The sequence below is a fragment of the Microcebus murinus genome, chromosome 19 (assembly GCF_040939455.1).
Source record: "Microcebus murinus isolate Inina chromosome 19, M.murinus_Inina_mat1.0, whole genome shotgun sequence".
In the NCBI taxonomy this organism is placed as follows: Eukaryota; Metazoa; Chordata; class Mammalia; order Primates; family Cheirogaleidae; genus Microcebus; species Microcebus murinus.
In genome coordinates, this window is record NC_134122.1 from 44,927,259 (window position 1) to 45,071,437 (window position 144,179).

At 42.6% G+C, this 144,179-nt stretch overlaps 1 protein-coding gene and 1 pseudogene across 2 annotated transcripts; both read left to right on the top strand.

Annotated features, from left to right (window-relative positions):
- The first annotated feature begins 2,212 nt into the window (after nt 1-2,212).
- Nucleotides 2,213-102,974, top strand: MTR (5-methyltetrahydrofolate-homocysteine methyltransferase). 2 transcript variants are annotated; one of them, XM_075995500.1, is made up of 33 exons: nt 2,213-2,629; nt 11,564-11,775; nt 14,601-14,690; nt 17,561-17,630; nt 19,696-19,788; nt 21,456-21,562; nt 24,524-24,583; nt 25,341-25,435; nt 27,248-27,348; nt 28,614-28,675; nt 30,092-30,159; nt 32,286-32,365; nt 35,897-36,009; nt 39,886-40,026; nt 42,705-42,890; nt 50,291-50,470; nt 53,758-53,874; nt 54,170-54,310; nt 59,615-59,704; nt 61,244-61,396; nt 62,530-62,637; nt 63,817-63,917; nt 74,020-74,087; nt 75,466-75,586; nt 83,406-83,487; nt 87,889-87,987; nt 88,958-89,033; nt 91,670-91,825; nt 93,337-93,533; nt 96,377-96,577; nt 97,373-97,565; nt 99,696-99,808; nt 100,248-102,974. In XM_075995500.1, the coding sequence occupies exons 1-33, from the start codon at nt 2,596-2,598 to the stop codon at nt 100,332-100,334; spliced, it is 3,795 nt and encodes a 1,264-aa protein (XP_075851615.1). In that variant the 5' UTR covers nt 2,213-2,595; the 3' UTR covers nt 100,335-102,974. The 2 variants fall into 2 exon arrangements, with proteins under 2 accessions (XP_075851615.1, XP_075851614.1); XM_075995499.1 differs by having other exon boundaries at nt 2,315-2,629; nt 11,561-11,775.
- LOC142862478 (uncharacterized) lies at nt 9,839-9,939 on the top strand (annotated as a pseudogene).
- Nucleotides 102,975-144,179: the final 41,205 nt, after the last annotated feature.

Here is a 144,179-nt window from a genome sequence, read left to right on the forward strand (position 1 = left end):
TTTATTTTATTTTGTTATTTAATTTAATTTTTAAAAAATATAAAATAAAATATTTTATTAAATTTAAAATCAATTTTTTTTTCTTTTTCTTCTTTTTTTAATTTTCCCTTACCAACCCTGGTCTACAATTTTATTTTTTGTAGTGACAAGGTCTTGCTGTGTTGCTCAAGCTGATCTTAAATTCCTGGGCTCGAGCTATCATCCCGACTTGGCCTCCTAAAGTGCTAGGATTGCAGGACACCACACTGGGCCAGAAAGTATATATTGATGACTTGCTAAAAATAGAGAATGACAGATATATAATTCCTGGAATTACAGGTAGGAGAATGTGAGGAGGGGAACAGTAGATGACTACATGCCTGAAAAATCATTTTCTCAAGAAAGCATCAACATACTTTTGAGGGTATTGGGGCTCAGAAATCAATAGCCCAAAATGTGACATTTTGACTTGCTGTACTGACTGAAGAAGCCTCAAGGTCTCTCTGACCTCACCACCTCCCATCATTGGCTCTCCCAAAAAGTTGGTTTCTGTATCTGCCTAAGATTTAGATGTACCTAGGGGAACAGCTGTTCTTTTCTTCTCCTCTCTGTAAGACCAGGAATTAACCACACCTGAATAAATACCTTAAGAAGATAATGTCTCTCTGACTCATTCAAATTCCAAAGAGAACAATTTACCACTTAATTTTTGTTCCCCATCCATTCATCCTCCCTAGCAATCCTTTATTGCCCCTCAACAGAATTCCTCTTTCTCTCCCTCCCTTAACCCACTTTTTCAGAAAGGCACTTAACCCCACTGGGGAGATGAGTTTTCATTCTGAAGGCTCCTGTGTATACACGTAAAATAAATTTGTAACTTTTTCTCCAATTAATAAATCTGCCTCATGTCAGTGATTTTTCAGCAAACCTTATGTGGGTGGGGAGAGCTGTGCTCTTTACCAGGGATAGGTGATTATTTAAAAACTAGCTCTCACAATCTTAAAATCTTCATCTATTCAGGGCCATCTCATCCTTCTCTCCCTTCTTCGTTTCATTCTTCTCTCACCTGCTCCTGCCCTCAGCCCCCTTCCAAGTATGATCACCTTTGGTAAAGATGATATTTATATTATAATTTTTTAGATTTTAGAAATTGAGGTAACATTACATACAATAAACTGAGAATGGCATACAATTTTGTGCCTTTTAAAAATCTTAGTAAACTTTATAATTTGGTCTCAATTTTATTTTTCTAGATTTGTTTGCCTTTTTTTTCCCCATTTACCATGCTCAGCCTTACAGATCTGTCCTTCATTTTCAAATTCTCTAAAGTGCTGTGCCATACCCAAGTTTCTCCTAACTGGAATGGCCTTATCTAGCACACACTCTACTTTCAAGACCCAGCTCCTTTTTTTTTTAGAAGGAGTCTTGCTCTGTTGCCCAGACAAGAGTGTCGTGGCGTCCTCCTAGCTCACGGTAACCTCAAACTCCTGGGCTCAAGTGATCCTCCTGCCTCAGCCTCCCGAGTAGCTGGGGCTACAGGCGCAGGCCATCACACCCAGCAGCTACTTTTTTCTATTTTTAGTAGAGACAGAGTTTTGCTCTTGCTCCGGCTGGTCTAGAACTGACCTCAATCTATCCTCCCCGCCTCGGACTCCCAGAGTGCTGGGATCACAGGCGGGAGCCACTGTGCACACGGTAGCTGCTCAATATGTTTACTGTCAATAAGTGACAGTTAACACATATATACGTATTTCAGAGTTTTCATAAAGTTCACGCGATCTCACTTAATCCCTACTACAACCCTATAAAATAGTTAATTACTACCACCCTATCATTTCTTGTTTACAGCATGTGGAGACTTAGCGGTTAAGTATCTGGCCCAGTGCCAGTCGATAGCAAAACGGAAGTAGGGTTGGTCTTCTGACTCCAAGTTTGGGGCACCCGACACTGTGCAGCTGGTTGACACCAGCTCTAACGCGGCGCCTCGGCTGTACCTCGTAGGTGTCCCTGGGGACGCAGTCCCGGATCCTGGGCGCGGAGATGAGCAAAACCTCCGCGAGCACCGGGGAACCTGGACTACGTCTCCCAGAGAGCCGCGGGGCGAGACCTGAGGTGATTGGTTGAGATCAACAGCCAATACAGCTGCGAGGAGCTCTTGCCGACCAATCAGAGGCTGGAAGAGGCGGGACTCCCTCGCCCGGGCCAGACTGGGCGCTGAAGTAAGAGCGTTCTGAGCAGCCCCGGACCTCTACGGGGCTGGGAGGCGGATGCCGCGTTGTCCTCCTCTCCGGGTCTTACCTCGAGTCCTCTCCCGCGCACTCCCGCGACTCCGCCTCTGGTGGCGCGTGTCTGGCCGCTAGGCAGGCGCCGAGGACTGGCCGGGAGAAAGCACGTGCTCGAGCAGTTGTCGCGCCAAGCGTCTGTCATCTCCGCGCCCACTCCCTGGGCGTCGCAGGCCCTGTGTGCCCCCGCGACCCGGGCCTCCGGGAGGAGTCAGAAGGCCGCCCGGCCTTCTTTGGCAGAACTGCTGGGGTGCTGGCTGCCGCTCTTGGCCGTCACCTGCGGCGAGCGCGTGTTCCCCGCCGCGCGCCCCTCGCGAGGAGGAGACTCTGCAACATGTCACCCGCGCTCAAAGAGCTGTCGCAACCCGGTAACGCTGCGGCCCGGTCTGCGTAGTTCGGTCGCTTGATTACTGACTCGTGCTGAGGCTTCCTAACCCCCTGGGCGATTCTCCCCAGCTGCGGGAGGCTCCCGGCGGGGTTTCCCCCGTGAGCGGGCGGCGCCGTTTGAACTTAACCCCGGAGCCCTGGGGCCATGTTTTCTTCCGTTCTGCCTCTTCCTCTACCTACCCCCCCAGACAAACCAGCAAAAACCCGCTAAGCGCGCCCCTCCAGGTGCGCCCGAAACGCTCCTAACGTCGAAGTAACTAAATTTTGCAGTTGGACGCAGCCTGTGCCAGCAGGGGCATGTAGAAGTTTTGCATGGTGTGAGGTGACGTTCTTATTTAGTAAATATTTGGTGAGCACCTACTGCCAAAGAAAGTTCAAGCGCTGAGAAACAGATAAGGAAACCCAGATAACTATTTTAAACTACCACATTGAGCTTTTCTGCTTCTGTGCACGCTTCTGCAAGCTCCGGTATGCACAGAGTAACTGTTACAATAGATCAAGCAGGCCCCATCTCCAGATACTCAGTAAATTGAGATGGGGAGTAGTAATCTCAAGTGATTCTGATATCGGTAGTCCTGGGATCAACAATGAGAAAAATCTAGTTTAGCCATTCAGAAGAGCTGAATATAATTTCAGCTTTGTAATGAGCTCTGGGTCTCTAAGGTCATCCCCGATTATAATCTGTGGACAAATACACACATAAAAATGTGTGAGGTAGGAGATGTGGAAACAGAATTAGTAATAAGAACAGAACAGTAACTGTCGCATCACAGAATGAGGATGTTCAGTTCCAGGTGGAAGGGGAATACTAAATCCATAATTCAGAAAGAAATTTACCAGAGATTAACTGGTGCCCCTAGGGTACTGATGAACAGGACTGGTCAAATTGTTCTTGAAACTAGTGGGACTAGCTGAGAAACATATCACTCCCTATAAAGTAAGAACTTTTACTCTTGTAGGAATATCATAGTTATTTGGATTTTTTACTCAAGATCTCTGGCCTTCCCTTTCTTGTTTAATTTACAAAAGGAAATGTGATTTTCCCCTTCATCTGAATTGCAGCAAAGTGCCTCTGAAGATTTAGAATATTTTGAATAGTGAGTGATCTTTTTGCAGAAAATGGAAGGAAAATTGGTGAATGTTTGGATCTACCCCAGTCTCCTCACTCCAAGCCTATCTTCTCTAGTTGAGCACCAAGTCAAGTTTAACCAAGAGTAAGGCCCCTTAAGGAATTCTGAACCAGGTCCTTGGGCCTAGAAAAGACCTCAGATGTATTCCTGTTTCTCTCGATGAGAGCAACCCCTGTGTTAGGATTAGGGTCAGGTTTTTAAAAATTTAGGCACTTACTGGTATTCAGTCCTTTTTTTTTTTTTTTTTTTAAATTTTGATACAGTCTCACTCTGTCACCCTGGGTAGAGTGCAGTCATTAGCTATCATCATAGCTCACTGCAATATCAAACTCCTAGGCTCAAGCCATTCTCCTGCCTCAGCATCCCAAGTAGCTGGGACTACAGACATGTGCCACCATGCCCCACCATGGTTAATTTTTCTGATTTTTAGTGGAAATGGGGTCTCGCTCTTGTTCAGGCTAGTCTCGAACTCCTGAACTCAAGCAGTCCTGTCTTGGTCTCCCAGAGCGTTAGGATTACAGGCGTGAGCCACCACGCCCAGCCTGGTGTCCAGTGTTAATGAAGCTTTTTAATGGAGAACTCAGAATTCCAAAATCTCAAGGCTGGGCCTTAAGGTTAAATGCCCATGACCTCAGACCATGGTGTGCACCCTGGGGAAGGAGGCTAGTGAGCTGGCAAATACCTCTTGTGAGAAAATTTTAACTATAGCTTCTAAAGGTTTCTTGGTTTCATCCTTGTTTGGCACTATGCATGTTATCTGGAACTCAATTGGTGAGTGATTAATGAAAATGAATAAATGACACAGTGGATTACATCAGCCTAATTCTTCTCAGGCTTACTAAAATCAAAGGGAGAAATAATATATTTTAAAAATGGAATAATGCACGAGCAAAGATATTCCTACAAAGTGTAGCAAGTTGGTACAGATTAGAATTTAGAGATCCAAAAATGAAAGTGAGAAATATCTTGCAAGAGACTTGTAGAGCAGTAGTAAGATCATCTTTTTATTTTTTTAATTTTTTCTAGGAGCTGGTTGTTTGAGTAAGATCATCTTTAATAAAGAAAGGAAACTGCTGAGAAAGCATTGAGATCATTTGATTATAATATAGAAAATAAAAATGTGTTTTCCTTGCTGTATGTGTAACGATTTAGCACTGTGGAAAAGGGGGTCCTAAGTAAATCAGGCCTATGGGGGGGATCATTTTATCTTCAGAGGAGATGTGTTCTTGACACTGCAATTTATTACTTATATCTTTATTGGCTTTTGCCTTCATCTTGTCATTCTTTTAGGCTTGTTCCATTTTTGTTTGTTTTTTAAGAGAAGGGGTGATGGGGTCTTGCTATGTTGTCCAGGCTGGCCATGAACTCCTGGCCTCAAGCTATCCTCCAGCCTCAGTCTCCCAGGTATCTGGGACTGCAGGTGTGCCCTACAGTGCCCAGCCTAGGCTAGTTCTTAAAGGTGCTACTTGACTTACCCACCTCGCATCTGACTGATGCTTTAATCAGTTAATCCCATGTATGTTTATTCTTTAGAATACTTGCTGTGAATCAAAATATTGTTAGCTAGAAAATAAAATGTTAAAGGCAATAAAAACCAAAATACATTGGCTGGGACCACTCAAACTGGGGCAAATACTGTGTGATCTCTTAGGCTCATGAGTGAAGAACATTCCTTGAGATCCTTTCCTCTGCACTCCAGTTATATGTTAAAATATTTCTGAGACTGTTATTACTAGTCAGTTAGATAGGGGAACTGCAAAACAATATATTCCTATATTTACTATGAAAGATGTTAGAATCTGCTCTATTTAGAACCTGACTATTCAGTCATAAAGTGTACAGAATGTTCTAGACCTAATGAACTAAGTACAGATAATACAGCACTTTTTGTTGTTCTTCATGGAAGAGCAAAATTTTAGTAGATGCCCACTTAGCCAAGAGAAAGGAGAATTGTTAAGGCGACTTATTCTTTTCAGAAAGTTCTGATGGTAATTAGAAGCCAGGGAAAGGTAACCTCCTCCTGGAAAAGCTGGGGAATACAGAAGGATAAGAACAGTGAACACTTACACCAGCAAATCTTAGTTTCTCTAAATGAGAAATCTTACATTATCCCCTTTAAAAATAAGCGTGTGGGTAATGTGGAAGCAGTGGATTTTTAAGGCCCTCTGTTGCAGAGGTGTTTTGTTTTCAGTCCATACAATCCCTGCTTGTATATGTTTTGTGATGTATTCCCTTTTGTCTGTATTTTTCATTCACAATTCTCTTGTTTCCATAGACAGCCTATTTCATGTATATCCATATATTTGTACATTTCATTGTATAGTCTGTGTACATATTTTTAATTTATTTAATTTATTAATTTATTAATTTAATTTATTAAATCATCAATTTAATAATATATTATACAGTATAAATATAAATAGTAATATAAATTATTTAAATGGTATCTTGGTAGTTAACCATTTCTAACTTTTTCACTTAATATTCTGTCCTTAAGAGCCAGCTATGTCACTGTGGTGTATCTGGTTATCAGTGTGTAGTCCACAGTGAGCATCAGCCACATTTTACTAAGCCATTTCCCAAGGTGGCCTCCAACCTGCCCACTCTTGTGAACATCCTCTTATGTGTTCTTGGTGGACCTATGTGAGACTTCCTTTGGAAATATACCCTGAAGTTTTTGCTGGGTTTTCTGCATACTTAATTTTACTAAGGCTGGTGCAGTCTCACACCTGTAATCCTAGCACTCCAGGCCAAGGCGGGAGGATCGCTTGAGCTAAGGAGTTCAAGACCAGACTAAACAAGAGTAAGAAATCTTGTCTCTTAAAGAATTTTTTTCTTTTTTTTTTACTAAGTCTGTCTAGGCTGCTCTCCGGAATGGCTGTTTCTGTCTGTATTCCAGCAAGCGTACTTGAGGGTTCAGACTTTCTTTGGTATTATTCAATATCGTAATTATTGCCCATCTATTGAGTGTAAATTGATACATTTCATTTTAATTCACATTTCTCTGATAGCTAATGAGTTTGAGCATCTCTTCATGTACTTGCTGGTTGTTCAGTTTCCTATGCCTTGATTATTTATATCTTTTGCTCATTTTTCTATTTGGTTTCTTAATTGTTTTGTGGGAGTCCCTTGTACATTCTAGGGGTTAGTCCCTTTTGGACACTGAAAACTCTTTCCCCAATACATCGTCTATTATTTTTGCCTATAGCGATCTTAATTTAACAGAAATCCTTAGTTTTTATGTAATCAAATTCATCTTTTTTTTAAAAAAATTAGAATCTTTTTTTTTTTTTTTTTTTTTTTTTTTCTATATATATTAGTTGGCCAATTAATTTCTTTCTATTTATAGTAGAGACGGGATCTTGCTCTTGCTCAGGCTGGTTTCGAACTCCTGACCTCGAGCAATCCTCCCACCTCAGCCTCCCAAGTGCTAGGATTACAGGCGTGAGCCACCACGCCCGGCCTAGAATCTTTTTGAGTCTTAAGATGCTCCTCCCCAGTTGAAGTCATATAGGCTTTTAGAGCTTGAATCCACTCCCCTAGCTCTAAAAAAAAAAAAAAAAGAAATATTTAATAAAAAATAAATAAATAAGATGCTCTTTCCCTGTTGAAGTCATATAAGCCTTTCACAAATTGTAGGATAAGTTTGTCAAGTTTCTAAAAAAAAAAAAACGTTTAGTGTCTTAAAAAAACTTTGATTTGTTGCTTATGTGGTGACTCAACAAACAAGAGCTCAGAATTTTCGTGTGTCGGGGCTGGATTGTTTTATGGTAAATAGTGAACTATCTGAAAGACTGGAAACAAAAATTTGTATTTCTGGCCTGAAAAGTAGGGGCCCCATGGAAAGTACAAAGACTTTTTATGCAAATGGGAGGAGGAGTGCAGGTGCTGTCGGTAGTCAAATTTGCTAAACCTGTGTGCAGTTGCTCAGTGGAGGAGACAGAAGGAGAAAGACATGAAAATAATTTGATATTGATTGACCATTTTGCTGACGCAAAGGACATATTTCATTGTGGAAAAGATTGCATTTTTTCCCCTAGAAAGTTTGAATACCTTTTGAACATGAAATTTTACACGTTATACCCCACCCCACCCACCCCGCAAGGCTCCCATTAGTCTTAGGATTCAGTCACCCACTTAAGCTCATACGGTCTCATTTCAGGTTGGACTTTTAAGAAAGGAATTCTATTGGGCATATAGGTTGAAGTTTTGAGTCCTCTCCTCATTCCTCTTTTAAATTACCTCCATTTAATTGTTTTCTCTAAGTATTGTCTTGTTTCTGCCAGATCGATGTTCATTTCCAAACCTGCAAATATGCCATTATTGCCCCAATATGAACAACCGAGAGTTTTAGGCTTTCCGTGATATTTTTTCACAGCTCACTGGACTTTGTAGTATATAGAGCACAATCTTTAGAGTTTTAGTCCTAGCTATGTGATAATAATGACATAATAGGAGGGGCTAACATTTATCAGATGTTTACTGTATATCGAGTATGTACGTCTCATTTTGTGATTGTGTGACTTGAAAGGCCCAGCTTTTAAACACATGATTTTATTGTCACAGTTCTGATGATGAAGGCAGGGTGATGTTTCCCCATTTTGTTGAAACAGGGAGTCTTGTCTAAAATCCCATAGCTACTTAGGGGAGCTGGACCTAAAGCCCAGATTTCTTGGCTTTTCTTACCCTACCATCATTAGCTTAATCATATCAAACTCTGAATGCTTGTAGCTGATAGGACAGTCATATCAGGGTGGGGGCAGTCCAAATTAATACCACATCTGAATTTGCTTTGTCAACTATAGCTTGAAATGACTGGCCCCCTGCCTGATGACTTCTGTCTTTCTATTATACATGCCTCATCAAGCCCTACCCCTTTTCTGTATTTCCTTTGGTACTTGAAGTGCTACTGATTGGATCATTGGATCTCAACTTTGTTCCTTTATCAGAAAGGGTTTTCTCTCACCTGCAAATTCAATAAACATGGTTAGCCAGTGAGCTAGCTTTGGGAAGGAGAAACATACTGCCCTTTGGGAAAGAAACCAGAGACTTCTTGTTGAAATTTTCTCTTGCAGGTTACTAAACTAGCCTTCCTGAAGGCTAATAGCTCTTTGGCCATCATCTCGCCCCTGTTCTCATCTTGTGTACCTGAGACTCTGGACAGTAAGACAAGGCAGGGTTGTTAGTGTGCACCCAATGCCAGCATACAAATATTCTTACGTTACTGGTTTGGGTTTTAAATGACCTTTGCCTCTTCCTCCTCGTTTTCCCTCAATTTTTTGTCATCTTAATTAAGGAAATATTTATTAAACATTTAGGTGCCAGGTACTGTTCTCAGTGTTGCTAGGCATGAAGATGAGTTGGTCTAAAGACAGTCTTTTCCTCCAAGGAGCTCAAATAACTTAGAACCAGCCCTATTTCACTTGAACTTTGCTCCACTCTCATTGAGTACGGAGGAATGTTGACAAGATGGATTGATGACATTGTTGGTTTGTTTGGAGTAATTTGTGTTCATTCTGATAGGCCATAAGGAACTGCTGAAGGTGTTTGAACAGGGGAAGCAAGTGGTTTAAAATTGTTCTATAATAGGAAGATTAATCTGATAGTGGTGCATAGGATTGGTTGGGACCCAGGTGACCAGGTATAGTGGTGATTTCTTACCTTTGTGGGACACTTGATAGTTTACAAGGCAACTCCATTTCTGTGATCTCATTTCCATAGGTGCAAACTGAAGCTCAAAGATTTGTGATGGCTAGCGAGTGTAGAGAGGGCTTGAAGAAAGGGGTTGGCTCTAGGGGTAGAAGGTCGGATCCGTGTGAGTGGCATTTTGGAGGCCAAATCTGTAAAATTTAGGATCTGAGTAGTTGCTGGTTAACAAGAAGAATAAGGAGTCAGATAATACTGAGATTTTAAGGTTAGGCTTTTGGGAAGGGTGTTGCCATTCACGGAAATAGGGACATGAGACAGAATGTAGCAAGTTTGGTTTTGAACATTAGATTAAGAGACAGATGTGTATTCCAGATGGCGACACCAGGTGCACAGTTTGAAATCTGGGTCTATGTGCTTGCTTCAGCAGCACATATACCAAAATTGGAACAGAAGATTAGCATGGATCCTGCCAAATGGATGACACGCAAATTCGTGAAGCGTTCCATATTAAAATATTTTTATAAAAAAATTAAAAAAAATCAGTCTAAGATTGGGGCCAGGTGTTTTTTGATAATTAGAAGGTCTTGGGTGACTTTAGAAAGCAATTTGAGGACAGCGGTGGAGGAGGAAGCTAGATCAGGAAGATGAGGAATCGGTGGGTATTCCACACCTGGGAATAAAACACACACACACACACACACACACACACACACACACACACAATTCCCCAAACAAACAAGGAAAAGGAGTTGTTGTGTGGGGCGGTGTAACCGCTGGAGATAGGAAGGGGCAGAGGGAGGCGTTGTGGCTGTGGTGATCACATGTTCTTCCTTAGGTGCAGAGAGAGGGGAGATAGAGTGAGCTAAGTTGCAGGAGGCTTTGGAGGTGGCGAGGGTGTGAATTTGAGGAGCTTCCAGCAGAAGACTTCTTTGTACAGGACTGGGTGAAATCACTTTTAGAGTGAGAAGGATGGAAGGGATTTGGTGCTAAAAGAAAGCAGAGATTGGGACAGCAGATATCCAAAGTATTGTGGGAAGTCAAGAAAAGGTGAACCAAAGAGGAGACTCAACATTATGAATTTTTAGTGACTCCAATCAGCACAGTTTTGCGGCTTTCCAGTAGTTCTTAGAAGCCAGAAAGTAGCATTGGAAGGAGTAAGCATTGGGTCCTTTTTAGGGCCAGGAATTAGAAGTGCAGCAGCATGGGGTGAGTTGAGAAGTTTGAGGGTGTTGGCCAGTTATTATCTAATACATGGAGCAGAGGTGAGTAAAACACTGTCTGCAGGCTATTATTAGCGCTGGCAATAGGTGGGAGGAAGGATCCAAACTAACATTTTAAAGGGCAGTTTGGTATTACTGATGGTTTTCAATTATCCCTGCTAAATCTCCCTATTAAGGGAGCATCTGCCCAGAACTAACAAAGGAAAGAGAGCTCTGAGGACTCTCTTTATTTTTATTTATTTATTTATTGAGACAGAGTCTTGCTTTGTTGCCCAAGCTAGAGTGAGTGCCATGGCGTCAGCCTAGCTCACAGCAACCTCAAACTCCTGGGCTCAAGCAATCCTTCTGCCTCAGCCTCCCGAGTAGCTGGGACTACAGGCATGCGCCACCATGCCCGGCTAATTTTTTCTATATATATTAGTTGGCCAATTAATTTCTTTCTATTTATAGTAAAGACGGGGTCTCGTTCTTGCTCAGGCTGGTTTCGAACTCTTGACCTCGAGCAATCCACCTGTCTCGGCCTCCCAGAATGCTAGGATTACAGGCGTGAGCCACTGCGCCCCGCCTGAGGACTCTCTTTAGCAGCTTGGCCTCACCTTGGGTCACCAGCTCATTGCTGCCTGTCTTCCTTATCTCTGAGAAAGGAATAGCTACTGCCTACTTTGACTTTGGCTTGGTGCTTCACCAATAATTCCGTGCCGTGTATAATCCTTTATTGTATTAAACATTGTTATGATTTAATGAGAACATTTTTGGACCACATTTTTCTAATGCTGTAGAGTTTTGAGTGTGTCTTTTATGAACTCCATTTACTCCCTATTGTGGTTTATTATAAATTATTCTGAAGTCCCCACCGACCCATCTTTCTTTACCTTTCGTTCTTTAAAGTCAAACTTTCACTTTTTCTTTGAAGCAGGTCTGAAGAAAACCCTGCGGGATGACATTGAAGCCATTCTGCGGAAGAGGATTATGGTGCTAGATGGAGGGATGGGGACCATGATCCAGCGTCACAAGCTAAGTGAAGAACACTTCCAAGGTCAAGAATTTAAAGATCATGCCAGGCCACTGAAAGGCAACAATGACATTTTAAGTATAACTCAGCCCGATATCATTTACCAAATCCATAAGGTAAAGTATTCCCAGGTTCCTCTCTCTCTCTCTCTCTCTCTCTCTCTCTCTCTCTCTCTCTCTCTCTCTCTCTCTCTCTCTCTCTCTCTCTATCTCTCTCTCTCTCTCTATATATATATATATATGCATTCTGTTATTCTGCAAGCTGTTTCATATGCCGAGGGAAGACTACTATGCCAAGTGCTCTGGAGAATACAGAAGAAAGAGGCGGGTATTCAGAAAGCAGGTATTGGACACCAAATAGAAGTCATGCACTGTGTTGAGCACTCAGGATAAGGAGATGAGGAAGGTAGGTTTTTTTGCCCTTGAGGCATTTAAACTCCAGTGAAAACAACCTTAAAATCCTGGACAAATCAGGGTTTTCACATTCACTATCTTATTTATGTCACTACATTAGCCGTGATGGAGAAATAGTGAAAGGTGGTATCTTAGCTCAGGCTGCTATAATAAATTACCATAGACTGAGTGGCTTAAACAAGTGCGCATTTATTTCTCACAGTTCTAGAATCTGGAAGTCCATGACCAAGGTGCCAGCAATACCTGTTTCTGGTGAGGGCCCACTTCCTGGTTCACAGACAGCTGTCTTCTCGTTGTATCCTCACATGGTGGAGTGCAGAGAGAGAAAGCAAGCTCTCATGTCCCTTCCTAGACGGGCACTGTTGTGGTCTAAATGTTTGTGTCCACCCCAAGATTCATATGTTAAATCCTAATGTCCAGTGTGATGGTATTGGGTGCCCTTGTAAAAGAGGCTCAAGGAAGCCTATTCACCACCTCTGCCATGTGAGGACAAGGTGAGAAGATGCTGTCTTTGAACCAGGAAGTGGGCTCTCACCCAGTATAAAGTTCCAAGACATAACTACCATTTATGTGTTTTACTTTATATTTTAGTCTAATTTTATATACTTAGATTTTCCAGAATTTTTTTTTTTTTTTTTTTTAATGAGACAGAGTCTCACTCTGTTTCCTGGGGTAGAGTGCCATGCCATTAGCCTAGCTCACAGCAACCTCAAACTCTTGGGCTCAAGCAATCCTCCTGCGTCAGCCTCTGGGGTAGCTGGGACTATAGGCACACACCACCATGCCTGGCTAGTTTTTTTCTGTTTTTAGTTGTTTGGCTAATTTCTTTCTATTTATAGTAGAGACGGGGTCTTGCTCTTGCTCAGGCTGGTCTCGAACTCCTGACCTTGAGCAATCTGCCTGTCTCGGCCTCCCATAGTGCTAAGATTACAGGCGTGAGCCACTGTGACTGGCCCTTTTTTCCCCAGAATATTACAGGAGTACAAACATTTTGGTTACATAGATTGCTTTTATATAGTTTGAGTCAAAGTTATAAGTGTGCCCATCCCCCAAATAATGTGCATTGTATCTGTTAGTTGTGAATTTACCCATCCCCTTTCACCCCTCCCATGTGCTTGATTTCTATTGAGTTTTACTTCCATATTATACTTAGATTTTTAAACATTTAATTGGTATTATATTGCTTGTTACTGTCTTATAATTTGCATTTTTACTTATATACCATGAGCATTAAATATTCTGAAACATTGTTTTAATAACTTCCTAATCTATTCTATGTATATATCATCATTTACTTAACTAATCCCCTTATTCTTAGGCATTAAGGTTGTTTTCAGTTTTTCTTGCTATTAATATTTTTTAAAAACTTAAACTAGTTCTCATAAAACAAACCTCATAGATAAGAGTAAATTCCCATTTGACCATATTCCAGATTGTAATTTTTTCCCTAGAGATAACCACCGATGTTAGTTGGTATGTATCTTTCCAGATCATTTTGTTATGCATTTATATATAAGTATATGTGTATATGTGGGTGAGTATATATATGTGGAAAACGCACAGTACTGTTTGTGTTTTAAATTTAATGGTGTCATGCTTTACATATCATTCTATTTTACTTTTCTGCTTAACCGTACTTGTAAGATCTTTCCATGTCAGTATATGCAGATGTACAGAATGTTTTTTTAGCTGTCACATAGCATGTAATAAAGTGAATATATTATAGTTATTTAGCTATTTCCCTATTGATGGATATTTAGGATGTTTGTGACTTATTGTTATTATAAATATGTATATCTTGGTTTTATTTCCCAGTTCTTCTGCAAACATTGTCCATCATGTTAGGAGGGATTGGGTTTACTCACTATTGGAAAATCAAGGTGGTCAGGAGATTCCAGGGTGTTAGTCAAATTGAGGTTGAGATAGCGTCTAAAGAGTGAAGCCAGGAGGATGGGTTTCAAACGGGGAGAACAGTGGGGAATCTAAGTGCTTGAGGTTCCAGTAAGGGTGCAGATCTGGTTCAGAGGGACTGGCAGATGTGAACTGAAAAAAATTGTGGTCAGAATTTGAGATGTCAGAGACAGTGCAATTCTCAGTGGGGATCAGGTTGTGCTAAAGCAGGGAGAAGGTAAAGGAAGGTAATTAGTTATTTAACTAATGTTTGTTAGTACCCATGATGTGCCAGACATTTGATATGCTTCTTGTATTAGCATATCGCCACCCTGTCAAGTAGGGCTATAATATTTTCAAATGAGGAGACTGAGACTCAAGAGAGTTTAAGGAACTTGATCAAGTTCATAGAACTTCAGCATGTTAATTAGTCTGAATTCAACTTCTGTGGTTATTTATTTATATATACCACGTGACTTTTCTGTGAAATCCTTACACCTTTCTGCATCTCTGGACTCTAGTGCCTTGTCTTATTAAGTGATCAAAAGATGTGTGGTGGTGGTGAAGGGACATGCTTATTGTTGGGGGACAGGGACTTTAAAACTCATAAGAATTGACGGTATTATCTTTTGTTGCAGGAATACTTGCTGGCGGGGGCAGATATCATTGAGACAAATACTTTTAGCAGCACCAGTATTGCCCAAGCTGATTATGGCCTTGAACACTTGGTAAGAATTCCATTTTTCCATGAGCATTTGCTGCATTGGTAGTTGCCAGTGAGAAAGCCCTGAGAACCTGCAAAGTCAAGCTGGTGACTAGTTTTCTGCTGTGGTGAGACAGGAAAATGGCTTGAATCTCCTCTGCTTATGAACACAGCAGCCTGTTCATTTTCCAACTGGCTTGTTTTATGGGCAAGTAGTAATCAAATGAAATGATACTTATTATGCAGTGGCTGTTGATAAAGGCACAATCATTGGCTGTATGCTCACAGTATTGTGAGGCCTTTTTAAGTATCAGGTGGCAGATTTGCTTTCTTTCCTTTTTAGATTGTAGTAAAATACATATAACATGAAATTTACTATCTTACCTATTTTTAAGTGTACAGGTTAGTGGCATTAAGTACTTTCACAGTATTATGCTACCATCATTAGTATTCATCTCTAGACCTTCTTTATCTTCCCAAACTGAAACTGTGTATCCATTAGAAAATAACTCCCCATTCCTCCCCACCCCACAGCCCATGGCATACTCTATTCTACCCTTTTATTGTTTTTTCAGACAGAGTCTTGTTTTGTTGCTCTTGGTAGAGTGCAGTGGCATCATCATAGCTCGCTGCAACCTCAAACTCCTGGGCTCATGCGATCTTCTTTCCTCACCCTCCTGTGTAGCTGGGACTATAGGTGCATGTCACGATGCCCGGCGAATTTTTCTATTTTTAGTAGAGATGGGGTCTCGCTCTTGCTCAGGCTGGTCTTGAACTTTTGAGCTCAAGCAATCCTTCCACCTTGGCCTCCCAGAGTGCTAAGATTACAGGCGTGAGCCACTGTGCCAGCCTATCCTACTTTCTATCTCTATGAATTTGACTATTCTAGGTACTGCATGTAAGTTGAATCATATGGTATTTGGCTTTTTGTGATTAGCTTATTTCACTTAGCTTAATACCCTCAAGATTAATCCATGCTGTATGTGTCAGAATTTCCTTCCCTTTAAGGTTGAATAATATTCCGTTGTATGTATATACCACGTTGTGCTTATTGTTTATCTGTTGATAAACATTTGGATTGCTTCTTCTTTTTTGCTGCTGTGAATATACAGTATTGCTACTATGAACATGTATGTGAAATATGTGTTTTGAGTCCCTGCATTCAATTTTTTGTATATATAGGCAGAAGTAGAATTGCTGGCTCGTCCGGTAATTCTGTGTTTTAATTTTTTGAGGAACTGCCATATTGTTCTTCACAGTGGCTGTGCCATTTTACATTCCCACCAGTGGTGAACAAGGGTTTCAGTATTTTCACATCCTTGCCAACAATTTTTGTTTTCTATTTTTTGATGGTAGCCATCCTAATAGGTGTTGGTGGCTGATTTGGTTTCCTTTTAATCAACATGATACTTCCACATTTACATTTTGTAAAATGTTAATGATGGAAATACGTGGTAGATGCTGATGTCTCCATTTCTGTGTGGGATATTTCCAGACACATGCTTCTGTTTTCACGTAAGTAGCCCCAAGTGCTCCAACATGGATTTTTCCCATGGTACTGGGGCATTGTGAGATTTAGTGCCATTTGGGTTATCAAGGGAAAATGAAATAGTGTTCCAGTTACTTTTGTATTATTTTAGAGCAGGAGTTGGCAAACATTTTTTCTAAAGGGCCAGATAGTAAATATTTTAGGCTTTGTTGGCCACATACATTCTCTTGGAACTACTCAGTTCTGTCATTGTACTGCAAAACCAGTCACAGACAATATGTAAATAAATGGGCTTCCTATATTCCAATAAAACTTTATTTACAAAAACAAGCGGTGGACTAGATTCACCCTATAAGCCATGGTTTGCCAACCCCTATCTCTAGGATATTCTGGTTTTTTAATTGCTGGACGTAAGGATCCAAGACACATGGGATCTCAGAATTGGGATGGATCTTGACAATCTCAAGTCTGAGACCTCCAGATCTGGCCATGAACCTCCTTATACCATAGGTAACACTGTGCATGTATATTCTTTTTTGTTTTTTTGTGAGAGAGTTCATTGTACTTTATCAAATTCTCAAGAGGTTAATAATCTACAAAAAATTTGGAACTACTGATTCCAATGATTGTACAGGGAGGGAAGTCAAGGCCTAGGAAAGTTGCTATGGGATTTCCCGGTCAGGCAGTGACAGAGCTTATCCTTGAATCCAAGTCTCCTGCCTCTGAAGCCTTTGCTTTTCTCTTTTTTTGAGACAGAGTCTCACTCTGTTGCCTGGGCTACAGTGCCGTGGCATCAGCCTAGCTCACAGCAACCTTAGACTCTTGGGCTCAAGGGATCCTTCTGCCTCAGCCTCCCGAGTAGCTGGGACTACAGGCACGCGCTATCATGCCTGGCCAATTTTTTATATTTTTAGTTGTTTGGCTAATTTCTTTCTATTTATAGTAGAGATGGGGGTCTCGCTCTTGCTCAGGCTGGTCTCGAACTCCTGTGCTCAAGCAATCCTCCTGCCTCGGCCTCCCAGAGTGCTAGGATTACAGGGGTGAGCCACCGCGACCAGCCCCTTTGCTTTTTCTATTACTATTTTTTTTAAATTAATTCTCAGAATATTTAACTACATCAGCTTATTCTCTGACATATCAAATGTCTAGAGATTGATTGCTCTTTTTACCAGTCAGCTCATGATTTGAGAGACCCTAACAGCAGTTCCCAAGGATTCATGCCTTTCTCTATTCCCTTTCAAGGCTGGAGCAAATATGCCTTCTTGGCTAGGATTTAACTCAGACTTCAGATTAATTCTTTCTGTAATTCCTTACTGAATAAAACTGGGTATTGCACGATTATGAATTCATTACTTACTGTATGAAGGAACCGAAGGACAAGCTAACATTTGTGGTTGATGTATTAGGCCTACCGGATGAACAAGTGCTCTGCAGGGGTGGCCAGAAAAGCTGCCGAGGAGATAACTCTCCAGACAGGTAAGGACATTCTTCCTTTTTTGTGCACATGATTCCTTGGATGTTCTCAGCTATACTGTGCTGTCCTCATTGCAGTTTTTCTTTGCGTGACTTTTGGTTTACGAGCAACACTGCAGACACTGTGTTTGACATGTTTGTAGGTTACTTTTCTGCAGTTTCATAATCGAGCATTCAATCTCTCTGAATCTATGCGATCGCTGTGGGCCTTGGGCTCAGGGTTTACTGTTTTACCCTGCTGGTGGTTACAGCCTGACTTTGTAGCTAGGCCCATGACTTCCTTGGGTATTGAGAGCTAAAATGATTTTTCTCCTTTTTGAAGTACGTCATCAAGTTATTAAGTAACAGCTATCTGTTTTGATTATTTTGACTATCATTAGGATATTTCATGTCATCCTCTTAAAGCCCACCCCGATTGGCTTCTCTAGGTAGAAAGACTATCTTTTGAACATTTTCCCCTTTATACTACTGATGTCCTTGAAGGCTCTGAGTAGCTCACAGAAGAGTGTGGCATTAGATTTAGTCTTGCTGGAACTTGAAAAGTGACTCCTGAAATAACTAGCCTCCTGGCTGGCTGCCATCAGAACACTTGGGCACCAGCTGGTGGGAGGGAAAGGAATAGAAGAAATACATGGAGCCCCTGAAGATTTGGAAATGTGAAGTTATTGCCAAGAGTAAAACAAAATTGTTATGGAGTTACACACAGCATACTAATGAAGACCAGAGCAATTTACAGGAACTCTGTTTCTCAGGATAATGTGTAAATCCATGGAAATGCATAGACTGTTTCCCCACCAGAGTCATAGGTCAGAGGCTATTGAACCAGCTAAAGCAAGGAGAGATAAGGACATTTTTCTTATACTCACATTACTGCTCAGCTTTGGGGAAGATAAAGAATATTTGGGCCTGTAAACCTGTTCAAACTGGATTATCAACTAGTTGTTAGTCTTCAGTTAAATTATAAAGCATAGCCCAGATTAGTGAGTAGCTAAAATCGCCCCAGGTAATGAGCTGTATGCCCATGGCTTCTGTTGTTATATGTAAATGAACAAAACTTCCCAGGCCATTTTAGAAACACCTAGACTCCAGCCTAAAAGAAAGGTTATTAAAGAGTTATTCAAGTAAGATTTAATGTGCTTCATACTTCAACTTCAGACTTTATAATTGTTGATCCTGATTTGATATTTCCCCCAGTGAAGGGCTTGCAATGTGGTGCTAGAGAGGATTTCAAGTTGAATGCTACCGTGAGGCAAGTTTGCAGAACCTGTGATAAGTTTAGGACCTTTGAGGTTTCTTAAGAAAAGGAGAGGCAGGGCGTGGTGGCTCATGCCTGTAATCCTAGCACTCTGGGAGGCTGAGGCAGGCGCATTATTTGAATTTAGGAGTTTGAGACCAGCCTGAGCAAGAGCAGGACCCTGTCTCTACTGAAAATAGAAAGAAATTAGCTGAACAACTAAAAATAGAAAGGAAAAAAAATATTATCCAGACATGGTGGCACATGTTTGTAGTCCCAGCTACCCAGGAGGCTGAGGCAGGAGGATCGCTTGAGCCCAGGAGTTTGAGGTTGCTGTGAGGTAGGCTGATACCACGGCACTCTATCCGGGGCAACAAGTGAGACTCTGTTTCAAAAAAAAAAAAAAAGGAGGGCAGATAATTTGTCCAAACATAGTTATGATGTTAGAAAAGGATTGCTTTCTGAAATGCTTTGAGGTCAGATGTGTGAGAATTCAGAGTTTTTTGAATTGGCTTAGCGATAATTTGTGTATATCTTCCATATGACATAATTTCCTCAATGAGATCTGGGGCAACCCCAATGATCAAATATATATTAGCAAAGTCTTAATCATCTTACTAAAATGGGATAAAGATTATAAATGGCCTCTTGTTTAATAGAGGTCAGTTTTGTGGTAAATTAAGAAAAAAAAATGGGCTTTTAGAACTTTTTGGATTTTAGAGTTGTGGACAAAGGATTGTAGACCTGTGTTCTAGGAAAAACCTTACAGCCTGTTGATTCACAACAAAAAGATTGAGTCATTTAAATTTTACACTTGTTTTTCTTTTCCCAAAGGAATTAAGAGGTTTGTGGCAGGAGCTCTGGGCCCAACTAATAAGACACTCTCTGTGTCCCCATCTGTGGAAAGACCAGATTACAGGAACATCAGTGAGTATTTATCATACATGATCATTGTTCTTGGGCAAGTACATCTGTGCTTCAGGAATCTGTAAATCTGTAAAATGGGCTCAATGACATGGTCTACCTCAGAGTTATTGTGACTTAATCCACTTAAAGGGCTTACAACAGTGCTTGGAGTATAGTAGACATCTAAATAAAAAGTGAGATGCTATTATTATTATTTGAACTTGCTTTCAGATGTATATGATGTTGTGTTAGTGCTTATGTGTCAACTGTGGAAATAAAATAATAGAAATAAAGCTTTAAACTGAGAAGCTGAGCAAATTTGGATACTAGGCCTTAGTCTATTATAAAATAACCCACTATATCCCCATTTAATTTATTGCTAAGCATCCAAACTATCTAAACATACTAGCATTATGAACAAGTGTGTATAGACAGGCTTGTATGAAGAGTTGACCAAAAAAAAGTCCAGGAATCAAGGTCAGTTTGTATGCATTAAGACTATAACAAAAACAAAAAGAATTAAGATGTCACAGCTGAATAGTAATGATACCATGTCTGGTAATGGATTTTGTGTGACAAGATCAGGCCAGTACAGTTTGTAGGTCTTGGTTATAGCACTTTGCATGTCACCAGCAGTTGCTCATACCAGACTTATGTGTGGCCGACGCTCTCTCTGGTCTGGACATGGCGGTGGGGAGCCAACCTCTCCGTGCTCTTGTGCTGGCCGCATAAGGTGAAGCACAGCAAATCCTTGTTTAACATCCTCAGCAGGTTCTTGGAAACTGCAACTTTAAGCAAAATCTCATCCAGCAACCTTGTATAACATGGTTTTCTTCACTGCTGTTTCATTATGACAATGAGGAAAAATACTGGTTTTGTTATACGTTACCTCCTTGAAGTCACAGCTTCTGAGAACCTGTTGATGATGTTAAGTGAGGACTTACTGTATATTTATACAGCAAGTATAAATTTAATGTCTAGGCATTAAATCTAATGTTTAGGCATGTTAGGCATCTCTACTGAATAGCTGAGCATTTTTTCTTTTATGGTTGGGAGATAAAATAGGAGGAGGGATGACCTCTCAGGTGGAAATAAAGAACTCAAGACATTTCTAACAAAAATTTTACCTTGGAGTGATTGAACACATTTGTTTGAGACTGAAATTGCCCAGCATATGGGTTTTCTTTCTGAAAGAATTGGTGTAAGAGCAGGAACAAAATCCATGGACCTGTATAGCCTTTTAGCAGAAAGAGAGTGAGATTTCAACTCAACCTGTGATACGTCCAAATCTGTGTGACATGTTTCTCACACTCATCTCTTATTTGGTTGATTAAAGTGATCTATGGAATGAATTTTAAAGTAAAGTAAAAAAAAGTAAATTAAAAAAAAATTTTAATGTTGAAGTAAGGCACATGGCTCAAGAAATTCATGCACCTGCCCACCCACTTTCAGCTCATACATGGGAAGTTGGGGAGGTTAAATGCCAAGTGTTTAGGAACAACCGTGTGCAGTTTACTTGTCTACCTTCTGTTGCTGCCAACTGTTTCTTACAAAAGGGCAGTGTTTTCTTTAAACTGTGCGTTGTAAACCCCCACTAGTTCGCAGGTTCAAGACCTGCACTCAGCATACCCTGGGGCCATTCTATAAAATTGATAACTGATGTGCTGGGTGTGATTTATCTTTTGCAGCGTTTGATGAACTTGTTGAAGCATATGAAGAGCAAGCCAAAGGACTTCTGGACGGTGGGGTTGATATCTTACTGATTGAAACGATTTTTGATACTGCCAATGCCAAGGTGAGTTAAGGGAGAAAAAAGGACAGCACTGGGGTGAGGGCTGTGATGAATCCTCTCATGTATTAATAGTAAGACAATACTAGTAACCATTATCAAAGTTAAATAAATTTCCTGTATTTGCTCTATTTTGTTTAGAATATTATCAGGCCAGTACAGTAAGAAAAACTTCAAAACACTATCCTTTTAGCTTTTAAAAACCAATTTTTCTAATTACAAAAATAAATATTTTCATATATAGCTACCATAAGTGCATTTATGTGTAGGTAATAAATACATGCTCTTGGTTCTAAATTCAAAAGATACTTTGGCTGGGTGCTATGGCTCATGCTTATATTCCTAGCACTTTGGAAGGTCAAGGCAGGAGGATTACTTGAGGTCAAGAGTTCGAGACCAACCTGAACAAGAGCAAGACCCTGTCTCTACAAAAAATAGAAAAATTATCTGGACATGGTGGCACTCACCTGTAGTCTCAGCTTACTCAGGAGGCTGAGGCAGAAGGATTGCTTGAGCCCAGGTTTGAAGTTACAGTGAGCTATGATGACTGCAAGCTACCCCAGGGAATAGAATGAGACGCTGTCTCAAAAACAAACAAAATATATGGAATGAAAAGTAAATATTTTTCCGTCTCCTAGTTCCTTGGTATGTCTAGCTCCTTTCCCACAGACAACTACTACTGTGAGTTTGGGAGTCCTGACAGATTGTAAACAGATATGAGCATATATGTTTGTGTGTGTTTGTGTTCCTTGCATATATACAAAGGTAGATAAGTATATGGGTGAAAGCAAATATCTTTAAACATGTGACTTTGCACAGTGTACGTGTAGGATGCGTTTCTACAAGTGAAATTGCAGAGTCAAAGGGTATGTGATTTGTTAATTTTTATCTTTAGTACCCTTCTTTGAGATTGTTCTCATTTATACACCCCTCAGCAAGCAGTGTACAGTAGTGCTGATTTTATTACACTCTGTGCCCTTGATTTTTGGTCTTTTTTATTGAGTCTTTTACTAAGGAAATCATGCCCTTGTCAGTAATGAGCAGCAAATACTGCCTTCCAGTTTGTTGTTTGACTTTTGACTATATTTATGGGAGAATTTTAATTTTGCATGGTTGAATTTATAGATTCTGTTTTACTAGGGGTGAGGGGGTACTTACAGGGGTACTCCTCAGTGCAAGATAAGGAGGAAAAAAAGGTCCTTCTCCCACTAGTACTTTACAGTTTTATCAAATCTTTAGTTATTCAATTGTTGTGAATATAAGGCTACACATTCCAAATTTTGAACCTTTTTTATCATTTGCTAAAATACTCGCATACAGGGAGCCACTATCAGCCCAAAGCTAGATGACTACCCTACTTCATACTTAGTACATCACTTTTATTGGGTTCTCTTTTATACATCTCTTTAGAAATTGTTTTGTGAATCTCTGGTAAATAAATTGTATTTTTTTTTTTTTTTTTTTTTTTGAGACAGACTCTCTCACTCTGTTGCCCAGGTTAGAATAGTGCAGTGCTGTCATCACAGCTCACTGCAACCTCAAGCTCCTGGGCTCAAGCGATCCTCCTGCCTCAGCCTTCTGAGTAGCTGGGACTACAGGCACGTGCCATGATGCCCGGCTTATTTATCTATTTTTAGTAGAGATGGAGTCTCACTATTGCTCAGGCTGGTCTCTAACTCCTGAACTCATGTGATCCTCCTGTCTCAGCCTCCCTGAGTGCTAGAATTACAGGCATGAGCCACCACGCCCAGCCAATAAATTATAATTTAAAAGCAATACAGGTATACATTTTGACAATAAGAACAGTAACAAACAAGATAAAGAATATATCTGAAATGAGATTCATACATACATTTGAAAAGAGTCATAGTATTGTTTAGATTAGCAATGGGGAGGGTCTAACAATAGGATAAACCATTAAGGATATATTTAGAGTTTTTAAGTTTTAGAATGTGAAGCATACATTCTTCTGAATACATACAGGAACTGCTTTCCCTCATGATGCATCTGGAATTTTTTTAGAGTGAGAAATAGAATAAAGATCTAACTTTTTTCCTCTAAGGTTATTTGGTTTTTCTAACACCATCTATTAAACATCCTATTATTTCCCAGTGACAGGGATGATGTGGAATGTCACCCTTACCATCCTAAATTCCAGAGTGCATTTGGGTCTATTCTCTTCTAGTAATCTATCTGCTGATGTGATACTGACTATTTACTATAACATTAGAATATGTCTCAGTAACCAGTAGGCCTAGTTGTTTTTCAATACGCCCTCCCCTTTTTCCAGAACTTTCCTGGCTATTCTTAGATGTTTGTTTTCCATAGGATTTTTAGGATGAATGTGTCTAGTTCTAGAAAGGAAATTCTGATATTTTTGACTTAATAACTTTCCATTAAAAAAACCCTACCATCATAGAGAAGGTACACAGTAATTACAGGTTGCATTCTGATTTCAAAAAATTGTGAAAACATTCACATCTTAGAATCAAAAAACATAATGATAAAAAGAGAGATCTGGTCCTTAGAACTTAAAACGTGGATTGAGCAGCACAGAGTAACATGGGATTTGTACTTTTACAATCTTCCCTAAACTCACTGTTGGTTCATTTACCTGCCGTGTATATGAAAAGATGTGGAAGGCGGGAGCTTTCTAATATAATGTACTTATTTGTTGATTTTTATTGAGAGAGGGAAGGAAGAAAGAAGAGCTCCTCCACAGAGGAAATATTTGTTTATAAGTGAACTTTGTCAGAGTTTGTTTCATTTTAATATGTATAGTATCATACTTGAGAAAGAGCTTCTGGGGCCGTGCATTATAGGGAAGACAGTTTTCTTCTCCCCAGAGAGCTCTATGTATATCTTATCTGAAGAGGTCTTGAATAAGGGAGCATTCTGATCGGGCAGTTAGACTGACCGTAGACACAGTCTTTTGGAAATAAAGATCTTCCTGTTTTCCCCTGACAGGCAGCCGTGTTTGCACTCCAGAAACTTTTTGAAGAAAAGTACGCTCCCCGGCCTGTATTTGTAAGTTCTGAAATGTTTGCATGATAAATTCTTTTATTATGTTTTTTTTCTTTCCTTGTAGAGTAGATCTACTGATGGTATCTTTTAGAAACCACCTACTTAAACTTCTTCTGTTCACCTCCCTGCCACCACTTCTAGATCAGTAACTGTCCTATCTCAGGAGAGGCCAGGAACATGAATCGAGAAGTGGCTGGTAGAAGGCAGGCTGTTCAAAAGAAGCCCAGCTGTATTGGTCCTCTGAAGCCAAAGGTTTAAAGACCATCAGTCTTATTAGGGCCCAGGAAGGGATGCCCTTGCCTGCTGGCTGCCATGTAGCTGTCGCTGAAGACACCAGGCTGCCAATTTATTGACCCAACAGGCAGACCTATGTGAGAGTCCTGAAGATTGCCTGGTGAGAGTAGAGTAGAATCCAAACCAGGGTGTTAGCTAAGTCAGATGTTTACCAGCAGGTAGTCAGGATAACCTGAGGTAACTCTGGGAAAGCCGCCCCTAATGGATCTTGACCTGTGAGCTCTAAAGCTGTTTTGGTCACTGCTTTTGCCTCTGTGACTTCCCCTTCCTGTTTCTTATCACCTCCTCTGCCAGTCGCTTGGCACGTGTCTGTTCCAACCGTCACCAAGGTGCTGCCTTGGAGTTTGAGCTCCACCCTTGTCTTCCCCGTGAAAGAACAAAGAAAGTTGGCTGGTTTGTTTTATTTTGTTTTTGTGGTTATATTCTTAAGTCTGTGTTGTTGACTTCATTTGCTTTATTAATTCAGATTTCAGGAACAATTGTTGATAAAAGTGGGCGGACTCTCTCGGGACAGATAGGAGAGGCATTTGTCGTCAGCGTGTCCCATGCAGACCCTCTCTGGTGAGTGACCTGTCTTTCCTTGACTCCCTTCCTTTGTGGGGATCTTGTCTGATAGCCACGGATTGTGACCTGGGAGGGGACTGCTTCCACATATTGCCACTGTACCACTTCCTTTAAGTACTTTCAGACCTTTCCCTAAGGGATTCGGAAGACCACTGCCTAAAAGGGTCAGTTGAGGGACGGGAAGAGTTCTCACACCTCCTGGGGCAGCTCTCACACCTCCTGGGTCAGCCAGATGGCTGCCTATTTGTCTGTGGGTATCCTTCTTGTAGTTAAGACTATGCTTGGCTGGGTAACGCTTGAAAGCTATTATCAGCCGCTTACATTTTTAGGGCAATTACCTTCCCTGTTTATGGGGCACCCAGAAACACACTAGCTTGGAATAATGTGGGAATTCTAAAGCTTATATTTTTATCTTTACAATTATCATGGCATCCAGGCACAGTTGGTGCACACCTGTAGTCCAGCTGCTTAAGAGGCTGAGGTGGGAGTGTGACAGAGTAGTCACCCCCTCCCCCCATAGATAGGGAAGGGAAATATTGAGAGTGAGGAACATGTAACAAGAGGGAATGGCCTGAAAAAAACAGCAAATATATTTTCCATCTCTTTAAAACATCCTCCACTCCTTTTTGAGAACTAAAACCTCCATCCCTGCCTCTAACCAGTGGTTGGGAGGGGCAGGATCAGTCTTTTGTTATTTGTGCTAAAGGAGATGGCCCAGCCCAGACCTGGTAAAGGGAGGTCCTAGGTGGAAGTCACACGATTGTCTTCAGCAGAGATGGGACGATCAGAATCATCAACTGTAGTTGAACAGTAATTGCCTGAAGCTGAGAGCCCATTCTTTAAAGGCTCTGTGTTTCTGCTTATTAGGACGATGACATTTCAAACATGAGTCTTTATGCTTCTCCTTTGCTGGCAAAATAATAAAATGTCTCTTTCCTCTTCCCCCAACCACATGTCCTTGTTCTTCTGATTTGGCCTCATGGACAAGTGGCTGAGCTTTCAGTAACATATAGTTTATAAAACATTTTCATATACCATATTTAGGTTGAACTTTACCATAACCCTGAGAACTGATTGGGTATTATTATCCTCATTCAACAGATGAGGAGAACTCAACAGATGAGTTTTCAGATTAGGAACACTCAACCTGTGTTAACTAAACTCCAGACTTTATTCAGATTTCAACAGTTTTCCATTAATGTCCTTTTTCTATTCCAGGATCCAATCTAGGATACTAGATTGCATTTAGGAATCATAGTAAAAGAAAAAAAAGTAAAATAAGCGATTATACAGTCCAATAGTTTCATAGTTGTTTCCTAAATTCTGGAAGACCTTAGGGGCCCTATCTTATAGCAGGGATTCTACTTACGGAGTAGGAACCAAGTCCTGGTCTTCTGGACTTCCAGGGTGGCTTCTTTCTGCCATTTCATGTTCCTTCTACTTCTAAGATTTTCCTTTTCCTGTTCCTTAAGTATTGCTCTCAGATCAGATCTTTTTTTGCAGTGCTAGTTTTCTGGCATTTCTATCCTACAATAAACCACTAGCCAATCTGTGAACTTATTTAAGGAGTGACATCCATAGACAGGGTTCTTAAGCTAAGATTATATGAAGTTGGAAATGGGCAAAAATAATACTCAGTGCTACAGGAGACCTCTGTGAGATGGCTTTGACTATAGTTGAAGAAAGATGCTTTGAATTAGGAAATGTCCACTTGGCTTTAGATATTTTCTTCTCTTTATCATAACTTTATATGCATAGATATTTTGAATGAGAGATGATACTTCTAATATCTTCTCTGTGTTTTTCCAGCATTGGATTAAATTGTGCTCTGGGTGCAGCTGAAATGAGACCCTTTATTGAAACCATTGGAAAATGTACAACAGCCTATGTCCTCTGCTATCCCAATGCAGGTGTGTGTTTCAGGGGCATCACACATGGGGAGATACAAATACACAAGATATGGGTAGATGGGATAACAGATCTTCATTAAAAGAATTTGTTTTGCAGATATTGGTATATAGTTGGCACTCAAAAGGAATTTTCCAAATGAGAAGTATTTGAGTTTAGACCAGTGTTTCTTTTTAGAGCTGAAAGAATAGTTTGGTTTAGCATAAAGCCTTTGAATAGGACATAACTTGCAGGAATGAGCCTAGTCATATAAGGACTAGAGCCTTGCTTTTGGTGACAGTCCTGCCGAATGGATGTGGCCAGAGAGATGAGTGCGAGGGAGAGGGGAGGGGGTCCTTTTCTGGTTCCACTCTGGTAGCAGAAGAGTGAAAGAAGAATCTTATATATTGTTACCGTTTTCCTTTTCTAAAAGCTAGGACTTGTAGTTTACGGTATGTAAATGTTCTGAAGATATTTGTGGACAATTCTCAAACCATCCAATTAAATATTGGTAATTTGTTTTGGGTTAACCAGATTTCCCTGTGAATGTTTTTGAGCACTGCTTAGCTACTTAGCTAAAATCATTTTCCAGCCTGCTTTCTCCAAATATATACATTTTAATGCACAATAAATTTTTATTTCCCACCAGGAATAAGTAACTAGAAGGGGATAATAAATAAAACAGGGAACTGGATAGAGTCTAAAGTCTTCTTTTTTTTTTTTTTTATTGTTTTTAAAAATCATGGCTTGTTGAATTCTTTGTTTTTTTTGTTTTTTTTGTTTTTTTTTTAAAGCCAGTCAAATTTAGCAGTGGGGGATTGAATACCAACTTTAGTGACCCTAATGTTAGTAAGTTCTGATAACCCACTACCATCGGCCCAGCCAGGCTAAAGTCTTACTTGGGAAAATGTATTTGAAAGAAGACTGGTTGATTTTTGTTTGTTTTTGACTGCATGTTAATTGCTTAGTTCAAAGGTAGTATTTCTTACACCCCCCATCCCCAAGCAGCTAGGTACTAAGAATTTCCATTTGGTAAGGACATAGCAGTGCATCTTTTCCTTCAAATGGGAAAAAAAATTAAGTTTATTTCCTCTGTGATTCTTTTTTAAGTGTGGTATTTCTGTGCTTACTATGTTAATATTATGTATTGTTATTTATGTTTGCAGGTAATCACCATTTAATGTAAATATAAAATTTTATAACTGTTAATATTAACCTAAAGCCTTCAAAAATATGATGTATATTTGTTAAGGTACTTTCCAATAATGGCTGAAATATCCTTTCTCAGGTCTTCCTAACACCTTTGGTGACTATGATGAAACGCCTTCTATGATGGCCAAACACCTGAAGGTCAGGGATCCTCTTTCACTTGGGTTTTTACGAGATAGATAGAAATTTAGATTTAAAATATTTAGAAACAGAATTTTTCTCCAAAGAAATCCCATTGTCTGTGTAACAAAGAAAAGATTAGTTGTTCTGAATTAAGGTGGTAGAGACCTGGGAAGGGCCAGCTCTGATCCTTATCCTCAGCCGGCACTGGTGGCTACTGGAAAATTCCCATCGAGTCTACCTCAAACTAATGGAGACTTGGCTCACCTCTGAGACTTCCTCTGCACCCCTCCCAAGTGGTGGCTTCTTCCCCATATATTCCTCAAACTGCTGGGTGGAGAGTGTCTGTCTGGCCCACCATTGTCATTTCCGTCACTCTCCCGCTTTCCCGTGTACCTGACATCTTTTCATCCTAGGTCATGAGACCATACTAGCCACCACTGCTCCTTATTGCACTCAATTGCTGGCACCTGGGTCTCCTTCCTCCCCCCCCCCCCCCCATTCCTTAAATTGTTAGCTCCTGTCTCACAGATAGTCTCTTTTCAACTGTTTTTGACTTCTTATGATTTCAATATCTTATGTAGAGGATCTTTCCAATATTCTGACTTCTTAGATACTTGACTTTGTCTCTCAGTTACCGTGTCCTTCCCTTACTAGCCTATGGTTAAACTCCTATATGTAGCCACTGCCACATGTTGTAACTGGAGTACTTGAAACATGACCATTGTGACAGAGGAGCTTAATTTTTGTTTAGAAAATTTTAAATTAATTTAAATGTAAAAGCTGATACTCACTTTTTTTTTTTTTTTTTTTTTTTTTTTGAGGCAGAGTCTCACTCTGTTGCCTGGGCTACAGTGCCGTGGCATCAGCCTAGCTCACAGCAACCTCAGAGTCCTGGGCTTAAACAAGCCTTCTGCCTCAGCCTCCCGAGTAGCTGGGACTACAGGCATGCATGCCACCACGCCTGGCTAATTTTTTCTCTATATATATTTTTTAGTTGTCTAGCTAATTTCTTTCTATTTTTACTTAGAGATGGGGTTTCACTCTTGCTCAGGCTGATCTCGAACTCCTGACCTCGAGCAATCCTCCTGCCTTGGCCTCCCAGTCATTTTAAATGTTATTTGAAAATGTATTATCCATCTCACATTTATTCAGCTCAGCATAATGGATAAAAATTGTTTAATATTAGATAGGCAAATAAATTTCCTATTGCATTTTAAATGTATAGAGGAATTCATAGTATCTGAACTGTTCTCTGTGTTTGTTCTTATATCTAGGGCATGTGACATCTTTATATCCGGAGTTAAGTTTGTTTAGCTCTCTTTTTAGTGTAGTCTTAGATATTCAGGAAATGTAAATGGCTTTTATGCTTAATTGATGGTGTTGAATTTAGAATTCAGATGAACTCATGGAAACTTTGGCCTTTCCTAAATGCAGAACTTTGCTATGGATGGCTTGGTCAATATAGTTGGTGGATGCTGTGGTTCGACACCAGATCATATCAGGTAATAGTCACCTCTTAATATTTTACCTTTTGTTATGGGCTGAATTGTGTCCTCCCCAAATTTCTGTGTTGAAGTCTTAACTCCTAGTATCTCAGAATGTGACTGTATTTAGAGATAGCACCTTTAAAGAGATAATTAAACTAAAATGAGGTTATACGGTGGACCCTATTCCAATATGACTGGTGTCCTTGTAAGAAGAGGACACAGATGCACACAGAGAGGGAAGACCATGTAGAGACAGGGAGAAGACAGCCACCTACGACCCATGAAAGAGGCCTCAGAAGAAACCAGCCCTGCTGACTCCTGGACCTCAGATGTCTGGCCTCCAAATTATAGGAAAATAAATTTCTGTTTTTTAGCCATCCAGTCCGTGGTACTTTGTTATGGCAGCCCTAGAAAGCTTAAATGCCTTATATTATGAAAAATTCCAAAAGTAAAGGTAGAGAAATAATAAAATGAATCTCTATATGCGTTACACATAGTTGCCATAATTTTCAGTGTTTTGCAGTTCTTATTTTATCTATCCTAACTCCCCCCCCCCAATATGGTAAAAGCAAATCCCAGATATCCTGATATTCTGTTCTTAAATATCTGAATAATATTTGCATGCTCAAAGAGGGGCAACTTGTATTTCTCGTGGGGAAATACATTCTTCCATTCAGTTTTCTGGTGGAAGGGGAACACAGCAAGACGACAGGCATCTGGAGATCAAGGAAAGTGTCTTCACCTTGCCTGGCACACAGTTGTTGCTTAATTCATGTTTTCAAGTGAGCGTATGAAGGAAGGGAGTGAAACAAGAGCATGGCCATGTATGCTTAATTCCTGACAGTTTCGTGGCTTACAGGAAGACTGGAATTCAGTGAAACAGAATATAGTTAGGATGGTTGTATTTGTTTTTTCCCTAGAGTGACTGATGAGTGTATTTTGAGCCAGTCATCTCACTGTTCCACATCTGCTTTCATGCGTATAATATGTTCACTCTGCGGAATGACCTAATAGCTCACTGCTTTTGGTGACTTCTGTGATAGGCTTTTTTTTTTTTTTTTTAATTTTTTTTTTTTTTTTGAAACAATCTCACTTTGTTGCCCAGGCTGGAGTGAGTGCCATGGCATCAGCCTAGCTCACAGCAACCTCAAACTCCTGGGCTCAAGCAGTCCTACTGCCTCAGCCTCCCGAGTAGCTGGGACTACAGGCATGCGCCACCATGCCCGGCTATAGACTCTTAATAAACATAATTTTTTAAAACATCTTTTAAATAATATCTGAAAGCTATCAGTAGTTGAATATAGCTTATCTTTGGATCACAGACTACCTCTTTTGGTTGTTAAGGTCATTTCCTCTTTAAAAAAAGAGGAGTTGTCTTAAATTTCTCTGTGTGTTTATGTGTATCTATGTTTATATCTATCTGTATATAAATTTGCTGCTTTGCCTTGGACATCCACATTACTGATTTGGAAGCAGTAGAGTGAGCAGTTCTTCCTGGTGCTGATAAATTTAGTGGAGTACCCAGATTTTCCTGATTGATCAAAGACATGATTCATTAAAGCTGATAAAGTTGAGGAGAGTGTGAATGACGAAAATAAATGTCTGGGAGCAATCATGTTGCTTTACTGCTCTGCACCCTCCTTACTCCATGCATGTGTGTGCTGCAGTAAAAACAGATCTGCACGGCCTGATTCCCTCTGCCCCTAGCTCCTCTACTCCTGTCTGCCCCTCCTCCTCAAAGCTGAAGCTTTTTTTCTGTTAAACTATTAAGAAGCAAGGACATGTTCTGTGTGTGGCTTTGATAGAGTAAAGGACATCTGTGGATTCGGAGAAGGGGAGGAGGTTTGCTGTCTGCATTTGTGCAAACAATCAGGTAGCTCCAGGTTCATGCCCCTGAAAGCAGAAATGACATAGCCAATGCACAGCCGACTGGGCAGGCACATAAAAATTAAAGTTTATAGATTAATTTTCTACATTACTGAGAAAACTAAAAGGCATAACTCTTGCTGCACATTTGGAAGCAGGTTTATAATTATATGCATAGTTACATTAAAGAGACTTAATTTCATTGCTTCAAATTAGTTTCATTAAATTTATTTTATTCTGAATTAATGAATCTAGTGCTTTCTCTTTCAACTCAGGGAAATTGCCAAAGCTGTGAAAGATTGTAAGCCTAGAATTCCACCTGCCACTGTTTTTGAAGGACATATGTTACTATCTGGTAAGTCGGGAAGATGTGGTGTTTGTGATTTCAGAAGCCATTTGTAGAATGTATTTAATATGTTTATTCTAAGTGGTAGTGATGTTTGTGCCAAAGAACTTGTTTATTAGGTCAAAGAAGAATACATATTTTTCTTGGCACTTAAGTGAATTATAGTGAAGAACTCTTTTTCTGCCAGGCAGGGTGGGAATGAGAACACATCAACTTCAGGGTAAAAGTGAATGAAAGTGCAGGTGATTTGCCCAGTTAGCACCCCTGGTTAGAATGAGAGCCCTGTAGTTCTGTCTCTGTCGTGCACTGTTTTGAAAACATACTCTTGGACACAACCTAACAATTTTAATTGTCAGGTTGATACTAGTTATTGAAAATTCCAAACTGCCAAGGCCCAGTGTTTGGTAATGGCAGCAACACCTTGCTAGAAAATTTTGTTTGCTTCCAAAATATTATTGTTGTAATCTTACATTTGCCATGTGTCAACTCTTTAGAAAATGTTGCAATATTTATTTTATGTTAGTTCTCAGCAGAATCCTGTAAGCATGAGTTTTGGCATTCAAAGAAAGAACATTAGTAAAATAGTCATTATGCCAACTGTTAGAAAAATAACTAAATTTTATATATTTGTTTCAATACTTTCATAAAATTTTAGATGGTAACTTTAAGCAAAAAAAAAAGTATGATTTTTAGAGAACTTGCAGATAACACGTGGAGAATTACATTCTCTAATAGCTTTGAATTTAAGACCTTTCTAAATTGAAATATCATCTCTTATGTTATTCTATGGAAAGAAATAAAATACAAGTGACAGCAAAAGCAGTGTAACTTTTCTCAGTCAGAACATATTGCACAGAATAATCCCAATGAGTGAGTGTGAAGTTGGGTTAATAAACATACTGACTATGTTCAGGTTAGCCCTTTTTTTTCTTTTTATATTCCAGAAGGCAGAGGATGAGATTAGAGGTGGGATTTATGATTTATGTTACTCTCCCTCCCCCCAAAAAGTGGCTTTTGTCAGATGTAGCAAGAAGCTTTATTTATTTCATTCTTAGAATTTAAAGCTATGCATTACTTCAAGCAAGCACTAACAATAAAAATATTTAACCTTTGCCAAAACTGAAACAAGAGAGGCATTTACATATGACTTCCTTTAGAATTTATATGTAAAAGAATTCTTCTTCAACTTGAATTTCCTGCACTATCTCTAAATTGCTTTAACAGTCACCTTCAATCAGATTTTAAAAGAATGACACTAAACACACTTTTGAAAATTGTTCTTTTATAAATTGCAGACTGGAGAGAAGTGCGGCTTTCCTATCAGATGCTTCACATTCATAATAGATCAGAAGTGCTTTGTGTGGGATGCTTTTAGGGAGGTCATAGGAGAACTCTTCAGCATTTAAATGTTGGCATCCCTGCTTGCCTGTCCTGCGAGGATCATGGATGCCATGGAAGGCCAAGCCTGGAGGATCATTCCAGTGGGAAGGGAATTCATAGCCGAAACTGGGACGTGATGGTCTCAGTGAACAAACAGCCTAGAATAGTTTTATAATGATCCAGCTTACATTCATTATTTTCCTCTCTCTCCTATCTGTTTTTTCCTTATCCAGTGCCTTGGCAAAGGACTTATAAGCCATTTTCTTTTATTAACCACAACAGCTATGATTGCAGATGCTAATTTTGTGCTTATTAACATTATCCAGTATTATTTTCACAATAACATTGTAAAGCAGATACTTTGCTATTCCTACTTTATAAGCTCAGAGACTGTGTGGGAAGTTGCCCTGGGTTTTTCAGTCAGGTAAGTGATTTGAACCCAAGGCTTTCTGTCCCTAGAACCTGCCTATAACCACCCAGTGAGACTGCCTCTCCTAATACCGTGTTTCCCGGAAAATAAGAACAGGGTCTTATATTTATTTTTCCTCAAGAAGACACCCTAGGGCTTATTTTCAGGGATGTGTTATTCTTTCTGGGCTTAGTAGGAGACTGGTTGCTGAAGCTTTTCCCCTATCCCCTGGTGTTTGTGGGGGGTGAGAGAGGCCCACAGTGCTGAGTAAAATGACAGCCACAGCGTTCCTTCTTCCCCCTGGAGACACACAATACCTAACGCGGAGCGTCCCGCTTGCTTTTCAGTTCACTGAGGAGTCTTTCCCCTCAAAGCCTCAGCTTGCAGCATGCACAGATGCTTCACATTCATAATAGATCAGAAGTGCTTTGTGTGGGATGCTTTTAGGGAGGTCATAGGAGAACTCTTCAGCATTTAAATGTTGGCATCCCTGCTTGCCTGTCCTGCGAGGATCATGGATGCCATGGAAGGCCAAGCCTGGAGGATCATTCCAGTGGGAAGGGAATTCATAGCCGAAACTGGGACGTGATGGTCTCAGTGAACAAACAGCCTAGAATAGTTTTATAATGATCCAGCTTTGGATCATTATGGATCCAAATTTGGATCCAAATTTGGATCAGGATGGCCGGGGCCTGACAGGGGGAGCCGACCTTGTTGGTGGGGCTGCTCCCACCTTTCTGGTCACCTCTGGGATAGTAGCTGTCACGATGGGGCAGATGAGAAGGGCTGCTCATCTTCTTTACCGCTCAGAGACTAAATGCATGGGTTGTGCAGATAGCTGTGTAGCCACGCCCATCACTAGGGCTTATTTTCGGGATAGGGCTTATATTGCGCAAATGCTTAGAAATCCTGCTAGGGTTTATTTTATGGGTAAGTCTTATTTTCAGGGAAACACGGTATTTAAATATAGAACAAAAACAGTTCAGAAGGCCAGGTGTGGTGGCTCACACCTGTAGTCCCAGCACTTCAGTGTAATATATCCACAGGTATTATCTGATATTTGCCCCTAAATTGGCCTGCGACACAGAATATATTATTACCCATTGGCAGATAAGGACACAGGCACCAAAAGTCCAGCTGGCTTACCCAGCGCCAGCTCATTAGTGGTGGACCTGCCATAGTGACTCCTGCCTCCCGGGTGTCAAACTGGGTCCTTCTTCATGACCCAGTGCAGCCTCGGTAGTTACGGATTCCAGTCCTCTGGATCAAAGAGATACTTGATCTTTACTTAAAGCTCTGAAGGCGTTGTTGGTGGGAGTAGGAAAGTGTACCCCCACCCCCAGCTTCAAGCTGCTATCTGAGTGGATGCTGGTGGAACTACCTTTTTTGATTCTAACTTCCTCCATGGCTTTGGCCCCAGATTCTTGGTTAAATAGGGATATGATGATAATTTTTCCTTCTTTCTCAGAGATAGTATTTTTTTTAGTCTTTTAGGAATATTTGCAACATAAAACACCGAAATATTTCTTTTGAGAGTTCAGCTTGTAAGCATAGCTGTAATAAATAGCGTTTGTTGTGTCTGAATCCCCCTAGAGGGGAAGGCTGTGGTCCTGTTTCCATGTTGGATTTCCTGTCCGCTCAGATGCGCTAAGATATAGTAACTTCTTTCTTATTGAATATATTTGTGTCTGTCTGTCTCATGTCATCCATATGCATTGTCAGAAATTTTTCAAAATGCTTCTCCTTTTAAGGTCTAGAGTCCTTCAAGATTGGACCGTACACCAACTTTGTTAACATTGGAGAGCGCTGTAACGTTGCAGGATCAAGGAAGTTTGCTAAACTCATCATGGCAGGAAACTATGAAGTGAGCATCTTGATAAGACCCCCGAGGCATCTGCCATGTCTCTGGCTAGACAGCATGTAAATGAAACAGCTCTCTGCCTTTGATAGAGTTATTAGCAGAGCTGCTAGGAAGTGTGAGAAGACGGGGATGTGTGTTTGCAGCAGGCTGGCTGGTGGGAGGATGAAGCTTTGAAAAATCAAAGCTGCTATTGTCAATATTTGTCAAAAAGTACTGCGTTTGAGGCATGAAGTGGAATGAGATGGGTTCCAGGTTCTAGCTATTTCTATTAATCATGAGATAAGTTACAAAAATTTGAGAGCGCACTTCATTTTGGCATCTCACAGATCCTTGTAGGGAAAGCCAAGAAAATTTCAATGACCTCATGAGCACATCAAATGCTGACTGATGAGGGTGTTATTGATCCTGTTAGCTATAGATGAAAATAAACAAACGAAAGAAATAGGCCCTTGCCTTGGAAAATTATGTGAACTTTATAGCCATGGTGTTTTTAAGCTCACTCTGTGGATGAGCAAAATTTAATCCACACAGAGCCCACCCGAGAAATCTGGATTTCTGTTTCTTATGCAAATATGCAGTTAAAAGTGGAGGAATTTGGTCTCGGCTTTAATGATAATTAATTTTGTCCTTCAACTTTTTTCACTTTAAGGTTTTACAAGCCTTAGGAAATAGATCTTCCAGAAAGCAGCATCAGAGCTGGTATAGTTTTCATCACAAGGAAGGGATCCATTAATCACCCTCTGTGTACCTTGGGCCTCCTGGGCAGTGGGTCTTCCTTCTTGGTGCCTCAGCCCCGGCACGTTGTCAGGGCCTGGTCAGCTGGTCACTTGGTGCCTGACCAGTTAGTTCCCTATCAGTCCTCTTCCTTTCATTCTTGCTCCTGTCCACTGCCACTGTCTGCTTCTGTCTCACAGTGCTCTGTAGTTTAGAAGTTCTGCAAGGTGACTTTTTTCCCCCCTGCATATAGGATAAAATTCAAACTCTTTAGGCCATCTTTCCATCCTCTCCACTGGGGCATCAAACTGTACCCCTCCATCCTCATCTGTCATCTCAACCTTCTGGGAGTCTTGCTTCTGCCTCTGCTCATGTTTGTCCCTTCTGAACAAGTGCCCAGTGATCTTCATAGTCATACAGTGTGTTCCTTAATTGGCCATGTTTCTCTTGGTGTTTCTATTCTTTTTTTTAACTTATTTTTGTTCTCCTCTTTTTTTTTTTTTGCTTTTTTTTTGAGACAGAGTCTTAGTCTTGTTGCCCCGGCTAGAGTGCCATGGCGTCAGCCTAGCTCACAGCAACCTCAAACTCCTGGGCTCAAGCGATCCTACTGCCTCAGCCTCCCGAGTAGCTGAGACTACAGGCATGCACCACCATGCCCAGCTAATTTTTTCTATATATTTTTAGTTGGCCAATTAATTTCTTTCTATCTATTTTTTTTAGTAGAGACAGGGTCTCACTCTTGCTCAGGCTGGTTTCCAACTCCTAACATTGAGGAATCCTTCCGTCTTGGCCTCCTAGAGTGCTAGGATTACAGGCATGAGCCACCGCACCCGACCTTTTCTTGTTTTACACATATATATATTTTTATAGTTATTACCCTCCAAGATATCCATGTCCTATTGATGTTTTGATTCTTATGCTCATTCTATGGTGTCCCTTTCAGCTCTCAGATTTGATAGATTTGAGACGGAGAGTGGAAAGCATTTTAAGAAGATGCAAACGAGTGGAATTAATAACTGTCATTTAGTAAGGTATTTCTACCAGGGGTCCTCAAACTTTTTAAACGGGGACAGCCAGTTCACTGTCCCTCAGACCATTGGAGGGCCAGACTGCACATATCTTATTTTGAAGTAAAAAAACAGACGGGCAAAAACACCCGCATGTGGCCCACGGGCCGTAGTTTGAGGATGCCTGTTCTATACGCTAGTTTCTGTGCTAAGCACTTTCTGTCATTACTCATTTAATCTTAACAGCTCCATGAGATCGATACAGTTGCTATCCCATTTTGCAGATGCAGAGATGAAGGCTTGGGAGGTTAAATCTACCTGTGTGTTGTTTCACAGCAAGTAAATGATAAAACCCAAGTCTATCAAGTGCATGCCCTTACCCACCTTGCCGTCTCTGCATGGAAACAGTGGGAGAGGCAGTGGAAGCAGGGTGGGGTAGGTGGGAGTGGCTCCTATGAGAGTCTGGCTTTCCATGAGTTAGTGATCCCTCATGGCTCTGTGGTTTAATGGACAGGGCACAGACCTGAAAGAAGTTTCAATCCTGTCTTCTTGCTCAACTGTGCGTCTTTAAACAAACTACTTACCTCTCTGAGCTTCTCTCTTTTTAAGCTGTTATTCTGTGACTCTTCTGAAATATACAGGTCAGATATTGATATTTCTGTTTTCCAGGTTTTTTGACCCTTGTTGCTTACTATCTATCTCCTCTCCGTTTCTTCCAATTCATCTCCCATTGGCCAGCTGAAGATTCCTCTTAGCTTTCTCCATTTCAGTCCAGAGAGACCCTTCCCTTTCCCGGATGTTTAGATAATCTTAGCATTTGGCCCACATATTTTATGGTAGTGCCTAGTAGTTTTTTATCACTATGTCACATGCCCCCAATTAGATGTAAACCCTTCAATTACAGGGATTGTGATTTATACTTCCTTTCATTCTTTATACTATTCAAATCATTACTGATAGTGAAAAACATCTTTTGATTTGCTAAATTTAATCACAGTCCCTTTTCTCTGTGCAGCCTTGGCTCACTGCAATTGATGTTTCCTTGTGGCGTATGCCATTAGAGTTTCGTGCTTTTTCTATTAATGTCACGATGTTGCTAAAAATTTGATTTTCTTGGGCTAAGAAAAAATCAGGACATCAGCATCTACTATTGATTTTATCTTTGTTGTTTTATTACACTGTGAAGTGTACAGTGAAGACTTAGACAAACAAAAAGTCCCTGCCCTATCAATTAGTTAGAAAGTATTATTGAATGTGTATATTTTGCCTGGCGTTGTTCAGAGTAGGAGGCACGCAAGACCTTTCTTGATTTCCAAACACTTCGAATCTATTTGAAGGAATGAATTAGTACTCATGAAGTCACAAGGAAATGATAAGGTAATAAACTATGTGACGGTGGTTTTGAGAGGCTACAGAGCGTTGTGGAATAAGCAGTTTCCTAAAGTGTGGTCTTTGGAACATTGATCCTACAAGATATTCCTTAAATGGTCATGAGTGGGAGATGCTGCATATTGTGTTCTGTTTTGGGAGGTCTACCGTGTATAAGACCATATTAAAAGATTTAAAAGCCTTCCAGTATAAAAACCTGCTGAGATTTATTTAACTCACGTTTCTTTTCATGCAACTCCTATTCACAGCGTGCAATGAACACTCTGCCTATTTTTGGCAAATACTGAAGAGTTAAATAGTCTGGGGTGGTTTCTCTAAGGACTTTCCTTGGAGGAGATGCGACTTGGGTCGTAAACAATGTGGAAGGGAAGGGGATTGCATTCCAACAGTGGGGACAAGGTGATCTGTAGCACAGAGATGAAACCGACCTGGCTGGGTCAAGGGTCCCGTGGGGGTGGAGTGGGAATTTCATTTGGGTAAGAAGGTGGGGCCAGCTCGGCCTTGACGGCCAGGCTGAGGAATTTAGAGTCTTTGTGGTGGGAGAACAGCCTTGGGATTCCAAGCAACAAAATGATGTGATGGAAGAGACATGTCAGAAAGGTTGTTCTGTGATGAGTGGTGGGTGGACAGTGGGCGCAGGGGCAGGGAGCCTGGCTGGTTAGTCTGTAATCTGGAAGGACAACTGGGGAGGGCAAGGGATTCCTTTTGTTAGCCTGCCCTCAGGTCTCACCGACTCCTAATGCTGCTTCCCCTCACATTCCTCCCTCAGGAAGCCCTGGGTATTGCCAAGGCGCAGGTGGAAATGGGAGCCCAGGTGCTGGATGTCAACATGGATGATGGCATGTTAGATGGTCCCAGTGCAATGACCAGATTTTGCAACTTAATTGCCTCCGAGCCTGACATTGCCAAGGTTATACAAAGTTTATATATTTATCAAGGGAATCTACTTGTCTCACTCTGTCACTCGTTTAACTTTGTCCGTTGTCCCGTTGATCTGTCAACTCAAGAACTGGTTTTCTGTTTTCCTACGTTGAAAGCGCAGTGGTTTCTGATTGTTGGCTTTCTCTCAATTAACGGTAACCTTTTGGTGTAAAGCAGATTTGAGAGAAAGGTCACTTCAGTTTGGCTGTGTCCAAGGCCTTTGGGTTGGCCTGTGAAAACTGACTGATTCTCCTCGGAGAGAACTCGCTCTTCACATCTCTGGAGGATATACCTACCTGTTCCTACCAAATCATTGGTTCTGTTTCTACAATAGAAGAGAGAATTCAGTTAATTCTTCTTTATTGCCAGAAGAAGGACCTTTTTGGCTAGATTAAGACAAAAGCTTAAACAAGATTAAATCAAGATATCATGCCACTTTGACATTTGTTCTTTAAAACGTGAAAGTTAATTTTTGTGTCTGTACATTTTTAGGTGGGTTTTAAAACTTTTTAGATGGGTTTTAAAAACTTTAAATTTTTAGATGGATTTTAAAAACTTTAAAAATCTTACCTCATTTCTCTTTCATTACATTGTGATAAGGAATGATTTTTTTTTAAGTTCTTTTTTAAACACATTTCCTTGTGCTTTAAGAGTTGCAGTTTTCAGTTTGGGCTGTTGGTTTTTCATTAGGTTTCAGCAAATGCTTACGTTAGAAGTCTTGTGGTAAGCACTGAATTACATTCTCCCATCTTTCATTTGTATCTTAAACTCTTTACCAAAAAGCCTCTTCACTCCTCTGGCAGTAAATATTTTGAGAATTTAAGGTGCACAGAAACTAAACGACTTGTTCAAAGTCAGTCAGAATCAAGTGGAGCCAGTTGTTCACCAACTTAGTAGTGGGTAGAGGGCTGGACTGACTCACTGTGTCCATGAACTTGGCCCTCGTGCCCTCCTCATCTCTAACATGGGAGAGGCATACCTGCTTTGCCTGATTGGGGAATTGTAAAGATGAAAGTGCCTTGTCAACTGGGAAGAACCCCATGTAACCAAAGAGTTTGTTAGCATTCTAATTGCCACAATAATTTCCTTTCTTATCTTTTTTTTTTCTGAGACAGAGTCTCACTCTGTTGCCTAGGCTAGAATGCCATGGCGTTAGCCTAGCTCATATAGCAACCTCAGACTCCTCGGCTCAAGTGATCCTCCTGCCTCAGTCTCCCAAGTAGCTGAGGCTACAGGCATGTGCCACCACACTCAGTTATTTTTCTTTTTTTTCTGTTTTTAGTTGTCCAGCTAATTTTCTTCTATTTTTAGTAGAGATGGGGTCTTGGTCTTGCTGAGGCTGGCCTCGAACTCCTGACCTCAAGCTATCCTACCGCCTCGACCTCCCAGAGTGCTAGGATTACAGGCATGAGCCACCATGCCTGGCCCTTATCTTTCTTGATTTTTGACCTACTACCAAAATTTATTGGAAGCCAAGTTTGGACCAGTTGCGGTAGAGCATAAAAACATGTTACCAGCACGTTTTCACCAGTAGGGTAGGAACACCAAACAATCAGCAAGTTCTTTAAAACATTGGCCTGATATTGTCATTGCATTTGACCCTTTTCCTAGCAAACCTTTGATTACTAGCATGCTAAGAAAAAGCAAAACCAGTAGCATTCTTGTTCTTTTTTGCTCTCTTTTGAGGGTGTGGCCTACAAATTTTTGTCTACTCACTCTTCAGTCCTCAGTTGAAATGTCTCCTGCCATGGGCAGCTTTCCTTAAATTCTCCTTCCCTTCTCTCCCTGCTTCGTACACTGGATTTGGTGCCCCTGAAATGTGCTTTCATGGCAGCCTGAGTTGCTTTTGTGCTCTAATGTTTACTGCACTTTGTACCATTGCTTGCTTAATTATTTATCTTTGTAAGCTTTATGAAGCCAGGGACCTGTCTACCTTACTATTGTCCCTAAATGGGACCTAGCATAGCAGTCACTCCATTATTTATTACGTGGCTTAATTAAATAATGTGGCCTAGAACAGCTGCCCCATTTCATTTCTTTATACCAACCTCATCCTTCCTTTGAGCCCTTCCTATCACCTTTCCTGGAAGAGAGGTATGAATTTTAAAAAAATCTATTTTCATCTGTGCATTTTAATTTTGTTCTTTAGTTTTATGTATGTTTGTTGAGTATTAGATCTACTTTTCCTTTCTAGCATTGAAACTCTTTTTGTTTTTTCAGGGAGGCACTTGATTTGATTTTCTAAAGGGAAGATAGAATTTGAGTAACTTGGTTAGAGGGCTGTTTCCAAAGAGTTGAGCATTAACCCCTGAGTTAGATCAGGGATGTCTGAGTCCTATTCAAGGTGTTTGCCGTAGGGTTTAGACACTTGGACAAGTAAACTAGTACTGAAGCCAGTGAACTGATCTTACTAATTCCATTCTTATGTATAGCTATGATCTTTGAGTTATAAATTCCTGGTCCACCCATAGATTCTCTTGTAAGACTGAAATTATTCCAAGTATTTTAGGCTTTTAGGACAAGTGCATTAGAATTTTATCTCTGACACACGACTATTATTTGTTTATTGTTTCCCTAAAGAAGAAATAGGAATATTTGGGTGCTCCTGGAAGGAAGTATATTGTGACTTGTGGCCTCTCTGTGATTTTCTTGCCCTTCTGATCTCAGGTGCCCTTGTGCATCGACTCTTCCAATTTTGCTGTGATTGAAGCTGGGTTAAAGTGTTGCCAAGGGAAGTGCATTGTCAATAGCATCAGTCTGAAGGAGGGCGAGGAGGACTTCTTGGAGAAGGCCAGGAAGATTAAGAAGTTTGGAGCTGCTGTGGTGGTCATGGCTTTTGATGAAGAAGGGCAGGTGAGTGACTTCTTTTGGCCTAGCTGCATTGTGTTACCCAGGTTAGATAGCAGTTGGAGCAAAGGAAGTCTGAAACAGCTGTGTTCATATATATACACATGCATAATATCTGCATGCAGTCATGCCTCACTTAATGATGAGGATATGTTCTGAGAAATACATCATTGGGAGATTTCATCATTGCATGAACATCATAGAGTGTACTTACACAAACCTCGATGGTAGAGCCTGGTACACACCTAGGTTAGGTGGTATAGACTCCTAGGCTACAAACCTGTACAGCATATTACTCTAGTGAATACTATAGGCGGTGGTAATACAATGCTTAGTATTTGTGTATCTAAACATAGAAAATGTATAATAAAAATACTTTTTTATAATCTTTTGGGACCACTGTCCTATATATAATCCTCCATTGACTAAATGTCATTATATAGCATGACTCTGTATGAAAATTTAATATATAATAAAGTCTTTATGTCAATGGAGAAAGGTCGAATTAGTCAATAAATGCTATTGGGATAACTGGTTTATGCATTTGAAATAAAATATAGTTAGAGCCCCATTTCTCACCATACACTAAAATAAAGTCTACATTGATTAAAGATCTAAATGTAAAGAACCAAAATTCTAAAGAATATGTAGGAAAATGTTAATCTAAACTTGGGATGTGAAAGAGATAATTCAAGAGGCCAGAAAGAAAACTGATAGGGCTGTCCACATGAAAATTTAAAACTTTATGGATTTTAAAGTCAGCTGATTTAAAAAAACTTTTTTTTAAATGTAAAACTTTGTGTAGCAAAAGACATGGTACTATTTGCAACATAGCAGTGGGTCAATATCCCTAATATGCAAAGAGTTTCTATAAATCAGAAAGCAAAACATCCAAATTAACCCAATAGAAAAATGGACAAAGAAAATGAGTAAGTAACTTATAGAAAAAGAAATATTAATAACAAATAGCCAATAAGCCTATGAGAATATACTAAGTGTTGTGAGGATTAACGAAATAAAAAAAGTAAAGCAATAATGCGATTAGTTCCTTTATCAAATAGAAAAAAACTAAATATTGATAAACAGCAACTCTCATACTATCTCTGTCATGGAATCAGGATAGGGCACGTGGGAAGCTTGAAGTATAATGGTAGTTCAACTGGGTGATATACTGATTATTGTTATATTTTATACTTCATATAACTTTTTTTTTTTTTTTGAGACAGAGTCTCGCTTTGTTGCCCAGGCTAGAGTGAGTGGCATCAGCCTAGCTCACAGCAATCTCAAGCAATCCTGCTGCCTCAGCCTCCCAAGTAGCTGGGACTACAGGCATGAGCCACCATGCCCAGCTAATTTTTTCTATATATGTTAGTTGGCCAATTAATTTCATTCTATTTATAGTAGAGACGGGATCTCACTCTTGCTCAGGTTGTTTTCAAACTCCTGACCTTGAGAGATCTGCCCGCCTCGGCCTCCCAGAGTGCTGGGATTACACCGTGAGCCACCATGCTGTGCCACTGCTAGAGGTCTTAAAAAAAAAACACACCCTTGGACTCTAGCCCTTGAGTTTCTGACTCATTTGGTCTGGCATGAGGCTGGCTTCAGTAATTTTAAAGTCTTAGAGGTGATTGTCCTGTGTATTCCGGTTGAAAACCACTAGCAGAGTTTATCTCATTTAGTCCTCAGAGCAACTGCCGGGGGTGGTTGTCATTCCATTGTACAGTGAGACAGTGTCCTATGTCTAGGACATGGTGGAACCAGGTTTTCACCCTTGGCCTGCCTGGTTTGAAGACTGGTGCAGTGTTCACCTCATGCTTTGTTTATTGGCATTGCTAAAGGGCTTGTTTTTGTTTAAGAACAAGTGTTCCTAAATTAGATCTGAATGTGACCATAAATAAAAAGTAAAGGCAGGAAAAAAATTCTTTAATTTGCTAGTTATAAAAGAAATACAAAGTAGAGTAATATTTAGGTAATATTTTATTGTTATACTAAATTAGTAAAAGTAAACTTAAAGATGATCAAACTCTGTGCAGGTACAGCAGGGATAAAACAGAAACCTCATTTGTTTCAGAGTGTGGTGTAAACTGGTACAGTCCTTAGAAAGATAATACCTATCATAATTGAAATCCTTTTTTTGTTTGATAATTTTTGATGTGAGTTTTCTTAGAAATATAATTATCACGTAATAGAATAGAGTATACTAGTTTTTGTTTGCATGTGTGTAGACTATTTAAAAGAATAATCAACATCATACTATAAATGCATCCATAATATACAGCACATTTTCCTGTGTTAAAATGATTTGAAAATAAATTTTCAATTTATGGAGAAAATTAATCCCCATTGGGATATTGATTAGAATTAATCCTAATCTAGAAAATAATGAAGAATTAGTATCTTGCCAATATTCAAATTTGTCATTGAGGGACATGGAATATCTTTCTAAGTACTCATTCAATGGAGTTTTATAGTTTTCCTTAAATTGGAAATATAAGATCATTCCTAGGTATTTTGTGTTGTTGCTTTGTTTTTTTTGTTGTGATTGGCTTATTTTTCCATTGGTAAATATTTTTTCTTTGGTAGCAGTTAGTGAATCTTAGATTTTTATTTCATAACCAGCCTCTTAATTGAACTTAGAGAAACTGACAATGTTTTTCAGTTGAGTATCTTGGATTTTTAAGTAGGATGTAGACTGTAGTAATATTAATGGTTCTAGGAGACTAAAGTTGATACTTTTTAGTTTTCCCTTGATTTTTACCTTGCAGAAGGTAATTGACCCAGGCCTAGGAGTAGATTCTCAAATTTTCTCCTCTGACTTTCTCTGAACTTTGTGGAAATCTGACATTTATTTCTGCATTTTAAGGGCCTCCCTTTTAGTGGCTGCAGGTAGGTCACCACTCCTGCGTAAGAGTACATGATTGAATATTTCTATTTCTGGGCCTTTCCCTATAAGATGGATTATATTTTAAATTCTTTGCTTATTAGAAAGAGACATACCTAGATCACCTTCAGAGATGGAGTTTTATGGCAGGGATATGAGCAATATAAGGCCTCCAAGCCACTGTTGTCCCTCAGACCTCCGGAGCCTGGGATGTCCAGTTGTCCCCCAGGAATAAGAGTACAGCATGTAGTAGGCCTGCGTCCCAAGCTTGGTGTCCCAGCTCCCCAGCATGCTCCTGGCGTCCCTTTGTCTAAAAGAGAATTGAGTAGGTTCAGTTTGCCCCTGTTAGGATATGGTATAACTTCATTCAGGCCTTCATATTTGACATTAAGTAGCATCTTTCTGCAAACAGCATCTATCTGTAGAGTCTAGAGAAAGCTACCATGGAGCCCTGCGTCATCATGGTGATTATGCAGATGAGTCTGGATTGTGACTTCCTTATCAGTTGTGTCACCATGATCACTCTAAACCAGTGGCTCTCTGCTGGACTGATTTTGCCACTACAGGAAACATTTGGCAAAGTCTAGGGAGATGTTTTTATTGTCACGCCGGTGGTGGGGTGAAGAGTGCTGCTTACATCTGGTAGGTAGAGGACAGGAATGCTGCTAAAAATCCCCGGCAAAGACTTACTGGGCTGGGTAACCCTGTTTTTAAGCCAGAGCAGCTTTATCTGCCCCTCCTTCTTTCTGCCGTGGCAGCCCGTGGAGAAAGGGCAAGCGTTTTTTGCCCAGGGCAGTTGGATTCCTGGAAGGTGGGAAAAGCAGGGGATAGAATTCAGATTTAGGGCCACGTTATTAAAAGGAAGGCAAAGCTAGAGCATAGTTTATAGGTCTTATCAATATATTTTTGGGTGTTGGTTTAAAATATGTCTCTATAAGTAATCAGTCTTTCTGCTGTTCCTGTGAGTCGTCCGTTCCTGCTGCGTCCCCGCTGCGTCCCCCTGTGTCCTCCGTGCTTGGAGGCACCAAAGCCCATCCGTCCTCTGTTCTATCCGGGGATTGATACATGGGTTAAGACTTTCTCTGTCTTTCTTCCATCTCACTCCCCACGGAACTTGGATCTCCTCATAGAGGGTGACATTTAAAACAACCTTGTCTTTAAATGTCCAGAAGTTTTCACTGTGTAGCTTCTCTGTTGCTTAAGAGTAGACCTGGTTGATAAAGTCATAAAAGACATTGATTCCTTTCTTCTTGCCCCTTAGATTGTCACTGACTTTCCCTCTACCCCAACCTAAGAAAGTGCCACATTTCACCTATCAGTGGTTCTCATCTTGGCTATGCATTAGCAACCTAAATGGCTTCTAAAATATACTGTTGCCTAGGCCTCATCTCAAGATTATGATTTAACTGGTCTAGGCTAAGGTATTAGTATTAAAAAGCAAGCAAACAAAAATCCCTCCGGTTTATCATAATACGCAGCTAGGGTTGAGAGCCCTTCTTGATGTAGGAGAACCTACCATTCTGTTGTTTTGCTGAACTTCTACTGTGGATCTGTGAAATGCATGGGCATGATCGAGGCTTTATTAGTATGTCTGTCTCACAGCCCTGGCTGAGGAGTGAGACAGGGAACCTTGGAGAAGCTGACATGCTATGACCTGCTTCTGGCAAAGGCCTGTACACTAACGTTCTGTTCATTCTGAGATTCATTTGTTCATTCAACAGACAGAGGTTGAGTGTTAATGGGGTAGATACTAACTATGCCAGGTGCAGCGTGAGCAATTTGACAAGGGCTCTGTCCTTTCAGGGGTTGTTGCTAGTGACTCTATTCTGGCCCTAGAAATGAATTCCTGTCCTGTGAGGATGTCACTGTTTGCCCCACATGCAGTGCTGTCTTTGGTACATAGCTGAACCCCACACCCTACTCCCCTGGAGGTGACATACTGCTCACCTCAACCTGCCCAACTTGGCCAGATATTGTTTGTAACTCAGAGAGAGAAATGACTAGGACCTTGACTTCATTTACCAACCAGACTAGGTTACTAAGAAATACTAGTAGCACTGGTCACTCCTGTGCCTTTTCTCTTAGTGAGCTTAGCTGGGCCATGAACCTAGAGCCTAGAACTCTTACTTGGCTCTCTGGTGAAGGGTAAACTTTTAAAGTCCAAGACCAAAGACACCTGTGGATAACCTACTCTTGAATGCTTTTTTTCTGGGCACACATCTCAGTCTCAACCTTAACCTTATCACTCTAACTGAAGGCAGCAGAAGTAAGTTGTTGAAGAAATCCCATTACGGAAGATAAGAGCTTGCCACCTCCCTTAAAGTCTGGTACGGTGGGGCTGCAAAGCCCACTCCCCATCTCCTTTTCTCCGGGCCCCTTGGTCTGCAAAGTCATGGGAACACTTCCCAAGTAGGAGGTGAAATTCTGACCCACCAGCTGCAGGGAGCAGTTAGAGACCAAAGAGAACAGTTGAGAAAGAATACCAAAGTAGGTGAGTGATCAAAAGGCTAGGTGTACCAGTGAGTTCTTTGTGTAATTCTCCCACTATTTTCTGGAGTGTGGGGCCTTACTAGATGTTCTTGAGCTATGTCAGCATCCTCAACTGCTCCTCTCTGTGGAAGACTGCAGCACGTATTTCAGTGGGGTCAGCCGTTTTTCAAGTGCATTTTTCACATTCATAATTAACCTTCAGAATTGTATATGACTTTTTTTTTTTTTTGGAATCACCATAATGAGAGCAAGCAATCTTTTTTTTTTTAAGTAGATTTGATTTTTCATACAACCAAACTCATTCAGAATAACCTGTATGTTGAAGTTGTAAATTTGATCTGAAGACAGTTCGTGTCCATGACAAAGTTCAGAAATGCTTTGAGTAGCAGTATGCACGCGTCCAACAACAGTATCGAACACACATAGTCTGACAGGCCCTGCCCTGGGCACTGAGGATACAGCAGGACTGCCATTCTAGGTGGGGGAGATGAGTGACAAATAAGTAATAATAAGGTAGTGTAGGAGGTGGACTGTGGCCTCCTGCCTGAGCCTTGAGCCAAAGCTTAAGTTTGCTTACAATACTGAACAAAAGCTTTGAAAATGATTAACAACCAGCTTCAAGAGAAAGTGGTCCCGCTCTCTTTAATAGGACGTGGCACCCTTTGGTGCAGGGGTCCACTGGCCCCAGTCAAAGCCAGCACAATCCGGTTACTATCAAGATGAAGCCCAAAGTTGACCACTTGTAGACCTTTTGCTTCATTTTAATGCTAAAAATTATGCCCAAGTGTAGAGAGTTAACATGCTGATGAGACATACAATATGTGGAGAATGGTCAGCTGCCAACAAAACTCCCTCTACGTGCTATGATTTCAATGCTAGTGTCAAACTTTCTCTCCTCTTTAAAAGTTCCCCAGCCCTTTGTTCAGAGAGCCAGTCCTGTTATTCCTTAACTAGCACTGTCTCTCTTTTGTTTGAGCAAAACTTCCCTGCAAAAAGAAAGCCTTGCCTGTATAAATTCCTTTTTTGGTCTTGTGCCAGTTTCTATTGACTCAGGACCAAGAACTGTGAGGTCGGTAACAATAAAACAAATAAATGTAATAAACACGCTGCCCACTTAATACAATTTCTAGAAAGAGATGCTCTGAAGAACGGGAGAGACCGGAAAGGTAGAGGTAAGGCTGGCTGAGAGAGGGTGATTTAAGGCAGGCTCCGAGAAGGGGACGTTCGGGCAGAGACCTGAGTGGTGTGGAGCACAAAGCCATGTCACAGTATGTTCTGGGCAGTGGCAGCGATAAATGAAAGGCTCTGAGGTCGGAACAAGCTGGCCAGGTTTCAGGAACACCAAAGGAGTGGGGGCCGAGGGTGTGGAGGAGGGGACAAATAATGACAGGAAATGAACCTGGAGATGCAGACCGAGATTCTGAGGATGATGGGAAGCAGCCAGGGCTACGAGCCTTGCTGGAGTCAGTGTTCTGCCTTCTTAGGGACATTATCTTGAAGGGTAATACCAATTTGTACTTATGACTTAAGGCACATGGTAACAAGCCGAGTTATGATGGATGGGGGTGAGGAATAAACACATAGCCTTGAGTCTACTTAGACTGCTATTGTGGGAAGATCCAAGAAAGCGATGGCAGTGTCACCTGGATGGAGGGTTAAGACACTGCAGGCAGGTCAAGAGAGGGAGGGACACTTATTTTTTAATCTCTTCTTTAGCAGTGTTTGAATTTTTATCATATGCATGTATTTTTTAGAAGCCTATTTTCTCATTTACCCTATATGTTTGTGTGTAAGATTTGATTTTTTACATAAACACTATAGCTGTCTTGTTTGTAAAAACAGAAAGGGATCTTTAAACCAATTTCTCCAATGAGACAATTTGATAAATGATTAGAGGCTGCTTGGCCTTTGGGTTTCTGTGAAATCCCAAGCATTGACACTTGAGTACTTTCAGCAAGTGATAGGTGCTGTTTCCTTCCAAAGATAGCACTTATTTTTTTCTTTTTCAAATTACATCTTTTGTTCCTTTCCCCAGGCAACAGAAACAGACACCAAAATCAGCATCTGCACTCGGGCCTACCATCTACTTGTGAAAAAACTGGGCTTTAATCCAAATGATATCATCTTTGACCCTAATATCCTAACCATTGGTACTGGGATGGAGGAACACAACTTGTATGCTATTAATTATATCCATGCAACAAAAGTCATTAAAGTAAGTGTGAGTATTTTTTCTGCCCAAGACATGGCTCAAATGTATCACCTGGGTCCAGTGAATGTTTAGAGCTAACATATATTTATTGACTGAATGACTTTGAACAACAATTAACATTCTTTGTTTTTTTGGTGGTGGTGGAGAGTTATAACTCCAAAATGCATTTAATGATTTTTTTTACATTCTTTAAAATTTTTTTGATTTGAGTGTATTAATTAAGGGGGGTATAAGTGCTTTTGTTAGTTACATGGATATCTTGTAATTATTAATGCTTAAGTCAGGGATTTTCGTGTACCCATCATCAGAATAGTGTTCGCTGTACTCAACAGGTAAGTTTTTATCCCATGCCCACCCTCCTGCCCTCCCCTCTTCTTGGTTTCTCATGTCCTTTATACCGCTTTGTTCCTGTGTGTGCCCGTCTGTTGGCTCCCACTTATTAGTGAGGACATATGGTGTTTGGTTTTCCATTCCTGAGATACATCACTTAGGATATTGGTCTCCAGTTCCATCCATGTTGCTGCAATTGACATTTCATTCCCTTTTATGGCTGAGTGGTACTCTATGATATATATAAACCACATTTTCTTTATCCACTCATAAATTGAAGGGCATTTAGGATGATTCCACATCTTTGCAATTGTGAATTGTGCTGTGATAAACATTCAACATTCTTGTTCTTAGTATTTTTTTTTTTTTTTTTTTTTTTTTGAGACAGGGTCTCACTTTGTTGCCCAGGCTAGAGTGAGTGCCGTGGCGTCAGCCTAGCTCACAGCAACCTCACACTCCTGGGCTCAAGCGATCCCGCTGCCTCAGCCTCCCGAGTAGCTGGGACTACAGGCATGCGCCACCATGCCCAGCTAATTTTTTCTATATATATATATATATTAGTTGGCCAATTAATTATTTCTATTTATAGTAGAGACGGGGTCTCACTCTTGCTCAGGCTGGTTTCGAACTCCTGACCTTGAGCAATCCGCCCGCCTCGGCCTCCCAGAGTGCTAGGATTACAGGTGTGAGCCACCGCGCCTGGCCCCGTATATTTTTTTAATGAAATGTAGGAGCCTTTAGGTTTTTTTTTTTTTTTCCATTTATATAATATTGTTTTAAATTATGAAGTGTAATATACACACAAAAGAATATATAAAACATGCATATTGAGCATAATAAATAATTAATTATAAAGCATATAATAGCTATCACTTAGGTCCCGAAATAGAGCATGGCTAGTGCCTCCTTATCTCTCCTTTTATGATTACACCTCATTCTGAATTTTATGATGCTACTTTGTTGCTTTTCTTCATAATTTTATCACTTCTATACATACATTTTATTTGCATCATTCATGGATTTTGTATTTGTGAATTCACCTACTTAGTAAAATTTATCTGTGACCCCCAAATCAATACTCGTGCAGCCCTGCAGTTGTTTACGGACGTTACCCATGTGCAGAGTGATGAAAAATCTGAGTGGCCTGACCCACATGTTCCCACGTGAGATGCAACATGGCGACAGTTTGCCAGCTCATTTCAGCTCTCGTTCAATAAACAGATGTCCTTTTAGCAGTCTGTGTAATGTCACAGTTTTCACATTTTCGTGCTTTTTGTGGGTGATTTCGGTGTTTAAAATGGTCCCCAAGAATAGTGCTAGTGCCGTCTAGTGTTCTTGAGTGCAAGAGGGCTGTGATGTGCTTCATGGAGCAAATATGGGTTTTAGACAAGCTTCATTCAGGCATGAGTTATAGTGCTGTTGGCCATGCATTCAATGTTAATGAATCAGCAATACATATTAAATGAGATATCTTTGAACACACGCACATAAAACAAGGTTATGTATTGATTTTTTGATAAAAAATGTTGTGATGGGAGCCCCTGTATTTCCTCTGGGAGCGATGCTTCTGTATGCTCTAATTTAGTGTTTGTGGTGATTTTATAGAACTTAACTACCACAAAATAATAAGAATTGACTGAATATCTAAATGATATGGTTTAATTTTGCTTGTTTTTGAGCTTAATAAAAATAGAATTATAAGATTCTTATGCTTTTTTTTCCTTACTCAAGCTTATTTTAAAAATTTATCTGGGCTGGGCGCAGTGGCTCACGCCTGTAATCCTAGCACTCTGAGAGACTGAGGCATGAGGATTGCTCAAGGTCAGGAGTTCGAAACCAGCCTGAGCAAGAGCGAGACCCCATCTCTACTAAAAATAGAAAGAAATTAATTGTCCAACTAAAAATATATAGAAAAAATTAGCTGGGCATGGTGGCTCATGCCTGTAGTCCCAGCTACTTGGGAGGCTGAGGCAGGAGGATTGCTTGAGCCCAGGAATTTGAGATTGCTGTGAGCTAAGCTGACGCCACGGCACTCACTCTATCCTGGGCAACATAGTGAGACTCTGTCTCAAACAAACAAACAAACAAAATTATCTGTCTTACTGTAGCTGTTCATTTTTGTTAATATATAACATTCCATTTTATAACTATACTACGATGCACTGTTTACTGTTGACAAACATCTGGTTTGCTTCCAGCATTTGGACATCATGAGCAATGTTGCTGTGAATATTCTTGTATGTGTATTTTAGGCACATGTGCCTGAGTTTCTCATAGCATGTACCCACGAAGTGGGATGGTTGGGTCATAGTAGTAGGTAATAGCAAGCTGTCTCCCTAAATGCTTGAGCCAGTTTGTCCTTGAAACAGCAGTAAGTGACAGTTCCTGTTATTCCACATGCCTGCTGGTGCTCCATGTAATCATAGGTGTGCTGGAAACCTCAGTTTCCTTTTGTCCCTTCATAGTTGGTCAAGTTTATAGGGAACTAGGAAGTTTATTCATTTAGGCTATGGGAGCCTTCTAGTGCTTTCAATGAATAAGACAGGTGAGGGGTGTGAGAATGCATGCGTGTGTGTGTGTGCACACGCGTGTGCACATATGCATGTGCTATCTCTTGTGTCTTTCTTTCCCTGTCATTTATCCAGCAAACATGTTATGGAACACTCACTATGTATTATATTCTATCATGATTACTGTAGATGTACACAGAGATACAATAGAATTTTGTATTTTTCTTTAGGGAGATTAGAGTCTAGTTGGAAAAACCATCTGTGAAGCAGCACCTTTGTGGCAACATAATATGGCAAGTTTCGGTCTATGTCTAGTAACAAGAAGTTCTGAATTACTTTGAACTTTATATATATATTTTTTACTTTCCATTCCTATATAAAGCTTAAGAGATGTGATTGCCGCTTTTGCCAAAATAGGGGAATCTCTTCACATTTTGAAATTTTTGCTAGGACACGTTACCTGGAGCCAGAGTAAGTGGAGGTCTTTCCAACTTGTCGTTCTCCTTCCGAGGAATGGAAGCCATTCGAGAAGCAATGCATGGGGTTTTCCTGTACCACGCAATCAAGGTATGGCAGAAGACCTGTTTGCTCTGCTGAAACCAGCTTGTACCTGGGGCAGGGATTTTCAAACTGGGGCCCGCAGGCTAACTTTGGCCTCCTGCCAGTTTCTGTAAATAAGATTTGATGGGGACGAAGACACTCCTATTCACTTATATCTACAGCCGCAACAGCAAGGTTGAATAGTAGTGACAGAGCCCACGGCTTAAAATATTTCCTATCTGGCTCTTTGTGGAAAAAGTTTGCAGATACCTGATTTAGGGCATCACGTGGAAATCCTCATTTTTCTTTTTATTGCCCTTAGTTTGGGATGGACATGGGGATAGTGAATGCTGGAAGCCTCCCTGTGTACGATGATATCCATAAGGACCTTCTGCAGCTCTGTGAAGATCTCATCTGGAATAAAGACCCTGAGGCCACTGAGAAGCTCCTACGTTACGCCCAGGTAGAGAGAAAAACATTCTAATGGATGCCTTTTTCCTATCTTTGAATTTATCACTCACAGTTATTAGACCTCATTGTGGAACAGAAGCAAGTATCTAATCCTGTGTTTGGATCATCGAAGATTTCTACAAAGAGGTGCAAAGAAGGTGCTGTGGCTAGAGTGAGGACTGAGAAACACATCATACCTAGGCTGCTTCGATATTCTGAACTTAGCTTTCTTAATTTACAGAAACCTTTATTTATTTTAAAATGTAAAATGTATTTTTCTTGTACCAAAGCAACACATATTAATTCTAGAAAATTTACAAAATACGGTAAGCAAAGGAGGAAAATAAACATCACTCATAATCCCACCACCCAGAGTTAACCACTGTTGATATTTTGTCATAACCTTCTAGTCCTGTGGGCTTTTATCTTTTTGCAAAATGAATATGCAGTCATTGGTACAAACACATTTTTTTACAAAAGTAAAACAATACTCTAGGTGCTGTTTTTGGTAACAGCTTTGTTTGGCAGTATACTGGGATCATGTTTTCATTTTATTCAATGTTTTTCTACCTTATTTAAAATGGCTATTTTGGATTTTCTTGTGTGACTGTTTTAGTATTACTTGCTCCTCATTGAAACATTTAGGTTTTTATACCTGTTTATGTTAGAATCTGGTTTATGTTGAGCCTGGGTGTCACCTCTGCCCAGGACCTGGGACCAGACCAGGGAGCCTCCATTGTGCCTGGGCCCCTCCAGCCCTGGACCGGACCTGCCAGCTCTCGCCCACCAACCAGGTGTTACAGGCCCCAGAATGCTGCCCGGCCTGCCCTGCTGGGCAGTCTGTCTGGGGCCTTCAGCCTCCAAACCTATATCAGCTCTCTCTGCCTGTGTCGCCCCCTCACTCCAAATACACCAAACACGTGTGTTTATAACAGTAGCAACAAAAAAGAGATCTTTAACTCAAAATAACGTGCATCTTAATCTGTTTAAGAGAATGATGGCAAGGAAAAACATTTTCCCCACAGAGCATGTTGGAAAAGCGATAGGATGCTTTTATGTCTGTTGCCAACTTTGTTAAGGTTTTCCATGTTAGAATCTGAATTTAGCTCTGACAGAACTGCTGACTTCTCCTCTTCCGCAGAAGAGTAATAAAATGTTCTAGAAGAAGGATAGGACCATATAGGATGAACTGCATCCTTGTTTTATCAGCCTTACTGGTGGCAAGACCCAGATTTCTGAAATTGCTCATGGAAGGAAGCCTCAGGGAGTTCAGGCTCTGGGCCAGTGTGCACGTGACCCTCCTCTGTGTGCTTTAAAACGCTTCTGCTTTCTCACAGGGACCCGGGACAGCATGTCTCAGGTCTTGGTTGTTGCAAACATAATCAAGTTCTGCTTCTCAGCTCATTATGTAAGAAACACTCCCTATATTTCTTTCTTTCTATGTCTGTGGCTATTTCTGCTCACATAGGCAGAGCTTAGGCCTTTCTTATTCTTTGAACGTAGAGATAGGGTGTTAAACACTATTCAGTTTTCAGAGTAGCTTGTCTTCCACCTAGTAGGGGGCCCTTTGTTTCGAAGATAGAATTCTGTTGAAGGCTGAAGGAGCATCATAACTTCTATTATGTAATCATGAAGTCATCCTAGTGAGTTTTTAATTAGCCTATGAAATGATGAGCTTTTTCATCTTTTCCCACCTGTCTGGAGGAAGCAGCTCCCTCACTTATTTGTAAGACCATTCCCATGTAAGGTTTTGTTGACACTGTGTTCTATCTCTGGCATTCCTTTTGGTCTGTGTTCACTTTCAGCTCTTGTTTACAAGTTTTTGTTTCTGTATATCATGCTGAGCTGCCAAGAAATTTGGCCCCTGGAGGCACAGCCCAAGTGAGGAAGATCTTAATAGCAATTGCAAGAGCTTAACAATCCATCATACAAGATTTCCTCCTTCTTAATGTAACCACAAGGACTTATTATAAGCCATTGACTCCTCTGTCAGGTAGGCTGTCTACATTCAAGGTGACTTCTCTTACTATTAAGGGGGTTAACACATTAACTGCCATGTGAGTTGTAGTTAACTCACGCTAATTTTGAGCCCAGGGCCTTGTGAAGCAAAACTTGGGCAAAAAACCCTGCAGTTGGTTCATGAAAATCTTAACGTGTTGATGTTCTTATTGTTATAGTTAACACTGACAAATCAATTCTAAAAATGTGGATTAAATGAATAGAAGTCAATAAATTTCATTTTTCATTAAATTAGAAAGGATCATTTTGTTTTCCTAGTTTTTATTCTATTTTCATAATAAAACACCATGGCCCTAAGAAGAAAGGTTTTTTCTAGTGTGACAGTCAAATGTGTTAATAACCAAAACAGGTACACTCTAGTAACTTCCAGGAGTGGCTGGCTCTGTAGCAATTCTTGAGGATACACTGGTGCAAATGGAGCATGAAAAGCAGGAATATTATGAGGTAAATAAGGGTTGAGGATTTTTTTTTTCTTTTGAGACAGAGTGTCACTCTGTTGCCCAGGCTAGAGTGCCATGGCGTCAGCCTAGCTCACAGCAACCTCAAACTCCTGGGCTCAAGCAATCCTCCTGCCTCAGCCTCCCGGGTAGCTGGGACTACAGGCATGCACCACCATGCCCGGCTAATTTTTTTTTTTTTTTTTTTTTTAGTTGTCCAGCTAATTTCTTTCTATTTTTTTTTTAGTAGAGATGGGGTCTTGCTCTTGCTCAGGCTGATCTCGAATTTCTGAGCTCAAACGATCCGCCCACCTTGGCCTCCCAGAGTGCTAGGATTAACAGGCGTGAGCCACCACGCCTGGCCTAGGATGTTTTTTTCTTTGTAAGAGAATGATTATGTCTTATTGTCATTAAATGATGAGTTTATATCTAAGTCCTGTCTGATATATCATTGAAAATGTTGGGAAGAACACTCACCCTGATCCTCCAAGGCTCTTTACCCCCACATTTGGGGAGTAATGGACTATTTATTTATTTATTTTATTTATTTTTTAAATCTCTTTTAGTCAGTCTATACTAAAACAGGAGATTTAAAAAATAAATAAGAGTGTTCTCGTTTAGATTTTTCAGTATGTGAGAGAGCCCTTGTGTTACTGTTATTCCATTTACCACTCTGGCTGTAAATCTTGGAGTTGTCCCCAGTTCCTTCCTAGTTGTCCGTTACTTAATGCCCTTTCATTTCCTGCCCTGCTGTTACCACCACTGAGTCCAGGTCTTCGTCATGGATTATTAAAATATTCTCCCTTTTTTGAGGTTCCCTTAAAAATGCTACTTTCATTATTACTCTGTAGCTTCAGAACCTTGAATAGTATCCCCTCTGTACCCACGCAGTTGCCTGGAAGGTTAAATTCAAACTCCACTGCGTGGATTTTTGGCCCTTTGTGATTTGGCCTCTCCATCCTATGCAAACATCGCTCCAGCAAAACCAGTTTTTGTTCAGCATTAATTCATCCAGCTAATATTTACTGAAATCTCGCTTTGGGTCATGCACTTTGCTGAACTTAGGGGATCTAACTGGTAAGAGAGATGTGCTTTTACCCTCTCAGAGCCTGGAGCGCAGTACAGCATGCAGAAAGCGCAGAGGCAGTTGTCGTGCAGTGTGGCCAGTGCTGCAAAGGGGAAGGGCAGGATGCTGGGGGAATGCCGCTGGGGTCACCGACCGCAAAAGTAGGGGGTTAGGGAAAGCTTCCCAGAGGGGGTGATGGGTGAGTGAGTGTCGGAAGATAATGGGAAGCAGCCAGGCCATGGTCCGGGGTCAGAGTGTGGTGCTGCTGGCCCCGCCAGGGCAGGGTATTTGCATCTAGCCAGAGTCTGGCGTTTTGGTAGGTGCTGAATAAACGTATATCAGGTTAGCAATGTTAAGGTCTGGAGGCGAAACAATGATGGAGAATATTAGGAACTCAAAAGTTCTAGATGGCTGAAGTTTGTCAGGAATGGTGGAGGATGAGTCTGAAGATGAAGATGTCATCAGAAGATGAAGCCCGACCAGGGCAAAGGAAGGCATGAGGAGTTGGTACTGTGTGCCGAGAGCCACAGGGAACTTGGAAATACGAGTTTCTTCCCAGGGGAGCAGTTGCATCAGACTTGCATGTTGGCTGGGCCCCTCTGGCCACAGTGTGGAAGATGAATCGGACACCAGAGCGGTTCTGGGCTGCGGAGCCCAGTTAGTTTTTGGACTGTGGAAGTGGAAGTGGGGTGGAGAGAAAATGCTGAGGAGGCGGGAATCATCACGATGAGGTGGTTGAACATGGGGAATGAACGGAGATTCAAGGATGACACTCAGGGTTCTGGTTTGGGCAGCTGGTGTCACCAGGTGGGATGGAGAAAACAATAAAGTAGTGCCGTTTACCACGTGTGCCGTGATCATTGCACTTTGGTCCCTTTGCTGAACCTGTTCCTTCTCAAGACCCAGCTTCTTTGAAGACTTTCTTCCCCACCCCCGGTTATGATGACCACTCCCTCCTTAAAACTCCTTTATATTTTCCACCTCCCTCATTTATGACCATGTTAGTCTGTTGTCTGTCGCTATAGCAGAATACCAAAGACTGGGTAATTTAAAAAGAAAAGAAGTTTATTTAGTTCACAGTTCTGGAGACCGGGAAGTCCAAGAGCACGGAACTGGCATCTGGCGAGGGCCTTCTTGCTGGGTCATAACATAGCAGAAGGCAAGAGCAAGACAGCCAGAGAGATAACAAGCCACTCCCATGATAGCAGTATCAATCTAGCCCTCATTAATCCATTGAGCCCTTCACGAGGGCAGAGGGATTGAGTTTCTAACACATGAACTTTTAGGAGGACACAGTCAAACCGTAGAAATGGCAAAGTCCTCAAGAGCATAGACCGTGTCTTACGCCTCTTGGTGTGCCCACCCCCAAGATAATGACTCGCCTTCATCATGGCCTCTCCACATTTGTCTGTGGGTGATAATGGTCGTTCTTGTTGAGAGCCCTGAAAGCTCATTGGCCTTGGAGTATAGCTTCTCTTACTGTCCTGGAGATAGTTTTACCTTTAGGAAAGATAGTATCTTTAGGAAAGTTATTATCGTAAGTTATTATCTTTAGGAAAGAAGGAAAGAAAAAAAATGGAGCCTTACTCTGTCTTAAAGTTCAAATCCTATAGGATTTTTCTCTTTCCCCCTCTCCTTCCCTCAAACATTTATCGAGATCATGTTTCATGCTGGACCTTCTACTAGGGGCTGGAAATGTCAGAGACTAGGACACAGGTGTTGTTTTTTCTTTTTCTGTTGAACAGTTCAGTAAGTGACCAGTTGTACCCATTTCTTGGTCCTAATTTCAATTCAGACGCATGGCAAAGGAGGGAAGAAAGTCATCCAGACTGATGAGTGGAGGAGCAGCCCCGTGGAAGAGCGCCTGGAGTACGCCCTTGTGAAGGTGAGCTTGGGGCCGGAGCTGGGGGCCGGGCTGCTCGTCTTGGCTGTCTGGCGCCATGGCTGGAGGTGTGGTGCTGGCGGCAGCTAGACGAGGAGATGCCCTTCGCAACCTGGGCAGGTCCTCCTGTCCCTGCCAGCAGCACATTTGACAGTGTCCAGAGACATTTTTGGTTCTCACAATCGTATCTGGGAGTCGTTACTAGCATCCGGTGCCCAGAGGTGCTGCTAAACATCCTACTGTGCACAGGGCAGCCCCACACAACAAAGAATTTTCCAGCCCAAACATCAGTAGTGCTAATGCCGAGAACCCTGTCCTAGACCAAGTTGCTGTCAGTTAGTGAGTCAGTCTTGGCTCTGCTACGGACAGTTGGAATTTTAGGTAAGAAATAATCTCTTGGCTTCCTCATTTGTGAATTCTGGAGAATCTTTTTTTGTGGTTGCCCAGGCTAGAGTGAGTGCCGTGGCGTCAGCGTAGCTCACAGCAACCTCAAACTCCTGGACTCAAGCGATCCTACTGCCTCAGCCTCCCGAGTAGCTGGGACTACAGGCATGCACCACCATGCCCGGCTAATTTTTTCTATATATATTAGTTGGCCAATTAATTTCTTTCTATTTATAGTAGAGACGGGGTCTCGCTCTTGCTCAGGCTGGTTTTGAACTCCTGACCTTGAGCAGTCCTCCCACCTCGGCCTCCCAGAGTGCTAGGATTATAGGCGTGAGCCACCGTGCCCAGCCTGGAGAATCTTGTAGTTCTTTTTTTGGCTCTAGAATTTAACTTTTAACTCTGGGACCTTGTGAGATTCAGTTTGTGGAACTAGTCAGCCACATCCAGGAGTCATTGAACTGGGGACTCTGGGGGCTTGTCAGTGAACGCCAGAGAAGTCAGTGGAGGCTTCATGGATTTGAGCTACACTCAAGGGCCCCGCCCGGTGCTGTTCCTCCCCCAGCCCCACAGTGTGACAGCACACTGATGTCACCACAGGTATTTATTTATTAAACACTAGAGTATAAAATGTATTTTATTACGCATTTGAACTTATCAGTCCTCCTCTTCTCAATAATAGCTCGCTTTTAACTGAGATACTTTTTAAAAAATATTTTTAAATTGAAATAAAATTACATGTATTTACTGTGCACAGCATATTATTTTGTTGAAGTATATGAGGTATTTACTTTGCATCAATAATGCCACCTAAGTACTTCACATAGGTTATCTCATTTAATCCTCAAAATTATAATTTTGTTATACTGTTATAACAGTGTTATATCATAACACTTATAATTATTATGTAATTTTACTATTATAAGTACACTTTTATAATTATTATATAATTATAATATTATACCATTATAATATTATAATTGACAAACCTGAGGCTTAATAAATTGCCAAAATTAGTGTTGGGAGCCAGATTCGAACCTTTGCAGTCTGATTCTGGAATCCACGCTCTTTTTTAAGCATTTCCATGATTCATTCTTTGTTGGATGTTTGGATTCAAGCCAATTTTTTAATGTGATCTTTTTTCTTTTTTTTTAATAGGGCATTGAAAAACATATTGTTGAAGATACTGAGGAAGCCAGGTTAAACCAGGAAAAATATCCCCGACCTCTGAATATAATTGAAGGACCCCTGATGAATGGCATGAAAATTGTTGGTGAACTTTTTGGAGCTGGAAAAATGTTTCTACCTCAGGTTGGCAAAAGATGGGGGTGCCTTTTCACAATTTAATCTTTCCTGTGTCTTTTAATAAATGGTGGTCTGGGATATATTTCTCAGGCTTTAATTTGGACAAGAGATTGAGGGCATTATCTATCTGGTCATTCCCTCTCTGACTGTATTTAGTAGCCAAGTCTGGAAAAATAAATCTTTTCAGTGATGTGGAGGTTAGAGATCATCTGAAAAAAAATTTTTTTTTTTTTGGAAATAGAATCTCACTGTTGCCTGGGCTAGAGTGCCGTGGCATTAGGCTAGCTCACAGTAACCTCACAAACTACTTGTCTCAAGCAATCCTCCTGCCTCAGCCTCCTGAGTAGCTGCATGTGCCACCATGCCCGGCTAATTTTTTTCTATATATTTTTAGTTGGCCAATTAATTTGTTTCTATTTTTAGTAGAGACGGGGTCTCACTCTTGCTCAGGCTGGTTTCGAACTCCTGACCTTGAGCAGTACTCCCGCCTTAGCCTCCCAGAGTGCTAGGGTTACAAGTGTGAGCCACCACGCCCAGCCCAGTGTTCATCTTTAAAGATGCATATTTTGAGAAAAATATTACTATTTTAAATAATGGTACATTAAACGACATGTTTCAAGTAAAACCAGAACTCTGTTTGGTTTACAGCGGCTAACTAACCACATGGGTTAACAAATACTGTTGAGCATCTAGGGTAGTGGCCGAGAGACATGTGGAAACCTGAAAGGCACTCTTCTTGCTTATGCTTAAGGTGTAATTTTAAGTGAGTTGTAGTGCTGGGGATTGTGAAGAGAAGGCTGGGAAGGAGCTTATGGGAGGGAAGCCTGGAACCTGAAGGATACGTAGAACTGGAAGAAGTGATAGAAGGCCTTCTTAGAGAGAACAACAGCAAGCCCAAGGTCAGAGGCCAGCAATTGCATTTGATTTCGCATCTTGCTTTCCCTCTGCTGTGCCTGATTCATTGGCTCTCCCTGCAGGGAACTTACTCCTCGTCCTGCCCACTGTCAAGAGCAGACTCCGGTGCAGCTGGCCTGAGGTCAAAGCACACGTCCTTGATTTGTGCTGAGATGTCGCAGGGGGCCGTGAGGGTCGTTCCTGTGGCTTGGAAAAGACGCCTGACTCTGTGCTCTTTTTCTCAGGTTATAAAGTCAGCCCGGGTCATGAAGAAGGCTGTTGGCCACCTCATCCCCTTCATGGAAAAAGAAAGAGAAGAAACCAGAGTGCTTAATGGCACAGTGGAGGAAGAGGCAAGTCTTTTTGTCCAGGCCGTGTGCCTTTAAGGAACTGGCCCGGGAGATGCTTGCCAAGGGGTGGGGGTAGGGCCTAAGCAGCCAGGCTTGCTGCGCTTGTCACTGAAGAGAAAAGTCAAGAAATGATCCAACATCTTTTCCCCTTTTCTACCAAGTGTCAGCATACTCTGGGATTTTCGTTTGAACGTGGCTTTATGAAATTTTTAATATAGACATTTTTCAATCAGAGCCCATGGTTTTGAGACAAAAACCAGTTCATTCCTTTGCCTGTTCATTAACTGACAATTTCCAAAACTTCTACTATGTGGGAAGTGCTGTGCTAGATGCTAGCTACACAGCTATGCCCCTGCCCTTGAGGTAACTGGGTAATGTTTGTTTCTGGAAAACTCTCACCTGAATATTCTCTCTCTCCCCCGGTGATGTCCTTGGCACCACTTCTGGATTGAATTTAATTCTTATTGGCTGCACCACCTGAGTAAATCATTAAGCCTTCTGACCTTGTTTAGCTCCCTGTGAAGCTCAGTTAGCTTTGGCCTCCAGGATTCTGAATTCTTAAATTGATCCAAGTTTGTGAATGGCTCAGATGTAGTGTTTATAAAAAGTCTTCTTGCTTTGTTTGCCTTTTTTCCTTTTTTCTCTCTCTCTGATTGTGTATGTATGTATGTATTATAGGTCCCAAGTAGGAGGATTTTTTTTTTTTTTTGAGGGAGGGGATGCTGACAAGCTGACAGTGCACAAAATGACCAGAAAGTGAATCAGATGCCATCTGCATGGGCTGTTGGGTTGTTTCTCAGATTTTGATGGAACATACACAGACGCTTAACCAACTCCTTCCTCTCCCTTAACTGCTAATAATATACATTTGTCAAACAATCTTTGGCAGTTAAGGATGTTGTCTTCAGCGCTGGGGCTGTTTTGTGTTTGAACTTCAACTGTTGGTTGAACCATGATCTTGGTTTCAAGCCCCTCGGCCAGCCAGCGAGGCGGGCCTCCTTGGAACTGCTCGGGCTTACTATGTTTTGCTTGCAGAGCGTGGGATTTGGGTCTTGGGTCTGTTTTTGAGGTTGCCTTGGTTGTATTAAATTACTTTCTGTGCTGGCCCTGTATGGCTTGGAGAACCAGGTGATCTGCCCTGACCACGCCCAGCCATGCTGAGCGGCTCCACTTACTCCCCAGGACCCTTACCAAGGCACCATCGTGCTGGCCACCGTCAAAGGAGACGTGCACGACATAGGCAAGAACATCGTTGGGGTCGTCCTTGGCTGCAATAATTTCAGGTAAGTTAGGACCTCGCCTCTTTTAACTCTTTTCTTTTAAAAATGAAAAGCTTTTTTTAACAAGGTAATTATTGGGTGGAGGTGGGTAGGGCATGGCAGTGGATTATTTCTTTTCGCTTGCCGTATTTTCAAATTTTCTGCAGTGAACACAGCATTTCAAATGAAATAAGGCAGTGATATCTATTGTGTGTTCAATAAGGTGACAATAGTAAAAGCTGTTCAGGCAGGGCTGCAGCAGCCAAGAGGATTCCTGGAAAAGGACGTTGTGACTAAGGCTCTGATGGCTGGAGCGTCAGGCTTCTTCCCAGAGCTGGTGGTGCTCACACATTCCCTCCTTCCTCTCAATAAGCAGGCGGATTTTAGAGCTGAGCCCTTCTGAGACTTTGGCTAAATGGAATTTTCTAGGAAAGCTTCATCTGTACAAGTCTTCCTTTGCTTTGCTTGGAGCAGCAGGACCACGTGTTCTTTTTGGTGATAATGAAGCTAGTTTTTGGAATGTTGTATGCAAGTACAATCCCTTTCTGACATCTCTCATTATAATGAATAAATATTCATAACAAAGTTATTTCCTTGTGGGAGCTGATGACCTGTACTAAGTATATATTCTGCTCGGATTTGAGCATATTCTTTATAATTTTAACAGCCTTCTCTGGGCCATGTCTAGCCAAAAGTCCTTTTGAGTCGTGGTCTTCTCTCCAATGTGCTGTTTTTTCTAGATGGAGAAGTGAGAATTGACCAGAGTTACAGATGTGCTCCTAAGAAGTCTTTTCTTTGTTGTCTAGTAACAATTGCTTTCTAAGCCCCCTTCCTACTGTCAGCATTATTATTCATCTCTGCTTTCAAGGCTAATAAGTAAATGCAGATGGCGGACCAGTGTCAGGAAGGTTTGTTTTCCGTCTGACTATCTTCACAAACACTTCTATTTGCCTGCTCACTTACTGTCAAAGACTTCCTCTCCTAGTTTTAGAAGTGAGGAATACTGTTTCTATCAAAGTATTTATTAGTTTTTTAAAAATATAAACATATTGGAGATTGCTTATTATAATGAGATTATACCTATATGGTAAGTATTTGGATAAGGTGTTTGCTTCCTAAAATATACAAGACATTTCTGCTGTTGTCTCCCTTTTTCAAACATGATGTTGTTGGTTTCTGTTTGCATTCATCACAAGCAGTTAAAATTCATTTAATAAATGTTAATACGTCATCTGCTACATACTAGACTCGTAGGTAAACTTCTTAAAAGCAATTCCTGAGATATTATTGTCATGTATTTTATCATTATTTATTTTGATCAATAGTTACTTAGCTGAGAGGAGCATACTAAGAATACTTTTTCCCCAGTCTTAAGGACATTTTAAGAGGCCAGGGAGAAGCGTGGAGGTTCTCCAGGGTGTTACTGGAATGAATGTCAGCAGTTTTGACGGCTCCTTATTAAGCCTGAGGCTTTCCTGCAGCCAGTCAGTTTCCTCTGTCTTGTGCATTGAGGGTTTGCATATCTTTGCTAATAAGTCTAACTGGAGAAACATCTTCTGATGGAACTTTAATTTCTTTTTACAAAAGTATAAATGAGCGTACAAACTTCCTGTCAAACAGCCCTTTGGCTTGTGTCTCAAAACACAGGGACTCTTTTGTTGGTGAGTTTATTTTTGTGGTGTCAGCCGGTAGACAAGTACAGCTGGAGAGCCGCCTCCTGGAGGAACGTTTGCTTCAGCTGAGTGGCAGTGCCAGGCCAGTGTGCTTGGGGGAATCACCCAGCTAGTGAGTGACTCCTGCAACCTAGTCAGCATCAAATCCTTCCCTAGCTTGTTTCCATTGATGCAGTAAGTCTCATGAAATGATTACAGTGGTTTTTCTTGGTCAGGAACAAAGAAGTGAAGAGCCAAAAAAGGGTAGTTCTATTTAGACAGACAACACATTTTTTATGAGGAAGATGATATGATGCAATAGAATGTGCAAATTTGAGGATTTGCATAGAAGTAGAGATGTGTTCACCTAGAGTCTACTGAAACCCGATATTTATTTACCACATCATAATTTATACAGTGCTTTTATTATATATAACTGATTTTTTTTCTTTGTCATCTTTTTTGTTTGTTTGTTTTGGTTCTTTTCTTTTCTTTCATCCTTTCTTTTCATAGTTTTGACCCTACCCTGCCTGTATCAGAGTTACTATATTTCTCATTTTACAGATGAGAAAACTGAGGCTTAGAGAACTTCAGTGATTTCTTTATGGTGTCATGGCTAGCAAGTGGCAGGGCTTCTCTGATTTCCTAAGCTGGGACTTTGTGTACTGGACCACTTTATTTTCCGATATTTTTTTGACTTGCAAACAACTTTAATGTCTAATATTAATAGAAGGCGTACCTTGTTTTTTTGTGTTTCCCTTTATTGAGCTTCACAGATATTTCAGTTTTTACAAACTGAAGGTTTGTGGTAACCCTGCATTAAGCAAGTCTCTTGGTGCCATTTTTCCAACAGCATGCACTCACTTCATGTCACTATGGTCTCATTTTGCTAATTCTCACAATATTTCACACTCATTATTGTATCTATTATGGCTATCCGTGATCAGTGCTCTTTGATGTTACAATAATAATTGTTTGGGGGCACTATGAACCACGCTCATATAAGACGTCCAACTTAATCCATAAATGTTTGTGTTCTGGCTGCTGCACTGACCAGCCGTCCTCTTCTCCCATCTCTCTCTCTCTCAGGCCTCCCCAATCCCTAAAACACAACAATATTGAAATTAAGCCAATTAATAACCCTACCATGGCCTCTGAATGTTCCAGTGAAAGGAAGAATTGCACATCTCTCACTTTAAATGAAAAGCTGGAAATAAGTTTAATGAAGAAGTCATATCAAAAGCTGAGATAGGCCCAAAGCTAGGCCGCTTATGCTAAACAGCCTAGTTGTGAATGCGAAGGAAAAGTTCTTGAAGGAAGTTAAAAGTGCTAATTTAGTGAATACAAAAATGATAAAGAAAGTGAAACAGCTTTATTGCAGATATGGAGAAACTTTGAGTAGTCTGGGTAGATCAAACCAGCGACAGCATTCGCCAGATCAAAGCCTAATCCAGAGCAAGGCCTGAACTCCCTTCAATTCTGTGAAGGCTAAGAGAGTTGAAGAAGCTGCAGAAGAAAAGTTTGAAGCTAGCAGAGGTTGGTTCATGAGATTTAAGGAAAGAAACCATCTCCATGACATAAAAGTACAAGGTGAAGCAGCAAGTTATTCAGAAGATCTAGCTAAGATAGTTGATGAAAGTGGCAACACTAAACAGATTTTCAGTGTAGAGTAAATGGCTTTCCATTGGAAGAAGATGCCATCCAGGACTTCGTAGCTAAAGAGGCGAAGGCAATGGCTGACTTCAAAGGACAGGCTGACTTTCTTGTTAGGAGCTAATGCCGCTGGTGACTTTAAGTTGTAGTCAGTGCTCATTGTCTATTTTGAAAATCCTAGGCCTTTTAAGAATTATGCTAAATCTACTGTCTGTGCTCTATAAATGCAACAATAAAGCCTAGATGACAGTACATCTGTTTATAGCCTGGTTTACTTAATATTTTAAGCACACTGTTGAGACCTACTGCTCAGAAAAAAGATTCATTTCAAAATATTACTGCTCATTGATAATGTAACTGGTCACCCAAGAGCTCTGATGGAGATGAATGTTGTTTCCGTGCCTTCTAACACAACATCATTCTGCAGCCCAGGGTCAGGGAATAATTTTGACTTTCAAGTCTCATTAAGAAATACATTTCATAAAGTTATAGCTGCTATAGATAGTGATTCCTCTCATGAATCTAAGTAAGGTAAATTGAAGACATCCTGAAAGGATCCTCCATTCTCGATGCCATTAAAGAACATTCATGATTCATGGGAGGAGGAGATCAAAATATCAACATTACCAGGAATTTGGAAGAAATTGATTCCAGCTCTCATAGATGACCTTGAAGCGTTCAAGACTTCAGTAGAGGAAGTAATTGCATATGTAGTGGAACTAGCAAGAGAACTTGAACTGGAAATAGAGCCTGAAGATGTGACTGAATTGTTGCACTCTCATGATCAAACTTGAACAGATGAAGAGTTGCATCTTACTGATGAGCAAAGAAAGTAGTTTTGAGATAGAATCTACTCCTGGTGTAGATGCTGTGAACATTGTTGAAATGACAACACAGATTTAGAATATTATGTAAACTTGGATGATAAAGCAGCAGCAGGATTTGAGAGAATTGACGCCAATTGTGATAGAAGCTCTATGGTGGATAAAAAGCTGTCCGACAGCATTGTATGCTACAGAGATCTTTCATGAAAGGAAGAGTCAACTGATACAAGAGCTTCATTTTTGTCTTGTTTTGAGGAATTGCCACAGCCACCCCAGCCTTCAGCAACCACCACCCTGATCAGTTAGCAGTCAACACAGAGGCAAGACCCTACACCAGTAAACAGATTATGACTCGCTAAAAGGCTCTGATGACCATTAGCATTTCTTTAATTAAAGTATACACTGTTCTCTTAGACACAATGGTATTGCAAACTTAATAGACTACAGTATAGTATAAATATAACTTTTATATGTATTGGGAAACTGGAAAATTCATGCTACTCACTTGATTGCAGTATTAGGTTTATCGCAATGGTGTGGAACTGAACCCACAGTATCACAGAGGTATGCCTGTATTCTAAATTCCCCTTAAAAATAGTTTAGAATATTTAGAAGTATTTTTATCAGATATTTGATTTATATTAAAATTGATTTTAGATATGCTCTCTAACAATAACTATAGAAAAAGGACAAATGTAGACTTTTTCCATTTAACAGACGCACACTGTTTATGTAAGAAAAAGTATGCTATATCATTAGAAATGTTAAAATTATACATCATACATCTAGTACTTTAAAAAATATGGATATAGCCGGGCGCGGTGGCTCACGTCTGTAATCCCAGCACTTTGGGAGGCTGAGGCGGGCGGATCGCTCGAGGTCAGGAGTTCGAAACCACCCTGAGCAAGAGTGAGACCCCGTCTCTACTATAAATAGAAAGAAATTAATTGGCCATCTGATATATATAGAAAAAATTAGCCAGGCATGGTGGCGCATGCCTGTAGTCCCAGCTACTCGGGAGGCTGAGGCAGGAGGATTGCTTGAGCCCAGGAGTTTGAGGTTGCTGTGAGCTAGGCTGACGCCACGGCACTCACTCTAGCCTGGGCAATTAAGCGAGACTCTGTCTCAAAAAAAAAAAAAAAAAAAATATGGATATAGTGAAAAAGATAATGAGGCATATTTCTATTTTAACTGGTGGTTCTTAGTATAACTCTGGTATGAGTGAGAAGGAAGCATTATGTGGCTGAGCATGGAAACAATTTGAAACTGTAATGGAGTGTTCACCTGAGTGAGGAAAATGTGTCTAAGACAAGGGCACACTAATCCAGTCTCTCCTTAGCACCTCAAAGGCTCACTGATAATTGTTTAGAGGCTTTTGGCCCATTATATTTTGGAGGGAAGACTTTCAAGAATCTGTTTTATTTTTTTAAAAAGTAGAAGTGGCAACAGACCCCATGAGCACTACTTAGTACAGGTTGGAAATGGTGACTGGTACCGCAGACTGGTGGGGTACTTCCATCTAGTGGTGGCACGTGTGAATTGCAGGAGCAGCAGACAGGCTGCCACCTTAGCTGAGAAACAAAGGGTGAAGTGACGGCAAATGTCAGGCACCTTAACGGGATGCAGGTGCACAGTTTTATTTTCCTTGTTAATATCTTCTGTAGATGAAAAGGACTTTTTGTATCATATTACAATATTTATTTTCCAAATTTTATGTATTCTTTTTTTTTTTTTTTTTTGAGACAGAGTCTCACTTTGTTGCCCAGGCTAGAGTGAGTGCCGTGGCGTCAGCCTAGCTCACAGCAACCTCAATCTCCGGGGCTCAGCGATCCTACTGCCTCAGCCTCCCGAGTAGCTGGGACTACAGGCATGCGCCACCATGCCCAGCTAATTTTTTTATATATATATATTTTTAGTTGGTCAATTAATTTCTTTCTATTTTTGGTAGAGACGGGGTCTCGCTCAGGCTGGTTTCGAACTCCTGACCTTGAGCAATCCGCCCGCCTCGGCCTCCCAAAGTGCTAGGATTACAGGCGTGAGCCACCGCGCCCGGCCATGTATTCTTAAATAGTAGTAGATGCCTTTGCTAAAGCATTTAGTGCAGCTTACATTTTTTTTTTTTTCTGAATTAGCAGCCTAAATTAAATGCTCACAATTATGGCTCTGTTCTAAGCTCTTGAGAAAGAAGATGATAAAATCAACATTTTCCATACCTTTCATTTTTATTCTCTTTAGTCTCTCATGTGGCAAAATATAAGAGTGCGTCTAGGGAGAGGCTTACAGACTTGGGCGTGAAGGGATGAAGGGAAACCAGGGGAGAGTGAAGGAAGGTGGGGTCTGGTGTGGCGGAGGTGAGAGGGAATGGAGAGGGGGATGGGAAGAATGGTGGCAGGCACAGAAGGCAGGGTTAGAGCTCACCCAAGCCCTTGTCCCCAGGCCCCAGGTTCCCCAGGGTCTTCTAGACAATTCATTATTCTGGACCTTCATGGTGTTGATCTCTACCTAGACTTCCCACTGTTTCCTTCATCTAGCTAATACCTACTTTGATTTCTAAAATTCATCTCAGACATTGCCCCTGGGATGCCTCTAACTGTCATTCAGTTTAGGCCTTCCATAACATGCTGTAATAAATGCTTCCATTGTAGCACTTGTCACACTATATTCTAATTCAGGGTTCTAACACTTTCTCAACTCAGATGTGCCTAGAAACTCATCCTCTTTCCTGCTCAAGGGTAGAGCCGGGGCCTCAGTTCTAAGATTGCTCGCCAAGGCTGTGAGCACCCTCCTTTGTGTATCCCAGCACTGTGAATATCATTTTCTAAGTGCGAAAAAAAGTTAAGAAGTGCTCCTCTAATTAATAGCATATTTGTTGGGGAAACCCCAACAAGATGTCTTTGAAGGCAGGCTAATAAGTTGGAGGTTGAACTTGTCTCCCAGGCCCCTGGCTCACTATTCTCAGTGCTCTTCTTACCTCCCTGACCAGTGGTTGTCACTCTTCTGCTCATTTCTCCCCTGAACGATCCCTAAACACAGGAATGCTCCAGCGTCAGCCCTTGGACCTCTTCTGTGTCTCCTCACCGTCTAGGTGTCTAGATTAGAGCTTCTCAAACTTTAGCATGCCTTCTCATCACCAGGGGACCTTGTTAAAAGTTAGATTTGATAAGGTAGGTCTGGACTTGCGGTTCTGCACCGCAAGTCAGGTAGTGCTGGTGCTGCGTACACCTCAGGTAACTAGGCCTGGGACAGGCTTAAGTCATCTCATCCCATTTCATGACTTTAGTATCATCTACTAAACATCATACTAACAGGTCCCAAATTTTATATCCAGTGTGGATCTCTCCCCTAAATTCCAGACTTATATATCCAGTTGACAACCTGAGAGCTCCATTTGGTTAGTTAAAGAAACCTCAAACTTAATATTTTGAAAATTGAACTAGTTGCCACCGTCTTGTGAATACTGTCCCTGTTTCAATAAATGGAAACTTCATTTTTCTTGCTGCTCAGACCAAAACCCTTGAGTCATCTTGACTCATCTCTTTTCTCCTAACCCACTTGTAATCCACCAGTTCTACTTTCACAGTATTTCCAGGATCTGACCACCTCTCGCTGCCTACGCTGCTTCCACGTGGAGCCAAACCGTTATCATATGTTGCCTGGATTTTGCAGAAGCCTAACGAGTCTCTGCTTCTACCCTGGGCTTCTTCCAGGCCAGAGTGAAACTGTTAAATCTAAGTCAGATTTCTTACTCTGCTGTTCAAATCCTCCAGTGACTTCTCTTTTTCACTCTCAGTGAAACCCAGATCCCACCCCCCACCAGTGGTCTGCAAGGCCCTCCATCAGTGGGTGTGACCTGGGAGCTGCCAGAGCCCCACCCCATGCCAAATAAATCGCAGTCTCTGGGGAGTGGAGTGCAAGCTTCAGTTTGTTTGATTTAGGGAAAAGGTCCTCTGACGATGTTATGTGCAGTCTGCAGGTTCTGGCCTTCTCCTAGCTCATCTACCTGCACCTTTCTCCTTCCCCATTTCTGTTCGAGCCACAACGACCTCCTTGCTCTTCCTTAAATAAGGCAAGCTTGCATTTAAGACGTTCCTGAAGGAAACACCACTGAAAACAAGAAAAAGCAGTGAGAACAAGATGATTCTTGCCATTGTAGTGATGATATGTAACTGAATTTTAAAAATATATACAACATTGAAAACATCAGCTTTGAAATACATGCCTTTTTTCTTAATTTAAAAACAATATGCAATTTCCCCTAGTTTTATATACAACAGCCTATGCTTAGTCATTGTTTAACAAAAGATCCAGTTACTAGACTTTCTTCAGTATGTTTGTTTTTTTTTAAAAAAAGTGTGTGGTGCCACCTCACTCTTATAACTTGCATGGTTATGTCATCAACCCCTCTAGCGTTCCAGGTTAGTTAGCTAACAAGCTGACTGTGATTGTCATTGATTGGAAATTGTCGTACTTTTTACTGAACATTCCGTATGTGCTAATTTACTTTTTAGAAAAAACACAAACTCCCTTTTAAAAGTTATATGAGAACAGCCTAAAAACCCAAACAGTGTAAATGGTCATAGAGTGAGAAGCAATTCTCCTTCCTGCCCCAGGGTCCAGCACCCACTGTCACCAGCTGACATTATGTCATGTAGTCCTTTTTAAGCATTCTTTTTTAAAATTTATTTAAACATTTTTGCCTATTTTAAGAATTGCTGACATAATGAAATAAGTGAAAAATGCAAGCTGTAAGTTTCTAAATATCTTTTAACAAATACTCTTGATAGAATTAAATCGTAAAAATGACTGACATTAGGGGTACTCTCCAAAATGTTATAGAAGAGGAGTAGTACACAGAACATTTTCCCGGTTAGACATCCTGTTTCCTCTGAGTTCTAGGAAGCTCGACTCCAGGAACTGAAGTTCCTCTGGCATTATTCTGTTGTCTGAGAGTGTGCCCCAACTTGTGTCCTCCCTCTTGTGCGTGCCCTCCCAGAGTCAGCCTGTCCTTTGAGTCTTGCTCCGGACCTGACCTCTTCCTGATCATCCTCCTCATTGGCTTCCAAGTTCAACAGGTAGTTTTTGAGGAAACTATCTCAGCATTTTTTATTGTCCTAAATAGAGCAGATAATGGATTTCGGTGTCCTGAATCAGATCCCAACTCTGCTGCTACTTAGTTGTGTGGCTGGACAAGTTGCTTAACTTCTCTGGGCCTTTCCTCATTCAGATGGGACCCAGGGTAGCGCTTCCACCCCAGAGTGACTCTGAGGGTGCACTGAGATTACTATGCAAAAAGCTTAGCACTGTGTCTATGGACAGATGCATCAATAAACAAAATGTGCTATATCCATGCAATGGAATATTATGCAGCCTTTAAAAAGACTGAAATTCTGACAAACACTAAAATGTGATTGAACCTTGAAGAATTGTGCTAAGTGAAATAAGCCAAAAGGGCAAATCCCAGATGGTTCCAGGCATACGAAATATCTAGATTAGGTCAATTCATATGGTCAGAAAGTAGAGTAGAGGTTACTAGGGGTTGGCATAGGGGGGTGGGAGGGAAGAAGGGGAAGTTACTGCTAAATGGTCATAGTGTTTCTGTTTGGGGTGGTAAAATAATTTGGGACATAAATAGTGGTAATGGTTGCACAATGATGAAATTATAATTAAGCCACTGAATTGGCTTAATTAGAAATGGTTAAAATGGGAAATAATAGACATATTTTACCATAGTTTAAAAAAATAACAATATACCACAAGCCATTGAATTGTATACTTTAAATGGGTGAATTGGATAGTATATGAATTATGTCTTAGTAAAGTAAAACTTAACATAGTGCCTGGCCTATTAGTAAGTACCTAATAAATGGTGATTGTAGTGGTAGTAATTGTTGATAGTGAGCAATTCAGTGTGATTCCAGTTTACCTAACAATGTTCATTTCGGCTTTGTCTCTAATGAGTTTTCATTAATTGTCTCACATCTCATTTCTGTGCCCCAGAGTTATTGATTTAGGAGTCATGACCCCCTGCGATAAGATACTGCAAGCCGCTATTGACCACAAAGCAGGTACTGTGCAGCTGCACTTTGGGCACTTGCGTAAATGTCGTTTCCCACAGTGTCTGTCAGTGAATAGCAGCGCCCCAGCCCACGTGGGGTCTGCGGGACCTTCAGACAAGCAGGTGCCAGCTCCTGCGTGGGGCCGCTTTTGTTGGCGTTTATAATAGGGATGAGAGAGGTGAATAAAACCATGGAACTCCTTTGGAGCTCTGGAGCTGGGGAATGGGGTCGGGCTTCTTAGAAGAGGACAATTGTATTCGAATTTTTTTCTGTGTGGAGTCGTTTTTATGTTTCTTCCAACACTGACATGTTTGAGTCTGGGAAATCACGAACTAAAGATAACTTCTTTCTTTTTAATCTTTTTTTAATTTCAGGGTATTATGAGGGTACAAACATTTTTTTTTCCTATAAGGAAGTGAAAGTAGATAGGGTCCAAACATTTTGGCTATGTTTTATATCTTTGCCTTTCCCTAGCAAGGGTTAGAGGCATGCCCTTCCCCTCTACAATGCTCACCGTGTCCTTAAGTTGTGAGTTTACCCTCCCAACCCCCTAATCCCTGGAGAACATTACTACCATGTGAGCACCATAGTGTTAATCATACAGTACCAATTTGATGGTGAGTACAAATGGAGCCCATTCTTCCGATCTTGTGTCACCTCACTTCGGATAATGGGCTCAAGCTCAATCCAGGAAAATATAAGAAGTGCTAGATCACTGTCGTTTCTTATAATTGAGTAATATTCCATTGTATACACATACCAAATTTTAATAATCCACTCATGAATTGACAGGCACTTGGGTTGTTTCCACATCCTTGCAATAGTGAATTGTGCTGCCATAAACATTCGGGTACAGATGTCTTTATTGCAGAATGTCTTTTGCTCTTTTGGGGTAGGTGCCTAATAGTGCTATTGCTGGATCAAATGATATTTCTATTTTTAGCTCTTTGAGGTATCTCCAAATTCTTTTCCAGAGAGGTTGCACTAATTTGCAGTCCCACCAACAGTGTAAGAGTGTTCCTGTCTCTCCATATCCTCACCAGCATTTGTTGTTTTGGGGTTTTTTGATAAAGGCCAATCTCACTGGGGTTAGGTGATATCAGAACATTTGGGCCCTTGGCGCCAAAGATAACTTCTGTTGCATGGCTTTCTAAGACCATGGCAAGTGCTTTATGATAACTTTAAGTTCTAAATCTTATTTACTACCAAAAGCAAACAATAAATTGAAATCCCCTAGTCAGAAAGAATGTCTTGGAATTAGAATTTGGGAATTCATATTAGGTCTTTTGATCTTTATTACAAAATTTTAAAAATGAGTCTTCATCCTTTTCCTCTCTCTCTCATCCTCCTTCTCACTGCCCTTTTTTTTCTTTCTCAAAAATACTAGATATAATTGGCCTGTCAGGACTCATCACTCCTTCCCTGGATGAAATGATTTTTGTCGCCAAGGAAATGGAGAGGTTAGCTATAAAGATCCCATTGTTGATTGGAGGAGCGACTACTTCAAGGTAAGTCAGACTAATAAGCTTTGTGCTCACTCTAAATTCTCTTAAATACTGGTGTTTAAAAACAGTGGCAAAACCTGTTTTGCTTTGTTTCCATTATGCTTAGTACATTGGCTCCTTCTTATATAAACACATAAACTTTCTAGTCTTCACTTGGGCAAGAGCCAGAGCGCTTTTGGAGCACACCATAGGAACCTTCTTTGTGATTCCTACCCCTCACCTTTCCTTGGGTTCCTTTTGCTTACAGCAATCTTTTCCTTCATGCTCTCACCTTCTGTTCAGTTCCAGTGAATTCTAATGAACTCTTACCTCTTTTTGAAATCAAACCGAGTAGAGAAGCTATGTTTTTTGGCACAAAGACATTGCTTGAACTTTTGCCCAATCTTTATCCTGAAGCAGGTGTCTGATTGTTAATGGCAGGTTCCATTGAAGAAATGTCAGCCTTGTAATAGTTTAGAGATAGAGAGCCCATCTAGCTAGAATGAACTAAACTGTCACTTTGGGGGAATTGTTTCTGAAAGGGGAACTTTTGGAGAACCTTTGGGTTGAAGATGTAAAGAGGTAGAAGATGTAGAGAGGATATTAGATGTAAGGAGGAGGAAGTTCAAATTTGTTCACATGACCATTCGGTTTGCCAGATTTTCCCTGGGATCATGATCATAGTGATATTTAGTGAGAGATACATAAATTATGGGTACTAGACTATTAATGCACCCCACAGTTCACTTTGGCAGGGAATAATATCAAGCAGGAGTGTTGAACTCAGTTGTCCCATAGCATCTAGTTTATTTTTCTGATGCAAAAATATAATAGACGTCTGGTATTCTAGAGTTTCTTTTGCACTGGAAACAACTATATGTTAAGCCATTTGTATTAGTCTGCATTGCCCAGAGAAACAGAATCAATAGGATGTGTTTATATATAGAAAGAAATTTGTTTGAAGGCATTGGCTCACTCTTGTGATTGTGGGTCTGGCAAGTCTGAAATCCATAGGCAGGAAACCCAGGTAAGAGCTGATTTCTTGAGTCTGAAGACAGCCTGGAGGTGGAATTTCTTCTGCATTGCAGGGGTGGGGAGTAGACGGGAGACCTTAGTCTTTTTTCTTAAGGCCTTCGGCTGATGGGCTTGAGGCCCACCCACACTGTGGGGGGAAATCTGCTCTACTCAACGTCTAGTAATTAAAATGTTAATCACATCTTTAAAAAATACCTTCACAGTAACATTTAGACTGTAGTTGATCAAAAACTGGATACCATGGCCTAGCCAAGCTTATACAAAAATTAGCCATCATACCATTTATAATCTGGATGGATCATTTCCACAAGTAGCCACCGTGTTGTGTGTCTTTTGTCCATTAACTGCTCTTCCTACTTGAAGGGCTCTATAGTTTAACTATCATTGCTGGGTTTGCTTTTCTACAGAGGACTTATCTGCTAGGATATGTGGCAGAGTTGTTCCCAAGGGATGTGACCAGCCCTTGATACCTGAGGCTTTGATGACCGTGGTGTAGGGTAACTGATGAGAACGGCAGGAGGATGTCTGGACTACTGTCAGAACGAAAGATGTTTTAAAATCACTGTTGTCAAATAGAATAAATAATATTTAAACTCAAAATACATTGTGAGTTATGTAAATGTGATGCTGGCTTCAAAGTAAGGATCTTTTCATATGGTAGCACACCCCACTCAGAAATTCAAGATAAGAAATTTGCTACTTCTGCAAATTGGAACTTCACCAAATAGTCCATTCTATTATATATTTTACCGTATAAGAGCTACCAGATCAAAGAAAAAATAATTCAGAAGCAACATGACTAGCCTTTCGAGATATATCATTGACAAGATTAGCCTATTAATGACTCTTATCAGTTATAACCTGATATATCAAATTAGAATTACTGAGATAGAAAATCACCTCCATCTCTTTAGTTATTACAAAATACCTGTTCTCCTTGTCTGGGAAACTGTAAATGGGTTTGGCCTGAAGGCAGAAAGTGGGGTCTCATGACCTCTTCCAACTCTCCAGTGGCTTTCTTTCTCTGCGAGCTCTGCCCTTTCTGGTTCTCTTCTCTTCCCTGCCTGCTGTAGTTTCTGGAAAATGACCTCGGAAAATAAAAGCTAGTAGGTAACAGTTCTTCCCAGGAACCATTCCCTTCTGCACTGTGGCGCTGGAGCAGCCTTTGAAAAGCAGATTCTCAGGCAGCCTCCAAGAAGTTCAGAGTGTACTTCCCCAGCTGTGACGCCTTTCCAGGTGGGGACAGTGGATGAGGTCTCAGACCTAGAGTCTTGCCTTACCAAGTTCCTTATTTAAGTAAGCACTTACAGAAAGGTAACAGTCATACAGAAAAGTAAGTGCACAAGTCTTATAGATGTACGCCTCAGTGGGGCTTTACAAAAGAGAACCCTCCCACGTAACCACCCCCAGATCAAGAAGTAGAACATTAGTGGCACCCTAGAAACCTCACCAGGTTCCCCCACTCCGTCATTTTTTCCAAAAAGTGACCACTATTCTTTCTTCTGTCACCATAGGTTGGTGTTGCCTGCATTTCACCTTTATAAATAGATGGAGTCATATTGTATGTATTCTGTGTCTGGCTTCTTTTGCTCAACATCTTGTCTGTGAGATCCAACCTTGTTACCACAGTTGTAATTGGGTTTTTTTTCATTTCAGTGTAGGATTCCACTATATAATGTACTGTGACTTTTGCATACTTTTGCTGTTGTTGGTGGACATTTTGGTTTTTCTAGTTTGAGCCTATCTCAAACAATGCTGCTATGAACATTTGCGGGTATGAGTTTTGATGCATATGTGTGTGTGTTTCTGCCTGTAAGCAGAATTGCCAGATCATAGGAGATCATATTCATTAGCTGTTGCCAGGTAGTCAGTCTTCCAAAGTGATTGTAACAGTTTACATCCTCACTAGCAAGTGTGTAAGTTCCAATTATTCCACATTCTTTTCAATTTTATCCATTTTAGTGGATGTAGTAGCATCTTGATATGGTTTTCATTTGCATTTCTCTGCTGATTAATGATGTTGAGCACCTTTTCATAGGAATATTGACCATTTGGATATACTTTTTATGTCTTTTTTTAAAAATTGGGCATTATGCCTTATTCTTATTGATTTGTACACATCCTTCCATTTATATTGGATACAAGCCCTTTATTAAAAATATATATCGCAAATATATTTTTCTAGTCTGGCTTGCGTTTTGCTGTCTTAGTTAGTGTCTTTGGATAACAAAAGCTCTTATTTTTATGAAGTCTGATTTATCAGTCTCTTCATTTATGGTTAATGCCTTTTGCATCTAGATGAAAAAATCATCCAGTCCTAAGAGTGCCAGCTTTGGTAGGAAGCATTCAGGAGTTTAAAAGTCTCAGAAGCCCCTCCGAGAACCCTTAGTATCACTTCCTTTGTACCTGTTAAGGACTCGGCAGTGGCCCTGTGCTTCCCTTTGCTGTGTTCGAACAGATGATAGTTAACTCAGACTTCCACACTTTCATGAAAACAGATCTCCCAGGGCATATAACCTTAATGCTTTTCCGGACATCAGTGGCCTGTCATAGCATCAATAGAATTAGAACGGTACCTCTAAGACACTTGAAATGAGGGTTAAGGATGTCCAGTGGGTGGATCCCTGGAAAGGTTGAAAGGTTTACAGATTTGGGGTTAACTATGGGTGGAAATATGCTTGGAGTGTCCTTTTTTAACGTTTAGCTATAGAAAACTGAAAACTTTCCTATCTATAGTATGGATAATTTTGGTATTAGAAACTAGAGATGACGTTTTTGTTTTGTTTTGTTTTGAGACAGAGTCTCACTTTGTTGCCCAGGCTAGAGTGAGTGCCATGGCATCAGCCTAGCTCACAGCAACTTCAGACTCCTGGGCTCAAGCAATCCTACTGCCTCAGCCTCCCGAGTAGTTGGGACTACAGGCATATGCGGCACCATGCCTGGCTAATTTTTTCTATATATTTAGTTGGCCAATTAATTTCTTTCTATTTTTAGTAGAGACGGGGTCTCGGGTCTCGCTCTTGCTCAGGCTGGTTTTGAACTCCTGACCTAGAGCAGTCGTCTGCCTCGGACCTCCCAGAGTGCTAGGATTACAGGCGTGAGCCATGGCGCCTGGCCCAAGAGATGACTTTAATGGAAATCTGGTCTTGTTCACTGTAGAACTTTTCAAGAGCCTAAGATCTAGCAGTCAGCCTTCAATTTTTTCCTGATTTATAGCCAATAATTGCAAAATGTCTTTTTTAGTGTTTTTTTTTAAATTTGTGTGTGTGTGTTTTAAATAACTTAGAGACTTTATCAGGAAGTCACATCGATCAAAGGTTGAGTTAATATTCTGATTATTTTTTTAATTTTTAGGAAGTAAGGTACTGAATCACCTAAGCAATTTTATTTTCCTCTTTGCATTGACTGCAGGAAACTTAGAGTTCAGGCCTGTATATGGGATTTCATGGAATGAATTTTTTTTTTTTTTTTTTTTTTTTTTATTTTTTATTTTTTTTTTTTTTTGAGACAGAGTCTCGCTTTGTTGCCCGGGCTAGAGTGAGTGCCGTGGCATCAGCCTAGCTCACAGCAACCTCAAACTCCTGGGCTCGAGTGATCCTTCTGCCTCAGCCTCCCAGGTAGCTGGGACTACAGGCATGTGCCACCATGCCCGGCTAATTTTTTATATATATATATCAGTTGGCCAATTAATTTATTTCTATTTATAGTAGAGACGGGGTCTCGCTCAGGCTGGTTTTGAACTCCTGACCTTGAGCAATCCGCCCGCCTCGGCCTCCCAAGAGCTAGGATTACAGGCGTGAGCCACAGCGCCCGGCCCATGGAATGAATTTTATGTGCTAATCTCACTCCTGATTCTGTCTTTATTTCCCTGTCTCTATTTTCCCTTTCTCTCCTTTTTCTCACTGAATTTTAAGTGTTGGTCATGCTGTATTTATGTAAAAGACTATAAATTAATTCTGGAATAGGGTATGATGTGAAATTAATGCTTAGAGTACCCCTTCTTATTTATAATGTTAAAAAGATCTACTGAAGTTAACACCACTGTGCCCATTTGGCATGTGTGGGGGGTGACTAATTAAGTTCTAAGTGTCCATGAGACACTTAGACAGGATTTGAGATTTGGTCTCAGTTTCTAGCCCTTTGCTCTTGGTAGGAAGGGGAGGACAGATTCTGATATTTTGCATCCTTTTTAGACTTCAAAAAAAGTCTTCCAGCACAAGAAGTTTGCATAAATGGAAGCTTAGAAGAAAGAAAGTGGAATCAAATTATATTATAAGGAAACCAAATGTCAAATTATTTTTATAAGGAAACCGGAAGTACTTTCAGTGACTAAGCAAACTCAAATTACACGCCTCTGGTCATCTAGCCTTGTCAGTTTTTATGTTAGAAAGCGACACTTTGCTTCTGTTTATTTTGTAATAGTGGAATCCATCCATTTCTCCTCACTGTGCCCTAGTCCAGAAGACCATCAAAGATAGAATTGGCCAGAATTGACTGTGAATCCATGAATCCTTAATCAATATTGTGTTGATATTTAAAATTGCACTGGTTCTCTGTAAGAGAAAGGTCATACAAGTGTCACCAGGCTTATAATAATGCTTCTTTTAAGAATATATATTTTACACAGAATATATATGTTGAGGTGCGTGCATGCACGCAAGGAGCTCACCATTTAAAGAAGAAAAAGCAAGCTTGGTTTGAGTTGTGTTCTGTTTTGAAACTGGGAGCAGCTTCTTCTTTCTAACTTTTCCTACTGTTTGAAAATCCAAGCTATCTTCCCATCTTTGGTCCCTGAGTGAACCCTGGGCACAAAACAAGTCCTCAGGAGGCCGTGGAGTTCATTTGACTGCCCCAGGGCCAGGCCTTGCTCCCCCTGCTGCCCTGTCCCGTGGCCTCCCAGCGCAGAAGGTGTCTCTGGCTCTGGCCAGCTCATGCCCGAGTGTCTGTGTCACAGTTCTCGTGGCTTAAGGCGTTAGTCCTGGGCTTCCTGTTTACAAATGGAGATACTTCTAGAAAGGTGGGACAGGTGAAGTGTTATTGGTCTTGTCCATCTCATTATGAGTGAGTTTTTAGAGCTTTTCCCGAGAAGGGAAAACTCTATTAAAAACACATGCATATATTACACCTTTAATAGCCTCCTCGTTTCTAAAAGTTAGCTCTGGAATCCACACTTACTAGAACTTGTCAGACGTCTCAGAGGAATGTACAGTAAAATCGAGTCTCTCCCTTCCCACCTTCAATTCACTTCTAATCCCCATATAACCAGTGTGGACACTTTGATGTATAGCCCTCCGTGTTTTTTTAAATATCTAGAAACTTAGATATGAGTTTGGTTGGTTGGGGCAGGTTGAGAATGGTGGTGTTTGTTTTCTTAAAAATGAGATTGCGGCCAGGAGCAGTGGCTCATGCCTGTAATCTTAGCACTCCGGGAGGCCGAGACGGGCGGATTGCTCAAGGTCAGGAGTTCGATACCAGCTTGAGCATGAGTGAGACCCCATCTCTACTATAAATAGAAAGAAATTAATTGGCCAACTAATATATATAGAAAAAATTAGCCAAGCATGGTGGTGCATGCCTGTAGTCCCAGCTACTTGGGAGACTGAGGCAGTAGGATGGCTTGAGCCCAGGATTTTGAGGTTGCTGTGAGCTAGGCTGATGCCATGGCATTCACTCTTAGCCTGGGCAACAAAACGAGACTCTGTCTCCAAAAAAAAAAAAAAAAAAAAAATGAAATTACATTAAAAATAACGTTCTGCTACTTTCTTTCTCATGTAATAGCATGTTCTGGATAACATTCCAAACAAAAATACATTTTAGTTGAGGGGAAAGAATATGAAAGCACTTGACTTGGAGAAGAGTGCTGCTACTTTAGGGGAAAAGGAAAAAGCACTGCCCATTTTGTGGGGTCTGTCACCTGGCCCCCTCTAAGTGGGATCGGGGCCAGTCCACACTGCTCCCCGTCTCCAGGGCCCTGGTTTGCTGCTGCAAGGGAGACCACGCATGTTTTCAGTCCTCACTTTAATTTGTTATGTTCTATCATAAATGGTAGATAATGTAGCCTTCCCCATTGCTGTAAACATCCAGTAATCAAAAGGCAATTTGTTTTACACTTTAGTTAATTGGGTAATTTTAAGGATTAAAGGGTACTTCTTCTTCCTAGTACCAACATTTTCAAGTTTGGCAGTAGAGGTTGAGATTTGGAGCTGAGCCAATCTTAGCATAAAACATTTTTCTTGCTTTTGCCTGTGTTATTTTGTGTTGAATTTCGGGTTTAGGGTTCCTTACTGTGAGTACAGTGTGGGATTGGGGCCGAGGAATGTTGGTGTCTCCCATGAACAGGGGAGCAGCAGCGAGACAGCTGTGTCCTGTGTCCTCTGCCTGGTTCCTCAAGGGCCCTGGCTGGTATCCCAGCTCGTTTGGAGGAAGAAACTCAACTTGACCGTAATGGCAGCGGAGTGCAATTTACTGGGACTGGGTTCCATCCCTTAGGTCAGACAGGCTGCTAACGTGCACGAGGCTGTGGTCTCAGTCCCTTCTTGGCAGAGCTGGGGACAAGGTCTTTCTCATTTTGTCACAGACTTCTGTACAGCCTGGGCAGCCTAAGATTTTCCCCATCTTAGGATGGTGGAAAATGTCATTGATGTTTTACAAGGGAAATTTGAAGTTCAATATTTGTAAGTGAGTACCTTGAAATCTTTCTCTGGAAAGCACTGTGGAAACACATTATCTCTTAATGGCTCTGAGCAAGAGTTGTGCAGGGACTGGCGGCACTGATGGATCTGATTTTCTCTCTGACCCCTGTTTGCAGAACCCACACCGCTGTTAAAATAGCTCCGAGATACAGTGCGCCTGTAATCCACGTCCTGGACGCATCCAAGAGTGTGGTGGTGGTAAGTGTGGGCCCCACTTACGTCTTATTTCAGATGTGTTGTAAAGGGGGAACAGGGAGAGCATTAACTGTTCAGGGTGTCACTCATGATCTATTTATTTGTATTCATTTCTATTAAAGAAAGGTAAAAGAGCAGCGTATGGTTTGTCCTTATAGTGTCTGCCTTTCTGGAAGGAGGTCCAGGTGACCATGCCCTGTACTTTCTTTTTTTTTTTTTGAGACAGAGTCTCACTCTGTCACCCAGGCTAGAGCGCAGTGGCACCATCATAGCTCACAGCAATCTCAAACTCCTGGGCTCAAGCGACCCCCCTTCCTCAGCCTCCTAAGTAGCTGGGACTATAGGTGCGTGCCACCACACTGGCTAATTTTTCTATTTTTTGTAGAAAGGGGGTCTCTCACTCTTGCTCAGGCTGATCTTGAACTCCTGACCTCAGGGGATCCTGCCAGAAAGCTAGGATTATAGGCATGAGCCAGCACACCTGGCTTCATGTCCTGTGCTGTCAGAGACCACTGCAGAGGTGAGGAGCAGACACGCGGATGACGCCAGGACACCTTTGACGTAGACGCCAACCCAGGGGGAGACTTCACCCATTTAACAAATAGGAATAGACACTCTCTTGACCACCACTGACACTGCCCAAAGACAGAACATTCACTGGCTATTTAAAACCCAGAGTAATAGACTCTGTTTCTCCATGACTATAATAAATAACTTGCCCAAGTGTCTTTCCCTGCTTGTCTCCTTCAGAGAAGCCTAATATCCTGTCTCATTATAGGTTTCATTGTTTTTCCTGAATAATAGGCTCTAACTGGGAGGCGTCTGGGGGACCCTGTGGTCCAGTGGTTTCCCAGCTGGTTTTAGCTGGAAACCCTCATCTATAAATGTCGTCTCTTGGAGACTCAGTGTGTACAGAGAAGAGCCAAGCAGCCCCCTGCCAGCCTCATCCCGTGCTCAGCAGTCACTGAAAGAGCAAGTTGGAAAACCACGGCTCTAGTCCAGCCTTTGCATTTTGCAGGCAAGCAAGTTACTGCGGAGGCTGGGCGATCCGGGAGACTTCCAGTGACATTGCACCGCCTGGGCTAGGGCGTGCCCACATGTCCAGAGCTGCTTCCAAAGGAATTCTTTCAGATATGTGGGTTTATTTACATGAAAGTTAATCAGTAATCGCTAACTTACAGTGTGCCAGGTGCTGTGCTTTAAGTGGATTATTTTATTTAATCCTCATGATAACCTCACAAGGTAGATATTTTTATTATCCCCATTTTAGAGTTCAGGAAACGGGAACCAGAGAAGCTAGTCGCTCTCCCAAGGCCACACATCCATGAAGGGGCAGGCATGGGATTTGAATGCAAGTGATCTTACTCTATGCTAAATTAAACTTGTGTCTCCCATTCGTATTTAACAATTCTCCTTTATTAAAAAGGATAAAATGAAATCGGGGTGGGATCATAAAATTGCAGTTTTTTAATAAGCCACATTTCTATATTTTTGGATTCATATGTGCTTCATAGGAGCATATGTCAGGTCCATGGTTGAGTGGCCAATGGGCCTCTTTTTTTAATACTTGCTGCTATTTTCAAGTGCTAATGAATGGCCCAGAACATTTTCCATTTTGGAGACAAGGCTGTTATACCCATGTAGGTGCACAGTGCTAGCATTTCCTCTATAGGTAGGGGAAGGAATTGGCCCTTGATTCCATGTTTGGAGAACAGGCTCCTTCACCATCTGGCAGAGTTGGAGCAGCAGGGGCCTCGCTGAAGACCAGGCAGGGGCCAAGGCGTGGGCATCTGTGCTCTTCCAGTTTGGTTTAGCCAGGCAGCCAGCAGGAGCTAGCTCTTCTCCTATACAAAGAAATGGCCACTTTTTGAAATTACTCAAACACAAGTCAGATGACAGATCATTCAGGTAACTGCTAGTGACACTTCTCAGGAGCCAGCGGTATAATTTGTTTCGGGTGGTTATTAGCTCCTTGGCTTGGAGTCTTTTGATCTAACTGCAATGAACGTGGAACAGGACCACGATTTAGCAACTGTCTCATGTGTTTGAAAGATTCTGAAAGATGTAGCAAGAACTGTACGTAATGATTGGAGATTTAGACCTGAGGATTCACCTTGCTCTCTCTCCTTCTTTAAGAAAAGGACATGGTCCTGACATTTAATTCTTTTTAAATTTTAAAATGTCTTTTCAACTTATTCCCTCTCATGGGATGGCTATTGCTGTAAAAAATTTTTTTAAATGAAGGAAAATAAAAACCATAATATGTTTCAGTGGTTGGCATGAAAACACATGATGGATATTGATTTTTTGGTGGAAGGATTGTGTAGATTAGTTGGCCGTGAACTTGTTTCCATCAAGACTGAGCAAGAAGGGGGCTTTGGGAGCAGGGGGTCCTTGAGGGTGTGGAAGGTACCAGTGAGCTGTGGTGCTTCCTTCTATCTACCCAATATAGTACCAGGGTCAGGGTGTTGTGAATTCCTTGGATAGGAAACACGTCTGGGTTTTTCTTTCTCAGAGTGTATGACCTAGCAGAATATAACAGTGTTTTGAAACATTGTTTGCATATATTTTGGGGAGTTCAAGAGTAGGCATAAACCTTGTTTCCATTGAGTTGTGCTCGGTTTCCTAAATGAGGACTGTATTGAGGTGAGTTTAATGCAAGGCTGGGAAATACTTCGGGCTGTAAATGCCATCTGGGAGCCTATTTTTAGGCCTGCCACAGTGGCCTTCTCTGATTATATGCCTTAATGAAGTGATTTTGCTTTTAATACTAACTCATAGGCGATTGGATTGTTATTAGGGGTACTTGGAAAACTCGCATAGGACTATAGACTTTTTTTTATTTTTCTTTTTTAAGAGAGACAGACTCTTGCACTCCAGACACCCAGGCTGGAATGCAGTGGTACTGCCGTAGCTCCCGGTAGCCTTGAATGCCCAGGCTCAAGCACTCCTCCTGCCTCTGCCTCTCGTGCAGTAGGACTACAGGCATGTGCCACGACGCCTGGCTAATTTTATTCATTTATTTTTTTTGTGGGGAAGGGGTTTCACTGTGTTGCCCAGGCTGGTCTCGACCTCCTGGCCTTGTCCCCGCGAAGAGCTGGGATTACAGGCGTGAGCCACCGCACCCAGCCCAGATTATAGATTTTTAAAGCTAGTAGGCACTTTAGCCATCATCCAATCTAACTTCCTCAATTTCAGATGAAGATTAATTAAAGTTTTTGTATCTTAGAAAAATCCTGCCAGAGAAGGCAGGGACAAGGCACTGCTGTGATTGTTGGCAGCCATTTCTTCTTTCTCTGTGCTTTTATTTTGAGCTTTGGTGGTAGCTATTTTACCAACTCGATAATCATAGTCACAGATAATATTTAGCTGATCCTAGTTTTACAGTTTAATGAGTAGCCTCACATTTTCTCAGATTATTGGTTTCCTTTAATATTTTAGCAGAAGCTCACAGTAGACTGAAGATCAGCCTCATTCCTGCAGCAAACACTTAGTGAGGATGTACCTTGTACACACCAGGCACTGAGCTAGGTACCAGGGGCACGAAGGCGGTTAACGTGTGAGTCCAACTCTCAAAGGGCTTTCTAGTAAAAGAAGTAGGCACATAGACTGACACTAAAAGCCTGTGGTATGTGCAGTGATAGAACAGAGTATCACTGAAACACTGAAGGGAGGACCTAACTGAGTTGTCGGGATCCCTGAGACCACCTCAGGTTCAGTGATTCACTAGAAGGACACACAGAACTCAGAAACAGTCATAGTTTATTATTCTGAAAAGATACAGGTTAAAATCAGCAAACACAAAAGACATATAGGATAGAATCCAGGAGAGACCAGGCACAAGCTTCCAAGTGTCATCTCCCCATTGAATAATATGGACAGCGCTTAATTCTTCCACTGATGCTGTGTGACCTGACCACACAGTAGGAGCACTCCCAGCCAAGAAGCTCACCTGAGCCTTGGTGACCTGGGTTTTTACTGGGGGTTGGTCACATGGGCCTGGAATGCCCATGTGTCTGGCCTTATTTGCTCAGTCTTCCACCTCTCCAGAGGTCAAACAGACAAAGCAAGAGCCAAGGCCCCTCACCTTAAATCAGATTGTTAGCATTAACCTTCCGGCACGGCCCAGGGACCCAGGTATACAGTGATACTCTTGTCTAGCAGATTAGCCCAATGGTTTAGGGCTTATTTCTCAAGAACCAGTCAAGGCCCGTCCTTTCTTTGGCTTGCTTGTGCGGGGTTTGAACATCCCAAGCCCACAAGAATTAGCACAGCTGGTAATGGGAGAGAAAATGAAGTTAGGGAAGGCTTCCTGAAGGAAGTGTCACCAGAGCTGACCATTATTGCACCCGTGTATCTTCTTTTGCTGCTCTATGGTTCTTGAACTTGATTTTGCATTTTCAGTGTTCTCAGCTGTTAGATGAAAACCTAAAGGATGAATACTTTGAGGAAATCATGGAAGAATATGAAGATATTAGACAGGACCATTATGAGTCCCTCAAGGTAAGTGACAAACAAATCTTTACTTGTTTGGGCAATAAAATGATCCCACAGTTTTTAATGTGACTTTTTTTTTTTAACTGTTTTGAGGAAAGTAAAGGCGTAGTGTCCTTTTAGAGAAGTTGTCTCCTAGCTCAAATCAGAGTTCTTCATTGTCTAAGTTCCCAAATAATTTTTGTTTGCATTGAAATGAATTTTATTTATTTAGCAAGCATTTCCTGGCTACCCAGGAGGTGTTGGGTGCTGTGCTAGGTCCCCAGCATTGTGGGAATGAGTAAGACAGGGGCTCCCACCCGGCAGGGAAGCAGGAGCCGAAACAGTTCTGAGGTGACTCCCACGGATCCTGCTTTGGATGAAATAATAGGAGAAAGCAGAGACACGAGTCGGGGGCCGAGTTCGCCTCTGTCCCTGATTGCCCAGCACTGACTGCAGAATAATGTCTCAGGAAATGGCCCTCTCTGGATAAGCTTCAGGGAGTCCATGGAGAACAGGCATAATTACTCTTTAGTAGTCATTAGGATATTTCTTTCTGGTTATCTGCCTTCTGGGCTTGTGGCAGAGTGGCGGTGGGGTGGGGGCGGAATTTGGGAAGCTGCTCGGCAAGTGATAAACAGTTAATTCCAACTTCTGCTGCTCAGGGTGGTCGACTGCATGCATTTAACACCCCGCCTCAGGGGTTCGAGTACGGGCAGGAGAGTAGGAGAGTACAGGCAGCACCTCAGGTTCAGGCTGCAGAATCAGCCTTATGTTTGCATATCAATAGCTAACTCATAATGCCTGTGAATCTTTACTATCTATTATTTTGGTGCTAATATGAAAACTGGATAGAAAAGGAAGAGCTTTTTAGGATAAGGATTTTCATTACTAAAAGCACTTGCAAAGCTTTCGTACTGGCTTTCTTGGGCATGTTTTCATAGCAGCAGTGGAAAAGTAAGACTCTTTGACTAAATAACTTTGCTGTGTTTTTTAACAGGAGAGGAGATACTTACCCTTAAGTCAAGCCAGAAAAAATGGTTTCCATATCGATTGGCTGTCTGAGCCTCAGCCAGGTGCGTTCCGCTGTCAGCGAGAGGAAGACCAAATGTGACGACTGACGTGTGCTGAGGAGATATGTTGCCACTTCTTTGGCTACAGAGTCAGACCAGCAGCCAGTAACTCTCAGTCGTGTCTAGTGACCATGAGAGACTCAGATGAGTAAGGAAAGGCAATAGGTGCCGTTTACGGAGCCTGTCGCGTGCCAGGCAGTGTCCCGAGGTGGACCCGCGGCAGCTCGCCGAGTCCTTCAGGCAGCCCCGTGACGGACGTGGGGATCGTGCCCATTGTAACTGAAGAACGTTTCGGGTGATAGCTTGGAAGGTTTCTGGGATTCTCTGATCTGTCTTCCAAACCCACGCTCTTCCCGCTGTGCTGTGCTTGAGCAGCCTCCTTCAGCCGAAAGTGGGCTGTGTGGAGACCTGCCTGGCTGGCGCTGGCGCCTGAGGTGGGCTGGGTCTCGGGCAGGCCTGAGGGCAGCCGTGGACTCTCTGAAATGGGAGATGCCTCCACCTCTCACACGTCTCACACTGCCGCAAAGCCTGACCCCTGTATTTTGTTCTGTCTCCTGTTCTCCTTCTGGACGCTTCCTTCTCTTTTTAATTTCTTTTATTTGATTCCTTCCCTCTTAAAGTTTCTAGCCACCTTTCTTGCCTCACGTAGGCATTCATGAGGGAATAAAACGTGTAAGATGTTTTGACAGGCTCAGAGAGGCATGAGACACAAAGGCAAAAACCAAGACAGAACAGGGGTTATGTTAATTGAATCCGTATTTCCAAGGTAATATCTCAAATCAGCTTTCATGGCTCATGACATCTGTGTTCTACACATGCTCGGCAGAGTTGGGAGGATTAAATTGGAAATGTAGGTGTGCTTGGTTCTAGTTTCATTCCTGATGAGTCCGGTGCAGTTTGGTAGATAGAATGTCCCGTTGGGAGCCGGGAGGCTGGGGTTCTTGTCCCCACGTGGCTCCTGGCTCTGACTCACCAAGTGACCTTGAGCTGCCAACTTGCACATTTGACAGTTACTAATGCAGATGTTGTCTGGGTAAAATAAGATATTATATGAAAGCCTTTAAAAAATATAAATCAGTATCTAGTGCAAGCTATTTACTTTATCTTTCACTGTGAAATTAGAATAACATAAAGGCAAGTTTGTTTTGACAGGTCAAACATCCAAAACATATTTTGCTGGACATAGTCCTCGGGAGACCACAGTACCTGGCAGCAGTGGGGACACTTTTTGAGTGGCCACTTTAATCCCCAGCTCAGGGCCACTGCATGGCTCTGGCCTGTGACCTGAGGGGCCCTGTGGTACAGCCCTCTGAAATGTGTTTGGGGACAGCCTGCCTTAGGTGGCTGTGGGAAATTGACACAGGGAGAAAGGAGGGTGTTTGATAAAACCTCCATCATCTCTTAAACTATGGGAGACAAGCTGGTCAGGAGAGTGTCCCTGAGTGGCTGTGCAGCAGCATGTTGTCCCTGCCTTCCCAGGCGACAGGATACTTTAATCAGAAGCATATCCAGTTCCTTTTTAGTTTCTCTGCTAAGAGGTCTATACAGACTTTTTTTTTAACCAAAGAAATCAACATAGCAGGATATTTACAAAGAAAGGATTGTCCTACGTAGTCACAAGATGGCAAGGAGCAAATGGGAACGAGTTACTATGAACAAGTATGGAAAGGCAGAGGTTTCTAGGCAGAATTAAGAAGCTGCTCATACTTTTCCTATACTCTCATCTTACCATGTTTACCGTCAAATGAGAGAAAAATACTCTTGAGACTTCTTTGTTCTCCCAGAGCACCTGCAATTGGTAGAATAGGAGGTTCTCTGATCCCCAGTTACAGATTGGGAAGGGGGGGGTGGGAGCTGCCACAGCAGGCCGGAGTCTGGGGCACCGGCTCCACTATAGGCTAGTGGGGAACAATGAGGGGTTGGCGGCTGTTGCTGCTCTCCATGTTCCAGAAAGCCCAGCAGCACCATCTGTCTCTGAAGTTTTCACCATTATTTAAATTATGTTTTAGACTCATAAGAACAATATATTAAACAACTGCCAGCTTAAGAAATAATCTACCACCTGTTTTTTTTAAAAAACAAAACGATACATGTGTAGTGGAAGTCCCATGTGTGTCCCTTCGCCCCTGCAGAAATAACCACCATCCTGAATTTGTGACTTCATCCCCGTGCGTGTCCCTGTACTTGGTGCATATGTGTCAGTAGGCAGTATAGATGATTGCTTCGTATTTTAGAACTTTCCAGAAGTAGCTAACTCTCCGTGTCTCTCTGCAGTGTTCTTTGTGTTGGTATTGTCTTTATTTGTAGAAGGGAAGATTAACCCAAGTCTTTCTTTTCTTCCTGGGCCGGGGGTGGGGATGGAAGGGGTGAGGGAAGCGTTTCCAAGGCTGGTGTAGTCAGTCAGCATGGGAAGAATAGTTTTATTTAAGATTCAGTGCAGAATTACTCCTTCTCCGCGATAATTTAAAGTTCCCCTCTTTGTAAAACAACTCCCACGGGTGACAGGAGGGAGGCAGGGCGTGGGAGTTGGCAGAGCAGTGAGGAGCTGGCAGGAGGCCGCCACCAGGCAGGGCGCCAGCGTGAGGGGGCTCAGCCCCAGGTCCGGCGTCAGCGTTGACAACTGTGCCTCTTTCCCGTAGTGAAGCCCACGTTTATTGGAACCCAGGTCTTCGAAGACTATGACCTGCAGAAGCTGGTGGGCTATATCGACTGGAAGCCTTTCTTCGATGTCTGGCAGCTCCGGGGAAAGTACCCGAATCGAGGCTTTCCCAAGATATTTAACGACAAAACAGTAGGTTAGTTCAGTAAGTCCTTTTTTCCTGCCTCTCATATTCAAGATGTCATATTGTGAGACTTTGAAGATGAAGATAGGTGATGAGCAGTGGATTCGGATTGTGCAGAATATAGCATTGTTTACTTGTTCAACTTTTTAATGGTTTTTAAACTGCTAGTTCGATCCCTCTTATATTGACTAAATTTGGTATTGCATTTTTTAAAATAAATGTTTACTGACATTAGTTACATCCTGGACTCTATGCTTGGCATGAGCGATAAACAAAAGACGACAATATAATCCCTGCTGTCTAGTACCCGACCAGCTGGCACAGCCACAGTGATGGGTACTTGCCAGGCTCCTGTGGACACAGGAGGAGGAGACAGAGCTCAGTCTGGGAGGTCAGGGAAGGCTTCCTGGAGGAGGTGGTGTTTGAACTGCTTTCTGGAGATAAAGTGGGAGTTACTGAGGCTCACGCTGAGGACCTGAGGTGACATTGAAGAAAAAGACGTTCCAGGCAGGAGAATAGAGTGTGAGAAGGCCCGGACATGTGTGCCTATTTAGGGAACTGCAAGGATTCGGTTGTGCCTGGTGGAGCATTAGGGAGGGGAGGGGAGGAAGATTTGGGGCAATAAACTAGAGAAGTGGGGCATGAGCCAATAAATTGCTCCCCCCACTTTTCCCTTAGCCTCTCCTCCAAGACCTAACCCCCGAGACTTGGGATCACAAGGTGAAGCCATTCAAAGGGTCTGGTGACGGCCAGGTCAGAGCGAGATGTAGGGGTGGCCTCGCAGAAGCACGGGGTTGGGCTGAGAAGAGCCCGAGAAGCTGGGCCCTCACAAGTTTGCCAGAGCATGTCCTGGGGCTGCGTGTCAGGGTGCTGAGAACCAGACACTCTGCGGTAGCCAGGAACGGAGCAGTGGGCGAGGGGCTGTTCATGGCCCTGCCCCTGAGCCATGGTGGGAGAGCGCTCAAGGGGCTGTTGGGCAGGCTGCTCACCGTGGCGGGGCGGCCCAGAGTCACCGACAGGGAAACCAAGAGAGGGTATCCCGTGAGCTGCTCCCACTTTGCAGGACAAGGTGCAGCACTGAAGCTGCTCATGAGGATTCGGGGCCTGGGGGCCAAGTTCACGCCTCACCCTGTCACGTCCCCAGGGGTCACTGTGACGTCAGTGGAGTTGTATGTGCAGAGGAGCGTCACTGGACAAGGAATCTGGCCTGCTTTTTCTCACCCTCTGTCTGGCAGACTGCTTTGGGAGCCACAGCTTGGCTCTCTGCCTTTTGTTAAATGGAAAAATGTAAGTGGCTTGAGCCGGAGAAGCAGACTGTGGAAGCTGCAATTAGCAGGAGCCACCAAGCCCCGGCGGCCCCGCCGTCAGCTAGGAGAATGGCAAGCACCGAGAAGGGATTTGAGGACGGCAGAGAAGGGGGGAAGGCGGAGCTGACTGATTAGGGAGGGTGGTTTTAAAAAGAAGCATTGTTGCTGGTTATTTTTGGCACCTGTAAATGAATTTTTATTATATTTTTCTAATAGGTGAAGAGGCCAAAAAGGTCTATGATGATGCCCAAAATATGCTGAACACACTGATTAGCCAAAAGAAGCTCCAAGCCCGGGGCGTGGTTGGATTCTGGCCGGCGCAGAGCGTCCAAGACGACATTCACCTGTATGCGGAGGGCGCCCCGCCCCCGGCTGCACAGCCCATAGCCACCTTTTATGGGTTAAGGCAGCAGGTACGGACGGCTTATCGGTCACACGCCGACGTTCTCAGTCTCTTGGGCTCTCTAGCGTCCAAAGCAAGAGAATGTTTACTTGTTCAGAAACGTTGGTTAGCATCTATGTATATTATTAAAGCAGAATGTTTGGTGGGAGAAGACAGGTGGAAACAAGCATTCGCGGGATGCATGTCAGGTGCTAGGTGTGGAGTAGGCTGCTCAACAGGCCATCCTGTTTCATTTCTGCACAGCCCTGCAGTCAGGCCGTTGTGTGTCCATTTTACAGAGGAGAACAGGAAGCTGGTGGGGGTGGCGCCAAGCTGCCCGGCGCGGAGGTGGGGCCCAGCCTGCGCACTCTGTCACTGCACGGGCCATGCCACCTTCCCCATGGCAAAAACAGGCTCTTCTCAGCAGGCTCCCCGTCATGCCCCCTCCTTTGACAGTGCAAATATCATATGCGTGTCACTTCAGCTGCTATAAAAATCAGGGATTGGAACCAGAATTCACCAGAGTCATTAACAAATTTAATAATTTGCAGTAAATTATTCTTTCAGTTTTACTACCATTTTCAGTCATTCAAAAACGATAGTATTGCTTTCAATCACAACTACAATATAATTCATAATGATTGATCTTTTGACCATAACATCTAAAGGGATTCTTAAATTTGGGGCCTTAAACAGTACCGTAAAGGATTAAACGAGGATAGCTACATCCTTACCATATGCACTCAGGCTCAGTAAATCCTTGCCACGTGCACTCAGGCTCAGTAAATCCTTGCCACGTGCACTCAGGCTCAGTAAATCCTTGCCACGTGCACTCAGGCTCAGTAAATCCTTGCCACGTGCACTCAGGCTCAGTAAATCCTTGCCACGTGCACTCAGGCTCGGACACCGGAGAATACAAGGCAGTGGGGTTCTAATATTAAGTTCTAGCCCCTCCTCACTAGGGAATTGGGGACTATTCTTTTACAGATGTAACTATGGTCAAAAAAACCTCTGTTCTGGCCCAGCGTTTCATTTTTCAAGTCCTGGGTCCTTCTCTGGTCGCTGTTTACTTCGACTACCATCTATGCCCAGGCAGTCTGTGACATATTATATTACAGCCTTTAATATAATGCATTCTCAGAGTTCACCTTTTTAACCACTTCGGTACAAGCGTCCACTATAGTCGACAGCCACAGATGAACACGCACAGCGACTTTAGCTGACAGCTGTGATATGACTTTTCTAATTTTTCATTTATCAAAATAAAATTGTGAACATTTAAAAATAACGTAATGAAAACATATATGTATATGTTACCTATTCTGATTTACATTATAAGTAAAGCTGCCTGTAAAGTAAAACAAGCTTTCAGTGCTTTAAAGCTTTCCTCATCACACAAGAGCAAAACGGACTCGTCGTCAATGCACAGCACAAACTGTCGTGCGGACTGTGAGTGCCGGCTGTGGGCAAGGGTTCGTGGCCGGTGAGCGCCATACCGAAGTGGTTAATAATGTTTGGAAAGGGGAACTTGGCAATGTACATTTATTGCCTACTCAGATAGATATTTCTAAGGAGGTGCTTTCCTCCAGTACACACTGGAAAATTCTGGCAGCAGTGCCTTATTACCTTGGGAGCCTTCCTTTGCGAGTAGGCTCTGATCGCTTGTAAGATACCACGGGGGCCCTGTGACCTGTCTCTCCTGTGGGACAGGGAAGCTCTGTATCCCCCTCTGGCTTTTGTTAGCAAAGAGCAGTTGATGGGCAGAATGCACCTGGAAGACGGCTCCCCACGCACGGCTGTCCCTGAGCTGTGTGGCATTTCTGTGTGTCTTATGGAACATCTCCTTGCATGTGACGATTTCCCGCCCCATGTCCATTAGGCTGTGCTTGCTTCCGTGGCTGGCAAGCAGCTCTGAGGCTTCTGGGCTGGCCATTCGTTGATTGACGGCTCAGTCCTAGGCAGTACTGCATATGCAGGGGCATCGGCTGGGTACCAGCCCAGTTGCTCTGCCTGCTGTCTTGATCTGGCTCCTGGTGCCACAGCCTCAGATTTCTCATATGTATGTTGGTGCAGACGACATCACTCATGCCACAAGCTTGTTGAGGGTTAAAATGCTCATTCGTATGGAGCACTAAGAACAGGCACCGAGTGAGCACCCAGTAAATACTAGTTGTAGGCTCTTTCCCTTCTCAGCAAATATTTATTGATTGCTTAATACGTCTAAGACCTTATTTGTCAGCTGGGCAGCAGGGACGAGTCGGTCATCAGCTGAGAGTGACAAATGGGCGAGGATAGGCAGCTGGGCTGTGGAGAGAGCCAGGAGCAAAGCTGCTGAGTTCTTGGTTCGGCCCCGGCCAGCCCTGGTGTCCTTAGCCGTGTCCCGTTCACCGTGGCAGCAGCATGTGGCCCTCGAGTTACCCCAGCAGTTTGCTGGACTGCTCCTCTTGACACACAGTGGAGGCTTATGTGCGTACGGGACCCTCTTTTGAATACAGTGCTCGGCTTAATGGGAAATACTCTTGGGGAAAAACTTTTTACTTAATAGATGGCTGTTTAAGGTTCCAGTTCTTAGCACAGCGCCTGTAGCCACCCAGTAAACGTTTGGTCCATCTGTGAACAAGCATAGTAACTGGTTTCTTGACCACGTGTGTTATGTCATGCCATGTATTTTCTAAAATCCCATTTCATTGGTTTACTCAATATTTATTGGATGCTCACTGTGTATCTATCAGGCACGATTCTAAGTGCTGGGAAGGTAGCAGCGGATAAAACAGGCAGACGCTTGTATTCATCTGAAGATACCAGACTGCTTTCCACGGTGTGCCGGGGCTGCGGCCACGCTAACGGCCCCTCTGCCCGCTGCTTGGTTTTCAGGCGGAGAAGGACTCCGCCAGCACGGAGCCCTACCACTGCCTCTCGGATTTCGTCGCGCCCCTGCATTCCGGCGTCCGTGACTACCTGGGGCTGTTTGCCGTCGCCTGCTTTGGGGTGGAAGAACTGAGCAAGGCCTACGAGGACGACAGCGATGACTACAGCAGCATCATGGTCAAGGCGCTGGGGGACCGGCTGGCGGAGGTGAGCCACTGGCTGAGGACAGAGTGCAGGCTGTGGGGACCCCGTGGCTGGTGCCGGAACACTGGTCAGCATTAGAACCACTGTCTTTTCTGTTTTTCTTTGAGTCACATGCTGGTGACTTTAGCATTGCAAGTATTTTTAAATCATGAATCCCCATATTACTCTCAGTATCAGGTTTTGGGCAAATAAAGCCCTTCAATGAGCCATGGTTGGGTGTCGCCTTTAGAACCCTAACGTCTTTGCCTGGTCTCTTGTCTGTCTCCCTTTGCTTTTTATCATGTGACATTTTCCTAAAGACCTTGAAAAATTAAAAACATATTTTCGTTTCACAACCCCTCATTCCAATGTTGGTATCTTCTATAGATTCTCTATCCTTCCCTGCACGGAATGAGAGCGCCTCACCCCTGGGGAGTTCCTTCTCCTGCGGTGAACAGCGGAGGAACTGGCAGCTGTGTGGTCCCAGCTGCTCTTTCTGGCCGGCGTTAGTTCTGGCCTGACCTTCAGGGAAATGTTTAAGTTAAAAGGTCTAGAATCCTCACATCACTAAATGTGATGCTTCAGAGCCCAGGCTGACCAAACGGGGTCTCGCTCTTGCTCAGGCTGGTTTCGAACTTCGAGCAGCAAAGCAGCTCGTGTGCAAACAGTCCGAGAATCCGGCCTGTCCCCTCTAGCCACGTTTCCCCTGGCTGTGGTCCCGATGGGTGGAGGCTGCTCTGGACGCTTCAATTCGGGGGGTGGAGGCTGCACTGACGCTGCGGCCCCTCTGCCTAAGCACGCGGGCGCTCTGGGTTCCAGGCCTTCGCCGAGGAGCTGCACGAGAGAGTGCGCCGGGAGCTGTGGGCCTACCGCGGCAGCGAGCGGCTGGACGCGGCCGAGCTGCGCCGGCTGCGGTACGAGGGCATCCGCCCGGCGCCCGGCTACCCCAGCCAGCCCGACCACACGGAGAAGCTCACCATGTGGAGACTCGCTGACATCGAGCAGGCCACAGGTACCGCCAGGAGGCACTGGGCTCCCGTCTTTCCTTATTTAATATTATCAACATAATGACACATGGTTGAAAGAATGTTTTTAGTGGAAGGGCTTATAGTGATATCATCCCTGACCTCACCTTTCACAGTTGTAGCTGTTCTGAAGTTTTACTTTGATATTACTGAATAGTATTCTTTTTTTTTTTTTTTTTTTTTTTTTGAGACAGAGTCTCACTTTGTTGTCCAGGCTAGAGTGAGTGCCGTGGCGTCAGCCTAGCTCACAGCAACCTCAAACTCCTGGGCTCGAGTGATCCTTCTGCCTCAGCCTCCCGAGTAGCTGGGACTACAGGCATGCGCCACCATGCCCGGCTAATTTTTTATATATATATCAGTTTGCCAATTAATTTCTTTCTATTTATAGTAGAGACGGGGTCTCGCTCTTGCTCAGGCTGGTTTTGAACTCCTGACCTTGAGCAATCCGCCCGCCTCGGCCTCCCAAGAGCTAGGATTACAGGCGTGAGCCACAGCGCCCGGCCCCTTTTTTTTTTTTTTTTTGAGACAGAGTCTCGCTTTGTTGCCCAGGCTAGAGTGAGTGCCGTGGCGTCAGCCTCGTTCATAGCAACCTCAAACTCCTGGGCTCAAGCAATCCTCCTGCCTCAGCCTCCCAAGTAGCTGGGACAATAGGCATGCGCCACCATGCCCGGCTAATTTTTTCTATATATATTAGTTGGCCAATTAATTTCTTTCTATTTATAGTAGAGACAGGGTCTCGCTCTTGCTCAGGCTGGTCTTGAACTCCTGACCTTGAGCTATCCGCCCACCTCGGCCTCCCAGAGTATTAGGATTATAGGTGTGAGCCACCGCGCCCGGCCTGAATAGTATTCTTATATCACCGTTTTTAGATTTATCGATTTTAAATTATTTCCTCTGGACCTGTAACAAACGGGAATTTAGCTTACTCCGCACCATCCCGTGCCTCTCCTGCCCCGCTTTCCTGTTATAGGCGCGGTCGTGTCTTTAATCCCTTAGTGACTGGCCTTGGTCCCGTCAGGAACAGCAACCACCTCAAACGCTTGTCCCACTGCTTGTCCGTAACGTCTCGGGACACCAGAGCACCCAGCCTTCCTTTCCGGCCTTTTCTCTCTTTCCTTTCACACTGTTAACATATGTGCTCTTCCGTAACTTACTAACATTTACGCTCCTCCGTAATCATAATTCTCTCTAGCATTTTGTCTGTGGCTGGATTCTGACAGTTGAAAACGAGAATTTGGCATGTCCCCTTTTGCGATGACGGCCCAGGCACCTGGCACCAGCACCCTGAGCCCAGAGCAGGACCGGTCACGGCTCTGTAGCTGTGCATTGCCACGTCCACATGCTGGTTCTGGTCCTGTGGTGAGGTGGCTCAGGCTAAGATCACAGTTTTCAGCGGGATTAGTCAAAAGTATGCCGTCAAAGCTGATAAAGGAATCTAGATTTAAATGAGGAACTGTGAGGTGTGTTGAATCTGGATCAGTCACAGTAACACCGACTCCAGGAGCCACGAGGTCTGGATTCGAGTCCACGTTTCTTCCATAAGCCAGCTGGGTGACCTTTAGCAAAGCACTCAACCTTTCTGTTGCTGTTTCCTTGTGCATAAAATGAGCGGCTTAGAATAGATAGCCTTGATGGTCCCTTTGGGTTCTTTAAATCCCAAGAAAGAACGTCTCCTCTTTCTCAGAACTGCCGTGGACTCATTCTTCCCCGGAGCCAGCTGTCGGTCATCCCTAGTCTCAGTGGCCCCATGGGGCCCTGAGGCTGTCCAGCTGTGTCCTACCTCCAGGGTCAGAGTTCCTGCCCGAGCACGCCCAGGCTTAGGAGCAAACCAGGGCCTCTGTGACCGACCTTGGGTGGCCGAGGGTGAGAGTGTAGAGAGGCTTTTCCAGGCCTGTCCCCCTGGATCACAGGAGATCTGCACATCCTGTTTGCTTTTCCGTGTGATGGGGATTTGCTAGACTTACCTAGTCACAGCCTTCGTGCAGTGTCATGTGTCTACCTGGAAGGCACGAGTCCACTTCCATTCAGGGATTCAACAAGGGTTGGGCGAGGGCCGGCCAGCTGCGGGCCCTGTGCCTTGCGCTGAGTGAACCCCCCGCCCCGCGCTCTCTCTGCAGGCATCAGGTTGACAGAGTCCCTGGCCATGGCACCCGCGTCAGCAGTCTCAGGCCTCTACTTCTCCAATTTGAAGTCCAAATATTTTGCTGTGGGGAAAATTTCCAAGGATCAGGTAAGTTAGCTGTTTCACTGTATGTGGCTTCCCTAGATAGCTGCCCCATTTTAAATGGAATTCTGGAATCTATCCTATTTTAAATGTGAATGAGAATAAAATCACGAGGAAAGGATGAGGGAATTTATCCCAGTTAGCGTCTTAATTTGATTTCAACCCGTTACCCCCATTCTAACTCTCACCCTACACTCAAACCACACACACTCTCTCTCTCTCTCTCTCTGAGTTTCTGGGCATCAGATATTTACTATATGTTGTTTTTCTGCCCAGAGACTAGGGCAACTTGGTAGACAAAAATATCTATCTCCATTTAACTCAGTAGATTGCTATTAAGACAAGAAATAGAAGGTACTTAATGTTTCTTGGCAAATCCTGTGGAGATTTCAGTTCAGAAAGTCTTATCACTTTGCCTTAATAAGATGCTTCTAATCTTTTACAGATCGAGGATTACGCTTCAAGGAAGAACATGTCTGTGGCTGAGGTTGAGAAATGGCTTGGACCCATTTTGGGATATGATACAGACTAACTTTTTTTAAATTATTTTTATTTTTTTGCCTTTTCTATACTTGATGATCTTCAGGGAAGTATAATCCAGAGTGCCTTTAAAAATAACAACAAAAATTCCATGTGCGACTGGCTGACGCTGCCCTGCTTCTCGTTATGGAAGACTGTTTGGTAGAAGCCTGTAGAGGGGCAGGGTCTTTCTCCAGTACCTGGAAAACAAGTGTTGTTTTTCAAGGACCTTGAATGAATGCCAGGAGCAGGGCTCTGATGGTATCCCTGGTCCCTCTGGGATTGGGACAAACTGAAGATAGAGGTCTTTTGCATTTCAAAGCGAGTCAGCTTGCTTTTTTCCATTTTTACCTTAAATCTAGAAGGCCACTTAGTCTGGTTTTTTTTTTCCCTCTTAGGAAAAAAGCTGAAACTCAGTTGAATAGAGAAATGTGACCCTGTGGCAAAATGATGCTGTGAGAAATGGGGCATTTTAGTCTAAATGGTTCTAACAGTGGACTCTGACAGGGAAGAAAGTATAGCTCTGCTCTCTCTTCAGAAGACCTCATTTTCTAAAGGCTCCATTGAATGGTTGCAGAATTCCCTTTGGCAAAAGGCATGCCCTCACTGCTTGCTTGTCAGAAATACTCAAGCTGTTTGCCCCAGCATGGTCAAGTATAGTCATGCTCTCCAAGCACTTTTGTCCTCTTGTAATTTCATGTTCCCTTGCCCTAAGGGGGAAAAAAAGATAAGGGTGATTAATATCTTTCAGTTGTTGTCAGGACTAAGCAGGTTCTTGGCTCAGCTGTGATATCCTATGCAGAGTTGGACAGGTGGACAGCCTAATGCCACTTATTTCTTATTTTATTCTCTTTAAATTCTTGATATATTCAATAATGAAGAATGGTGCCACCACCCAAGTAACAAGCCTCAAACTTACCCCTTGTCATCTTTTTTCTTGGATGATTGCAGTTATCTAAAAAATGTGCACATAGAGGGTCTGTGTGTCCTGCTTTAGTTGTGGTGGTGGTGGTGGACATTCCCAGGAGAAGGCACGGTTGAAGCCTGATTGGGGATTTGAAGGATGAAGACGAAGACACAAGGGAGGAACAGATGAAGAACATCTTTGTTCGCGAATAGGAATATTAAATGTTACAAAGGTATCAGATCTCCCTAAATTGACCCATAGATTCAGTCTCTTGAGACACAAAGTACCAACTGCAAAAGAAAAAATGATTAAATCAACTTGATGAAACCTATGGGCTTAGGTTAAGCAAACAAGCACTTTAAATGAAAGGACAAGCCACAACTTGAGAAGCCATTTATAATACAAATAAACTGAGAAAGGATTAGTAATCATAATATATAGAGAATTCCTATTTTTTAAAAAAGTAGGAAAATAGAGAAGATTTGAAAAGGCATTTCATGGAAGAGAAGCATCAAATAAAAAGATGTTCTACAGCATTGATGGCTAGGGAAATATGAATTAAGACCATAATGAGATTCCATTTCACACTCAAAAGATTTACAGAAGTTGGGTCTGACAGTACCAGGTGTTAAACAAGATCTGTGTGAACTCATATGTTGTTGTGGGTGTGTAAACAGGCACAACTGCGTTAGAAAACAATTGTGTCTTAAAAACATGAACATTTGCAGACCTTATGATCCAGCTATGGACTCTCACTTGTATGTCCAACAAATTCTTGCATGTGTTCACCAAGGAGGTATGTGCAAGAGGATTCATAGTAACATATTCATAATTAATAACTTGAAAAAGTGAAATGTCTGCAGGAGAAGAGATGAATAAATTACCTATGTTTACCCTAAGGGATATGATTCAATAGTGAAAATGACTGAACTGCAGCTATACTTGACAATAAAAATGAATCTCAGAAAATATTAAGGAAAAAAAAAAAAGCAAGTTGCAGGAGACTGCATATGGTATACTATTTTTATTGAGCTCAAAAGCAAAACCAAAGAGTATATTGTCTAAGCATACATATGCAATAAAAGTATATTGTGGGCCGGGCGCGGTGGCTCACGCCTGTAATCCTAGCTCTCTGGGAGGCCGAGGCGGGCGGATTGCTCAAGGTCAGGAGTTCAAAACCAGCCTGAGCAAGAGCGAGACCCCGTCTCTACTATAAATAGAAAGAAACTAATTGGCCAACTAATATATATAGAAAAAATTAGCCGGGCATGGTGGCGCATGCCTGTAGTCCCAGCTACTTGGGAGGCTGAGACAGAAGGATCGCTTGAGCCCAGGAGTTTGAGGTTGCTGTGAGCTAGGCTGACGCCACGGCACTCACTCTAGCCTGGGCAACAAAGTGAGACTCTGTCTCAAAAAATAAAAAAATAAAAAATAAAAAAATAAAAAATAAAAAATAAAAAAAAAAGTATATTGTGAAAGAAAAAGAAGTGACAGAATGAGAAACCAAAATTTCGCATGGTTGTTACCCATGAAAGGAAGAAACACAGGGGATGGGAGAGCAACACATGGGTAGATGCAAGTGATGAGGAATGTTCTAGTTCTTAGGTGTAGGCTTAGGAGTGTTTACTATATACTATATTATGCTGTATAACTAATATGTGACATAGTTTTATATGTATTAAATGTGTTGTACTTAATACCTGTATTGAATATATTGTTAAAAATAAAAGCAGAGTAGAATGATAACCCCAAATCTGGCATGATGATTTTGTATGTAAGGCTTGTATATGTCAAATATATATATATATATATTTTTTTTTTTTTTTTTTTGAGACAGAGTCTCACTTTGTTGCCCAGGCTAGAGTGAGTGCCATGGCGTCAGCCTAGCTCACAGCAACCTCAAACTCCTGGCTCAAGCAATCCTCCTGCCTCAGCCTCCCAAGTAGTTGGGACTACAGGCATTTGCCACCATGCCCGGCTAATTTTTTGTATATATTAGTTGGCCAATTAATTTCTTTCTATTTATAGTAGAGACGGGGTCTCGCTCTTGCTCAGGCTGGTTTTGAACTCCTGACCTCCAGCAATCCACCCGCCTCGGCCTCCCAGAGAGCTAGGATTACAGGCGTGAGCCACCGCGCCCGGCCTTGTCAAATATATTTTTTAAAGAAAGGAAGAACGCTTTAGGCAGAGCAGACAGAAAGGCAGGGGATGGGAGGATGGTGCATCCGTGCACCTGCGGCAGCTCCCCGATCCCAGGCTTCAGGGAGTGAGTGGATGGTGGAACCATTTGCTAAGACAGACTCGATGTGGCTGGACTGAATATGGGCAATTGGATACTTGACTTTGGAATTTAAAAAGAATGTCTGGATTTGGAATTGGGACACTTCAGCGTGGGGATGGAAGTCAGGCCGAAGGTGTGGATGGGATCGCCTGTGGACCGTGTGAAGAGGAGAGAATGGAGATGGAACTCAATACCTGATAGCGAGTAGGGCAGGGTAGGGCCCAGCAGAGGAGCGGGCGTGGGTTGAAGGAAGCTGGGAGCAGGAAGTGCAAGGCCCAGAAGAGCAGGAGATTTCAAGGCATGTCAGCAGAACCCAGAGCTGCACAGAGGTGTGGGAATGGGGTTGCGGAGGGCCCTTCTCACAGTGAGCCTTGTAAGAGCAGCTTCAGGGAATCGGGGCCCTTGGCAGACTTCAGTACGTTGAAGATTGAATGGGAGTTGTTACAGTACTGGAGCCTGGGAGTCCAAAATCAGGGTACCGGCAAGGTTGGGTTCTAGTGAGGGCGTCGTCCGGGTTGCAGATGGCTGACTTCTCGTGTTTTCACGTGGCGGGAGGAAAGCAGGCTAGCTCTGGCCTCATTCTTGTGAGGGTGCTAATCCCATGCATGGGGGTTCCACCTCCATGACCTAATTACCTCCCAAAGTCGCCACCTCCACATGCCATCATATTGGGGATTAGATTTCAACATAGGAATTGGGATGGGGGAAGGACACACAGACTATAACACCTTCCTTTTTCTCAAACTTCACATCCAGTTGGTCCTCAAGCCCTGGTGATTTTATCCACTACATATCTCTAAAGTCCATCTCTACCCCTTCCCTGGTTTAGGCTCTCATCATGGGCTTGTTCATTCCGTGAAGGCTTGTTAAACAAGCAGAGAGGAAGCCATGATGATGGTTTCTTCTTTCTCAGAAGGTGACCAGGGCATCAAAGCCCTAGCACCTTCTACACCCACCTTCAGTATTTCTCCTTGAAAGTAGCTCTGGCTGGTGTTCTCTTTACTGCCCCATGAAGACAGCACACTGGCAGCCCTGCAGGAAAACCGCCTCATTTCATGGCTTACTTACTATAAATTAGCTATTCATTATAGAACAAAGTATATTCTGATTCTGTGTGTGCTTAAGGAAATGTATGCTGGTATATGCATGAAAAATGTCTAGAAGAGCTGGGCATTGTGGCATGCAAGGGTAGTGTGTAGTCCTAGCTCCTCAGGAGGCCAAGGTGGGAGGATTGCTTGAGCTCAGGAGTTTGAGGCCAGCCTGGGCAACATAGCGAGACCCCATCTCTTAAACGTCTAGGACACACAAGAAATTCTTAAGTAGTTACCTCTGGGAAATGGGATTAGGGGACCAGAGATGGGGGAACTTGGGATATACATGAATTAACCCCTAAACTCAGCCAGTCCCATTTCTTTCTTTTTTTTTTTTTTTTTTGAGACAGAGTCTCACTCTGTTGCCCAAGCTACAGTGCCATGGTGTCAGCCTAGCTCACAGCAACCTCAAACTCCTGGGCTCAGCCTCCCGAGTAGCTGGGACTACAGGCAGTGCCACCATACCAGGCCAAGTTTTTCTACATATTTCTAGTTGTCCAGCTAATTCCTTTCTGTTTTTAGTAGAGACGGGGTCTTGCTCTTGCTCAGGCTGGTCTTGAACTCCTGAGCTCAAGCAATCCTCCAGCCTTGGCCTCCCAGAGTGCTAGGATTACAGACATGAGCCACTGCGCCCGGCCTCAGTCCGATTTCTTAAAACTTGGAATATCTAATTCCATTTACATTCTCCATTCTTCAAATATAATTTTCAAAGACATATTTTGCTTTGTCCTTTGCTTTTAAGTATTGGTATAGCCTTTTGGAGACTCACAAAATAAGCAGTCTCTGTAATTCTTGCGTAGGAAGAGATCTTGGATAAAATGATTTTGACAACTTTGAGATTATGTATTCTATTAAATGGAAGAAACAAAAATGAAACTCATAAATGCTGTTTACCACAGACAGTCTCTTCCTTCCATAATGTAAATACATATGGCAACCTGCTCAGTATGAAGCTTGTAGCAGCTGAGAAAAGAACTTTGAGCTTTCACAATCCTATTTGTTCTTTTACCCAGAGAAAAGTGACATTTCATTACAGATTATTTGAAAGAATTTCCATACTTACCTACCTTTAATTATGTGACATTGTTTACCCTATTTTAGAAAACAAGAGGTATTTATTTAGTGCATGTTTTCAATAAAAAAATATGTAAAATCCAGTTGTGTTGGTGGATAGTGGTAAATATCATTAATTAAAAATATTTTAATCTGATGCAGTAGGTTATTGGGATTTTAAAAAAAATTCTGCTTAGATGAGCTCATCAAGAAAATCTGAAGGATTCCAGGGAAAAACATTTTAGTGCCAAAGTGCTTGATTATTTTTTAAATAATGCAGCTCTTTTCATAAAGGGTAGCAATTAGCTCCAAGATGTATGTTGTATTTCTCATATAAAGCCTGACTTCCAGTCATTGTCAAATTCCTCCCTACGTTGCTACGGGCAAGTACTAATGTCCATTTAAAAACCATCAGGAAGGCTGAAGGACAGCAAATTCAAGTGACAGCTTCGTCATCAACAGAGCTAAGACTGGTTTCTGGTCTGCAGGATCCCATGTCTCTCCGTTGGACCTTCAGATTAATTAAATCTTGAGTAAAGTTAGGGATTAAATATCAGTCAGTGGATCTATCACTCCTCCCCTCAAAATAAAAACCAATTGGTGAGTTACCAATGGAAGGGCATGCATGTATGATCTATGTACGATTTTTAGTCTCTCAACTTGGCAAAGAGATGAGTTTGGGTACAATTCTCTTTTGTAGTTAGAAAAACTGTCAATAAACTGAAAATAACTTAGAAACCCAATCATGCTTTACACTCTGTGCATTGTTAACTCACAAGATAGATGAGTCCAGAGAAAGACCCCGTGAAACTTCTTCATTAAAACTGACCATCAGTTGGGAAGAACAGACAAAAGAACCAACCTTTACCTGAAGGTTAGGGACATGGAGGCGTGGTGCCTATTCTGTTTGGTAAGGTACTCAAGGAGGAAGAGGATATGCAATAGTTAATGCCAGAACCAAAAATTCAGCAATTCTGCCAGGCACATAATAGGAACTTAAATATTTGTCAAATGGGTGAAATAATATTAGAGGACTAGACCCAAAGCAACCAGCCAGAGCTTTTCCAGGCAAACTTGGAGATTTGCTGCACCTGCCCAATACAAGGAAACAAACGACAGCACAGAAGCAAGTCTGGCCCATCCATCAGTGGCCTTTCTAAAACCTACAATTGAGTGATCGCTGATATTCATAATGATGACTCAGAAGCATTGCAGTACCTTCTGAATCATCAAAGCCTCATTAAAATTCAGCCTCACTTCAGTATTAAGTACTTTGTACCATGTAAATTACTGTATTTGAAGGTTGGCCACCAGAGTATGATAAATGGGACCCTTCTCCTTTACCCGGAACATATTAATGGATTGAGCCAAAATTCTTCCTCCCCCATTATGGCAGATGGCTGAGCTGCTTCTGCTGCCATGGCTTGGTGGCAAGAGCCAAGCCTGACACTGTTTAAACCCGAGAGAGGGGTGCTAAGTGAAGAAGACGATGGCTTTTCAGGGTGAACTAACGGCGCTGAAGAAGGGTGGTTACACAACCAGGGAGTGTGTCCTGACAAGGGTGTCAGCCCAGGCCCCGGAAGCTGGAGGGGCTGGTGCATGGCAGGGTTGAGTCACTTAATGCCGTTGGCATTGAGGGGGAAGGAAAATGCTAATTTTGGACAGTTTGTATCAGATTAGCAGGAGCATCTGACTTAAGAAAGCAGAGTAATTATTGGGTTTTATCAAGTGGAAAGTGGGGTTTGCCTTTGGGCGTCACCTTTAAATTTATACTCAAAAAATAGGTAGGGTTGGAGGAGAGGGAGAAATGTTGAGATTTCTGGATGGTGGGACATGAGGGTTTGATAATGTAAGTAGCAAACATTTGTGGGCACACTTTTTGGGAGAAGAGGGAGGAGAAGGAAAGAGTGATGGGCTCATGACTACCTAAAAATGGGGAGAGAGTAGAAAGGACTTTACCTGAGTGTTTTCCTACCTCACATTAGAGGGATAGCTGCGGGGAACAGCGGCGGTGGGTGCTCGTTCCGGCAGGATGGGTGTTTTGTCACTGTGATAGGAGAGTGACAGTTGCTGTGATAGGAGTACAGACCATTGCTATTCCTCCCTTCGGGTAAAAATCTGGAAAACTTTTCTTATCATATTTTGTAGATTTGATGGGTACCTAGTGATCAAAAAGCCATGCCAAGATTTGCAGCAATAAGAGAAAAACCACTTGCATCCACCGTGTAAACGTCTCTTCCAACGAGTTCAAACAGTGGTCATGCTGTTGGAGGAAACACTGGCTGGGCAAATTACCTCTACTTTTGCTTTGGCTGCGAGCCCCAAGGGGTACAGTATTTGCTGTAATATGGCATCTGTGCACTCATTCACGTCCATTCATTCGTATGTTCATTCATCAGATATTTATTGGGCCGGATCCTGTGCTAGGGCTGGGTGTACAACGGTAGCAAGAAAGTAAATTCCCTGCCCTTGTGCAGAGCCACATTCTCTGCAGTTTGTGTGGACTGACGCCCTCCAGTGCTTGCATCGCTCAACTCTTTTTTTTTTCCTTTTAATTATTTTTAAAATATTATTAATTTTTTCTTTCTTTTTTTTCTCTTAAGCAACTTAGACAAGCACAAGCACATCACTCAACTCTTAACCTCGGCCTCTGCTGTGGATATAAAAGCAGAGGAGGCATCTCCTGGTGTCCCACGTGTTACTTGGAGGAACGTTGCCTTGCCCACATATATTTTAGGCCTCTTTCCCAAGATTTTACTGCCACTTGTAAGTGCAGCTACCAGCAGTTAGGAAACTTTGACATTTCTTTCACTTTGCCCTTTAGAACCTCCAGTTTTTTGTTAGCTTTTTTCATATACTTATTTATGTATTAATATTTCATGTGCAAAGTTACATTCTGAGCCCCAGAAATTCCATAATAGAAATAAATACCGAAATAACTACATTGCTAAATGAGCTTTTTGCTCCTAGAAATGAAGCCTCAGCCTCCAAGAGACAGCAACTGGGACCCTCTAGAACCCGTTTTTCAGATTATACAAGCAAGTAAAATTCTGCTAAAATGCCTTGGACAAAAAACACATTTAGAATATAAAACGGTTAAAATATATTCAACTATTGAGAAATGTGTGACAAAATTAATAATACAGGAGAAAAAAAAGACCTTTAGTGTTACAGAAGAGCATAATCCCGTTAGAAAAGCATTTTTGATTTTCACATTTAATTTTCTCTCCTACTCTTCCCATGTTACAGAGTGGGACCAGATGAAGCCCTTTCTCAATACGGTCAATTAAGAAGAGCCCTAAATCTGGTTGAGTCCTTTGCTAACAGTCATAATATCCACAAGGAAATAAATACTCAGTTTCACGGCATTTGCATGACACATATTTTTTAGGACAATTAATATTATGAGACGTTTCGTTTGGTTTTGTTTCGTTTTAAGGCAGCCCATGTTAAAGGATCTGTCTCCAGTGTAGCAGGACCTTTACAAGAAATGAACAATGCAACCGACAGAATGTATTTTAACCCCCTTTTTTATGCAGACACACAACCCCAAAAGTTACGTGCTGCATATTTTGTGCTCAGAATATTTTATACTCTCAACAAGCTGCAGCTATTAAGAGGTTCATTGCTATTTTTAAAATTTAGATTCACATGAGTTAGAGAAATAACAGTCTCAAAACTGAGTTCCTAGAGAATGATCTCCCTTTGCCTCACAGAGATTTTAACCTGAATTTCATAGTAATTGTTCGGTGTGGCATATCCCATTTTAGTCTCCATCAAGCAAGCTTCGTTGCATTTCTTGGTGCTTAACCTGGCTCGAAACCAGTTTGCCGTGTACTACCATTTGCTAGAACAATGTCCAGCTACAGAACTCTGTGTGAATATTAATCTCTTGACTGCTATGCAAGAATCAGGTAAGGGGTGAGAGAGAGAGACAGAGAGAGAGAGAGAGTACACACGCACATCATCTTGTGTCTTACAAGGAAAGTCTGTGATTAGCCGTGAGCATAGACACGATTCAGGTTGCTTCATGAATACGGATCCGACAGCAGCTGTCAAGCGCCCCATCCTTATCTCATCACGACCTTTTGGGAACAAAAGTGCCCAGACATCTCCCCTTGCAGATTAACAACCTGGGCTTCCAAGGAGTATTTACTGATAAACATCTGCCTCCCAGAGAGAAACCATTTATTTAACAAACTGCTCTTTAGAGATTTATAGCTACAGCTTGCCTTCCTGCCATTCCTCTAAATCATGGCTGCCTTCTTTGTCCCCCTCTGTTTTTCTCTTCTAAGAATTTGCTTTCTGAGCATTGGTCCAACTTCCAAGGAGCCAGTAATTGCATACTAACATAAGTTAAAAAAAAAAAAAACCAAAAAGCTCCAACTCACTTCAAATAACTTTTTTGTTCAGTCATAAAGGATACTTACGATAACTAAAATCTGTGGAAGAACTTTGTTTTTCACATTAAGCCACTATTGCTGTCTGGGCGCGGTGGCTCACGCCCATAGTCCCAGCACTCTGGGAGGCCCTGGCAGGAGGATTGCTTGAGGCCAGGGGTTCAAGACCAGCCTGGGGAACGCAGTGAGAACTCCATCTCTAAAGCAACACTTGTGTTGGATTTTTAAGGGTATAGATTGCTCTGTAACTCTACTTATGTCATAGATTGTATGCATTAATATTGTCTCTTAAATTAGGTTGTAGGATATCCAGAGGGGCGATAACTATCTTTTCCACTTTCTTTGTATGTTTTAGAAACTTGAAAGAGTTTGGAGAGATCAGACACACAGACATGTGTTAACTAATAAATAGTCTGACCTGAGGTGAGTGTTTGCACGAGGGGACTCCTGAGTCAGGCGTCTCTCTGATCTGTTCAGGAGGCAGGTGCGTGTTAGCTGTGGTGTGTAAACAGTATTCCGTACCGTTTCATAAATGCCCCCCTCTCCTGCCAGGTGCCGTTGGGCAGGTGGCCTCTGCACAGCATCATTCCCATCTTGCAGTCACCTCATAGGAGGACAGTGCAAGAGTTGGAATGCAGCAATCCACACGAAGCACTCAGCCCAGCGCCTGGCTTACAAGAAAAATCTTCATTAACTGAAGAACTATAATGAAGGCCCTTGGGAGATGTTTAATTTTTTTCAATTCTTCCCCCAAAGCCATGCTTGACAAAAAAAAAAAAAAAAATGGTGAATACAAAACCACACCAAATTACCTCCTTGATAGGCAGTGTGTAGAAATCTAATTATGCATGCCGGTGGCACAAGAGAAGTTTAGGGACAGGAGACCTAACTGTGGAGAGACTGGAACATTTCCAGAGAGAGCTGTAAACATTGCAGGTGGCCGCCGGGTGCTGGTACCAAGGCCGTGCTGCGAATGAAGAGAAGGCACCCTGTTAGGTTTTTACCAACTATCTCATCATCATCATCACTGTAGCATTGCATTTTTGTATATTAACCTTCTCTGTGAAGGAGGTGTTGTTTTAATTCTGGCTTGGTTCATTCATTCCTGAGCAAAGTCTTAAGTAAGGCAACTTACTTTGGTTTTATAACTACAGGCTATCTTCCTGTTATAGAATTAGCATCTTACAAATGGATTACTCTAATCATCAGGAGAATTATACCAGATAAGCTGGGTGGTTTAGTGCTGTGGTCCCCAACCCCCGGGCCACAGCGGGAGGTGAGTGGTGGTCAGGCCAGCGAAGCTTCATTTGTATTTACGGCCACTCCGCATTGTTGACATCACCATCTGAGCTCCCACCCCACCCCAACTGTCCATTGAAAAATTGTCTTTCAGGTCCCTGGTGCCAAAAAGGTTGGGGAGCCCTGGTCTAGTGGAACCCATCCCATACCTGGAAAAGCACCCCAGATACGTTAAATTATATTTGCGTTAAGAAAGCCCATTTTAAACCGTTGCAGTTTTCATTACAAAATTTGCTCATTGCAAAAAGCTTGTAAGCTGTATGAAAGTATACAGAGGAAATCAATTCATAATTCTATAAACCACACTTAACTACTATTGTTTTATTATATTTCCTACCATTGTCTTTCTTTTTCCTCCTTTCTTTCCTTCTGTCCATTCGTGTGTGGGTGGGCTGAATAATGGCTCCTGGAGGAACCATTATTGTTATGTGAAATAAACCAGGCACAGAAAGACAAACACGTGATCTCACTCTTGTGTGGATTCTAAAAAAGTTGACCTCATGAAAGTACAGAGTGGCATGGTGGTTACCCAGGTTTGGAGTGGTTGGGTGGGTATTAGTCAAAGATACAAAATTTCAGTTAGATGAGAAGAGTAAATTCAAGAGCTCTATTGTACAAAATGATGACTATAGTTAACCAGACTGTGTATTCTTGAAAAATACTATTTTTATGTTCTCACCACAAAAATAACCATGTGAGGTAGTGCATGTTAATTCACTTAGACTTAGTCATTCCACAATGTATATACTTCAAAACATCATATTGCACACAACAAATAGATACAATGTGTCTGTCAATTAAAAAAATATATAAAAGCAAAATTATTAAACACTTTAAAAATTAATAAAAAAAAGATATCCACGTTGTAATCCCCAGAACCTATGAATATTACTCTATATGGCAAAAGATGGGATTAAGTTAAAAATCTGGAATGGGAGATTACCATGGATTACCCAATGGGGCCTAAATGCAATCAGAGTGTCCTTAGAAGGGGAAGGCAGAGGGAGACTGGACACAGGAGGTAATGTCACCACGAAGGAGACAGGATGCTGCGTTGCTGGCTTTGAAGATGGAGGAGAAAGCTGGGAGCCAAGGAGTGCAGGTGGCTTCAGGAAGCTACGAAAAGCAGAGAAACAGGATTCCCACCCCCCCCCCACCCCGAGCCTCCAGAGAGTGCAGCCCTGCTGACACCTTGATTTCTGACCCATTTCTCCAGAACTGTAAGAGAAAACAGATGTGTTGTTTTAAGCCGTCAAGTTCATGGACATTTGTTACACAGCAGTGATAGGAAACCAATACACCATGAAGCTATCACTTTTTATATCTATCAACCTACATGCCCATATATCATCTTTTTTTATACGACTGATATGCTACTATATGTGTATATATTCATATATTTCCATGTATATATTTTTTTATTGTGGTAAAATACACATTAATATGAAGTTTACCATTTGAGGCATTTGTAAGTGTACAGTTCTGCGGCATTAAGCACATTCACCTTGTTTTGTAGCCGATGCCACCACCCCTCTCCAGAAGTCCTTTCATCTTGCAAAATGAAATTCAGTACCGACTAAACAGCAGCTCCCCATTCTTCCCTCCCTTTCACCCCTGGAAGCCACTGTTCTACTTTCTGTTTCTGTGAATTTGACTACCCAAGGTACTACATGTAAGTGGAAGATCAGGGCATCTGTCCTTTTGTGATTGGCTCATTTCACATAGCATAATGTCCTCAATGCCCATCCATGTTGTCAGAATGTCCTTCCAAGTAAGGCTAAATAGTATGGGTTGGCATGTCCCTCTAGGTATTTTTTTCTTCCAGGCATACCTAGGTATTACCAGCCTGAGATAGCTTTTCCTTTTTTTTTTTTTATTATTTTTTTATTCAGCAGCTGCCTCTGAACTGAAATAGCTTTTCATGTGAATCTTTCAGTGTCAGTATTCCCAGACCACAAGGTAATACACATTTGAACTGCAGATGCAGGAAAGAAAAGGTCTATGGTTAGAATTCTCAGACCAGTATTGATTTTAAAGACAAGTAGCCAATTTTGTTTATCCATTCATCCATTGATGGACACTTGGGTAGCTTCTACCTTTTGGCTGTTTTGAATAATGCTGCTATGAATGTGGGTGTACAAATATCTGTTTGAGTCCCTGTTTTAATTTCTTTTGGGTCCATACCCAGAATCCAAATTGCTGGATCGTAATGTAATTCTGTGTTTGGTTTTTTAAGGAATCATCGTACCATTTTCCACAGTAGCTACACCATTTTATATTCTCCCCAGCAGAGCACGAGGGTTCCTTCCCATTTCTCCACATCTGCACCAACGTTTATTATTTTCTGTTTTTTTATATTAGCCATCCTAATGGGTGTGAAGTGGTGTCTCATCGCAGTTTATACATGTATTTTTGTGAATATATGTTTTAATAAGCAAGTAACAAATTTGAAACTTTCAGAGATCATAGGAATGTAAAATTGCAAGAATTTTATTTGTAAAAAGGGCATGCTATGTCCTTCAAATTTTATAAATTTTTTTATGGATGCAAAATATTTTACACATTTATGGGGTACATGGATTTGTTACATGCATAGAATGTGTAGCAATTAAGCCAGGGTATTTGGGGTGTCCATCACTTTGAGTATTATTATTTCTATGTGTTGATAACATTTCACATTCTCTCTTCTAGCTACTTTGAAATATACAATACATTTTTGCTACTGATAGTCACCCTACTCTGCTATCAAATATTGGGGCTTATTTATTCTATCTAACTATATGTTTGTACCCACTAACCACCACCCACCACCTACATACCCTGCCTAGCCTCTGGGATCTACCATTCTATTCCCTATCTCCGTGAGATCAATTTTTTTAGCTCCCACACATGAGTGAGAACAATATACACGTATATTTTTAACTCACTTTTTTTCCACTCAGTTTTATATCAAAATATGCCTATATAACAATCTATTCTAAATATGTACTATAAATTATGTAACCATTTCTTCTTGTAGAACATTAGGCCATTTCCAATTTTTCAGCATTGTAGGTTACAATAGTGTGAGCATAATTGAACACTAAGCCTTTATTCATATGTCTGAGTATTTCCTAAGAATGAATTACTAAAAGGTGCATTACATTTAAAACTATTGGTGTGTTGAACCAAATTGCTTTCCAAAAGGGTGTTCCAATCAGCAGAGTATGAGAGTGCTGAGTAGGGTATCTTTTAAACATGTTTTCTCAGGTGCAGCATAGCCCCAGAATACAGAGGAGAATACTTGTGAACTCAAAGAACCACAGCAGTAGTTTAGTTTTTCTAAAACTAGAAAACTGATGGAAAAGAAAAATAAAGCTAAGGCAGGTACACATTTATGGGCTACATGGATTTGTTACATGCATAGTATGTGTAGCAATCAAGCCAGGGTATTTGGGGTGTCTATTACTTTGAGTATTATTATTTCTGTGTGTCGATAACATTTCACATTCTCTCTTCTAGCTACTTCGAAATATACAATACAGTTTTGCTACTGATAGTCACCCTACTCTGCTATCAAATATTGGGGCTTATTTGTTCTATCTAACTATATGTTTGTACCCACTAACCACCACCCACCACCTACATACCCTGCCTAGCCTCTGGGATCTACCATTCTATTCCCTATCTCCGTGAGATCAATTTTTTTAGCTCCCACACATGAGTGAGAACAATATACATGTATATTTTTCTTTTCCATCAGTTTTCTAGTTTTAGAAAAACTAAACTACTGCTGTGGTTCTTTGAGTTCACAAGTATTCTCCTCTGTATTCTGGGGCTACGCTGCACCTGAGAAAACATGTTTAAAACATGAACTACTATGGCAGCTCTAGATAGAAACATAATCACGTATCATTTTTTTTGTTTCTAATTAATCACTTGACAATTCCTAGGTCTGCTAACATACCATCTTTTACAGCTCCACCTCCAATGTCTAAGAAATCCAAGACCATATCCAAAGGGCAGTCAGACTTTCCCCAGTTGGGCATTAGATAGAACTGGAGTCTTATTAGTTCACCACTGACTTAACTCTTGCTGACATACAATATTGCTGTTTAAGTTTAACATGCATAATATGGCAGACATACTTACCTAGTACAGCCATAAAAGTGCCCTTAATGGTCTACAGCATGGCATAGGCTGAAATGTTTGAGGAAGGACAATTCAACATCTTCATGCTAGGGTCAGCCACCACCGTGGATACCAAAGTTATAATTGTTACTTTTCAGCTTTTTTGGTTCACTTATACAATGCTTCCAAGAGAACTGAGTTAGGATAGTTCCAACACACTGTGAACTCAGAACACTCAATTCATAAAGATAAAATGAGATAAATATCCGAGATAGCCAAAAAGGGAGAAGAGTGGTTAGTAACCACAGAGTCATAGAATGTAGAGGGCTGACTTCTATTTCTTGTGATATGACAGCTTGATTAACTGAGAATCCTCCTACCAAAAAACACCTGGAAATGATGGAAAAATATCATAAACATCCTTTTAAATGTATAACTAAACATGCAAGAAAGCAAGAGAAATCCCTAGAAGCAAAGCCATGAATGAAATAGAAAAGCAGAAGTTCAGACAGCCCTGATGAATTTTGCTGAACTTGATGGTTCAGGGGCTCTTGCTTTACCAGCCATGTCAGGTAAAGAGCTAAATAAAGCCTTGGATCCACAGTAGGAAGAGGGTGCAGATGTTCTTATTTAGAGTGAGGACCCTTAAAGGCTTATAACTTCAGTAAAAGGGTAAATTAGGGATAACATCCACCCACCAGCAAAGAGAGGTGACAAGAGAGATTTCTGGTCTCATCTTTTGCTGTAGGTCGAATTATCTTTAAAATGAATACTACTGTGAGAATTCTAATTACATACTTTTTCTCTTCTGTATTTTCAGTTCGAATTTGTCTACCTTTTTGGTCTGGGAATCTCACCTCTGATCTACCTGATAGAAAGAAATGTCTTGAGAGACTCACCTTTAACCCAAGCCTACAGAATTTCAACAGATAGAACTCTACCAAACGTAAGCTCACAATCCACAATTACAGGACACATAAGAAAATTCTAGGATTGAACTCACTCATACACAAGTGAATCATCTGGAACCCAGAGATTCTACATGACTTGCTCAAAAGTCACATAACATTTAATGTGGCTCTGATCTGCAGAGCCAGATCAGAGCTGAAGTCTCATGTGTTAGTTGCAAATTATTTTTTCCTTCCAGCAATCTGCCTTCTTTCCATATGGAAGTTCCTTCTCTGGAGAATCTAAGGGAAATCTAGGTCTAACTGTTTTTAAAACCAACATTCCAACTTTGAAAAATGAGTCTCTTTGCCCCACATGAGCAGTTTCTTTTGTAGTGATGGTTGCCCAACTGTAAGAATATAATAAAAATGATTGAATTGCACACTTTAAATGTGTGAATTGTATGGTGTGAGTTATATTCCAATAAATCTGTTTTTAAAAACTCAAAATAATGAAAGTGGACTAAAACATTTTCAAATTTAATGTAAATCATAAAGCCACAAATCTAAGAATCTCAACAAACCTCAAGCACAAGAAAGATTAAAAATTCTACTCCAAATTGCTTAAAACTAGTATTAAGAAAGAGGCCAGAATGGGGCAGAGACATTACAGAGAAGGATGGCAACAGATTTCTTCTTAGAAACAATGTAAACCAGAAGAAACTGGAATAACATTTTTAAAGTATGGGTGCCCCTCAATTTATGTTGGGGTAGTATCCCAAAAAAACCCATGGAACGTGAGATTTTGGGCAAAAGGCCTAGGCAGAAAGCTGCTGCTAAGAGAAGCGCTGAAATGTTGGCATCTCACAGGGCTAAAAAGACAAAAACTGGGGTTCAGGGTCTGTTGAGTCTCCAGAATTTGGGGTGGATGTGAGCTAAGATCCTGGTAACAGGGGAGGCATAGTGCATTTGTGCCTGGCAAACTTCTGTTTGCCCTTTTAAAGATTCAGTAAATACTGAATTCAACTTAATAGGTTTGCTTTTGCAGTGGTTTTGCTTAGCAATTCTAAAAATACTTTTATTATATATGTTTCTCACTGTTGGAGAAAGTAGTTACAAATATGAAAAGGTTCCAATAAGGTTTGAAAAAATAAAAACAGACAAAAAAACAAATACGAAAAGGGGAAAAGACCATTGCCAGAGCCAGCATTCTTTGGTATCTCTTTTTTTAAAATCTGAATTTAAAAAAAAATCCCAGAATTTGGAAACATTTTGGGTAGATGGGAATTTATTGTGAAATAGATTAGAATAGTTACATCTTTTGATATATGTCGATTCTCACTTAGCATTATTCTAAGACCAAATCCTAGGTGTCTAACAGATTTTGTTTTGCTTTGGAGTTTCCAAAGAATGCCTTTTAGAAATCCTTTACTACAAAAATAAACAGTAGTTTTTCAAAATATACACAGAGAACAAGAGGAATTTCCTGTCAACGCCAGGCATAGTCCTTGGTGAAGCCTGAATTGTCTGGTGTTTCCACTCTAAGCCTCTTAGCTATATTTCTGTTTCTGCAAAGTAAGAGCAGATCCCAGAAAAGTCATTTTTCTTCTTTTGTAGAAACTTCTTTATTGGGCAGAAAATGGTAACTCATCAAACCTGCAGCAGAAGGCAACTCTTCAACTCTCAGTCAATTCCATCAACATTAAGCATCCATCACATGAAGGATTGGGAGTGATAACCTTAAAAAATCCTGCTAGGCCATTAGTTATTGATGGTCTGCTCAGCCTGATGGATGAAGGTGTGAGGACAAGTCAAAGCACACACCTGGCTTCCAGCCTGCTTCGCCTTGTGCTGGGCAGGGCTTGTGGCTAGAAAGCTCCGTTGTTGGTTTTACCAAAAACACACTTCCCTCATCGTGATCAGTCAGAATTTGATCCTAGCTGGAGGTCTGCCCTTCCTAGCTTCCTTCACCTTGGGATTTTCAGAAAAGCTCAGAGAACAATTTACAATAAAACTTAATTACTTTTATCCTGGCTGTTTGCGATCTACTACAATGGGAACTATTTGGGGGATAATGTTGGTGATTTATACTAAGAAGAACAAAAATAGTATGAAGGAGCTTGTAGGAAGGGCTGAATTTATTGTACAGATTAAATTCTTTTCAGGGGCTTTAAAAGCACTGATTTGTATTAAAATAATAAATGTGCTAATTAGTTAAATCGTTTCAACTCATTAAGCCAGGACCATAAGACCTCTCATTAGCCATGCAACATTAGTGGTTAATAACGATTATAGGTGTTGTCCAAGGACTCCAACAGTCAATGAGGTGCTGTACAGCTGGGCTAACCTTGAATAGAATCAGAATGTAAGAGATCTTTCAGGCAGCATCCTTCTCCCTAAATCCCACCCCCACCTTCATAAATGTTCGATGCCCTCAGGTTTTCTGCCTTAAGACCTCCAAAAGAGTTCCCTGGCCTGTTGCCTTAAAAAGGATCAAGGAAGTGGACTGTGCTTTATCACAGCACTTGCAGCGTCCTATTATGATGATTTATTTAGGTTTCCCTACTAGACTGTAACTTCTAATCAATAAATTTCTGTTGGATAAATTAATGTACCATTAATAAAAGCTATAAAGAACTGGTACTATTTTACCTAATTCAAAGTCATTAAAAGTTACTAAACTAGATTGTAAGCCCCTCGTGGCCAAACGAGTAGATCTTATTTAAGTTGCATCCTGAGGCATAACACAATGTCTGGCTTACTTAATAAATAGTGATGAAAAAAAAATCCTTAACTGCAAAGAAGCAAGCTCTAACGGGAGACTTCAGACCTTGCAGGAGAACATCTGGGATCATGTGGTTTCTCACCAAGAGCTCCAACAGGGAAGCTGGCGTGAGTAACCTTCATTAACTGAGACCCAGCCACAGAAAGCAGCTGCCTGACAGTAGTGAGTGCCCAAGGAAGGTCCGGTCGCACCAGATTGCTGGACTAGTGTCCCTCTTTGAGCTCCTACATGAGCCCCAAGGTTCTGTGCATCCAGCACTTGCTTACCCGATCATTCCCAGAGTGACAAAAGTGAACTGTCATTATCACCTACCAAGGGCTCTGCATTACCAAAGATGAACCAAGAACGTTTTCCCCAAGCCAGAGCATGGGATGCTGTCACAGCTAGCTGGGATGCTTAAGCGCACAAATCAATTTCCATCTTAATTAGTCAGTGTCCGCTACACCCTGAACACGTGGAGAGCCGCGTAACCAAACTTACATAACTAACCTCCAGCTGCAGCCTGACACTGAAAATCCGTTCAGTAACTTTGTTCCAATGATCTATCTTTCCTGTCTGAGAAACTGTGAACAGACAGATTCAGGTAAACAATTGACAAGAAAACATTTGAAAGCCGCTCCTCCTGCTAAAGGATGTAGCGTGGTTGAAGGTTGCACGCATACTTGAGTTGATTGAACGAGGGAAGAAGCAGCTCGTCTGGTCCCATGCAAAATCAGCAGTGTCCAGAGGGTGTGATATTTTTACAGAATAGTCCAGCTGGTTTACGCTGTTGGTTTAGAAAAAAAATATTCTTTCATCTTCATCCTAAGTGCAAGGTTTGTCTTGGAGATGGAGGGAAACTTCATGATTCACTCGGGCTCCCTTCTAGCCCCGCCACGGAGGAGGTAGGACACAGAGAGAGGAGTGCAAGGAAGGGAAACCCAAATCTTACAGTGTTGGTGACAAGGACATGGTGGAGGGCAGAGAACCTGGCCTTCCTGTCAACCTTCTTTCTCAGCTTCTTACAACTGCGCTGCTAGTGGGGACACAGTCTTCCTCGAAGCCTTGTTAAGTAGCAGGTTTGAGTAAGGGGTGACTTAGGAACACATCTGGAAGATTCCAGGAAGGGGGATGTGTTCGTGTGCCCCAAGAATAACAGTGTTAGCTCTAAGGACTTTGGAAATTCTAACACTTTAATTTCATCAGAGAGAGAAAGTTTTCTCAAGGGACTGTGGGGACAGTGTAGAAGGCACAACACGGGGGACAGGTAGGGCAGATGTGTACCTGCCCACTCCTGCGCTAGAGAGACAGAGAGAAATGTGAGCACCTGGAAGAGAGTGAGTGAACATGAAGGAAAACATAAAATAACGCAGAGGAATGAATGATGAAAGAGGAGAAACTCGTGGAGAGTGAGGAGAAGAAGAGAGGAGAGAGGAGGGGATACACAGGTGACCCTTGAATGATGTGGTGATTTGGGGCAATGACACCCCCATATGCAGCTAAAAAATCCATGCATAACCCTTGACCCTCCAAAACCTTAACTAATAGCCTACCGTGGACCAGAAGCCTTACCAATAACCAACAGTCAATGAACACATGTTTTACATATTATCTGTATTATATACTGTATTCTTACAATAATGTAAGCTAGAGAGGACATTACTAAGAAAATCATAAGAAAGAAAAAATATATTTCCTATTCATTAAGTGGAAGTGGATCATCGTAAAGGTCTCCATCTCATCATCTTCGCATTGAGTGGGCTGGGAAGGAGGAAGAGGAGGGGGTGGTCTTGCTGTCTTGGGTGGCAGAGGCAGAAAAAAAATCTTCATATAAGTGGACCCACGCAGTTCAAACCCATGTTGTTCAACTGTATACAGGAAGAGATTTGTTATGAGGAATTGTCTCACTGGATTATGGAGGTCGAGAAGTCCCACAGCCTGCTGTCTGCCGGCGGGAGCCCCTCTGGGAAAGCCAGTGGTGTCATTCAGTCCGAGCCCAAAGGCCGGAGAACCAGAGGCACAGAGGGCAGAAAAAGATGGAGGAAGGAAGAGGAATTCCTCTTTTCCCCACCTTTTTGTTCTATTCAGGCCCTCAGTGGATTGGCGATGCCCACCCTCATCAGGGAGGGCCCTCTGCTCTACTGAGTCCAGCAATTCAAATGCCAATCTCCTTTAGAAACACCCACCCAGGCACACCCAGAAGTAACGTCTAATCCGAGCACCCCGGGGGCAGTCAAGTTGACTTGTAGATTCAACCATCACACTCCCCAACTTGATTTAGGTCTCTGCTCCAATGTCACCTCTTGAAGAGACGTTACCTGCCAACCCCTAAAAGGGCAACTCCCCTTTTCCCCACTCAATCACAATTTAGCCTCTTAATCTGCTCTCTTCATAACGTATATGTTGTATTATGTGTTCCTTTATTAACTCTTCCCTCTACTAGAGAGTAAATTCCATGGGGCAAGGACTTAGTTTTGTTAATGGCTGTGTCTTCAACACCTACACAATGACCAGCACATAACTGGTGTTCAGTAGATACTTGTTGGATGGATTTATGGATGAATGACTGCAATGTGTGTATGTTTGCTTCCTCCTCCCTCCGTTGTTGTGTCTGAACATCCTTTCTCCACCCCACAGGTTCCTGGCACTTGGAGAGTTCCAGAGTGCCTAGAAAGAAAAGCACCTGTCATCTTACCTGCTCCTTTTATCTTCCCATCATTGAGAGAGGCTAACCATGTTAGTAGTTACTCTATGACTACCTGAGTGATGATCATGCCAGTTGGCTGCCTTTGTTCATACGAAATGGGCATGAGTAATGGGCATACCATTCTCGGTGCTCCTTCCAGGAAAAAGCCTTTATCAAGAGTGGTGATTCCTAGGGCTCCTTATAACGACGGTGAGGCATCTGTTAGTCATGCTGTTTATTTTTATTTCATGTCCAAAGAACTGTTTGGTTTGTTTATGTTGAATATTTCATAGACAAAAATCTCACATCTCAACCTGGAAAGGCGGTGGGCTGATGGTCTTTCCTTCTGCGATGGTAGAGACTTCCTTCTCCAAAATAAAAAATTGATCAGTCCTCCCAACCAGAGCCAAGATGAAAAGGGCATCTTTCTCCTCTCCAGCTCCCAGCTCACCGCTAGCTGCCCCTGCACAGTTCACACACATCCCAATTTCCATCTGACAGCATGTCACTTGTGACTTAGGCACTTCTAATGTGGCTGACAGACCTGCCAGTGCCTTTGTTTATTGAGGGTGTGGTGTCAGGATCATCAAGCTGCTATTGACTTTAATGAGCACTTCTCCAGGCTGCGAAACTCCATCACCTGAAGCTAGCAACAGCTCAAAGTTGCAAGAACCTTGGAAACACATTCAATTTTCTAGAAAACACAAAGGGATCCACTATGACCATCCCTTTGAGGGGGTTCTGAAGTTGTTTTATTGAAATAGTGACCCTGATGGTCTACCTTTTCCACCAACCCAAAGTCCTGTGATAATGCAGCATTTTGTGTATATGCTCTGGAATTTAAACACATAATCCAACTTGGCTGTGTCCAAGCTGGCTTAAGGTTGAGTCCGATCTGATCATTTGGTTGGGCCAAGTTCCTCTTGAATAAAAGTGCTTGCTCTCTCAGATTCATGTTCTCCCCTCACTCCCCTCCCCTGCCTAAGATGGTCTATGGAGCAGGGGTGAGGCTTAGGCACATCTTGTGTGATGGGGAAGAGTTGCCATTCTTAGTGGGCCTCTGGTTTTTTGGGGCAACATCTCTAGTCTACCTGGAACTTGCTTACACTGCTAGCATTTGCTGCTGAAGCCTATAGCTGTGTAACTTGTAAATTGTCCTCCATACCTAGTTAAGCCTGGCCTGCTGGGACTATATTCCTTCTTTCTTCTGAAGTCCTGGCCGTGACTCTCTGACTCCCCTGGTCGGGGCCTGGGCACCTCGGTAGCCCTACAGATCCACCTCTTTCCTGCTACTGTGACCTTCTCTGGCTAGCCACTTCCTGCGGACTGTGTCACTCACTGGGGTCTGGTAAATACCCCACTTGAACTGAGGCACCCCAAGTGACTCTGACATGGCAGCATCCCAGGTGGGTACCGGGAAGCTGTCTGTTGCTGTGGCTCCTTCCAGAGTCCCAGAGGAGGACAAGAGGGATAGCTTCCTTTTCCTCTTCTTCCCACAGCCTCTCAGGGTGGGAAGGAGAGCATTTCTTTCTTTCTTTTTTTTTTGAGACAGAGTCTCGCTTTGTTGCCCAGGTTAGAGTGAGTGCCGTGGCATCAGCATAGCTCACAGCAACCTCAAACTCCTGGGCTCAAGCAATCCTACTGCCTCAGCTTCCCGAGTAGCTGGGACTACAGATGTGCACCACCATGCCCGACTAATTTTTTCTATATATATTAGTTGGCCAATTAATTTCTTTCTATTTATAGTAGAGATGGGATCTCGCTCTTGCTCAGGCTGGTTTTGAACTCCTGACCTCGAGCAATCCGCCCACCTCGGCCTCCCAGAGTGCTAGGATTACAGGCGTGAGCCACTGCACCCCGGCCAGGAGAGCACTTCTTTATCTTCCCTTCGTCATTGCATTAGTTTCCTGGGGCTGAACAAGTACCATAATAAACCTGGTAACCTAAACAACAGAAAGGTAGTGTCTCATGGTTCTGAGGGCTGGAAGTCCAAGATCAAGGCGTGGGTAAGGTTGGCTCCGTCTGAGGGCTGTGAGGCACAGATCTGTCCCAGGCCTCTGTCCTTGACTTGTGGATCTTCGTGTTCACATTGAGTTCTCCTTTGTGGCTGTCTGTGTCCAGATTTCCCCCTTTTATAAGGACACCTGTCATATTCAATTAGGGCCTATCCTAATGACCTCATTGTAACTTGATTACCTCTTTAGGGCCGTGTCTCCAAATAAGGCCACATCCTGAGATCCTCAGTGTTAGGACTCCAACCTATGAGTTTGGGGTGGACAGAATTCAGCTCATAGCAGTTATTAATACATTCTGCCTCTGCTACAGACATCACAGAGTCACCCCCATGCCGTAGCTGTCATGAGTAAATGGGTTACCTTCGCTTCATTATGGAGCTGACTCTGTTACCCAAATCACCCAGGCCTGATGCCCAACATGAGGCAGAGGAGAGGTATTTAGAAAATCCTTTGTTAAAGCTGTAGCCTAGTTGCAAGACCATTGCCTTTGAACCTAATCCTACTTTATGAGTCAAAAGCTGAATATTAATTAAGTCTTACTCTTTGAATTTTTTCTGTGACATTCTTAATCTTCCCCCAATCTCCACCCCCTTCCCTCAACTGTGTTTGCCCCTAGGCAAAAGGAGGCCCTGGGCCAATTAGGAAGAAGTTAACACAATTAGAAAGACAAAAAACAGGGGTACAATGTATGCTATTTGGGTGATGGGTACAGTAAAACAGACTTCACCACTATACAATATTTACATGTAACAGAATTCAACTTGTATCCCCTCAATCTATTAACATTTTTTTAAAAGGGGAAACAAAGAAGGCATAAAATAAAGTGTTATATTACCAACCTTTAAAATCTTACCCCCATTGCAACAAATCGATGGGTGAAGTCAGTACCATTTGGAGAGAAGAAACAGCTCTTTGCTGTCCCATCCACCAAGCTGGTTTTGGGTCAAGTATTTATTGAAACCCGTAGATCTTCATTTTATAATAACATTAATTACAGAGAGAATCTGGTATCCAGATTGGAGATACATAGATATGAAATTAAGGGGAGAGAACTGTAATTCAAGGAAGGAATTGATTCAGGAAGCTACGGAAGTAAGGTCAGCGTAGGAGAAAATGTTGAAAGCAAATATAGACTGGAAATGAGGTGGTTGGAAATCTTTCCACTCTGTTTTCTCTCCTGCCTCCCCCTCCTTTCTTGTTCCTTTCTTCTTCTCTCTCTGCCTCATCTATCTTTTTAATTTTCCTTTTGCAAAGCTTGCCTTCAGGCCCTGGAACTTAGGGCTGGAATTATTAGTTCTTAGATTAACTATATAATGGGTTGAAAGAGCTTTTTTGCATTGATGCAGACTTCGAACATTCTCATTGTTTTATGTTTCTGTTTTTATTTACAAACACTGCAGCACCATCAAAATAAAACTTTTACTTATATTTCTATTATTTTAATACAAGTAATTGCATTTTTCTATACTATCCTCTTAGTGGGCCCATATACATAAATATTTCTGAGAAATTGTGAGCGTGGGGCACAAACCCAATATATCTTCTGACTCTTTCACCCAACATTAATTATATCACCTTTTCCATGCAACTCCATAATTGACATCATAATCATTTTTAATATTTGCATAATGTCATAACACACTAATTTACCTTAATTATTTTAACCATTTTTTGTGTGTATGGCACAGTTAGCGTCTGGTTCTTGAGCTTAACCACAAAAAAAATTGAACATCTTGGCTCTTTTTTGCTGTTGGATTGGTGTTTGGGGCACATTCCTTGAAGTGGCATTCTAGGGTCAGTGATTATAAACTCTTCCATGGCCTTTGATAGGTGCCTATAACATTTATTTCATGAAAAACTGAGAATTCTGTTTTCTGCCGCACAAAATTGTCTCACATTGCTGGTTTTAAAATTTGGAATCGACTATCCTGCATTATATCTGTACTATATAAATTTATCCTTCTGAGTACAGACACACCAAATGTATCCGTCTTCTTGTGAATAGCTGGTGTATTCGTGGCTTTGGAGAGCTACACGGTTATGCCCGAGGGCAGGATTCCTGTCCCCATCTGTCCCCAGGACAGCCTCAGCCTGCCGAGAGCTCTGACAACGGCATCTGGCTGCATTCTGTGCGTGAGGTGGAGCATGGGGGGGAGGTAGTGTCTCAAGTGTACTGATGTCTTTTTCCAGAACGTTTCTGTAGGCGGAAAGGAGTAGGAAGTGTTGTCAAGGCCCGAGAAACAGGACCCAGCTGCTTCTCAGAGCTCTCTAAGGAGACGGGAGTTTTCCTCGTGGGTTGCTGTCTGTTCTCTCTCAGGTGAAGCCGCGGTTTAAATATCTCGCTAATGGAGTTCTCGGGAGGAGCAGAGATTTTATTTTCTCACTGGAGCCTGCTGCCAACTCTCAGATACTTTCCACAGCTGGCAGCGCTGACAACAAATGTGTCCAGGGATGGGAGGATTCAAGAGAGAAAGAAGAGGGAAATGGCTCACCTTTTCCCTTCTTGCTTCCCTCCCTCTCTCTTTTTTTTCATTTTTCTATTGCCTTTTTAAAGCACTTTGTCAAACCCAGAACTTTTTCCTTCAAGAGAAGAGCCAAATGTATGCTGCACTCTTCAGGGCGAAATGTGCTGCCCCTGCAAGGAGCAGTGGGCAGTTCCAGCTTCTAGATCCTTCCCCACAGCTGCACGCTGGCAGCTCCCGTAGCTCTCCTGAGCCTCTGACCAGCTGAGGTGACATTACCGTGGGAGCCAGACGCCAGAGTGTGAGCCGTGCAGCACCTGCTTTCTGATTAGCTGTGGAAGGAGAGTAATCACGCTCTCCCTGCAGCCGTCATGGGGCGGGGCTGGGCTCTGTTGACGAAGTGACCGGGTTTTACCCCAGAAGTGACTCCAGGTAGGACGGAGATGACTGTATCCTTCGTGTGGACTATAAGCCATGTGGAAATAGGCTTAGAAAATTGCACATCAGGCCGGGCGCAGTGGCTCACGCCTGTAATGCTAGCATTCTGGGAGGCCGAGGCAGGAGGATTGCTTGAGGTCAGGAGTTCGAAACCAGCCTGAGCAAGAGTGAGACCCTGTCTCTACTATAAGTAGAAAGAAATTAACTGGCCAACTAATATATATAGAAAAAAAAATTAACCAGGCATGGTGGTGCATGACTGTAGTCCCAGCTACTTGGGAGGCTGAGGCAGCAGGATCGCTTGAGCCCAGGAGGTTGAGGTTGCTGTGAGCTAGGCTGACGCCATGGCACTCACTCTAGCCTGGGCAACAAAGTGAAACTCTGTCTCAAAAAAAACAAGAAAGAAGAAGAAAAAGAAAAGTGCATGTAAAAAGCTTTCAGTGATGGTTGTCATCGATGTGTGTCGGGCATGGTGTCACGTGCTCATTAATTCTCATGTTCACAATGCTGCAAGCATCTCACAACGACCCTAGGCACACGCTGCGCCATCTTCCTGTCTGCACCAAGTCCATAGACAGGAGATCTATGTTGAAAAATATGTATTTGCACCTCCGAACAAGAAGGAGAACTTATCATTACTTGGAAACTAGAAAAATCTCCTGGACAAAGACAGGGAAGCCTCAGCTGGCGGCAGTCCTGGGCTTTAGAAAGTCTACATCCCACACACACGTGCACACACGTGCACTGATCGGAGGACACCTGCGTGCCTGGGGCCTGTGATCTGGTGCTCGGCTCCACCATCGTGAGACCTGTAGTCTGAACATCTGTCCTTGAGACTGACAGCTTGAGCCATAGGGAACTTCTTTGCCCACTGTCTTCTCTTCCATTCTCCTCCCCTAACCAAGCAGTGACAATCAGGGTCCTGATTGTCTCCAAATAGGCATGGTGAGGGTGGGGGCCGGGGATGGAGAGAGAGAGCAGAGCCCGAGGTGAACAGAAACACTGCAATGGACATGGAGCCACCTGGGTGCCTTACCTGGTGGTCCAGACTGTCCTTACCTTACTCCCACTGAAATCGGAGCAAGTCGGAGCAGCAGCGAACAAGCTCTCCCTCTCTTGAGTGGACTAATGGGGTCGCCACCATGGAAATGAGAATGCAAATGGGAGTCATCAGATACCTGGACAAAACAAGCCCCACAGAGGGAGATAACAAATTGCACCTGAGGGCACAAAGTTAACAGAATTATCAGGATTGTTACAAAGCAAACTTAAAATTCTCAAAGAAGTAAAGGAGGGTGTCGCATCCATACAGTAAAAATAGGTGGTTATGAAACAACATGTGGCTTTGAAAAAAAAAGACTCTTTGGCTATCTTGGAAACAGAAAATACAAGTTTGCGATAGCAACAGATTCTTCACTGGCAAACCTGGAACATGCAGGAGGAATACTTTTAAAGGTCTAAGGGAAAAAAAAATGTGAATTATCTAGCCAAATGATCACTTAAGAGTGGGGGTGAAATAAAGACGTTTTAAGTCATATGGGATCTTTAGAAGGTGCTCACTCATAGACTCTACCTGGAAAATGACCAGAGGATTTATTCTGGTTAGAAGATAAAAGAATCCATCAGCAACACATGTTATATAAGGTGTGATAGTGAGAAAAAGTCGGTAATATATATACATGTATTTTAAAAAGATTTTCATTACAAATATGGACCTAAATTTGCAGATAATATCAATGTTGGATGTAAAGACAAAGGAAGTGGTTATTGGACAGTCTATATATGAGAGAGGTAGTAAGTGAGTTAGGGTTCCTGGCTTGTACTAAGGGAGACTATATCAGCTTGAACCATATGGCATTACCATTTTTTTTAATTAAAAAAATGGCATAATGTTGGCAATTTCACATGGTTCAGCCAAATAGATGCAAATTGACTCCACAAAAATATCCATGAAAAGAAGAGAAATAGAATACATAACTCTCAAATCAAGGGAGGTGAAAACGGGCAGTATTTCACAGATAAAGAGGCAAAGATATTTAATAAGTTGCTTTGGATTGAAAGCCTGGTCTAGTCCTGACTCCCAGGACGCCAAGATTACTTTAAAATAGAAGGAAAGCACAAAACCACTAAGCAACCACAAAACAAATAACTAAGGAGTAGAACAAATATCCCACCACAATCTCTTCCCTCTGTCTCCTCAGTCTCTCACTCTTGCTGGGGGTTGCTGCATTGGCAGCAGGAATCTCACCCTTGTGGCCCACACTGGACACTGGAAATTCCCCCCTTGGCAAACAGAAAAGTATGAGCAGTGCAGATTGAGTAAAACTTACATCCCTGGGGGTAAACTGGTCACACACTCTGACCTCTAGGGGCAGCTGCACTCTCTCTGCTCTGCAGGGGCACGCCTTACTCCATTTGAGCTGCTGTGACAAAAATACCTTGGACTGGGTAATTTACCAACAACAGAATTTTGTTGCTCATGACTCTGGAGGCTGGGAAGTCCAAGAACAAGGCGCAAGCAGATTATCTGCTTCATAGATGTTGACTTATTTCTCAAATGGTGGAAGGGGCCAGGGAGCTCCCTTGTCACCTCTCAAAGGCCCCTCCTCTTAAAACCACCACCTTGAGGGTCAGTATTTCAACATATGCATTTGGGGGTGTGGTGTACTTATATTCAGACTATAGCAGAGCAGAAGCTCAAATTTGTATTAGGGATAAAAGGAGCCTGGGGCATGATCCTCAAACCCCAAACAAAGGGGCAGATCTTCTGGTGGGGAGAGTCACATGGCTGTCAACTCTAGGTCCTGATGCTCTTGGGTGGCTGCATCTCACGGTTGGTGCTCTGAACAGGTAGGGACAGGCTCTGGTTTGTGGGCATTAGGAGGTAGTTTGGCATTATACCGACTTATTACAGACTGCATGTTTGTGTCTCCCCACCCGCCACCAAATTCATGTGCTGAAATACTGATGCCAAATGTGATGGTATCAGGAGGTAGGGGCTTTGGTCATTAGGTCATGAGAGTGGAGCCCTCGTGATAGGATCAGTGCCCTTAGGAAAGGGACCCCAGAGAGCTCTCTTGCCCTTCTGCCATGTGAGGACACAGAGAGAAGGCAGAGAGAAGGTAGTTGTCTGCAAGTCAGGAAGCGAGTCCTCCTCAGACCTGACCATGCTTGCACCCTGAGCTATGACTCCCAACCTCCAGAACTGCAAGAAAATGAATGTTTGTTCTTTAGGCTGCCCAGTCTATGATATTTTTGTTATGGCAACTTGAGCTGACTAAGACAGAAATCCACAACATTTGGAGATGGGTAGACCTGACTTGAATGCTAGATCTATCATTTTTTTTCCCTATCATTTGTTAATCATGTAACTTTGACTCTCTCAAAAAATCAGTTTTGTAAAAATAAATTGTGAGGTTTGAGGAGATACGTGGACAGTGCCTGAAACATAGTAGGTAATCCACTAGTATTGGTTTCCTCCATGTAGCTTTCAGGCAGTAAGGAGGGTTTTCAGTGGCCCAGTAGTGGGTACATAAAAATTATTTGGCTGTATCAAAGGAAAGGATAACAACCTATGGAATTAACTCAGGTCATGTGAATACTGGTGTTTTGAAATGAATAAAATTGCTTGGATACTTTTCTTCTGATGGTCCATCCCAATTTCTATGGAAAACATGTAACCCTAGTATGTGTATGTTAGACAACAGAAAGATTTTGAATAAACAGTCCCAGGATTATGGGTGAGCTCTGCCTGTAACTGGCAGTGTGGCTTTGGGTAGGTCATTTCACCTTTTGGGGACACCTATAAAGAGGGTTGGGTCACTATCTTTAATTTCCTCTCCAGCTATAATATTCCATGATTATACATACCAGTGTTTATGTACTCAGCTTGTCCAACTAAGCCTGCCATTTTATAGTTGACATCAAGTTGTACTATAACATGATGTGTCTCAATGATGAGACTGTACATCTGACAGCTAGAACAATAATCATTCCTGACAGCAGATGTCTGGTTTTTAATGAACTTTTCCTCCTAGTGTTCTTTCTGTGTGCATGTATTTCTCCTGCTACCTATTTACACAACCAGAGTCTATTGACATACATTATGTATTCTGAATTCTTTGGAAATTTCAGCTTATTTTGGAAGTGCTGAGTTCTATAACTATTTTTTTTTTAAATTTTACAGAACAATCTTTTCCTTCATCCAAAGAAATCCTTTCATCTCTTTTATTTTGAATTAAAATCATAAATTCAACATTATGAGAAAGAGAATATTTTTTCCCCATGGGGTATACCATGCATCTAATCTTATTTTGTAGAAGTTTAACACTCATTGGAACTTCTTTGTGATGGCCCCTTTTCTGAAGAAGCCTAGGACTCAGCTTGCCACACCCCCATGATTTGGGCAGGTGCCATCTGGAAATTCCAGGTTGGGCCAGTTTGTCTAAGGAAAGGATGTGCCCATGGTTTGAGGGAGTCATTGCCTCTCATGTGCTGTGCGTCAAAGACGTCATTCCCAACTCACAGGATGATGAGTGTGGGCAGTCACATCTGCAGGGAAATGAGGCAAAGACTCACAATTGGATTTCCTTCTTCTTTCCCCAATTCCATTCTCTCTAAAAAATAGTGAACTAGGATTCAGAACACTGGACTTCCGATTTGTACCTTGACACTATGTGGTTTTGAGCATGCCATTCAACTTCTCTGTACATTAGTTTCCTAATATGCAAATGAGAGCAATGGACTAAATTGGGAATGGCAAATGCAAGACAAGTGCACATTACCAGCTGTCCAACTTGTGCAAGGCGCAGACATCACTAATCAATTATATCACTCCTAGCACTTGAGAAAGCCATTACTAATCCATCAGCACATAAAATGGCAACTATCTGTCATCCATGCATGAAATGATCTCTAAGGTCTCCTTTGGTTTGAAATATCAGAAAGTGGAATATGTTGCTAGTGGGTCAGACTCTCTCCTACCTAGAATCAGGAAAGTCCTACTCGAAGGCAGAGGAATGGGTAAAATGACCTTAAAATTCCCAAATATATCTATAATTATGTAGAAATTGAAATCAGCTAAGTCAGCATTTATCAAACATCTCCTACAATCAAAGCTGTCTGCCAGTGACACGGGGGTGCAAAGATAATGACCATCCCTGATCGCGAGAAACTAAAAATTGACTAGAGGAAGCAGACAGAATGAGAAGTAGTAGCAAGTAGCAGCAATACATAAGCAACACATGGAAGTCGAGCCACTAGAAATAATTTCCTACCCAAAACTTCATGAAGTCCTCTCAACAGTCCCACGAGGAGGTATTTTTATTACCTCCAGTTTTCAGAATGAGGAAAGCAAGAGGCAGTGAGGTTAAGAAAACTGCCCAACGTCACACAAGTAGTCAGTAGCAAAGTCAGGATTAAGTGTCAAGTACTCAGGCTCCAGGAAGGGATGGATTCCAAGAGGATTAGGATCAAGGCCACAGCAGGTGGATGTCTGACTTGGAAGACGAGAACGATTGTAACAGGCTAGAAAAGCAGCAGGGCTTTCCAAGCCGAGGGAGCTGCCTGGCGTCGGGCAGTGCTGGGGGCACGCCGTGCAGTGGGCCTTGAAGGGCGCTGTCAGTGCTGCGTGCAAACTCGAGCTCTGGATACAGATATGCCCCAGCTGGGAGCAGGACCCCTGGCTCCAGCAGAGGCTCAGTAAATGCTGATTCCGTGCCTGGTTGTTGGACGAACTCTAAGGCACGTGTAGCAGATGATGAGGTTGGAGGGTGGATGTGGGTACAGGTTTGGCGGGACTCAGAATGCAACGCTTATGAGCATCCACTCGGGATTCCAGTTCATGCGGGATTCTGACAAGTCCTGAGACGTGGCTGACCTGAGGTCAGGGTGGCGGGTCAGGCATTAACGTGATTGATGGATCGGAGAGGCAAGAGCCTGGGTGAGGACAGACGGGGCAGGAGGCGGCAGAGTCCTGTGGGGCAGAGACCAGGAGACCTGGAATAGGGACAGCATCTGCGGGACCAAGAGAGGGATGTGGGCGTGTCAGCCAGTGGGTGTGGCAAGCAAGCTGCGGAGGGTGACGCCACAGTTTGTAGTCTCGGTGATGGGGACAATGGGGTGTGCACACACATGTACACACAAGGACGAATTCATACACGCACACACACGCATTTGCTTCACTGTCCTAGTCTGACACGCTTCTGAAAATCAGTCAGTGGCCAAGTGCAATATGCTTAAAGGCAATGAGATTGGGTTCCACAGTACAGTGGCTCATCAGATTTACAAAACAGAAAGCAGAGCTGGGCAAATATAATCTTCCAGAGGCTAAGTCACTTGCGCAGACACCACGCGAGGGCAGCTGCACCCGAACAGAAGCACAGCTGGGCGTCAACGTGAACCGGGCGCTCCCTTCTGGAGTGAGGACCGTTGCCCCTGACTTCAGAGCTGTTGATCTTGGCATTGAGCTTCCACGGGATTCAGGGATTGTGCACTGAGATGTGGAATTGTGAGCTGAGATAGAAATATTTCTACGATCAAGGCTAGGAAGTAGAGATAAAAGGAATGGGACGAACTGTCAGAGTTGTTAGTGTCAGGGACGGAGAAAACCTGTTAGCTCAGCTGCTCCAGGCCCAAGACCATGACTGCGAGACCGCATCTGAGAGCTTGTCATGCTTAAGAGCCACCACCAGGGCCTGGAAACGAGGTCCTCTCCTCACGGGGACTGACTTCCTTCTGAAATACAACCTGCTGGGGCTGTCAGATGGGTATGAAGCAGGGATCAAGTCCTGGCCCCTTTGTTTCCTAGCTGTGACTTTGGCGAATCACTTAAGCACTACAGATCTCACGGGGATGTTAAGGCACACTCCTCCTCGGCTGTTGCCATGAGTAAATGAGGTGGTGCAATTGGCCCGTGCCTGGCACATAGTTAGTGCTCAATAAACATCAGCTGTGGTCACCTTATTATTAGCGGTGCATGTGAGTGGATTACATGCTTGCATGTAAGTAGATTTGCATGTGAGTAGATTACATGCTTGCATGAAAGTAGATTTGCATGTGAGTGGATTACATGCTTGCATGTAAGTAGATTTGCATGTGAGTAGATTACATGTTTGCATGTGAGTAGATTACATGCTTGCATGTAAGTAGATTTGCATGTGAGTAGATTACATGCTTGCATAAAAGTAGATTTGCATGTGAGTGGATTACATGCTTGCATGTAAGTAGATTTGCATATGAGTAGATTACATGCTTTAGATGCCAGACAGTTTTCAGGTAGAATTTTTATCCACCAGGTTTTGGGTTATTCATAATAGAGTCTGGCAGGAATCTTAGAGGTCATTTGCTCTAACTTCCAGAAAGAATCCATGATATAATATGTGTGTGTCCATTCGTATTTCTCCTTCTCCAAAGCAAAGCCTCTGCATTGGGGTGGACACAGGACACAGGTGGAAATGAAACAGTGACGCAGCAAGTCCCCATGAGGCAGCAGGTGGATGGGTTTCAGATCAGCTGCTCATGCCAAGGGAGGGGGTGTGGGGGTGAGCACAGGAGGCTGGGGGGTTGGGGGGACTTTCCCGGAGTATCTGGGCTGAGTGGAGGTCATGACCCACAGGATCCGGGGAGGGGAGGGAGAGGGAGGGGGGGAGGAGGAAGCAGAGAAGGGGAGGTGGGAAGGGAGACAGGAGAGTGGTTCAGGGGAGAGAAAGAAAGAGGGGAGGAGAGAGGAGAGAGAAAGGGGGAGAGAGAAAGGAGGTGGAGAGGAGAGAGAGGGAGAGAGACTTTTCACTCCCATGGCAGAGGAAGAAACTGCAATACCAGCATTGAAGATAAGCTGCACCCTCTTCAATTCTAGGACTTTGACAAAACTACACAGCAGCAAATAAGAGCAGATATGGAGCTATGGAGATGCTGCTGATGAAAATTCCAGATTTAGCATAAAGCCTTTTCACCTGTTAAATTAGGCTGTATTTGCTGGGCTTTCCCAACTCCCAGCTGTTGCTATATATCTGCTGTGAAAGGTTCAGGTCCTTCCCTGCTGGTAGTCAGCAGGACCTCGCCCTGCAGGTGTCAGACCTTGCTCAGCAGGTCCCCAGGAGGTGGCAGGAACACAGAGCAACAGCTCCCCTCCCTCCCCGCCGCCGGCTGGAATTGGCCAGGGGCCCGAGTTCCTGGCTGGCTACCAGCTTCCTTTCCATTTCCCCGCTAGGATGGAGGTCCGGCCCCGACCCCAGCCTACTGGGCTGGGTCCCTGACCTCCTTGGCCAGTTTTTTGCCCGCCCTGCTGGATGGGGGAGTCCCGGTGTTCAGGGTAGTACCCCTCCCACCTGCACTGACAAATCCCTGCCTGCTGTTCTGCACGACACGCAGGGAGGCGAGAATTCCCGCAGTGTAGACAGTAGCCCTGACACAGAAAAGTGGCTCGGCGTCTCTCAGAACCAATGACATGATTTGTGGGGCCCCAGCTCAAAAAATACTAAGAATTTCAAGACGGAGCGAGCAGACGATCAAGCCCAGCACGGGGCCTTCCGAACTCTGCACGTCCACGAAGCCAGCGCTGGCCTCACGGAATGAGTTGGGGACACAGCAGAGCCCAAGGGAAAATTCAGAACTGGGCACATGGTCCCAAAAGAGAAGAGGACCTGGGTCAGTGCTGAGCAGTGAAAAGGCTTACTCCAAAACCACATTGTGGTCCTGTGTCACTTGCAGTTGTATGTTGTACGTGTGTATAAACACTTATGTGACTTTTTTATTTTTTTTGAGACAGAGTCTCGCTTTGTTGCCTGGGCTAGAGTGCCGTGGTGTCAGCCTAGCTCACAGCAACCTCAAACTCCTGGGCTCAAGCGATCCTCCTGCCTCAGCCTCCCGAGTAGTTGAGACTACAGGCATGTGCCATCATGCTCGGCTAATTTTTTCTATATATATTAATTGGCCAATTAATTTCTTTCTATTTATAGTAGAGACAGGGTCTCGCTCTTACTCAGGCTGGTTTCGAACTCCTGACCTCGAGCAATCTGCCTGCCTCAGCCTCCCAGAGTGCTAGGATTACAGGCATAAGCCACCGTGCCCGGCCAATCCAGTGGTTTTCTATTGCAAGCTACTTCCTTGACTGAGACCCCCTTTGGGACCAGGACTAAGTCTCAGTTCCCTTGGGAGTCCGGGCAATGCCTGCTAGACAGCCTTTCCCAGATGAGCAGAATATTCGTTGATTGAACTCATAGAACCCCTCCCCCTTCATTTCCTGCAAGAGCCAGGTGGATTAATCCAAAGCACACACAAGGATTTATTCCAAAAATCCTTTAAATGACACCCTGAAGATTATGAGTGACCTGGACAAATTCCTGAGGTGTTCATGGCTGCCCACCTGGCCAGAATTCTCTGTGTTATTCAAGAAGAAAAGTGGCCAGCCTGGGCAACATAGTGAGACCCCATCTGAAAAAAGAAAGAAAGAAAGAAAGAAAGAAAGAAAGAAAGAAAGAAAGAAAGAAAGAAAGAAAGAAAGAAAGAAAGAAAGAAAGAAAGAAAGAAAGAAAGAAAGAAAGAAAGAAACCCAACCAAAAAAAAAAATAAAAAAATAAAAATAACAAACAAACAAAAGCTGGCTGCTTCCTAAGCTTGCCTGTTTGCAGCAGAAACTTGACTGCGACTCTGGTTCCACGTCTATAAATGGAGACAGTGTCTCCCTCAAACACTGCTGTCAGGACAAAATGCTACGCTGAACAGGACGGCACTTTGGAACCCAATACAGACAGCGGTGCTGTAAGAACCTCCCTCCCTCCCTCTCTCTGCCTCGTCCTTCCAGTCCAGCCCATCACCCTTCGCATGGGCCCGGCTTCCTTGTGATTCCTTGGGGCTCTTCTCCACACCTTTCTCTTCTTTCGAAGTGCCTATTCCTCAGCTAGTTGGCAAAGAGCAGACGAAGGGCAAACTAATTTACATTAGGAGCGCTTCCATTTGCTGGGGCTACCATGGCAACAAACCACAGGTTAGGGTGTAAAAAAACAGAAAATTATTTTCTTACAGATCTGGAAGCCGGAAGTCCAAGATCAAGGTGCCAGCAGGATTTGTTTCCCGTGAGGTCCTTCTCTTTGGCTTGTAGATGGTCATTTTCTCCCTGGTCTTCACACAATCTTCTCTTTGTGTGTGTCAACACCCTAATCTCTTCTTATAAGGACACCGGTCAGGTTGGATTAGGACCTGCCCTAAGGCCTCACTTTAACTTAATTCCTCTTTAAAGATGCTGTATCCAAGCACGGTCACAATCTGAGGTCCTGGGGGTTAGGACTCCAACATATGAATTTTGGGGGAACATATGAATTTAGGGGTTCAGCCTCTAACAAGGAACTAAGGATGAATAATCCCCTCCTGAAATTCTCTGCATGGGTAAGGAGGAATTTGAAGGAAAGAAAACTCTAAAGCAAAGGATGTCTAAAGAAGGATTTAGCATCTCAAGACCAGTTGGATGTGGGGGGACATTTTTGGCTGGGGCCCTTCTTGGCACCCCTCACATACCAACATATAGTCAGCCACCTGCTCTGCCCACGAGCACGGCTGGCGCTGGGTAGACAGACTGCATTTCCATTTTCTCTCTGGACTCCAAAGAAATCAGCCAGTCTCACCTTCCTGCCTCTAAGGAACACCAGTATTTTTTAAATAGTTCCTTGCGTGGCAGCTGTTTCAGCTCTGCCTGGAGGATTTAGCCGTCAGCCTGGCCAACTGTTGAATACTACAGGGAGAGGCATCATTTGGCTCCCAGGAAGGAAGAGCTTCAACAGACCATAGCAGGGCGCAGCCCCGAAACGGCCGCCACTTCTCAGAGCCACGGAGCCAATCTCTGCTCCAGCTGCGGCGAGTCGCAGATAAATGACTTGCTGTGTTTTTGTGGGGGAAGAAAGAGAGCAATGGGCTTTTTAGCTTTCTGCAAAAAGAACAGGACTCCTGCCTTGAGCAATTCAGACTCATTGCTAGAATGTGGAATACGTTGTTGGCAGGAAACAAAGAGATGAGCCCAGCAGGTATCAGCTGCTTGTCAGGAACTCCACCTGTCCCCTGAAGAGACTGGACTTCTTCAAATGATATTCATGACTCATCTTTCTTTGCCTGGAAAGGACAGAAACCTTTCATTATTCCCTTGTAGAAAATAGGTGTGTGTGCATGTGTGTGTGTGTGTGTGCGCGTGTGTGCAGAAATTTCAACAACATGAGCATTTGAATTCAGAGACTGCTGGGGCTCTTAGGGAAAAAATACAAATGCAAAATAATTTTATCTTGCTCATCAGAGACGAATGCCCTTTCGTATCTGTACACACGTGCATGCATCTAATTTTGTGCATTAAGAAAATAGATGAAATATTTTGCTCCATCCTCTGTCCTTGTTCCCAGAAAATGAGGCTCACCACACACCCAGGCCACCATAAGAAGGATTGCTTTCTTAGTTTTCATACGGCTGGCGAGCTATAATCCAAAGGCTGTTGTTTGTTTCCATTTCCGGCATGCCAGCAGCCTGCTAGGTGATGGCCCGGAATCCGTAACTAGCTGCAGCCTTGCCAGGCAAGACCTAGGCAAGCTTCTCCATCTGACTGCAGTGGCGGTCGGATCTGTACTGGTGGAATGGCCCGGGGTTCAGGGCAGGCTGGGCTTCGGGCAGTCAGGAGATGAGGGAGGTAGATGTTTCCCTAGGACATGATTTTTAGTCATTTGCCGGAAAGATTTTCATCGCCGTGTAAAGCTGCCAGCTGTCTGGAAGAAAGGAACTAGATAAAAGGGGCATTCTTGGGAATAAAGAGCATCACCCTCCTCAGCGACGAGGAATAGGAAATAAGAACAGATGTAGCAAAGATCCTAAGGGGAAAGTAAGGTTCTATTTGCCCAAAAGAAAGCAAGAAGGCAAAGGTCTTGCAGAACTTGATTGAAATAGGAGGTGAATGGTGCCAAGGGGACTGAGAAAGCAGATTTAAGGGACATGTGTCTGCATAGGCTATGTCATACTGTGGCAACAAGTGACCCCGATGTTTTAGCAGCTTCAAGCAATGCAGGATCATTTCTTACGCATGCCAATGGGCCCTCAGAGGTAAGCTGGAAGCTGTTTCTTAGAATCATCCAGGAACTAGGTTGAAGGAAGCTCTGTCTTGACACCAAGTCAAGGGGACAAGAACATACCTTAATTTATACTGAGCACTGGATCTTTTTTTTTTTTTTTGAGACAGAGTCTTGCTTTGTTGCCCAGGCTAGAGTGAGTACTGTGGCATCAGCCTAGCTCACAGCAACCTCAATCTCCTGGGCTCAAGCAATCCTGCTGCCTCAGCCTCCCGAGTAGCTGGGACTACAGGCATGCGCCACCATGCCCGGCTCATTTTTTTTCCTATATATATTAGTTGGCCAATTAATTTCTTTCTATTTATAGTAGAGACGGGGTCTCGCTCTTGCTCCGCCTGGTTTCGAACTCCTGACCTCAAGCAATCCACCCGCCTCGGCCTCCCAGAGTGCTAGGATTACAGGCGTGAGCCACCGCGCCCGGCCTGAGCACTGGATCTTAAAGCATCCACCCCAAATGGCCATATATCATTGTTACATTTCATTGTCAAAGCAAGACACTTGACCACATCTAACTTTCAAGGGATGGGAAAGTGAAATCCAGACATACTTGGAAAGAGGGCCACAATTTTTGGCTAGCAGCACTGATAGTCTTTAGTGCTCCAGCAAACATCACAGACTGAGAAGAGGATGGGAGGGAGGCCCTGGGTGGGACTGGTGACAGTGGTCACACACATTGAAGGAGGCTGAAGTAGGCTTTGGATAGGAGTATAAATCTGGCAGTGAAGTTATGTCACCAAGCTCCTACTTCTAAACATTTTGAGCTGTTGCATTGTCAAGAGAATTCACACACATGCGTGCACACACACACACACACATACACACACACACAAGCAAGCCATTGATTCTCGTTGGTTAAGTAATAGCTCTTTAAATATTACTTTTGCCCCATTCTCTTTCTGCTGCCATCTCAGCAGTTCTAACACAGTTACAACTATGTTAGAACTTTTCACAGTGTCCTGTTTTTCTCTTATTTTCTATATTTACTATCTTTTTGTCTATTTAATTAATCTTAGATATATTTTTTCTGCCCTAGCTTCTAGTTTGCTAGTTCTCTCTTCAGCTTTGTCTAATCTGATGTTAAACCCATCCAATATGTTCTTAACTTCACTCATATTTTTCCATACTAGAGTTTCCATTTGGTTCACCTGTTACAATTTGTAAGCATAATTTCTAATTATTCATCATAAATTTTAACTTTGTCTTTTATATTCTTAAAACATATTAATCATGGTCGTTTTAAAGTTTGTGTCTGCTTTATCATCTGAAGTCCTTGTGAGTCTGTTTTTGTTGTCTATTTTTCTCTGTTTTTAGTCATGTCTTATCTTCCTGCATGCCTGATTATGTTTTAATAAGTGCCAGATATTTTTCATATATATATATATATATAAAATAATCCAAGGCTTTTAATGCTGCTATATTCTTCCAGAAAGGATGCATCTGGCAGGCATCTAGGCTAGAAACACTAGCAATTCCAGATCACATTAATTCACCCAAAGATCTAGATTATTTGAAGCTGAGCTTCAGACTTTGTGAGGGCTGGTCAATCAGTCCACACTTATTTCCGGGTAACTGATAGCTTAGGTTATTTGCCAGGGCCCCTGCTCCTCAGCAGTCTCTGAAACCCACAGTCCCTTGATTTGTGGAGAATTCTATTCATCTTTTCCATCTCTCAGCTTCTACTTTCAGAATTTGTATCTACCTCTGAGGAAAACTGGTCTCAAATGCCAGGCTCACCTCTGGGCCTCTGTTCTCTCTTAGACCTATAATTTCTCGCTGATTTAGTAGCTCTCTGATGCCTCCAAACAAATACAGTTATATCTCACCAGCCTTCCTAGTTGTTGTCAGTGTGAGAAACATTTCTAGAAGAAAAACTCCAGGAAGTAACATTTAGACTGAAACCTGAATGAGAGTGACCTAGAATTATCAAACTCTGGGGAAGTGTGCCCAAGGCAAGGGAAACATCAAGAAAAATATTTTAGAGTGAGTATAAATTTGGTTGCGTTCAAGGATTAGCAAGGCCATTGTGGGTGGAGATTAGTGAGCAAGGAGAAGGACATCACAAGAGGTCAGCAGGGAGCTGGGGCCAGGTCATGGGGGCACTGGAGGCCTGGGAAGGAGTGTAGATTTTTTAAATAGAGTATTTGAAGAGAAATGGACTCAGCGTTCAATATATGTGATTAAATTGGTTCCCACCTTCAGGGAACGTTCATGGTTGAGTGGCTCATGCATTGCATTCAGTTCCTAGGAATTTGAAATAAGTGATATGAAGACTCTACATGTAGATCAGAAGATCTAGTGCAAGATTCCTAAGTTTTGGTTTGTCATAAATGAGTTGGCTTACCTACATCAGAGCACATTGAGAGAGCAGCTTCAGAATGGTAATGAACTCAGACTTGCCCTTCCTTTGCACAGCCGCTCCCAGGACTCTAGGAAAAATCCAGTTGGGGCACTTCCTCACTCTCCTTTCTACCTCATCTCCTTCCTCTTCTTTCTGTTGCCTGTTGAGCTCATGGCACCCAGTGTGCCATCCAAAGTCCCCACTGTGCCCAGGCCTTTCAGGAGGTCCCAGCCAAGTCTCCCAGTCCCTCAGGACAATGGCCCACCTACTGCTGGATCTCTATGTTGGGAAGTAACAAATACATGTTGAACGAAGGCATGGCTGAGTGTCAGAACAACGTAAGTCACACACCGATCTGCCACACCTGACTCTCTCTGGAGAGAATCTGCTTACCCAGATGGATTTATAATCTCTTTATGATGGAGAGGAGCTAATTTCGAGCAGGATTTCAAATTTTGTCTCTTTTCCCAAGAAATCTTCCAGGGAAGAGAACACCTGTTCTCAGTGCTCAAACCTCACAAGTTATTTCCATTCCTCACCCACCGTTTGGAAGTGGCTCACCACTTCACAAGGGCAGGAAACAGAGGTTACCGCTTCCAAGGGGAGAGTTTGGTGTGGGAAGGTAGGAACAAAAACATTCCGAACTGGAAACCACGTCTCCATGAATGCAAGGGGCTCACACAGTGGGTTCATTTTGTAGGAATTTGAAATCTGTGATCCTAACGCCCTATTTGTAGATTGAAGACCACATCCAAGATCCTAAGTGTCAGGAATTCCTGGTTTACCATAAACCAGGCAGCAGACCTACATCAGAGCATACTGGCATCTAAAGCAACAGAAGGGCTGGGCACGGTGGCTCACGCCTGTAATCCTAGCACTCTGGGAGGCCGAGGCGGGAAGATTTCTCGAGGTCAGGAGTTCGAAACCAGCCTGAGCAAAAGCGAGACCCCATCTCTACTATAAATAGAAATGAATTAATTGGCCAACTAATATATATAGAAAGAATCAGCCGGGCATGGTGGTGCATGCCCGTAGTCCCAGCTACTCGGGAGGCTGAGGCAGCAGGATTGCTTGAGCCCAGGAGTCTGAGGTTGCTGTGAGCTAGGCTGATGCCATGGCACTCATTCTAGCCTGGGCAACAAAGCGAGACTCTGTCTCAAAATAAATAAATAAATAAATAAAGCAAGAGAAGACACCCTTGGCAGACCGTTGTCCGAGGGAGAGCCGGTGTCCTGTCCTGCTGTCCTGAGGGTCCTTGGAGCTTACCAGGTGGGGCCCTGCTGGGCCAGTCCTTGTCCTCATGCTCGAAGGTCTTCATTTCATGCAGTTGCAGTGACTGGTCTGAACACGTGCATAAATACCTGCAGGATTATGCCACTAAGAGGCATGCCACTAAGAGGCATTTCTTCCTTTTTTCCCTAAGAGGGAAAAAAGGAAGAAAAATATCTTTATATTACAATTTTGTCAAATGCATTTTCTGATACTGTGTCTTTCCAGCGTGTCCCATCTGTAGTGAAGACTTTCTGGGCTTACAAATACGTCTTCTGCAGAAAGTGCAATCCATTGCGTCCAGGGAAGTACGACATGCCTCGTCATGCTCAGCTGTGGGTTTCTCGCCTCCCCTCTGTGCTGGCTGATGAACCACACACGTGGCCTTGTATGTGACCTGCCGTCCTTTCTCAAAGTGCCAACCCTTTGTCACCCCAGAGCCCTTTGCAGAGGCAGCATCCACCTGTTTGGTCGTTTCATGTGACCTGTTTGAGGAGCTGGGCAGTTTCCTGACCATATTATTCCACAGGCCCAAAAAGGTGTCCCAACACCAGGCTGTTTGACAGGGGAATTGGGCAGCAGAAATATTCAAGAACAGACAGCTCTGGGGTCCGGAAACGGCGCTGTTTCCCTTCTCCGTAGCTCCACTTCAGGCAGCTAGGATCCCAGATGGCAGCAGAACACAGGGCCCTCCCGGGAGCTTTCTTAAATCGGATTCTAGAATAAATACAGCCATTGCACAGGAAGCGCCTGCAAACAAACATCCTGGGTTCATGGGGACCAGGCTCTGTTTGCTGCCCGGCCTGCTTCCCAGGCATGTGACACGTCCATTTTGGGGGTTCTTTGAGTTAGTGTCTCGTGGGAAAGAAATGACAAACAAGAGAGGTAAAGTAACTTACTCCAGGTCACTTTACAAGTCAGTGCCAGAATTTTCTGAAAGGACCTGACACTCTATTCCTCAAGCTTGAGATTTGGGAGCCTGCGGCAGCCGGCAAAGAGGGGCAAGAGGCCAAATATTGATTCATCGAATGATTTTTGTGTGTGGGGAGGGGCCCCTCTCGTGCTAGGCCCTGAGAATGCTCTCATGGAACTTTCGTTCTAGAGGGAGAGACAGACAACAAGAAAAAATAAAGACTGTGATCAATTCTAGGGAGGAACTGCATGGGACGTGGAGACAGAGCAGTCGCTGAGAGTGGGCAGGGAGGCGTCTCTGAGGGAGGGACATCCAGGAAGGGATGGAGCCAGCCAGGCACAGTCTGGGCAAGCGAGTGCCAGGAATGAGCAGTGGAGGAACAGCCTGGCACATTCTAGAAGCAATTCTAGTCTCAGAGAACCCGGAGCAAGGGTCAGGGTGGCAGAAGATGGCTTGGAGCAGAGAGGGCAGCCAAGCCAGATTGGCAGGACTCTGGGAAGTCTGGTTTGTGCTTTTAAAAGATCGCTCTGGATATGGTGAGGCCAAGTGGGAGTTTGAGGGCGGGCGTGGCACGGGGCACTGATGGCATGGGTAAGAGGTAACGGAGGCGTGGCCAGGCAGGTGGTGGCCGTGGGCCGGGTCTGGGTGCGTGGGGGTGTGGAATTGGCAGGATGTGCACGTGCTGGGTGTCGCGTGGGCGGGATGAGGGGAGGGAGGAACTGAGGCTGGTGCCTGGATTCTTTGCTCCAGCAGCTACTGGGTTGACAGAGGCACCGCTGACCGAGGTGGGAAGACAAGGGAGGAGCAGCTTTGCAGGATAGAACTCAGAGTTCTGTTTTGCATATTCTGT

Coding starts and splice junctions, on each gene's coding strand:
- MTR (XM_075995499.1), top strand. CDS start 2,596: ATGTCACCCGCGCTCAAAGAGCTGTCGCAACCCG. Junction 27,349..28,613: donor CCTCTGCTATCCCAATGCAG/GTGTGTGTTTCA, acceptor ATCCTTTCTCAG/GTCTTCCTAACACCTTTGGT. Junction 87,988..88,957: donor ACCATTATGAGTCCCTCAAG/GTAAGTGACAAA, acceptor GTTTTTTAACAG/GAGAGGAGATACTTACCCTT.